General features: G+C 53.3%; 14 protein-coding genes across 15 annotated transcripts; 3 read left to right on the plus strand and 11 right to left on the minus strand.

Moving 5' to 3' along the window:
- Positions 1-1,664: 1,664 nt before the first annotated feature.
- Positions 1,665-11,681, minus strand: MYCBPAP (MYCBP associated protein). Its single transcript, XM_074160091.1, has 17 exons — positions 11,620-11,681; positions 11,416-11,519; positions 10,741-10,909; positions 10,350-10,465; positions 9,482-9,632; positions 9,101-9,216; positions 8,288-8,388; positions 7,537-7,645; positions 7,003-7,192; positions 6,284-6,471; positions 5,567-5,716; positions 5,158-5,403; positions 4,184-4,305; positions 3,323-3,441; positions 2,698-2,834; positions 2,321-2,500; positions 1,665-1,816 (listed from the first exon to the last, which is right to left on the minus strand). The coding sequence occupies exons 3-17, from the start codon at positions 10,775-10,777 to the stop codon at positions 1,712-1,714; spliced, it is 2,067 nt and encodes a 688-aa protein (XP_074016192.1). The 5' UTR covers positions 10,778-10,909; positions 11,416-11,519; positions 11,620-11,681; the 3' UTR covers positions 1,665-1,711.
- A 2,513-nt stretch (positions 11,682-14,194) lies between these two features.
- RSAD1 (radical S-adenosyl methionine domain containing 1) lies at positions 14,195-16,835 on the minus strand. The gene is made up of 9 exons (XM_074160305.1): positions 16,677-16,835; positions 15,966-16,099; positions 15,684-15,888; positions 15,236-15,601; positions 15,087-15,150; positions 14,858-15,005; positions 14,720-14,774; positions 14,500-14,603; positions 14,195-14,402 (listed from the first exon to the last, which is right to left on the minus strand). The coding sequence occupies exons 1-9, from the start codon at positions 16,833-16,835 to the stop codon at positions 14,195-14,197; spliced, it is 1,443 nt and encodes a 480-aa protein (XP_074016406.1).
- A 2,216-nt stretch (positions 16,836-19,051) lies between these two features.
- ACSF2 (acyl-CoA synthetase family member 2) lies at positions 19,052-56,627 on the minus strand. The gene is made up of 16 exons (XM_074159950.1): positions 56,457-56,627; positions 50,263-50,458; positions 48,532-48,660; positions 47,461-47,514; positions 44,344-44,462; positions 43,955-44,117; positions 43,464-43,559; positions 42,393-42,541; positions 41,686-41,777; positions 40,497-40,573; positions 21,899-22,006; positions 21,620-21,771; positions 21,013-21,154; positions 19,591-19,701; positions 19,348-19,416; positions 19,052-19,260 (listed from the first exon to the last, which is right to left on the minus strand). Exons 1-16 carry the CDS (start codon positions 56,543-56,545, stop codon positions 19,210-19,212), a joined length of 1,797 nt encoding a protein of 598 aa, XP_074016051.1. The 5' UTR covers positions 56,546-56,627; the 3' UTR covers positions 19,052-19,209.
- CHAD (chondroadherin) lies at positions 31,348-39,264 on the plus strand. Its single transcript, XM_074159951.1, has 4 exons — positions 31,348-32,127; positions 35,699-35,862; positions 36,085-36,230; positions 38,270-39,264. The coding sequence occupies exons 1-3, from the start codon at positions 31,348-31,350 to the stop codon at positions 36,224-36,226; spliced, it is 1,086 nt and encodes a 361-aa protein (XP_074016052.1). The 3' UTR covers positions 36,227-36,230; positions 38,270-39,264.
- Positions 56,628-59,638: 3,011 nt separating the features above from the next.
- LRRC59 (leucine rich repeat containing 59) lies at positions 59,639-64,084 on the plus strand. The gene is made up of 7 exons (XM_074160177.1): positions 59,639-59,853; positions 60,246-60,305; positions 60,830-60,988; positions 61,309-61,413; positions 62,010-62,082; positions 62,576-62,749; positions 63,292-64,084. Exons 1-7 carry the CDS (start codon positions 59,749-59,751, stop codon positions 63,534-63,536), a joined length of 921 nt encoding a protein of 306 aa, XP_074016278.1. The 5' UTR covers positions 59,639-59,748; the 3' UTR covers positions 63,537-64,084.
- Positions 64,085-66,461: 2,377 nt separating this feature from the next.
- EME1 (essential meiotic structure-specific endonuclease 1) lies at positions 66,462-70,634 on the minus strand. The gene is made up of 8 exons (XM_074160282.1): positions 69,938-70,634; positions 69,728-69,855; positions 69,454-69,546; positions 69,058-69,179; positions 68,693-68,828; positions 68,042-68,157; positions 67,002-67,191; positions 66,462-66,638 (listed from the first exon to the last, which is right to left on the minus strand). Exons 1-8 carry the CDS (start codon positions 70,632-70,634, stop codon positions 66,462-66,464), a joined length of 1,659 nt encoding a protein of 552 aa, XP_074016383.1.
- Positions 70,635-70,821: 187 nt separating this feature from the next.
- On the plus strand, positions 70,822-74,411 carry MRPL27 (mitochondrial ribosomal protein L27). 2 transcript variants are annotated; one of them, XM_074160291.1, is made up of 5 exons: positions 70,822-70,856; positions 71,790-71,902; positions 72,645-72,767; positions 73,518-73,585; positions 73,974-74,411. In XM_074160291.1, the coding sequence occupies exons 2-5, from the start codon at positions 71,893-71,895 to the stop codon at positions 74,178-74,180; spliced, it is 408 nt and encodes a 135-aa protein (XP_074016392.1). In that variant the 5' UTR covers positions 70,822-70,856; positions 71,790-71,892; the 3' UTR covers positions 74,181-74,411. The 2 variants fall into 2 exon arrangements, with proteins under 2 accessions (XP_074016392.1, XP_074016391.1); XM_074160290.1 differs by lacking the exon at positions 71,790-71,902 and having other exon boundaries at positions 70,828-70,856; positions 73,974-74,409.
- Positions 74,412-83,419: 9,008 nt separating this feature from the next.
- Positions 83,420-95,397, minus strand: XYLT2 (xylosyltransferase 2). Its single transcript, XM_074160201.1, has 12 exons — positions 95,263-95,397; positions 89,725-89,730; positions 88,930-89,398; positions 88,275-88,450; positions 87,770-87,972; positions 87,279-87,359; positions 86,902-87,118; positions 86,320-86,496; positions 85,143-85,405; positions 84,834-85,029; positions 84,064-84,397; positions 83,420-83,742 (listed from the first exon to the last, which is right to left on the minus strand). Exons 1-12 carry the CDS (start codon positions 95,395-95,397, stop codon positions 83,420-83,422), a joined length of 2,580 nt encoding a protein of 859 aa, XP_074016302.1.
- Positions 95,398-101,338: 5,941 nt separating this feature from the next.
- LOC141472930 (CMRF35-like molecule 9) lies at positions 101,339-105,402 on the minus strand. The gene is made up of 7 exons (XM_074160219.1): positions 105,351-105,402; positions 104,873-105,220; positions 103,940-104,093; positions 103,014-103,120; positions 102,479-102,531; positions 101,741-101,878; positions 101,339-101,473 (listed from the first exon to the last, which is right to left on the minus strand). Exons 1-7 carry the CDS (start codon positions 105,388-105,390, stop codon positions 101,339-101,341), a joined length of 975 nt encoding a protein of 324 aa, XP_074016320.1. The 5' UTR covers positions 105,391-105,402.
- Positions 105,403-105,706: 304 nt separating this feature from the next.
- LOC141472931 (CMRF-35-like molecule 4) lies at positions 105,707-107,247 on the minus strand. Its single transcript, XM_074160220.1, has 3 exons — positions 107,208-107,247; positions 106,726-107,065; positions 105,707-105,878 (listed from the first exon to the last, which is right to left on the minus strand). Exons 1-3 carry the CDS (start codon positions 107,245-107,247, stop codon positions 105,707-105,709), a joined length of 552 nt encoding a protein of 183 aa, XP_074016321.1.
- A 316-nt stretch (positions 107,248-107,563) lies between these two features.
- LOC141473025 (CMRF-35-like molecule 4) lies at positions 107,564-109,093 on the minus strand. The gene is made up of 3 exons (XM_074160334.1): positions 109,054-109,093; positions 108,572-108,923; positions 107,564-107,735 (listed from the first exon to the last, which is right to left on the minus strand). The coding sequence occupies exons 1-3, from the start codon at positions 109,091-109,093 to the stop codon at positions 107,564-107,566; spliced, it is 564 nt and encodes a 187-aa protein (XP_074016435.1).
- Positions 109,094-109,409: 316 nt separating this feature from the next.
- Positions 109,410-110,251, minus strand: LOC141473040 (protein CD300H-like). Its single transcript, XM_074160351.1, has 2 exons — positions 109,741-110,251; positions 109,410-109,570 (listed from the first exon to the last, which is right to left on the minus strand). Exons 1-2 carry the CDS (start codon positions 110,249-110,251, stop codon positions 109,410-109,412), a joined length of 672 nt encoding a protein of 223 aa, XP_074016452.1.
- Positions 110,252-113,231: 2,980 nt separating this feature from the next.
- On the minus strand, positions 113,232-115,647 carry LOC141473042 (CMRF35-like molecule 6). Its single transcript, XM_074160352.1, has 5 exons — positions 115,614-115,647; positions 114,745-115,188; positions 114,313-114,385; positions 113,894-114,085; positions 113,232-113,271 (listed from the first exon to the last, which is right to left on the minus strand). The coding sequence occupies exons 1-5, from the start codon at positions 115,645-115,647 to the stop codon at positions 113,232-113,234; spliced, it is 783 nt and encodes a 260-aa protein (XP_074016453.1).
- Positions 115,648-117,234: 1,587 nt separating this feature from the next.
- Positions 117,235-119,365, minus strand: LOC141473043 (CMRF35-like molecule 9). Its single transcript, XM_074160353.1, has 5 exons — positions 118,921-119,365; positions 118,146-118,245; positions 117,744-118,015; positions 117,508-117,563; positions 117,235-117,369 (listed from the first exon to the last, which is right to left on the minus strand). The coding sequence occupies exons 1-5, from the start codon at positions 119,363-119,365 to the stop codon at positions 117,235-117,237; spliced, it is 1,008 nt and encodes a 335-aa protein (XP_074016454.1).
- Positions 119,366-134,509: the final 15,144 nt, after the last annotated feature.

The raw sequence follows: 134,509 nt of genomic DNA on the forward strand, positions 1-134,509 counted from the left end.
TAGGGGTATACACGGAGCCTGGTTTCTACAGGCTGGACTGGAGGCACGGATCTTGTGAACAGGCTTTGCCATCTTTGAAGGTAAAGCTGTCAAATAAAAGCATTCTGGCCTTTGAGACAATCACGTTGCCTCTATAACGTGCAGACTCCCTCTTGTCGAGAAACAGATGGCTTGAGCTGTTTGAGTTGGGCAGATTCACAAGCTGATAATCATCTCCAGGGAGGCAGGAGCTATTGTCAGAGCCTGTGAGACACACCCCAACTTCAGGCCTTTTTCCTTCTAATTCTCAAAATGTTGCTGAAATTCTCACTACAGGAATGCTGAGCAGAGACATTCCCTCTGTAGGTTCATGCCCGCTACGCCAGAAGAGGCTCCTGGCTTCTTCCCTGCTAGGAGAAACCATCTCCAAACACGAGGGACCTCACCTGGCCAGCAAAAAAAACAAGCTGCGCTTTGCCGTGGTAGTGCCAGGAGCCATGGGGAAGAATATACCCTCTCCCCAGAGACAGCACGACTTCGAATGAGAAAGCAAAAGAAAACAGTTCTGCAGAAGGAACAGTTATTTACACTTCGTGCGGCTGCGAGACGCCTGTCAGTGTGGCTGCCAAAGGAAAGGAGCATGTGCCCGAGGCGCACACGCACAGCCATGTACAGAGTTTGTAATGCAATGCTCAGCGATCACGGGCATCTGCTGCCTAACGACCCCAAAGGTGTCATGAACCTCAACTAATAATCTACACTGATGTCATTTCTTGGGGAATGCCGTCCAGCCGCTTCAGCGGGAAGATGGCACTTTACTGAGATAGGCCAAGTCTCTCTTGATGCCAGGCCAAGAGAGACCCTGCACCCAACTCGCTCCGCCTGGGAAACCTGCTCCGACCCAAGCCCACTGCAGAGCGTGCGACATGCAGAGCTGGGATGTCTCCACAAAAAGCTCCATTCCAGCTGCGATGTGCAAGGAATCCCAGACAGAAAGCGGTGATATGCCCAGATACACACATGGGGTGACAGAGACAGGAGGGGTGACTAACACAAGGCCTTACCACGCTTGCAATATTTACGGCATGAATTTCACTCATTTTAATTCAAGAGGGATCGGTCTTGGAAGGAAGCAAGTAAAAGCTGGCTCCGAATGGGGCTTGGGTACCTTGAGCTGGATGGAAAGAGATGGCAAGATCCGCACAAGTAAACTCATGGGTGCAAAACCAGGCAGGGTGACAACACCCCTTGGGATAGTGCGTTCTCACTGGGATTGGGAATGCCTCCAAGAAGCCTTCTGTCAGCAAGTCCTGAGAGGAGACTGGACAAGCAGGCAAGAATATGATCAAAAACGGGATGGATTTTTCTAAGTTCCTGTCCTGGCAAGGGACACTCTCCGCTCGCTCACCTGCTAGCCAAGCAAGATCGAGAAACAAAGAATAAAGACATATCTCATGTTGACTGGCGCTTTTAAATTCTTCTTCCTTAGCAGAAATGCCAGTATTTTCTAGTCTTAACTGTTTCTGAGGCTGTGATATTTCTTGCCTTGCCTCTTCTTGGCAAGCGATCATCTGCAGAAGTAACAGATGATCTAGCAATAGTCTCACATCACAGCATGTCAGAAAGGAGGCAGCCCAGGATTTCTAATCACTGCATTGCTTCAGAAAGAAGAATCTCCACTTCATCTGTGTAAATATGGTTATTTATTTTTTTTATAAAAGTAAGTCTATTTCTAGTCACAAAGGGCTTTGCTCTCCCACTTTAGAGCATCTTCTCTCTCTAAGTCCTCGAACAAAGAAACCATTTTGCTCACCATTGAGTCCAGCAGCCCATAAACCTGCAGCAGAAATTAACAGAAGGTAGTTGCAGTGAAAACACAGGAAGAAATGCTGATGACAAGATCGACAAGCCAGAGAAATGGTTTCTCACGCAGGAGCGCGTTAATGTATGGGCAGGCACACAACCACATCAAAGTGGCTGCCTGCTAACAGAGCTTAGCTCCAGTAATAACTTTTCTGGCTACAAAGTGTGTTTAACATTATCTGAGATACAATTAATTCTGCTGATCCCTCAAGAGTCCACAAGCATGCTAAAAGACATCCCAGATAGAAATCCCGCATGTGGCTATGTGATGGCTGGATTTATGTTAACAGACTCCAGGCTGGAGTAAAGGACATCTTACCTTCCCTGTTTTTCCACACCTACCTTGCTACAGAACTATGGACACGATCGTCAGTTTTCTGAGTTTAACAAACTGCTGCTCTCTCCACCTAAGCTTCAACATAAGCTTACAAGAAGAATTAAACCAAGAAACAAAGACATAAGCTCGGGTCAGACTCACTTCAACATAAAGTTTTTCCTGGTATGTCCAAAACAGAACAGGGTCCACGTGCAGCTGAGGAGGTTCTATTTGGTCTGCAGTTAGAACTTCCAGGGGCTGTGCTCCCTCTTTCACTTCCAGCAGCGAAGTGGAAGATTTCGTCTTTGTCACATCTTTTAACTTTCTGCTGCTTGGTCGTTCCTACTCAGGGACAGAGAAAAAAGAAAAAAAAAAAGTGACCCAGGTGAGAACACCTTTCAGATTGCCACAAGATGCGCCTCCCAGAGGCAGCACCTCTTTCGCTGGGTTGGAAATCAGCACAAACTCGGGGTACACAACCTCAGAATGGATCACGCTGTCCCCAGCACCTAGTTTTCAACAGGCATCCTAACACATACCTCTTTCTCTTTCCCTGGTGTCTTTGGTGTTCTTTTTTTGCCTTCTTTATCCTTACCAACAGATAACTTCCTCTCTTCTTTCCTAATGGTTATTCTGTCTTCCTTTTTTCCTTTTACAGGTTGCTTTACTTCCACTACTAAAGAAAGAATTTCAATTACCCAAAAGCAACATTTTTGCATCCAGAAAGACAAGCTCGCTGCACTCATGCAGTGCAAGTATATTACTTTTGCAATGTATTTTCCTCTTTTTATTAATCTGAGCTGCACTGCACTGAAAAACACCACCTTGCAGAGTACTTTGTTTAAATAAGGAATGAACAGGTCTCAGGTGTGTATCAGAACAAGCCCTTAAGACGCTAGTGAGCGAGGGTTTTCTGGGTTAGTCTGTGTGAAAACCACGGCCACATCTAGCTCAATTAAAAGGCTTATTTGTGTGGTGTTTTTTTAACGACACCAAAACACAAATCCCAATTGATATCACACAACCTGCCATTTTTTCTGATGCGTTTTCTTATAAAAGCTTTGAGGGGCAACTGCTGAAATTGCCAATTCAGTTGAAATTCAGCACGTTTCCTGGATTTCCAAGTCGTCAGAAACCAGCTGCCATGCTAAAACTACCACTTACCTGTTTCCTCTGGAAGAACATCTACATAGATGGTTTTCTTCTCAGGCAAGCCAAGCAGGGATCTCAGCCTCATGGAGTGACTCACCAGACCATCAATTGTTTCACGCCACAGCTGGAGGCTGAGAAAAGTATCAGAATCAGAAGGGAGAGGGAACAGCAATTGCCATCTTGTTCTACCCTGTGCCCAGGAGTGAGCAGCTGAGGGCTGCTCCGTCCATCTGAACCAATAAAGTAGCCCCCACCATCGAAAAATCTGTGCAAAGAGAAGCCAAATTATTTTCCTCATGTTTGAACCCTCTGAAGTCTCAACGGTTTGCAAATCAATGAGCTCATACAGGCCCATAAATATTACAGCGAAACTAGATCTCCTGCTCTTCAACATGACACATGTTGGTAAATCAGCATCAACCTGCTCTCTGTGTTTACCGAGAGAAACCTGCTTCCTTGTAATTTAGAAGCAACTAGAAAGCTGTTGATATGTTTACAGTCTAAGAGCCTGAGCAAAGAACAGAGAAACTGTATGAGGGAGGATACGGTTATCTGAGTAAAAGGGTACACAAAATTACCCCAAGGTTTCATAAATATAGACTAGAATAATCTTGCCAGAAATCATTTTGTATACTCCCCAAAATTACATACATTTAATATTCTAAACTTATCCCCAGGAAAAAAAAAAAAGAAAAGGGCATTTGGGTCCTAGACAGCTGCTACAATTAAGCTATAAAAAAACCAGAGTGTAAAGACGACTTCTAGACCTCATATAATTATCTGCAGTCTGAATCACAACGCTTGCAACAGAGCTCGTTAAGGCTGTTGATCCCATGATGCATTTACAAGCTTTATCTTGCAAAAGTAACGCACCAGATTTGATACAAAAGGTCTGTCTGAGTTGGCCTCCGTTGCAGACGCAGCTCCAGTGCTGCCTTATTGAGCTGGGCCAGTGCTGCTTCTCGCTGCTCCTCCTCAGGGATGGACTTTATAGCCTGATGTGAGAGAAAACACAGAGTGCTGCTTCTCGGTTTTCATTTCCAGTCCGTGGACCCTGAGCTCAAGGGAGCACACTACGGCTCTCTACCTGGACACCAGTCTGAAACCAGGCTGCACTGGGTACTAACGCACCCAGATGTGGCCTCCTATATGGCTGGGATTTGACCAAGGTGTATACACGACCCAAGTTCTGGGGAGCAATCCCAGACCCCCCAGTTAAACTGACAGTAAACCCCTTTGCAACTTCCCAGGTGTGCTGGAGAACAGGGATTCTAACGAGCTAGAAGGCTCGCTAATCTTTACCAAAGTAAAGATTAGTTATAAAAGCAGAAGAGAGATTTCCAAGAGAGCACTACAGAAAAACTGTGCTGACAGAATCCAAACCACTCTTGCTTTAATCTAGGGAGGTCTGCACTTTATCCACAGCCTGTCATGAGTGCCCCCTTAGTGCTCTGATGAATAGGAAGGACTCTCCAAGGAGAGGAGCCCTTGGGGAAGCCACAGGAGGCTGTAGGATTCGCCTGCCCCCCCCCCGCATTCAGTCGTGGGATGACAGAAAGCTAACGGGAGAAGAGCTTAAAATATCTATTACATTGTGTGGTTCTCTTTTCTTCTTCACACAACAGCCCTCAAAGTCTCTCTTGGGAACCTCTTTACAAGAGCACTGAGGGTGTGGTCAGCAGAGCTGAAGTGCTTTTCTGTGACACACATTGTAAATCATCTCTAACTCACAGCACGTTGGAAGCAGACCTTTGGGGGGGCTCACACTGGGGTAGGGCAGGCTATTTGTAGGGAAAATAAAAACACCAACAGCTTGTCATAGCGCTAGAGGGAATAGGAGTGAACACCTGCTTAAAGTCATCCAGAGAGAGGTTCCATCCTGAGGATGCCTCCTCAAGGATGTTCTTCATGCCTGGGACCACTGTGGTGCTCCTCTGAGCCAGGAGAGCCTTCGAGGTCCTCTCCTGGAGCTGAGTGTCCTCTGCAGTGCTCTTCTGGTCTGAAGACACTTTATCCTCAGAGGCTGAAGGAACAGTTATGTACTGTCTCCATAGTTCATGCAGCTGCTTTACCACTTGATGCTGATAATGGAACTGTGATAATGGGGTAAAGGTAAATAGTGAAATGAGCTATGCCTTTCCTCTACAAACCTAATTGCTAAAGCCACCATGGCAGACCATGCCAGCCTCCAGAAACCCAGGGAAGCACCGGCCCCATGGGTCTTCCCTCCCTGCAATTTCAAATAGCAAACATCACCTCGGGATTCTTCCAGTGGAACAACTCCTCCTCTGTGACATCCACAGGAGATGGGGAACGCTCTGGGGTCCGAACACAGGGTTGTTTGACAAGATGTTTCTTCAGATACTCTTCTACTATAGCAACACCTTCTCGAGCAGCCAGGTCAGTCTGAGGCACCACAACAAGCACGCGTGTGAGTTCCCATTCCATATACAGACACACAAGCAAATTCACACCCACGCTAGTAACCACATGTATATGTTATACAGGGTTACAAGGACAAGAATAACTGCAAACCCCGCTAAGCAGAGCAATAATTACAACAGCTTTTCAAATAAACACTACAAATCCTCCTCTAAACTATACTTTTCAAAGCGTAGTGTCATTTTCAATTTATACCTTAACCGGTATCATAGTGTACGACACATAATCCTCTCCCCACTAAGTAATGAAATTCATTACCAACAGAAAATTCATTCTTTAAAGGACCAGTGTGAACAGTTTAGGAGACACAATTATGTCTTTATTAACAAAATTACAACAGACTGCAGAGTTCTTCCATTTTATTTAGCAAACCTGCTCAAGTACATCCAGATATTCTGTAAATAAATCACCATCTCACTCTCAGCCCTAATTGCACAGCAATAAAAATACCATGTCATCCCCTCCCATCCTTATCCTCTATTTGCATATTAAGTTCAAAGCTCACAGTTGCCCAGTTACACGCTTGGTTACCTCCAGTTTCTCTCTGAGGTCAGCAAATATATCCTCAGAGACAGCAATTCCCCAAAGGGTCACCTGCAGCAGAGCTCCTCCTAATAACAGGGGATGTGTCCTAAATTCCCAGGACTCGCTGAAAATGCCCGTGCTCTCCGACTTGAAAATAAAGGAAAACTTCCTAGTTTCCCCAGGCAACATTACACCTGAAACGAGAGAGAAAAATGCATCGGTCTGCAAGAAACCACCTGGTTAACTTGACCCTTTCTTTTCCAACTACACCCCGAGTGTCCTTATCTCTGCATGAAACTCTTTTCCCATAGCTTTGCTGGTTATGACACTTCATCCAGCTATTTTTCTCCTGCCGGATTTACTCCCAGCCACCGTGTTACTGAACTGGTGTTATTTCCACCACACGTTCCTTTGACAGCAAGCTCAGTACTCTCTCTGGCAGATTCTGGCCAGTTTGCCATCACAAAATGATTCACTTCTCAATATTCCACCCAGTTACATTCAGAATAGGAGCAACCTCCTCCTTTCCTTCAAGTCCCATGAAAGGGATCTGCCTCGCACACCTCTTTTGGTGTGAGTCAGCTCTAATGCCCCGGGTGGCTTCCTAAGGACAATCACCCAACAGGCTTGCTCTGCCATTAGTCAGACTCAGCATCTCAGAGAACACCTGAATACGTGCTCTCTGCTCTATGTACTGAAGTCTCAGACATCATCAGCTCTCACACCTGATCTGGTATCAAAGTAAAAATACGGCGTCCTTATCCTCTTAGTTTCTCTGGAGGGAATCTTCTGAGGAAGCCTCATCCAGTCATACCAGATGGCAGTTGTGCCATCATTGCTCACTGTCAGGGAGCTTTCAGCTTTCTCACCAACCAAAGTCTCAAAGGTGAGCCGGGCAGCAATGCCAACTTCATCCTGTAAGGAAAAAGACAAAGATAACAATTTCTACTCTATCTGGCGGGATTTATCTTGCCTGAAGGCATAGCACAAGTAAAAGGTTGAGCCTTGGTAGAAGAACTTGTAAGGCAGGTCCAATGAAGTGGCCATTATACAGAGAGAGCCTGGGAATCTGAGCTTCACGCCACAGACGGAGCAACCCCTTCTGTTTCTAGATCTCTCTGGAGCAAACGTAGGGATAATCCATTATGCTCAGAATAAATCCCCCATTCTCTGGCCTGGGAGTGACACTCATTGTACAGCTGTGACTCGGGAACTCGAGCAGGCTTAGCTTGACTAAACAATAAAAAGCGCACAATTACCCGGCGAGAAGTGGTGCCGTTAATCCAACGAGCAGGCTGGCCACAGAAATCTAAAGATGGACCCTCTACTCCTTCTGGAGCCACACTGGGGTAGTCGCTTAAGGAGTCACTGCCAAAGAAAACAAGAGCCAGCGTTTTCATGGAACAAAATTCACTTTCAGAGAGGGGAGAACCAGGGGTGATTTACAAGACCCTAGAAGAAATAATTCCAACTAATACTTTTCCAGATAGTCACCTCTTTGAGGAGAGAGCCCTGCAGATGAGGTAAACTCCAGCCGGCTACTTGTCACCATCAAGGAGGACAGGACAGCTAGGATATTGAAGGATGATACCTGCCTAAGGAAGGCTGAGGGTACATGACTGAATAAGAAGAGGCCCTCGGGTTGTGCCCATTACACATAGACAGGATGGGGGGAAAAAAGGCAAACTAGTGATGGAAGTGGAAGGCTGGAAAAAGACAACTAGATGGAAGTAATTTAGAGTAGAATCCCCACCCTGCCTAGTGTAAGCTCTGGAGCCACACAGGGGGAAGACTGGTGGAGGGGCCTCAAAAAACCTTTTCTCTGATTTTTGCTTGAAGCCCCAAGGCACAAGGGAATTGCTTGATTCCTAAATCTGGTGACTTTAATATTAGAGTATGCCTTTTATTGTGCCCTAGTGGAGACTCCTCTGTCTTCTGGCTAAGGATACCCTTACAGACTGATGGTACATACCCAAAAAACCTTTATTTCTGCTATAAAGTAAAACTTACAGGGTCTCAGACTTGTCAGAAGGGATGGAACATGCAAATGGCTCTGTTGAGACAGATGTAAAAGGCTGCCCTTTACCGATCACCTCCAGTCCATCCAGATCCTGGACATACAGAAAAAGGACCAACACACAATTCCTCTTTTTATATAGAAAGGAAGTTAAAATACCAGACAAATGTACCAACTGAGTCAAGCAAAGTGAAGTTGAGATATCTTGCTCATATGATGGTTTTTAGAGGTACCCAATGAATGTCAAGAGATACGGGAAGGAACCAATTCTGGGTCTCCCAAGAATCCTAGATGACTGTATCCCACACTACAAAGGGTGCATGGATGGGAAAAGGCTCCTTCACACACACATTTCTCATCCCCAGAGCCAGGTTTCAGAAAGAAAAAGGTGACTTTTGTTCAATTTTTAAGAGGAGGGGCTACCTGCCTTCAGGAGATTATTTCAGATATGTGTCTTCCACCTGGGTGACGGTGTCTTCCCTCTGCTCTGAGGCACTAAATCAAAGTTCTACGTCAGATTTTGGCAGGTCTTTTTATTGCCTAGGTCTCGGCAGCTGCATGTTCCTGGTTCAGGTTCCTATTCTGAGGCTCCCAGACTACTCCATGCAACACTCAGGGAGGCCAGAGAACTCTTTTATGGGTGTGGCCCTTTGGAAATGTGGGAACTTCCAAGACAAGCACCGTGGGGCTACGTTTTAGATTCCTAATGCTTTCTTCAGATCCAGTTCTTGGCAATTTTATGTTACTCTACAGCATCCGACAAGAGACAAGAGATGCAAAGAATGTCCTCACTCCTCTAGTCTTACCGGCTTATAAAAATCTAGCTCCTCTAGGATAGATTTTAGGTCCTGCTGTCGCTCTTTCAGGAAAAGACTCTTATGCCAGGTTAGATGGAAAGGGATCCTCTTTGGAGGCTTCAGACCTGTGGAAATACCCACACAAGAGCTCACTGTCTACATACCCACATGCCTATTAATTTCACTCTCTGCCAAACTTTGCTCTCATGGTGTTTTAAAAAGAAGGTCCCACAGGTGACTGGGAAGTAGCTTGTGCAGCAGCTGTCAGAAGGGACAGCTATAACATGAGCCTCCGTGCTCACAGGAGTCACTGTTTCTTTCTGCGGCTCCCTCCACACTCGTACCTCATTTGGGGGGATTTGGAATCACCTCTCTGTGACGTTCCCTCACCTGTTTCCATCTGGACACTGTGGGGTTTCCCCACATGAGTGACTGGCTCTGGGTAGCCACGTTCTCTCTGAGTCAGTGTCATCGTCACACCGGTGACTTCATCTCCAATACGTTCTGGCTGTCTCCAGAACTCGCTTCCTCTTCGGTAGCCCTAGGGTGGAAAACAAGGCTCCCACTGGGGTACGGTGTCCTGCTATTTTCACAGGGACTAGAAGCTGTAAAGAAGAGGGGGTCTAACTCTGCTTATACAGATACTTTAAAAGTCTATAAATTATCACTTTCTGCAGAGCAAGCCAAAATTTCTATCAGGCTGCTGTCAAAGACAAAAGAAGAACTTTCTTCTATCTAGTGCCACATGAAGGATGAGTGATATTAAAATAGTGCCTCACATAAATGCAAATTCCCTGATAGGGCTATAAATGTTAAAAAAAATAATTAATTTTAACATAGGATATTCCCATAATCCTCCTGACTTACCCATACCTCTTTCTCCATGGCAATCACTAATACTCAAGCCGGAAGCTATCAGATCTTTCTGTCCCTGGAATAGCAATTGCAGCACATCCCACTTTCTAGTACATGACAGTCTTGGGTGACAATCAAGAAGTGGCACTTGTCCACGTACAGCAGTTTGGTAGCAAGGAGCCAAAGCACACCACCACTTTCCTCTTACTAGTACAGACAGCACAGTTCATGTTTTTATTTTTAAAGTCACTGAAAGCTCTGCTTGCACAGTAGGCCAAAGGACTTAGAGTGGCTTTGATAGATATCTAATGACAGATCTTCAGAGATGATACTCATAACTCCAGTGTCTTAGCTCTTTCACAAGAAAGGAGCAATCAGGACACAGAGGAAGTAGGGCACTCACCTTTCCAGGAAGTAGGGCAGGGAGACACCGGTCAATGAGATCACGTTCTTCCTGGATTTGCCTGTAATACTCTGAGGTGTTCATCAGCAATTCATTCTCTGGCCTCTGAAGAATTTCTATAAGGAAGGAACATCAAATCATTGGTGCTGCACTTCTGGGCACACCCTTTACCTATTGTTCACGTGTAACCGCCTTACACTGTCCCCCACCAAATCCACTGTCCTTCCCCAGATCACCTCCACTGCAGCACTCACAGCCACCAGCACTAGCAGCGTGGGGTGCTTTGAGAACACGCCACAGCAACAGGATTAACCCTGGTCAGCTCTAACCATTACAGTTTGTTGTGGTGCCATCAAATTTCCCCACAGAACAAGGCCTCAGCTTTTCTCACCTCCTAGATATTTCTCCTGCTTTTTCCTGATTGTCATATGATGGTCCCAGTTCTGGAGAGCTTTGTGCTCTGCTGGTGGGGGCTGATGAACTTTCTTTTCTCCTCCGTGTTTCTCCTTTAAAGGTGCTGCAGTAACATCTTGACAAGAAACTTCAATAAGATCTGCTATCTGAAGAAAGAGGAAGCATTAAATTAACCTCTCTGTGCGCATGCTGCCACCACAACGAGAATGGGAGAGCAGAGGAGAAAAGAAATCTTCAGATTGACAATACTTTCACCTGATAACTCTGAGAGGAACAAAACCAGGGCACTAGAAACACACTCAGAAACAATGGAAGGAATTATCTGAGTAATTAGACTTGAGCAATGGCGCTGCTGCAACACCAGCTCTTCCTCTGCCAGCCTGACGCCATCAACAGAAGTGCGTATGGAAGAGGAAGTCTCTGTAATTCTTCCCTCCACGACCTCCTCCTGCACACAGGACTTCAAAACCTGCTGGTGCAGTTTCTCTGAAGGCAAACCCTCCCCATAGAGTGGGAGAGACTGGGAAAACCACACCTCAGGCCTGACCTGCTCCTGATAGGTGCTGAAAAGCATTGAAAGGTACTGCAGGCACTGCACTCCACCTCTAGAGAGGTGCCACACAGCAATGTTTCCGTAACTTTACACACCAACCTGAGTGTTTCCTCTGGCCAAGGCTTCCTCCTTGAATTCCTGGAGACTTCCCAAAATGTGATGGGGGAGAATCTTTTCACAGCCATCACCAAACAGTTCTGGTCCTACAACACACACAAAAAACACTCAACCCCAGAGCCAGGTGACTAAAGCTAGGCTGAGCAAAACCAAAATCCCAAGATAAGGTGTGAAGTTTAACCCTACCAGAAAAAGTCAGTGTTTCCCTGGGTGCCTTTGGGAAAGCAGGATATGCTACAAGGAGATCTGTTGCCTTCTTTGCCTCTTTGGGTCGATATTTTCGAACGAGATATTCCTTCCTAACTGGAGTTCTCCCAGCATCGTGGGGAGGGTGTGGAGCATGGAGCTGCAGAAAATAAACAGTCACAATGCAAGTAGGTACACACTGACTCACCTTCATTCCTTCCAAGCCTTCTAGGATAGGCAGAGAAGTCATATCAGTACAGGCTGTTCCTCCCCAAAGAGGCATGTCACACGGCTGCGGAGATACAAGCTTAGTTACTGTCTTACTCGTCTGGACTCTGCTTTACAACCAGGGCAGGGAAAGGAGAGTTTTAAATCACTTTCCCAAAAGCTGTCTGCTGTGTCACTTGGTGTCAAATGCTTCCACTCCCATAGTTTGACTCGAGTTTTAGAAGGGATGTCATGATAGTTACTAAACAACTTATAAGTTTTCTTAGACCAGAAAGCTGGAAACGTAATTTTGAAGAGGCAGATGACTTTGAGGTCATTGTCAAAAGACATTGAGGTGCTAGAGCGTGTCAAGAAAAGGGCAATGAAGCTGGTGAGGGCTCTGGAGAATAAGTCTTATGAGGAGAGGCTGAGGGAGCCAGAGATGTTCAGTCTGGAGAAAAGGATGCTGAGGGGAGACCTTATCACTCTCTACAACTCCCTCAAAGGAGGGTGTAGCCAGGGGGGGTCGGTCTCTTCTCCCACGTCACAGGCAATAGGACAAGAGGAAATGGCCTCAAATTGCACCAGGCGAGGTTCAGATTGGATATTAGGAAAAAATTTTACACGGAAAGGGTTATTAAGCCTTGGAACGGGCTGCCCAGGGAAGTGGTGGAGGCACCATCCCTGGAGGTATAAAAGACGGGTTGACATAGTGCTTAGAGACATGGTTTAGTGATGATTTTAGTGCTTAGAGACATGGTTTAGTGATGATTTTATCAGAGTTAGGTTGATGGTTGGACTAGATGATCTTAAAGGTCCCTTCCAACCCAGACAATTCTATGATTCTATGACTTATACTTCCATTTCTAAGATTGTGGAAGGATCCATAATCCTTTACTTCTAACAACTGACCTTGATGATCTGACAAATCATAAAAGGCAGGACAGACAAAATAGAATGAAAGCAGAACTCCAAGAGTGGGGTTTGCTTTAAGGAAATGGACAGCACTCTCTGCTAAACACACAAAGTAGAAGGAGAGCCTCAGTTAAGGCAGCTGTTTGTATCAGTAAAAATACATACTTTCTCGAGGTCCTCCACCTTAATTGCAAGCGCCTGGATGTCATCTCCTTGCAGAACACCTGATACGGGCATAGGCTCCTCTGCAATTGTTGAGGAGGACAGTTCAATTGTCTTTTCCTTCTGGCCTGAAAAGCAGATGAAGAGACCGCCTCTTCAGTCTCCCACAGAAACCTCATCTTCCTCTTTCAGCCTGGTCATTCATTTCCAGCTGAACTATGTTTTGCGTTGTGGTTTTTTTATTTTTTTAAGGTTGCACAAAACAATTAAATTCAGTACCTCTTAGAACTGGGAAAATCAAACTCTGAAAAGCTACAAAGACCAAAGTGGGTCACTAGGATTTAACTGTCTCACGCTTTGTTCTAGAGGAGACAAGGGATGAGATAAATACAGCCTGTGCTTTGTGCAGGGAGACGAACAAATTCCTGGGAAGTTTCCTGCTCCAGCTGCGAGCACAAGCACACAGCCCCTGCACAGCCACACTGCACTCACCCAGCACAGCGCAAAGACAGAGCGTAATTGGAGCTTCAGAGGCTCCTAAATAGTAAAAAAGCTCTTAAATAGCAAACCCCCCCCAGAGCCGGGCACAGGGCAGCGCTCCCCGACACAGGCCACCACTGGGCAGGGCAAGCAGAGGGAATCCCACCAGGGATTTGTTTCTCCCCACAGCCTTAACCTGCAAGTCCCCACAGCTGGGACTGGCTCCTCGGCACGCACACAGCCTTTCTAGGCAAAAAAAAATAAAATTATAGAATAATAATAAAAAAGGGGGGTAAGGGGTGTCACTGGGTGGGGAAGGGGCTGTTTACGGCGGCTTCACTGCAGGGCTCGGGGGCAAGGCCCCGGCCGCGCCGAGGGCACAAGCCAGGCCCAGGGCCCGGTCGCCAGTACCGGGGGGAGCCGCGCCAGGCATTGGGCCGCACCGCGTAGGGCCGTGCCGGGTCCCGCGTTGGGCCGTACCGGGGGGTTCTGTTCCGTGGCTCCAGCAGCTCCGGGCCGTGCCGGGCCTTCCCGAGCCCCGCCGGCCCGCTCCGCGCCCTGCCGCCATGGCAACGACGCCCAGGCACCACCGAGTAAAGCCTCCCGCGCCGCCTAGAGCGGCTCCCCGCCCGCCCCACTCTATGGTACCGCTTCCGGAGGGCGGGGCGGTGACGCCGGCTGCACGCACGCCCCGCGCATGCGCAGTGTGGCAGCGGCCTGGCCGGGCCTGCAGCACCGGCCCCGCCCCGCCCGCCGGCACCGGACACCCCCGCCCCGTCACCGCTCTCAGCCAGGGCACGGCTCTTGTCCTTTATTCTCCACTACCGCCGCTTACAGCCCCCGCGATCCCCGGTGCGGCTTCGCCACCGTCCCCCGTCGGGCTCCTCCCCGGTGTCCCGTCTCCCTGCCCGGGGTGCGCCGGGGCGGCCGCCCGGGCCCAGCCGCGCTGCAGCTGGCAGAGCAGGCCGGGCAGCAGAGAATCCAGCAGGGCCAGGCCCTCCCGCCGGCACCGCAGGCCGCTGGGGGAGAAGCAGTGGCTCAGCCCCAGCTCCACACGGGAGAACCACCCCCCCGCCTTGCCCCCGCCACCGACGCCACGGCACCCCCGGGGCTCACCCGCCATCCAGCACCAGCCAGCCCTGCTGTTGCAGCTCCGCCGCCTCCCCCGGCGCCCCGAACACGGCCTCCAGGCTGAGGTGGGGGGAGAAATGTCCCCAGCGCTGTGCGCCCAGGGTGGGTGCCGTCGTTACCGGTGGGGTCGTCGTTAACCGGCTGGTCGTTACCGGCCAGTCGTTAATGGCGGGGTGGGTGTCGATTCCCCCACGCTGCTCCTCACCTCGTGTGTAACACCCTCGTCCGTGCGCAGCCCCAGGGCCAGCACCTCCTCCAGCCTGCGGGCACGGGGAGAGCTGGGGGGCAGCCCGGCATGGGAGGGGGCACAGGGACACACACAGAGCCCCCCCCCCCCACTCACTGCTCCAGCAGGCTCAGCACCACCCGTCGCCTGGTGCCGTGGCCCCAGCTCTGCACCTCCCGCATCCAGGCGTCGGGCTCCAGCGTCTGGACACGGGCCTCCCGGTTGCAGCCGCCTTCCCCCCACGGCACGAACCGCCCGTGCGCCCCTACGATGGCAGAGGGGGACACAACAACGGGGTGCAGGGGGCACCCATGGCCACGCGCACACCCCTGTCACCTCGGCTTACCTGGTCCCACGCCGATGTATTGCTCAGCCCGCCAGTAGGAGAGGTTGTGGGTGCTGAGGGCGCCCTGGGGGAGAGCGGTGCACGGGGTGAGGAGGGGCTAAGCCCGCTGGAGGGGGTGGCATGGCATACCCAGGGGAACAACACCCCACCTTCCTTGCAAAATTGGAGACCTCGTAGTGTCGGAAGCCAGCAGACACCAGCATGGCGCAGGCGGTGTGGTACATGTCAGCCAAGAGGTCCTGGGGGGGCGTGGGCAGGTTCCCCCCCAAGACCTGCGCCGCCAGCGCCGTGCCCCGCTCCAGCGTCAGCTGGTACAGGGAGACGTGGTCGTCGCAGAGCCCCAGCGCCGCCTCCAGCCCCCGGGCCCAGGCGTCCTGGCTCTGTCCTGGCAGCCCGAAGATGAGGTCGATGGAGGTCCGGCCAGGGAAGAGCCCCCGCGCCACCTCCACGGCCCCCCGTGCCTCCGCCGCCGTGTGCTCCCGGCCCAGCAGCCGCAGCTCAGCATCATCCAGGGACTGCGGAGGGAGCACAGTGGCAGTGGCAGTGGGGGACACGGGGGGGGCTGCGGGGGACAGGATGAGACAGAGCCCCTCTCACCTGGACGCCGACGGAGAGGCGGTTGACGCCGGCCGCCCTGAAGCCGTCAAGGCGCTGGGGGCTGGCAGAGCTGGGGTTGGCCTCCAGCGTGACTTCGGCGCCGATGGGGAGGTGGGCAGCCCCCGCGATGGCCTCCAGCACCGCCGCGATGGTACCGGGGCTGGCCAGGCTGGGGGTGCCCCCGCCGAAGAAGACAGAGGTGACACTGTAGGGCGGATAGCGGGGAAGCTGCAGGTGGGCACCAAAGCCCCCCCCTCCCAAATCTCTCCCCCGAGCACCCACCTCTGCACCTGGCTGAGGCGGAGCAGGGTGCGAGCCTCCCGCACCAGGCAAGCGCCCACGGCTGCCTCGTCCACCCCTGGCACCACGTACTTGTTGAAGTTGCAGTAGGAGCAGCGCTTGCGGCAGTAGGGCCACTGTGGGCACGGGGCACCGTGGGGCATGGCCACATCCCCACCCCCCGGCACCCCGCTTTGGAGACGGGGGGGGGACAGCCCCAGCCCCATGCACAAGCCCCGGAGCTCCCTACCTGCCCCAGGGACACAAGGCATGCGCCCTGTGGGTGCCACCCTTGATGTGCACGGCTTGGGGACGCCCCCCAGCACCCCAACGTGTGCCTCATGGCTTCTGCTAGACCCCCTCACCCCCCCGAAGCATGCCAGCCCCAAGGTCCTCGCGCACCCACGTGTGTGCGAGCCCCAAGGTCCCCACATTCACACCGCAATGTGTGCAAGTCCCGGGATCCCATGTGTGCCCTCGCCATGTGCAAGGCCGGGCTCCCACCCTACGTGTGCAAGCCCGGGGTCACCGTGCACCCCCCGTGGGCAAGTCCCTGTGTCCCCGTGCACCCTCTACGTGTGCAAGTCCCGGGGTCCCATGTGTGCCCCCCAACGTGTGCAAGCCCCGGGGTTCCCATGCCCCCCCCCCCCCCTTGTGCAAGCCCGATGTCCCCGTGCTCCCCCCTCGTGCACAAGCCCGGTGTCCCCTGCTCACGTGCACGTAGACCGAGGCCGTGGCGGGGGCGGCCGGTGGCGGGACCGTTCCCGGGGCCGGTTCCGAGGCAGGAACCGGTCCCGCACCCCGTCCCGGGCCGCCCCCGCCGTGCCGCGCCGCCGCGACCGCCGCCGCCGGCCGCCACCCCCGCGCCGCCATCGGGCCCCGGCACCGCCCCGGGGCGGGCACCCAGCCCCGGCACCGCCGCCCTGCCGCCCCCCGTCGGTACGGCGGTGCCGGGGCGGCGGGGAGGGCGAGGCGGGGGCAGAGCCCTTTGCTCCCGGAGGGGTTGTGCGGGGGACGATGGCAGCTGGGGGTGGCGGGGCCGGTGTCCGCCTCCGGTGTGCCGTCCCGGGCACACGGTCCCGAGGAGGCTCGGGCACCCCCAGGAGCCGTCCCCGCTTCCCCCGCGGCTGGAGGAGGGTTTCCCCGTTCAGGGGGTTCTCGGCCTTTCTGCGGAGGAAGCCGTGGCCTCTCTCCACTCGGGGTTGTGCAAACCCAGCGCTGACGATCCCCGACATTGTTTTTCTTTCTTAATTTGCGCTATTAATAGCCAGGGAGAAGTGAGAAATGCCTGTGACAAAGGCTGCGGCCGCAGATTCCTGTTTCCAGACCAGGAGTGCGTAGTTCAGAGTCACCCATCCCTGACGTAACCCTCCTCCCTGGGAAGACCCTCCAGGTGCCGGGAGTTTCCGAGCTAGCGTCGAGGGCTATAAGAGTAGGACCCGTGGCCAGCGAAGGGCAGAAGCCCTGGAGCTCTGCCTGCAGCCCTGCACACACACCAAGGCCATGCTGCCACCCTTGAGGGTCATCCTTTCTTCTCCTGTGAGTATTTGCAGATGGGGCTGCGTCATCCCAGGGGGCTGGGATGCCCATGGGGACATCTATGATTCTATGATTTCAAGAGGTGGCCTGGATGCGCCCCAGGGAAGGGAATGGGAGGGAAAGCTTCCTGGGACACGAGCGGAGCTCTGCGGAGCAGGGATGGGGCGATGGTGGCCTGTATTTCTCAGCAGTGTGTCCACACACACAAGCCAGGGCTGACCCCACCTCCATTTCTTACCAGCAAACCCCCAACGATGGTGAGTACACGGGTCGCTCCTGGGTCTGTGCAGAGGGTGGAGGTATCAGAGGGGAACCAGAGGAGAAGCTCCTCTCACTGCGAGCCTGTCCCGCACATGGGTCAAGGCTGTGGGAAGCAAAGGAAGGTAAAAAGTCCTTCCCTAGACATCAGACCTAGAGGTGCACTGTGTCCCTGAGTCACTGTAATGGAACTAATGGTTCCTCCTCCAGGAAGGAAGGTTTACAGGCGTCCTAAAACCAGGGCAGGGAGGAGACCCGAGTGTCGCTTGGACACATCCCCCTTACCCCAGTGTGGGCAGAGGTGAAGCCGGTGAAACAGAGTGACACCAGCCCCAGGAGCAGTTTGGGAACGGTGGAGGAACTAGCTGCAGAGATACTGTAAAGAAAGGGTCTGACACGAACCATCCCATTTGATTCTCTTTCAGAGCGCAGACACGAATTGTGGGCTTGTCCACTCGGTCTGCTTCCATGGGTAGAGCCCACACTCCAGCTGGAAGATCCGGAATCGAGACCTCACTGATGCTTCATCTCTCTTCTGGTTACACCGTTTCCCCCCACCCGCCGGAGGAAGCCCCAGTGCGGAGGCGGTGGCCCAGCCGCTAGCCCTGCTCGGGAAGGAAGCAGGAGGGAGACAGGCAGGAGGTCAGCGAGGGTCAGCAGCAATGTTATCTGCTTCCCAGCTGGGGTGGGAGACTGCCGGGAAGGAAGGGGAGCTCTGCTCTTCCCCTTCTCGGCGTAGTATTTCATGGTTGGGAGGTACCAAATAACTCCCGTAAAACGCTGTCCTGGGTATGCTCTGCTTCACGCTGCCGCTGGGACAGGAACTTTGGTATTTCTGCTAAATCCTTACTGTCTGTCTTGTCCAAAACAATAAAATAAACAATGCCAAGTCTACGTTGGAGAAGTTTCTTTGGGGGCCAGAAGGCCCAGGGGAGGTGTGGGAACAGGGTGAGCTTTTCCATCCCTTCGCATGGAAAGTCTCACTTTCTAAAAGCCTCTGGCCCTCATTTCAAGTCCATCAGCTGGGTTATGTGACCTGGGAGTCTCAGCAACACCCAAGCAGAAGAGGCGTTCACCTACCTTGGGAAACCAGGCCAGGCTGTCAGGACTTAAAAATATCAGTAAAATATCTACCAGCATCTGTTCAACCCCGCAAAGTCCTCTGAAATGGCTGCAAAGATGCAAGATTTTAAAGCCTTCATAAGGTCTTTCAGTAACAGGAGAGAACTCCAGAAATAAGCATCCCTTCCTCACACCGCAGTATTTCTGTTGGCAAAGAAACAAACCCCACTGCGAAAAAAAGGAGCTCTGTTTTATTAACTAGAAGTGCCATCAGCCTGATGTCGGGAAGAGGTCTCCACAGCGTAGCCCAAGGCACAGGTGAAAAGCAGAGGCAAAGCTGGCTGAAGTGGGGCTGATTTATCCCATTTTTTGCTCTGCCTTCCCAAGCTCAGAGCTGAAGGTGTTTCTCCATCTGGTCCCTCAGCTTGTATTTCTGAATCTGGAATAAGGCACAGAGGGGAGGAGGAGGAGAGACTCAGACAGGAGACGGGACAGGAGGCTCTTGCCCTGCCCCAGCCCCTCTTACCTTGCCCGAGACAGTGAGCGGGTACTGACTCACAAACACAACGTAACGCGGGATCTTGAAATGGGAGATCTGGGAAGAGAAAACCAACCGCTACACAACCTGCCGGGATAGCGTAGCCCGCCCGGCTGGTACGACCCAAGCCAGGGCTGGATCCCCAGGTGCTCTAATCCCTGGGCTTTCATCTGCGAGCCCCGGGTCTGGCAGGGAACTGGTCTACTGGGCACAGCAGAGTGGGAGACCCACCTTCCCTTTGCAGAAAGCTTTAATCTCTTCCTTGGTGCAGTTCTGCCCAGCCCTCACTCGGATGCAGGCACAGATCTCTTCTCCCAGCCGCAAATCCTTCACACCAACCACCTGGTTGGGACAGACAGATGGTGTGACCCCTGGGGACATCTCTCTCCTCCCACAGGGTACATGTGCTGGCCCACGGCATGAGCCCTGACCCATGTCACGGGATGCTGGAGTCGTGGTGCAGGGCTGTGTAAAGGCAGCTTGAGCTGCCTGACCATCCCACCGGTGCTTTCTACACAACATCAAGCTCACCTGGAAGGACTTGCCCAGCAGAGGAAAGGTGGCAGAACAGGCTGGGTGCCCACACACCAGCACCTTTCTTTGGTTTTGCAAAGTCACTGGAGCGAGGGCTGAGGCAGACCAGCCGTGCGGCAGCTCATCATTGGTACAACGTGGACCCATCATCCCTCTCCGCACCTCTACTTCCCCCAAAAATGGGGCAACAGGTTTCAAGACCAACAGGGAGACTTGGGAGGCTGCTTCAAGTGCTTTGGGATCTCCCGATGAAACAGCAGGAGGGGGATGAAGTGGAATTAAAGGATTATTTTAAACCCTTATAATGGCAGATCTTAGTGATCCACTGCCCGTGACACCAGGAGATGGGCTTCCCAAGCCTGATCTCTCTCTGAAGTTTGCTCACGCTATTTCACAAGAGTCCTACTGTCGTTCCCCGCCTTGAACCAGTATCTCAAAATTCTAGAGACACGTCGATCCTTTTGAGTCCAGAGCAGTGACATAAAGCCCTAGAAACTACATAAACAGGGCTGGTTTGCAACCCATCTGCACTGGGGCTGTTCCAAGGAGAGACGCTAGCCTGGCACAGGCACAACACTGACTAAATAACTGGTTTATTTATGGGGAAACTTGTCTGGCACAAAACCTGGAGGAGAACAATCCCAGCAGATTGGGAGCAGCTGCTCAATGCTGCAAATCATTGCTGTCTTGCGAAGGGGTGAAACTAAGTCTCACTCCTCATCTCCAGGGACTCGTTGGAGGAGCCTTTTTGGATTTAGGAGTTTAGTAATTAATTAACAGTTAAAACTGTCCTTCCAGACTGCTTTCCAAGTAAGAATTTCACAAAAAGCTATGAAAGTGGACAGGCAGTTTAAAAACTGAAGAACCACAGTCACTACTTCGCAGACGTGGAGCTGGTGCATGAGGGGATTGCCTGAACCGACGTGCCCCATGCCAGGAGCTCTGCCTGCCCCTCCATGAGCCTTTCCCTCCCACTCACCAACCCGTATTACACAAAAGGAGATGCTGAAAACAGGGGAAGACAACCAGGTCCCAAGCAGCAGTCCCAGCAGCTTTATGTATAGGTTTCCCACCACAGGAACCATTGCTGCTCACCCATCTCACCTCCACCCCACTCACCTGGACCTCCTCAACCTTGGGATGGGTGTGGAGAAACTGCTCAAGTTCTGCTGGGTAGATGTTCTCTCCTCCCCGAATAATCATGTCCTTGCAACGGCCTATAATTTTGCAGTAGCCGTGTTCATCCAGGCTCGCAAGGTCCCTGCAACAACACCACACTCCCAGTCCTGTCCCAGCTGGGTGGAAGAATGGCTGATGCTCCCACCCAGCCTGATCTGGAGACCAGGTCAGGAGGATAACGGTTGAGATGCCACCTGAACACATGGCCGAGATCAGAGAGCTCCTGCTACAGCCAGACACTGCCATCAGCAGCATCCATGCAGACATCAGGGCTCAGGAGGAGGCGATTCCTGCTCCTGCTGTGTATCCCCACAGCCCCTCCATTGCCCCAGTAGCGAGGTGACCATCCCCATCTCCAGAGGCACCTGGCACCGAGGGCTCTGTGCTAAAAGCTGTTCTGAACTTTCACAGATGGATCAGAGGGCTAAATTGGGTCAGTTTTCCCTACTTTGGAACTCACAGCCAAGGCACTCCCGTACACACCCGCCCCCCTCCAGCATCACCCTGCAGGACAGACCAGGAGGAGCAGGGCTGTTTCCAGACTCACCCTGTCTTGTACCACTTCTCTGCAGTGACCACTTCACTCGTCTTGGCGGGGTCGCCCCAGTAGCCCAGCATGACACAGTAGCCACGGATCTGAAGCTCCCCAGGAGTGTTCAGAGGCACAGGCTGCCCTGTTTCTGGATCCTCAATCTTTGCCTGCAATTCAAGAGAAGAAGGGCGCAGGAGGGGATGTCTGAGACAAACGTGATGGCATGTCCCAAGTTCAGCACCAGACAGGGAGCACGGTCTGAGCTCTGCTGCAGGAGGGGAAGGTCAGGGTCACCTCTGTGTGGGGAAAGATGCATCCCACTGTTTCGGTTTTTCTGGTGAGGCTGTCATTGGGGAATCCCATGAAGGTGACAGGGCTGTTTTCTGTGGTCCCATAGGCAACCTGTAAACACAAGAGGAGATACATGCCTCGAGGGCAAAAAGGACCGCATGGCTCCAGGCATGGGAAAGATGAAGCTATTGATAAGCACAGGGGAGACTGGGGTGGGAAAAGGATGTTCTCACAAGTCACTCAGGTCACAAGCAAACACTCTGCTCTCCTGGCCTACAGAGGAGGCTCTCCAGACACTCCTGCCAGAGAGTCCTGGAGAGACAGGAGCTAAAGCAGCACTGCTCCTGCCTGCCATGGCCTTCCTCACCTCCACCACTGTGCTCCAGAGCCCCACCACTCATGACACTCTGGATGTCATGTACTTTTGACACCCCGACTGCTTGTCTTGGAGGACCTGGGGTTCACCCTCCTCTTTTTTAACCTATTTCTCTCCAAGCCCTGTCCTGTTGGCTCCCGACCATTTCTGCCAGACACTGATCTTGCCTTGGTACCCTTGCAGCCATCTACTCAAGGTGTTGAGTTCACCTTCTACAGCTCAGAGCACATCGGACATTGCTTGGGAAAAACCCTGGAGCCAGCAGTGGGCTCCTGTGGGAGACCACGTGTCCCGCAGCACGGCTGCTCGCTCCTGATCCTTTTGTGCAGACATCAGCTCCTGTAACCCTCGTAAAGGCATCACGAGGCTGCACAACGCTCGTCGCAGCTGCACTTACAGACCGAAAGCCCCACAGCAGGACAAAAGCTTCTCGCTGCTAAACCTCCCTCACCGCTAATCCCAACGGCAGGCTCTGAGTCACCTCAGCTGAAGGTCACTTCTCGGAGGAAAATTCCAGTCCTTTATGCCCAACGCAGTGGCCTGCCGAGACAGCAGGAGCTGGGCAGGAGCTGCTCTGGGCAGCTCTGAGCTGCACCAACAGCACCATTGCTGAAATTGCTGTTTCACCTCCAGATCTTGGGAGCTGCATTTCAGTGGTGGGACATGCCGAACCATGTTGTGTGTCATCAGGAAGGGCTTCTCTCCCACCCATTAGTGTCACTGATGGCTGCTTTGCTGGCAGAGCACAGCTGGGAAAGGGCTGATGCTGTTTGCTCCTTTCTCCTCTGCATTTTTAAGGTCCCTTCCAATTCTAACCATTCTATGATTCTATGATCTTCAGACTGACACATGAGCAGCTCTGACGCACCGAATCGCAACAGGGCCCGACCATCTTCCTACGACCTTGGCACCCAGACCTGGGTCGTGCCTTTAGAGAGCGGACTCCACCGCTGGCTGCACGGTCAGGGCCTCTGCACGGTGCTCAGCAAACTCCAAGCACTGCGCCCAAAATTAATGAGGGACGTTGCAAAGGACTCTGATGAGGCATCCTGAAAAAACGTGCACGTCTCCTGAATGAGCTATATGTAATACTGGCGGGAGCACTTGGCGCTTTCTGCTGCTCGGGGCTCCTGAAGGATCTCACATTGGGCACAGTCTGTCGTAACAGCTGATGCTCTTGTTTGACTGCACCGGGGTCAGCGTGAATCCAAGCTGGAGATTTGCAAGAGCCTCCTCTTAGCCAGGCATGTGGAGGAGATCGTCTCCAGGATGCTGCGGGGACCATCTGGTGCAAACTGCTCTGCTAGGAGCCTGGCATCCCACAGGGAGCGACTGTAAATAGGCTTCTCCTACCAGACGCAATGATAGCTTCCCAGCCGGGGTGGAAACCTACAGCATCTAATGCTCAGGCAGGATTTCTCTCCCACCCACTAATACGAGTCCTGTGGTTGGATCAAATGACTGACGAGACACAAATCCAAGATCTTAAACACTTATTAAAAGTCCCAGCGCCTTTGTTTTTTTGTTTTACTCTGCTGGATGAATTGCCATGTTGGTCCCAGGATCCCAGCCAAGCCCTGAGTCAACCCTTTCTGCCTCTCTGGGTCACTCCAGCAGTTTAATTGGACACAGCAGCAGGCAGCTCCCTGGCAGGACGATGCTGCGGGTGCCGCGGCTCACCAGGCTCCTCTAGATGCCTGGCAGCGTGCCGTGTACCCCAAGCACCGGCTGTCCGTGCCTTGGCCGGCGGCTTGTCCCCATAAACACCCTCACACCCTCAGTAACGGGCTTCCCGACTCGGCCCAGAAAGCAACGCGGGTCTGAGCCTCCAGCCTTCGGTCTGCTGTCTGATGGCTGCCTTCCCCTCCCAGCCTGCCCGTATCGCTCTCCGCAGCCAGACACCAGGGTGTTGCTCCCGACCTTTCCCAGGTAGTGTTTCTCTCCTGGGATAGTGTTTTCCGCACCTGCATGCCTGGGACTGAGGCAGTGGCCGGAGCGAGCCCTCGTGCCAGCGCTGCTGTCCTTTCCCGACCCTCCTCTGATCCATGGAGCATCCTTCAACAGCTCCATCGTCCCAGCCCCACTGCGGCTTGTGATGCACGAATCGACACTTGCACAAAACCCCATATACCAATTTAAGCTTGGAGATATCCACGAAGATTCATAGCTTTAAAAACCCAAAGGGACACTTAGCATCATCTAAGCCTTGTCATCTGGTACAATTCAGTCCAGAAAACCTCACCCAATAATTTCTGCATCAGGTCCATAATTTCCACTGGAGCTACATCTTGTGTCAAAGCAAAGCTTTTCAGAGGCAAGGAGTCCAGCTCGGACCCTTGGCTTTGAGAGGAGGTACAAGAGTACAGAATATAATTGACTGTAAAGCCTTTTTTTACTGCGAGGACCACAAGTGACCCCCCCAACACCCAGCAGTGACAAGGACAACTCCAAAACAAACTGCCGCCTAACTCACTCCTACCGACAAGAGATTCATTCTTTGTGAATCCTAAGCCTCTGTCTAAAATGGGAATAAAAAGAACATCTTAGCAGAACTGTGTTTTTTAAAGCGCAACTCAAAAACATTTCCTGCTAGCACTGTTTAAACACTGGCCACTGCGGAACAGGCAAAACAGCCTGAAGAAGGAAGCGTCTAAAAATTAAAAATAAAGTAAAAACAATCAGACTCCAGTGTCTTTAGTAAACATTGGGGAGTCAGACTGATCTGGTGGGGACAGTGGGGACTCTGAAGACCCTGGGTTTTTCCCAACCATGCCGCTTATTTACTGCGTAACTTGGAACGAGTCACATCAGCTCTCTGCTCCTCGGTTTTCCCCAGCATTCAACAGCAATAAAAACACCCACTTCCCTCCGTGTTCAGCTGCTGCTGAAAGGCTGCGATGAAAAGGCTGGCTTCAGGATCACCAGTACCCCAAGCAGGGTTACACTGGGTGAGACTGGAGCAGAAGGTCAGGGCTGCAGGAGGGCACGAGATTCTTGGAGAAAACCCCATCCTGGACCTGAACGATGCTCAGGGAGGTTCTTCACGTCCCTTGTCACCACCCTCTGGTTATGCCACGCTGGAGGATGATGGCAGGGCTTGAACCACCAAACTAAAACCTACAGAAATTGAGCTTCGCTGAAGACAATATTGGCCTCGGAAAAAAGCAGTAAATTGACCATGAAATAATAGGGATTTTCAGACTTCAAAGAGGGCGTAATGAACAACAGAAAGCAGACTGGCAACCCAAGAGATGTGCTAAGGGACCTCTAAGAGGCCCTTTGAACCCCTCTCAGTGTAACATGCCGGATGGATCTAATTATTCCTAAACTCACTGCTGAGTGTGTTGCCTGTGCCAGATATCTCCAAAGTCAACCCCAGCCCTTCCGTTCACAGCCAGCTCCAAATGGTTCTCAACTGAGCAATGAACCTCCCTCATTCAGCTGCTCTCTACCAACATCATCCTGAGTTTTGCTGTCCTCTGGGGACACGCGTCTCCTTGATTTGGAGCTGTCCTGCTATCCCAAATTGTATTGGAATATTCCTGAACCTTCAGGTCAACTTTGCTGCTGCAAAAAAACCAACTTCTGATCATGTCCAGCCTATGTCACACCGAGATTTAATTTCCTTCCCCAGCAACAGTACCATCTTTGTGTCAAAAACATCAGGACGCAAACAAGCAGGTCTTGTAGGACAAACCTCCAAGGGTGGCCACCCTGTTGGCATTTCTCCCCACCCGGAGAGCTGCCAGACAGTCCCAGTTTGGATGGGGCTTTAAAAAGTTCCCAAAAATATCAGGTGCCCAAAGCACCGTCTTTGTGTCGTAGCACGGGATGGCTTTGCCTCAGGAGGAGACCACTGCAAAAATGGCAACCCAGCTGGCCCGGGCCAGAAGGCTGCCGCTGAGAATTAACCTCCTGTTATTGTACAGTCAGGACAAGCTGCTCCTCACGGTCCGGAGTTAAAGCTGCCTCTCTTCTTTTCAGGCTGAGCAGAAGTCTTGAGGCTTGCAAGTATTTCTCCAGTCCTGCCAGCATGTCAGAAGCACTGCCCAGTGGCAACCAGCGAAGGCATGTGCAGTTACTTGCTGGTTTATCCGCAGCTTGATAAAAGGTCTTTGCTGTGTAATTAACTCCATCCTCCCTGGCACTGGGTCCCAACACATTTAGTAAAAGTGCAATTAAAAGGAAAAAGTGAGAGGAAATCTGCAGAGACAGTGTCTTGCAAAGGTAGAAAACCACTGGCTTGGGTGTATCTGAATGCTCAAAGCTGCTGAAGAAGGAAACTTGGCAAAAACCTATGGGCAAAGGTAACACCCCCATGGATTTGCAGAGCTCAGCTCCCACCGAAGACATGGTTGGAAGTCCAGGATCTTGTTGCTTCCATGCTGCATTTTAAATGTTCTCACCACACTTTCTCATAGCTTCTACAGCTACTGAAACCACCTACTCATCAGGTCCTCTCCAAAATGAGGTGAGATGGGATGGTGAGGTCTCATTTTGGCCAAGGACAAGCAGGGAAGTTGTCACCATGTGGAGCCAACTTTCTATTTTGAGAACAGGGGGGACTCCTGGCTGGGGAGCTATTTGGGAAAGTCAAAAGTCTTGCATGGGTCAGTTGTGTCCTGCAAGGGAAGAAAGCTCCATTCCTCTTCAGAGCCTGCAAGAGCTGCAGAGAGGACAGCAGCCCCAGGCAGAGCAGTGGGCTGCTGGGGGGTGCCCAGTGCCTTGCAGGGTGGACATGGCAGGGCTGGGGAGAGGCAGTAAGGGCTGGGTGAACTTCAGGGGAGAGGCCAAGAGCATCATTCAGCAGCTGCTGGGATCAGACAGAAGGCAAGGGTGTGTGGACACCAATGGGGAGCCAAACTGGAAACGTATCAACGGGTGGAGGCCATGCTACAGTGGAAGAAAACCATCAGAAGGAAGGAGGTGCACCCAACACCCACCTCCTCCAGCTAAACAAGCAGCCTGGGCCCTCACACAACAGCGAAGGGTACCCTTCAAGCACGTCAAATAGAAACGATAACTCGGGTCTGAACGCACAGCCCCAGAGGCCATTGTCATTTGATGGGATACTTCCACATCATCAAAAGCCAGTGATTTCTCAGGTACTGCCTGAAAGAGGGGGGACCCTGGAGACCTTCTGCAGCTCCCCATGCCTACTCACCAGGGCTCCTCAAACACTGCCTGGAGGGTGCTCCACACCTAGGACAACCTCCCTGGGACACTGCAGAGCTTGCACCTTCTCCTACCCTGCTCCCTGCCCAGCACCCAGTCCCAGGGACTCAGATCCGTGAGGGCTGGTGCTCTGTGGGCTGTGAATGGGGACAGACACACACCCTGGGGCACCCCCCAAGCTGCCCAAGCCCTCGCCTCCAGCTTGGACCTCAAGGCCAGTTACACTTGTGCCACTTCAAGAATGTGATTGCTATGTGCCCTGACATACAAAACCAGATCTGGAACCCCTTAAAAGCTACAGAATCAGGTTTAAGGGAGCAATGGAATATTTTAACGTGGAGTACTGCACGTGCAGCTGTCTTGATAGGCCAGAATTGTCAATACTAACAAAAATAAAGATTGGAGATGGTCTTTTCCATGTTTAATGTTGTATCAAAACAGCTCTGACCTGCAGCACCAAAGAAACACCCCAAATCTATATTTATACTGTTTCAAAAAACTGTATTTATTTGCTGAGCCCACAATGCCTCCAAGAAGGAGAGGAGGGGAGTCCAGCAGCTAAATTACCAGGCACAGGGAATGTTTGCAGAACTGTTAATCAATTAAGAAAGAGAGGATGGTAGGATAATCCTGCCTCTTCTGCGATGTCCTAGCAGCCCCAGTCCCAGGGGACCTGCGAGGCAGGGGGCTGGACAGGACCCAACTTACTGTGGTATCCCACCGTGGCAGAGGGAACACCGACACTGCTGCCATTGTCACCGCCAGACTGCGAGCCACCCACGAGCAGGACCCAGTCAAGCTTTTGAGGACTGCTGGCCAGTCGAGGTCTGCAAAACCCGGTGTAGGAAGAGCAGACCCCGCCAGCGAGCAGCTCAAAACACAAACAGCCGGGAGCCCAGGGGCGAGGTGCCAGCCATGGCAGATGCCAACCAGCTCCCGCCACAGGAATGTGCTCACCGAGGCACAGAAGTCAAAAAACATTAGGGGAAAGAACTTCCTTTTATTCAACATTTGTGCCTGGAGAAATGGAGCTGAGAAGCAGACACCTTTTCCCCAGTAGCACTGCCCTACTGCCACCCCACTGCGGGACCAAAAATAACCCGGCATCCCCCTAACCTCTGCTGCAGGCTCTGAGGTGGTGGGGAGCCCTCAGGGTAGGGACACCTTCCCACGTTGCACCAGCGCCGTGGCAGCTACATCACGGCATCTTCACGAGGAAGCTATGGGTCTTACTTGTGTCCACAGCCACAGTACACACATCCCTGCAAGGACAGAGTGTCCCCATCCCCAAAAATCTGCAGTCTCAGGCAGCAAAGAGATAAAGGGTAGAGGAAGGGGAAATTTATCCTCAGAGGAAGAAAGATGAGAAGATGGTTTGAGGTTTGGGCAGTTTAACCTCTGAAAAGGGTCTTGTTCCAGAAATACACATGGGTGGGATGTATTTATGGATGGAGTTTGTAAGGCCCTCACCAGCTTTTTTGCTCCAGTCTGACCCACACTGGCAGAAATCTCCGCAGAAGCGGTAAGCTGGTGTTTTTTGCAAGGGGATGGGAAAACCAAGTATCAGACATCAGCTGCATTCAGGGAGGGAGCACAGATAGCTGCCTAGCTTCAGTGTCCAGCAGAAACAGGCTGGATTCAAAATCTCACCCAGTATAACTGGTACGTTAACTGCAGGAATTGTTCATCAAATGACTACAAGTAAGACTAATGTGGTTGGAACCTGCTTAGAGGAAGAAAATCAACCAGTGGACAGAAGATGATGCTTTAGAGGTGAAGTTTTTTTCTTTTCCAATCATTCACCCAGCTCCCTGTCTGAGCTTTACAAGCAGCACACACATAAGGGGCACTCTCAGTCCTGATCAACCTGGAGAAGCAAATGGGGGAAAGCACAGAGAGTTCTTCTGTCCATCTCCTCTTCCACTATCTCAAAGGTCCTGACAAAGACACTCACAGAGCTTCTCCAGAGATCAAAGCATGTGCATGACCATTGCAGTGCCTACTGAATCGGGCAGAAGCAAAAATACCATTGTTTTGATCAGAGAGTTTTAAATCCTACAGTAACTACAGTAGAGAGTCCTGCAGGAGGTCCCTCCAGCCGGAGCCTGGAGCTCCTACGGTCCAAGCATCTCTGAGGAGAAGAGGCAGGAGAAGTACTTGGTACAGAGCCGAGTGGCGAGGTGTTGTACCTCGGGGCTGACAAACATCGGAAGCTTGACATGGCCCGGTTTGTACCAAGGTCCCACATTACATCATCATTTGGCCAACCCCATCTGCCCCACAGGCTCACCAGAACCCACATTCACACCCCAGAAACCCTTTTTCTCCCCTAAATTAGTCACGCAAATAGAAACACCATTGAGATTGACAGCTGCTGACCAGAGCGGGGGCTGCCAGGCGGTTTGCATAACACTGTCCGGAGCATGCTCGGCGATGCTGGCTCATTCCTCATCGCAACAATGGAAAAACCCAGAAATCTCGGTGAATAAGCCAGTCTGTGTCCTAAGTCAGCCCTTGGATTTCCTCCCTTTCTTGAGCCTGTCTCGCCTCTGCAAAAGCTCCGCTGGGGCTCTGCAGCCAGCCTCAAGAGCAGAAATCTCAACAAGCTCACAGTTATGTGCTCGGCTCTCAGCTGTTTGCTGCAGCCAGGAACTGGCTGGAAATCAGTTCAAAATGTTCCACTTCCAAACCCCACCCCACAACCCCTGGATCTCTCTCTTCACACTCACAGAAGCAGACGCTGGGGCTTTTAACTGCTTTGCCTTCTCTATTGGGAGAGCAAAGGACATCCCCTGTGGTGTTAACTCACCTCTGCCACTGCTACCCCAAGACAGGAGCCAAGGCAGACCCTAATCCCAGCTCTAGCAGTGATTTCCTTGCTCTGCTACCTCACCATCCCAGGCCTTTCCCTGTCCACAGCTTCATCTCAAGAGCTACAGGCGTTGCCATCCACCTCATCCGAGCTGGGCACGCAGCAGGGCACCACTCTCTGGCATTTCACACCCACCACCCATGCCCCACTGCTTCCCCACAGGCTCTGCCACTGCCCCATTCCTTGCTGGGAGGCAACAGCCATTGCTCCACAGTGCCTCGTGCTGAGAAAAACCCCTCACACAGGTCTCCTGACCGTGACCGGCTCTGGATGTATCAAGCTCCACTGCTCGTAGGAAAGACATGGCAGAAATTGAGATTGTCTTTGCTCTCCCTTTCTCGGCCAACCCCTAAGTGCAGTCTAGGTCTGGAAGTCTCCAAGCAAACTTTTTCATTGCAAGACCGACTACAGTGCTGCAGGCCATTGGCATGACTGTATCGCTCCCATCTTCTCCCATCCCTGCTCAGACAAACTTCTTTGAAATCAGCAAGACAAGACCCCCCAAAACTTTCCTCTGTGATAACAGGACAAGGTGCTTCTCCCCAAACCAGCTGAGGCCAAATACAGCCCAGGAGCCTGCTGAAAGCTTCAGCACGAGGTGGCTGTGGAGCACACCAGTTTGTTTTTCCCCCCAGTGATGAACCCGGGCCCCGCTCGGCTCAGCAGGGACCAGAGAGGTTCCCCACAGAGCAGGTTCTACGTTTGTTCTGCCTGACCATTTGCCTCCCTGTTGCAGAGAGGAAAACTACCTCTGCAGAGCCGCCTCGGCAGCGGGGCCAGGCAGGACCACGGACACTCCGCTGCCTGGTGCCAAGGGGTTAAGCTCACAGTAAGTTCCCAAAGCCAGTTGCTTCCAACTGGCTGCTGCCTGCGGTTTGTGGGAAGGGATTTTGCTTTTTAATAACATTATAAATAGGGCTGTGTTCAGCATGCTGCAAACCCAGTTACTCTCTCTCTCCCACCCATCTCCCTCCTCCTCCTCCTCCTCCTCCTGCTTCTCTTCCCACCACACTAATTCCAGATCTGACCATGAGTCGGTCAGGCTTCTTCCTCGGTGTCCTCAGCCTACTGGCATGTCTTGCCTCCATCGTGCAGGCATGTCCCCCGAGCTGCCACTGCCACGGTGGAGACCTGCAGCACGTCATCTGTGACAATGCAGGGTTGAAGAAGATCCCCAAGGTGCCTGAACAAACGCGGCTTCTCAACCTGCAGAAGAACAACTTCCCCGTCCTGCCGACCAACGGCTTCCGCGACTTGAAAAAGCTGGTGTCCCTGCACCTCCAGAGCTCACGGATCAAGGAGATCTCAACCGGAGCCTTCCGGGGGCTCAAGAGCCTGGTCTACCTCTACCTCACTGACAATCAGATCAGTGTCATAAAGCCAGGAGCCTTCGATGACCTGTCTGATCTCACCTACCTATACCTGGACAAGAACAAGATCCCAGACCTGCCCAAAGGTCTCCTCTCCCCTCTTGTCAACCTCTTCATCCTGCACTTAGGCAGCAATAAAATCCGGGAGCTGAAACCAGGCGTCTTCGATGGGGCTAAAGACCTGCGCTGGCTCTTCCTCTCTGACAACTCCCTCACCAACCTCCTGCCTGGGGCCCTGGAGGACGTAGAAAACCTTGCTGTCCTCCACCTGGACAAGAACCAGCTGAGCAGCTACCCCGTGAATGCAATGAGTAAGCTGAGAGTGCTGGAGGAACTGAAGCTTTCTCATAACCCAATCGAGGTCATCCCTGACAATGCCTTCCAGTCCTTCGGGCGATACCTGCAGACACTCCACCTGGACAACATGAAGCTGAAGAAGGTGAGTCCTTTTCCTTTCCATTTATTCCAGATAAGAAACACAGAGTTTGATTTTCTTTTCCTTTACAAAGCCCTTGGTTTGCTGTCCCTCCCTTGCAGAGGAGAGGGGAGATGTAGCTCTGCAGACAGCAAGACACTGACCAGCTGATAACAGCCCATGGCCCAAAAAAGGGATGAGAGAGAGCACTCCACCCTTCTGTTATTTAATGAAAACCTAAATTATCTGGAGCTGACCAAACTCCCTGGAAAGGCAGTGCATTACCCAACCCCCCTCCCCCGAAGCTGGAGGTGACACCAGTCATTGAGAAAGGCGTTTGGGGTGCTCCAGGACAATTTGCGACCTTCCATCATCCCAGACACAAGGTGTGGGATGAGAAGCCAGTGCCTGCCTCCCTCAAGGGACTGGAGGGCAGTGCCACCTTGCAAAGCTGAACTGCTCTGCCTCCTTCGTTCAGCCCAGGTACCTCTTGTAGGTTGGGAGGGGGAGACTCCTTGGGAGTGGCTATGAAGAGCAGCAATTTCTTACCCACGCCTTGGAGACAGGTAGGCATACGGACCTTCACCTCCCCCCACGCCTTCCAACTTTACACGTTATAAAGAAAGGTTTGTTTATTGATGTTCTCTCAAAAGGAACTCTCGCAGCATCTTACAAAGAGGCCCTGTTCCCACTGGAGAGGAGGAGGGACATTCAGGTATCCCGAGTGGCAAAACAAGCCCCTTCTTCTGCGAGAAAGCATGATGCACAGGCAGGAGCATCACCATCAGGGAATCACTTGCATTAGGACCTCTGCAATGCCAGGCAGTGCAAGAGCAGAAACAAGCAGCGGCATCCTGATGTCCTAGGTGCACCCCACGTGGCTGGAAAGGGAGGATGCTGCAGGTGGAGCAGAGTAGTTTTCCCCAGGATGATGCTTTACCAGGAAGCCCAAAGACAAAGGGCAGGCTTGGACCTTCATGGCAAAGCAACACCCACCACATGTGGGAAGACGCAATGAAAAAGAGAATTTCTTAGCAACAAAGAGCAAATCAGAGGGCTTCACAGGGAGGAGGAGCAGGTCACCTGAAAGCTGCCACGAATAGAGCACACCAGAGCTGTGAAGTTTTCATAGCATCCCAAAATGCTCAAAAACTGGAATTACAGCTTGCCCAGGTGGAGAACAACACTACCCAAAACATTTCAGTAGCACCCAGACAGTATTTGAGCCCTTGTTCTCTCTCAGCATGAACCTCTCCAGGATGGGAGAAAGCAAATTCAGCACTTGGAAACAATCTACTGACTCTAAGCAAGACCTTAGACATGCCGTCACGGCACTTTTGTAGACTCAGTTTCAAGTGCAAGTCAAAAATTACAGCTTAATATTGTACGAGCTGTAAAGACATTAGAGTCCCACATTATATGCTGAAGAAATTAGACTAACCCATGATGGCACTCCAAGGAATAAGTGTCCTTGGATTGGCCAAAAAGCAAAGGTTAACAATTCTAGCCAGCAACAAAGACTTTCTTCTTTTCAGTGATCACCTGTGGACAGGACTTTTAAAGGTTCTTCTGCAGCCAGATGCCTCCTTACCTCCCCAGCAGCCCAGTAAGACACCAGTTTACGGTATCAGCACTAACCGGGGTGGCTTCTGCAGCTTTAGGGCTTGCGTTCTTTTTCAGGAAAACAAAGCTCCCATCCCAGCTCAGAGGTTTCTCTTCAAATCCTCAAAGGCCTCCTATCCGAACAGCCCATACGTGAACTTTGCACTGCTAGGAGACATCTAATCACAGAGGCCTCATGACCTAGGAAATCACTACCAAATGTTTTAAATGTCGCTGGCATCTTGACTGCAGCTCATTCTCCTTCACAAAAACACTGTCCTTAGCTGTTCCCTGCACGGCTGCAAGATTTTAGAGCTGATCAAGCGCAAAAACCCTTCCACACGAAGCTCTCCCAGCCTGTACTGCACTTGAGCAGGAGGAGAGCCCTCGGGCTGCTCTGCATCTCCAGCTCAGAGCTCCCCTTTCCCCACCAGCATCACGGACCCCCACCAGTCACCCGCAGGGCTGTGTCACAGGAGCCAGGACCCACCACATACGTCAACAAGAAACCAGGCAACGCAGATCCTGGAAACTTTGCATACACCCCTATCTACATATTTATTGCAAAATAAATTACAGCAGCAATCCTCCATCTAAATAAGGGAGAAAACACCAATTTTCTTTACAAACGCATGCTCTGGCAGGCAGTGCAGCAGCTGCTACCAGCAGATGCAAACTCTTCTCGTGGGGCTGGGAGAGGAATGAGCAGCTGAGACAGAACACCACTGTCCAAACCAGAACGTGGCCAGGCTACCGCCCCGCTGCACAGCGTGCCAGCATCTCTCTGAGCAGCTCCACTATCAGCACAGTAAAACCTACCAAGGTCAGCTTGGTTTTGGACCACAGAGGCCAGCACCGCTGACTGTCCAACAGCTACAGTATGCTGGGAGTCTCCTAGCTAAGCTCTAATCCTATCCAACATTGCTTAATTTGGAAGATGACAAAAGTTCAGAGCTTAAAATAGCACATATCCTCTGTCACGCTTTTCAGATTAGAGAGCTTGAATACACACTGATGGTCCCGTCTGAAGTGCAAGCTTCTCCCATTCAAAAATGGGAGTACAGGTCCTTGAGTAGGGGGTTCTGGTAGACCTAGTAAGTCTCTTCTCCACCCTTTAAATAAAGCTTTCCCCTGCTTTGAGAAGGGGGAGAAACAGTTCTTCATAGTCAAGAGGAGCTTTCTGCTTTATCAGTGAACCCCTCTCCAATTCATCACCCCCAAGAAAGTCTGTGTTGAGGGGTTTGCTTTGAAGAAGAAACTTTCCAACCTGAGTAACTGTGGGCTGAGGAAACCCAGAGATGAGACCTCAGGGAAGAGAGGAGGGGGCTGCAGAGCTGGGTCTACAGCACCTCTCCTCTCTTTGGCAGCTTTTAAGGGAGGTCCTTCCTTAAAGCCTGCCTGTTAAGAGACAAATCGGGCAGCATCCCTTGCAAGCAACCCACTGGAAATGAGAAAAAAAACGGAGGAGTTTGAGGTACTGGAAACCTGCCTCTATTTCTATACTGCTCAGATGCCAAGTGTAACTTTCCACTCAGAGCCCCCGGGCACTGCCAAAGTCTACAGCCTCTTCAGACGCCACAAACACTCCCTCCTTCAGCCATTCCAGGACAGGCAAGGCAACAGGAGCTGGGAGGATTTCCAGCCTTGGAAAGGAATACACCCAGAAAATATCTTCATTTAGAATGGAGAAGTATGGCTCAAAAATAAAGGGGTCTGCCAGACTTGACTTTATTTAGGGATGTGGCTGCATAGACAATCCCACATGGATTTGGGACATAGCTCTCTTCAAGCAGGAAACACCATCACCCATGAGCCCACCATCCTGATACCTCTCTGAGGCATCCAGGGCTTCCACCAAGGCAGGACCCCCTGCCACCACTCCTTCTCTTGCTCCCTCCGTGCTTACACCACTTAAAGTCTCAAACAGAGGCACTCAGGTTTTGGACTCCCCTTCCCTAACTCAGTGTTCCTACCATAAACCTTTGTCCTTCAGTTTGCAGATAATGCATTTGCCAGCGTGACTGGGCTGAAGACCGCTCACCTGGAGAACAACCGGCTCACCCAGCTTCCCCGCAACTTCCCCTTCGACAAAATGGAGACTCTGACGCTCTCCCGAAACGCCTGGCACTGCAACTGCCAGCTAGCACATCTGCGCAAGTATGGCACCACGCACCCCTTCCCTCCCCGCGTTCCCTGGGGTCTCCTTGGGGGTCCCCTGAGGGAGGTGTCCCCCCCGCAAGCTGTGCCAGGCTGTTGAAGGCTGCACGGATGCTCAGCACCTCTCTCCTCAGCGTGCCCTCTCCCTTCACGGTATGAGTGCTGTCCACAATGGTTCATACCTCTTGTAAACTCTTCATCTTCCTTCTCCCCGTGCCCCAGGTGGCTGAAGGGCAATCGCACCCGTGCTGAGGAGACCTGCTCCACACCCATGCAGTACCGGGGACAGTCCATCAGAGACACCCCAGCGCTCCGCACCTGCAAGCTCCCCACCAAGAGGTCCAAGAAGGGAAGCCGCCATTAAACACGTAAGGTGGTTCACTTTTATTCAGACCTACAGCAAACCCTGATGCCACCAATGTTATGGGGACTTTATCTCTGACTTCAGTGACACTAGGGTTGGCTCAAAACAGCTCATCCATTCACCCACCAATGCCTCTGCTCAGAGCTGCTCCATCTTCTGACAGTACCGGGCTGTATGGTCTCCCAGAGCAGAGAATCTGCCTGGAGCAACAGGGATGGAGCCAACCCTGTAAAACAAAATTGGGGCTAAAGACAGGCCTGGGGCAGCAAGTAAGGGTAAAACATGTAATTAAGTGTCAAAACAAGGGTGGATTTAGCCCACTCTTACCCAGAGCTGGGATCACACACACTTCACTTTTCTAACCGATTGGAGATGCCTTTTGCCCTAGTAAAGGTCCCTCTGAGTCTGGTTTGAAATGCAGGGCAGGACATGGCTGGGAAATCTGGCCTCAGGCTGCCCAGCCCATATGAAAACAGGGGTGTTTCATAAGGAGCAGTTCTTGGTCCAGCACCTGCCTTTCAGCACTGCAATTCCCATCCAAGACACTCGGGTATTTAAAAACAAAGGCTGATGCCTTCAAATGAGTGTCCCAGAAGAGGAAGGTTCGAGACAGCAAATATTCTTTGAATAAAGCGTCCTGGGCCAGAAGGTGATTCAGAGACAGGGCTGACTTCCCCTTCAGCAATGAACTTGCTGACATCTACCAATCCAAACACCAACTGTGAAAACCTATCACACAAACACCTTCCACAACTGGAAACTACCAAGAGTATTAAGTTCAGCGCAGAGAGTAGCAAAAAAGCCACAACTGTCATCACTCCATCCCAAGAATTTTACTTTTCCCCATCCCAGAAATAGGTCTGGAGCTTGTATGGATTCCAAAGGACTTTGGATGAGCCTGCAAGTTTGTAAGCTCTTGGGAAAGGGATCTTTGCTTATTCGTTAAGTAAAGTGCAGTGACCCCTCACTGCACTGTATGAACAAGGGTTGTCACTGAGCCCTTTCATAACAGAAAGGACAAGGCATAGCCCAGCTATGGCCATTTGGTCACTAAGGATATGCATAACAGGATGGAGAAAGTAAATTTATGACCAAAACGTCAGGGATGATGCCAGCTGCTCTGCGCCTTCCTAAAGTGGTTATTTCTCCTGCAGTGCCAGAGGTTTTATGGATTAGAGATGGAAATACCAGTCGTTCCATATAGGGCGGGTAAAGTTCCACTCTAAGGACGGAAAAACTTCAGTTTTCTAAACCACAATACTTAAATGTACTTTATTTACAGGTCTGGCCCTTCTTAACCTTCTTCTCTCCCTGTCTGAACTCAATTCCAGTTCACTCCTGATGAGAGTAAGAAAACCACGACAATAATACCTGTTTTTTCTCTACCACCTTCCCTCCAGCTCTCAAACAGGTCTACAAGTGTTAATGAAATAGAAAACTACTTATTCCAGTCTTGCAGAAGACAAAGCTCGGTATCTTCAGGGGCTAGAGTCAAAATGCAGGCACACAAACCCACTCCAGTGTGGTCAACATGATTTTAAGGAATGGGAAGTACCTCTGACTTCATCGTGCACCTCTTGAGACTCAGGCAGCTCTCAGATGTCAGCTATTGCGGGGGGGGGTCTGTATTTCAGGGATGACCAGTGACTTGGGTCACTGACCACATTTCAGATGAAAAGCTGCTTGGCAGTTTCTAAAAATCTACCTGCCCTGGATTTCCAGAACGAGGGCACTAAAATAATTCACTGCTCTTGAAAATTTCACTCTTGAGTTTCTTCCCTTACGCTCACTGCCCAGAAGTGCTTTGGGTAAGACACTCGAAAGTCACATAGTGAGTTGGCCGAAGAGGTCAGAGACAGGACTAATCCATCTCCTCTGCTGTGGGAACTCATAACGGCTACTTAAGTCCTAACTCTTCACCTTCAAGCATGGGTTGCATTCACTCGTAAAAGTAAACAGAGAAATGCTGGAAGTTTACTGATCTGCTTGAAAAATCCCATTAAACACGTGGCCTTCTCTCTTTTTTTTTTTTTCCCCTAGCAGGCTCCAGTATGGCCTGTCCTGGTGACTGGTCACTTCAACCATCAGAAAACTACTGACTTCTGAGTCCTTCCTTAAGCTTCTCCTATCTGTCAGGAAACATTTCTGATATATCTGAACACCTACAGCCTCCTCCGAATCCCCGCTTCTCTGCTGATCGCAGGATGGAATCCACCTTTTCAATCTTTCCCGACATCTATATATTTTAAAAGAGGCATTTTTAAAAAATAAACTATGCATGACCATACTAAAACAAGCTAACCTAGATCCTGCCGGTAAAACACAGTCATCTTTCCTAGAGGCAACATAACCCCCGTCCCCGATCAACCAGTTGGTCACTGTCTCTTCCCTTCCAGTGGAGTGGAAACAAGCGGGAAGGTCGAAGCATCCCTCCCCCAACTGCTTGATCAGGAAAATTTGTCTCCACCCATGCAAAGAGACTCCTCTGCCTTCCCACGGAGGGGATCCCTGCAGGCCAGGGCTGAGGGGAATATAGGTGAAGCAATGACCAAGAACCAGTGGCCCCAAGACCGAGCTGCCCTTTCATGCCAAAAGGCAGCAATCTCTCTAGGCTGACCAGAAATCCTTGAAGGGAAGCAGTACTGGGAAACCCCAAAACTGGACCCATCTGAAGACTGGATTCCCTCCCACGCTGCTGGGTCTACCACGATGCATGTACGTTGGAGAGGAGAAGGTGTGCACCATGCAGCCTGGCATGGGCACCCCTCCTCTTCCCTCTGCCCGTACTCCAGAGGATCTAGCAGGACACCAGGATGACTGTGGTTTATTGTCACAGCTATTACAATACCACAGTTGCAACTTAACTGTGTTTTTTAATCCTAAAGAGTTATATAAATATATGTATATTTATTCCTCTGTAACTGAGTGTAAATGACCTTTAAGAGGATGAAAACTCCTCTGTCTCCTATATAGAAATCAAATTGTATATTTTCTTATGTACATCTTCTGTATAAAGCTCTTGCTGCAAAGATGAATTCAACAAGTCTCCCTGTGTCTGTCTGAGGGCTGGGGGATCAGGAGTAACATGAGATCGGTGGTACAAATATAGACTTAATCCTCTTTAACCTATGGGCAGAGCAACTGTTTGGGAGGGTTTTATTATTTCTCTCTCTACAAAGCAGGAACATGTGACACCTAATGCATCCTGGGCACTTGTAGTAATGTCTGAAAATATTTTGCAAGGCCAAATTCAAGTCTACTATAAAAATAGGTAGCTGTCACCTGACAGAGTCTGGGCAACGGCACCAGAGCTGTCCCTGCTGTTTTCAGCTCAGCATTAAGAGCATCACATCCAGGAAAAAACCCTGGCCGCCTCTGAGACGGCTCCAGGACAGACGCCCTGGACTCCCCTGGTCCACAGCAGAGCACATAGTCGTCCCCGTAAAACCCTGGTGGTGGTGCAGTCCGGGTCTGCCAACAATAACATGGCTAATCTGGCTCCCAGCCCCACGTGTTTATCCATCACAACGGTCTGCTTCCTCAGCATTTGCAAGCAGTGTGGCACCAAAGTTATTTCCTTTAAAGTAAAACAAAACTTGCTTACAAAACATGTCACCTGAAGTGCCACTGACCCCCCTCGCTGGTGGTCTGTCCCCCTCCACATGCAGGACATGCTGATGCTCTTGCACGGACCAAGGGTGCAGGGACATGCGATGGAGCAGCAGCACACGTGGTCCAACACGTGCTGCGCTTCTGGCAACACAATGCCTGGTGCTGCACGGGAGGATGGTGCTGTGCCCACCTTCAGACTCAAACACGTAGCATGCAACAAGGCTTTATATCCACATGCAGTCCAGGATGGTGAAAGAAACCCAACAGCTCCGCAGCAAGATGATCACGTGCATCCACCCACACTGATACAAACCAGCAACGCCTCTTCCATAATCATTCATCCTTGCAGCATGTACAACAGAAGGGTTTAGAAAAGCTTTGAAATGTGCCAGCAGAAATTCAGTTTATGACACCGAATGCAACACCTTCTCTTCTTACAAAGCTTCCTCCTCAGACACCCCACCAGCAACCAGGCAGAATCCCCCTTCTTCCTCCCAGCCCCTCTACACCTTCCCTCCTCAGCCTGGCCTCATACCCGTGGTCCCATCATACCTGATCCCAGCAGCTCCGGCACCGCTGCGGTGCAGAGATACCCAAACTCAGGAACTCACCACCACAAACACCGCTTGAAGCTCTAGTGACAGCAAACATGACTCACCACAATCTCCGGCATGTGCATCTTGGTCATAACTAACTTCATGATCTCAGGTGGAACAGGAGAACCTGCAATGACTCCTGGAAGAAAGAGAAAAAGATGACTGTCTTGGAAACCATTTATTTTTTCCCAGGAACAGTTCCTCAGAAGGTTCTGCACTCCCAGATTTAAACGCTGGCAAGACCTTTGGGATACACCGGTTCCTGTCAAAATACTTTCTATTTTTATGGATATAAGTCCTAGTTATTCTAGAAGCAAAGGCTGCAGTAAGGCCAGTTTGCCTGAATGAATTAAGGGTTGGCAGAGTTCACTCGTTAGGAAAATAAACTCTATAACAGAAATGCAGTCCAAGCTGCAGTTCCCCAAGAGGAAAGATTCAGAGCAGAAAGAGGCACAGATTTTTAGCAGGACAAACACTCCCATCGATCATCACCACCATAAAACCAAAAACCTTTCCTGCTGCCTTGCACAGATCACCCCTTTTGGGAGAGGACAGATCACATTTTCACCTGTCCCATCCTAGGATGACAGAGCAAAAAAGCAGGCTAATATATAGGCTTTGCTGGGGAACAAGATGGGACAGGATCATTTTTCACATAGCAGAGATGATTAGGTAATCTGCTTAAACGTTTCATTATGCTCCCGCACAGTCTGCTCTCTGTGCTGTTATTGCCTCAAAAGGGCTAGTGGTCTCCCCGTTTGGGCTCAGCTATTTCCGAGGCTGTCTGCAACAAGAGAGAAAGCTTCAGCACATGTTATCACACCCTCTCCAGTGTTTAGATGAATGACTTCAAAACCAGGCAGGAAACTTTAGGTCTGAGACATTGCAGCTCTGCTTTAGGGACTGCACCAGCCTAAACCACGCAAAGTATCTGCTGCCACACGGTGGTGGCTGGTGAGACCAGAGTCAAGCAAAACCAGGCTTCCAGGCTCCCCCGGCTAGCAGATAACAATGAAAGGTCCTTCCCCAATCTGCTTCGAGATGAAAGAAATTTTAAAAATGCGTAATTCTTGAAGGAAAGCCTGAGGAAAAGAAATTTAGCATCAAATTAACAGTGAAACACAAGGCTCGTACAACAAAACTCTTCCCTCCAGAAGAGCGATTTGCTTGCAAAGCTTAATACAGCCTCCCAGCAGGGAACCAGTAATATCCAGTTTCTCAGAATTTTTCTATTTGAGCTGTCAGACTTACCTCCTCGGAGGCTTGACAGGTCATAGGAGTCAAAGTCTGGCTGGGAGAGCATGTCTATAAACATGGTTGGCGTGCCGTGTAGAAAGGAACATCTTCAGGAAGGGGACAGAAAAGGAAAAGCTGCAGAGCTGGAGCCAGAGGCAGCCCCAGCTCAGCACCCCATCCTGTTCTCTCCTGTCCCGTCCTGTCCCATCCCATCCGATCGTGCCTGGGGCCATGGAGCAGCAGCACGTAGGCAGGTACAGCAAACGTGCTCTTCATCCATGCACATATACAAAATAAATATAAATATATATGTGTGTGTGTATTCTGTACACACAGTGATAGCTCTTTTGTTTTACAAGCTACACGTGAAGAACAAGCTGGAAATGCAACCTTGTCAGCTTTAAAGCTGGACTTGGAGAAGGAGGGCGGGTGGTTAAGTGTAAAAACACATAGCAAGCAAAGGCACCACCGCACTTTCCATCCAAAGCCCTACAGGGATCTGATCCCTTATTCTGGGGAGACCAAAGGGTGAAAAACTCCCAAGTGCAGTTGAAGAGGCAGTATTTAGGCTCCTGAAGTGCCTGGGCAAGTATGTGCACCAGCAAACCTGCCTCTCCCATCGGGGGAAGGAGGGCTTGGGCAATGGCCTGGCAGGCGAGATGAGGAAAGAAAGCATCTCCTGAAGGCAAAGAACTCCTCTACAGCAAGACACAAACACTCACTTCTCTTGAGACACTGCCTCCAGAGTGGCCTTCCCCTCAAAACTCGGCGATGAGAAGATGCAGGAGGACCCGTGCAGAGCCATCACCATGCAGCCTCCTACCGACGCCAGGCAATGATAGAGGGGTGCGGGGATGCCAAGGCGATAGTCCTGGGATCGAGCCAAAGACAACAGTGAGGAGAGCAGATCTTCCAGGCTGTGACTGTTGAAGAGCAAAGATCTGAACAGAGGAATTTTCCCTGAACCACTGAGAACTTGCTGGAAATCTGACGCTCATCTGTGTTCCCATGCAGTGGGAACACAATGTTGACACTTCCTGCCTTTAGTGAAAATCAATTTGGGAATTTTTTAGTGCCAAAATTTCATTCTGTAATTTTGCAGTGTCTTTTCTTTGCTGGATTTTTTGGTCCAGCATTGCTCACATGCTATTTTATGATATGCCAGAAGAGTGGTAGTGCTATGACAAGCATGAAATATGCAGGACTTAGCACATGCTATTAATTTCATTTTGTTTTTAAAAACACCAAAGGCTCTGAAGACTGATTTGAAACAACCCATCTTTTTTCTGGATCAAAGCTGTTGTATTAGAAATAACTACTTCAGAACTTCAAAAGAAAATATTTGCCTTTAACCATTTTTAAAAAAAACTACAAATAGAAAGGTCCCATCCTGATAAGAGTTATGAGACTGTATACATGACATAAAGTCATGTAAAACAAATTAAAATCTCATTCAACATAATTCAAAGCTAACATCCAGAGTCTTACGATTATTTGAAACGAGTATTCACCAAAATGAAAAGTGACTAATTTCACGGGTTTTCCCCTCACAGAAAGATATCTTCTCTTTTTTTTTTTTTTCCAAAAAAAACTTCACATGAAACTAAAATGAAACAGCAATGGAACTCCATGGAAATTAAAAAAGTTATGCGTGAGTATCCCTCAGTATCATTTGCGGGATATCAATATCAAACACCCTGCCCTTCTGCTGAGCAAGCACCAATGCTCTCCACAGCCGTGGTCTCTCTGTGGTAGTGGAGACCACCCTAAACTGTGTTCCCACCAAGACCCACCTGCTTGGTGATCCCCAGCCTCATACCAATCAGATTGGCATTATTCACAATGTTCCTGTGGGAGAGGGTGGCTCCTTTGGGGCTTCCCGTTGTCCCCTGAAAAAAACAGGGCATTATGCAATGATGCCACCTTTTCCGAGGATGAGCTACGTGTGCTCTCAGGGGTGATTTTGCACTTCCTTCTCCATTCAGACCTGTGAGACTTCATTTTCTTCTTTAACAGCATCTTAATCCTAAACCAACCAAAAAAAAAGGTCCAACTTCAGTTGGACACTTTCTCGTCTCCATCAGCCCTTGAGAAAGGGCTGAGCAGCAAGAATGGAAGCAGCAAGGGGAAATGCTAGAACATTTCCTCCATCCTACAGCAGAAGATGGAACCAGGGCTTGGTCTCAGAGGGCAGAAGGCAAAGGAAAGGGGATCACATAAATCTCTCCCTGTGTCCCCAGTGAGGAACCCAACCACGAGGTATGGAGCAAGCAGAAACACCTACTGAAGTGAACTGAATGTTGATGGGCTCATTGCAGGAGAGGGTCCGCTGCACATCTCTTAACTGCTTCATATGGCTGCTGTCCCCAGCCTGCATCACTTCATCCATGTGGAAGGTGCCAGGCAGCTTGGAGTCTACCGTGATGACAACAGATAAGTCAGGTAGCCTGGTGGAAAGAAAAATACCATCAGCAATAATGGAGCAAGGAGAAAACTGCCTGGACAGGCGTACACTGCTCAGGGCAAACCTCCAGGCCAGCCTAACCGGTTCTCTTCAGGTGAGACCCTGTGCAGGTCCTTCTTCTGCTGGAGCCTGCATTGTGCAGCTGAGAGGACACAAGGCAGGACACAGCTGTGAGGTCAGTGCAAAGGCACCAGATGTTCCTAACTCACCTTTTGCTCTTTATTCCCCCTGGACTGGACTTTTCTATCTCGGGACATGACTGCTTTAGAATATCATAGTATTTCTGGGTTTTAAATTGAGTGGGAAACACCAGTGCCTTACAGCCAACCTGCAAAGGGAGACAGAAACTCATGAGAAGTCACATTGGGTTGATGTTCAGGACATGATAAAGAGCAGTCCCCACTGACACAGGAATGTGCACAGCCCTGTGACCCCACACAGCGAGTGTTAGCCATTAACACCGCACTGGGATTTTCTCCATGGCTTGTTTCTGTAAGCACATGATACAATGAGCTCTCTCCAGACTAAACCTGGAGATTTTTAACTCTTCCTAGTAAGAGCCACAGTGTGCAGCAGTTTAAAGATTCACTGAAGAGCATGACATAGGTCTTTGCACAGAGAGGGTGCAGCAGCCACAGTCCTGGGGCTGGGGACATGCCTCCAGCAGGGAGATTCACCCAGGGCAAATGCAAACCGAGCCATTACAACTGCGCACTAATAAACCCCTGCCAGAGCAGGGCAGGATGCTGTTACTGCACACTCAGCACCTCCAGACCTGATCCAGGTGTGCAGACAGGGCTTCACTCCTCCCCAGTGTTCGGTTTGGGATGGGCTGGTTGGTTTTTGCTGGGCAAAAGAGCAGAGCTGCAGCCTGAGGCTCCCTCTCCTCCCAGGACCAACACTCCTCATTGTGAGCACAAGGCAAACGACTGATTCTTCCGATTAGGATTCACAATGCTCACAAAAAGCCCAGTCCCAAAATACGAAAAAAAATTAATTCATTTGAGTTGATCTGAAATGAGGATGTTTGAGGAACTCTGGAAAAACAAGAAAGCCTACAGACTGCTTCTCAGATCAAGCCAAGGTTTCGTTGTGGGATTTTTTTAAGGTGTGCCATTTCATAAGACTTTTCCACCCTCTTTTAAAGTGTTAGCTATTTTGAAAATTAAAACATTTTTCATTCAACCTTTACATAACCCTGAAACAAAGTTCTTTATTTACTCCAAGAATTTCTATTTCTTTTTCAGCCAAGGAGATTTGCTGAATTTGACCCAGATTTGCAAACTACTTTCATCTTCCAAAAAATGCATTCTTGTCAAATAAACTATTTACATAAATGATTTACTCGGCTGTTCTCATTATTTTCCCAAGGTCCATGAAATAAGGACACCAAGGCTATGCCAATAAATTATTTGTAAGGACCCCCTGGGGTTTGTCAGAAAGGAAGACAAACATTTGCTCTATTTTCTGGAACAGCCTGCCCAGAACCCAGGGGACTGAGTCAGTTCCGGGATGTTTTGGGTCTTTGTAACTTTTTACTATTCCTTAAAACTACTATCCCGGTTGAACTAGCTTTGCAAAACAGACACTAGGGGGATACTGGATGAGGTAAGAGTCTCTAGTTGGGCATCTCCCACTAGGTCTCAGCCTGAACGGCAGCAGACCCTTCTTCAGAGGGCCTGTCACGTAAGCGCTGACATCAGTTTGCTTTATTAAAGCCCTGGAAATACAGAAGGAATCAGAAGAATGGTTATTCAGAGTGTATTTCTGTATATACCAAAAGAAGGGAAAGAAGGGGACTGCACAGGCTGACAGGATCCAACAGACAAAGCCCTGAAGTTTTCAGGGGTTTTGTTGTGCAAATGAACAAACACAAACAAATAATTAGGGAGGTGAGGGACAGCAGAGATCCCAGTGCCAAAGGTACAGGGGAAAGCTGTGAACACTAGCACACCTGGGAGGGCAAGACAGGAGCAATCCCCAATGGAGCTGTTTTTACCCACATGACACTCCAGATTTATGCTGGAGGAGAAAAATCAGAGCAGAATCTGACACACAGAGATGGAAAGGAAAACAAAAGTCAGGTCTCACTGAGAAAAAGAGGAAAGTACTTCCATTTACATTTTCCCCTGGTGAGAGAAGCAGGAGGACATCCAGACTGGAAGAGACGAGCTTCATCACAAGCACTGTGTTCAACCCTAACGCATGAAAACAGGAGTGTCACCAGTGAGACCACCGTAAGAGGATTAAATGAAGGATGAAATGAAATAGGAACTCAGACTGCTACTGATGCAAGACAAAAGTCTCTGCTGCTAGAAATTATCCACTTCTTTCTAAGTAAAGCCAGAACTTGGATGGTGCAGGGAAGACCCAGACGTAGTTCCAGCTCTTCTAATATCAGGCTTTGATTTAAAGCTGAACACACCACAGATGAGCAAGTTAGCTGCTTCATCCTAGGATTAATTTCTAGTCATCAAATGTTTAGTGGCCTGGCTTCCTCATTACTGGAACTAAGGAGCCAGAACAGTTTAAACTCTGCAAAACTTTGCAAACTCAAACCCAGACAGGTATACGAAAGTAGCCAAGGCAGCCATAATCAGACAGAAGAAAGACATCAAGCATTGGCAATAGCTAGGACTTAAACTGGGTTAAACCCAAGGCCAGTAAGGTCTAGGACACAGGAGAAATCAAGCTACCAAGTAGGATGGTCCTTTCTGAGCCTTTCTACTTTCAAGCTTAAAATCCCAGATGGTGATTTCTGCCCCAAGTGGGAAGCAGGCAGGATGGCACCGAGTCAGGCAGGACAGCCGACAGCCTGGGCAGGCTGGAGTGTGGGAAAGTCAGAACTGATTTAAGACAGATGTTGCCTCTAGAGATCGCAGCCACACTCTGTTACGACAAAGTCTCTGCTGTCCTGGCTGACAGCTACTTGGGTAGAACAGTCCCTGGGTCATGTATTTAGTCTTGCCTTTTTTTTCCAATATGGTTGTTATTGGTGTCATATTGGCCGTACATGGTTGTTAGCAGAGAGGGAGAGGGATGAGAAGGATGCAGAAGTCTCCATCAAACAGACAGGGTGGCAGCCACAGGGAGCAGCCACAAAGGTGACCACTGAACTGCAATTCATCCCCTTGGTCACTGCGGGGTGGTGTTCCCTTTACACGGCCACCACCAGCCCTGCTCTCTGGCCAGCTCTCCCCAATAGGCCCAAGTGCTTAACCAGAAGCTCATCTGTACTATGTCCCCACTACCCCCTTTAACAGACGTCTGCTTGTAGGTGCTCTCATAACGAATCAATTAGCATTACCAGCAAGTGCCATACAAACCTTCCTGATGACAAACTCCAGCTCAAGGGCCTGGTAGGCTGGATTCACAGATACCTTAAGAGGGAGAAACAAGAAGGTTGATTAAAGTTACCTTTGCCTTAAAAATCCTCTCCCCTAACACATATTTCAACAGAAAAGTTCTCCCAGGGACAAGTCACACTCAAAGCCTCTCCTCCTCTCCAACATGCAGAACTAATAGTGCCCCACTACAGGGATTTCACATTCTCCACAAAAATTAGTGGAATCCTGCGTTTCCACAAAAGAAAACAATCATAAAAGAGATTTATGTGAGGTCAGATAGTCAAAACAGAGTTTCAGGAACCAAAACCAGACCTCCTGTCTCCCAGGCAGACATTCAATACACTGAAGACTCAAAACTCAAGAGCAAGTAGAGTTTCTTAACAGACAACCAGCTTTCTCCTGCCCAACTCTCCACAGAAGTATTGTCCACCAGAGCCGAGTTCACCATCAGGTTCACACCGAGCCATGCTCTCCCACCCTGTTACTGTGTCTTAGCAGACACCAGGATGAACCATGATGAAGAAAACAGACCAGAAGGTACAGCGCTGTCCTTACCACAGTGCACTGTCTAAATAAAACGTGTTTTTGTGAATGTGCCAGGTCATACTATAAAATGAACATTGACTTGGGGAGATATGCAACTTGGACTAGATTTTTAGGTGAAAATTTGCACCATGAAGAAATACAGGTCCTGTTTAGCAAGGCTGTAAATAACTGGTAACTTTAGGACAGCAGTATGTTACATAAGAATGGTCCTATAGGCAAAGGCATGTCTCCATCTATCATCGGCTGCTACAAGCTAGTTCACAGCAGTCCACCTCTTGCTGCTCCTTCCTCTGCAGTCTGCTTTCCTACATAGCAGAGGACAAAGACACAGAGGGCTGCACAGACCTTGTTTAAATACTGGATTCAGTTATAGCCAACATGCCAGGCAAGAGCATGGACAAAAGAGACAACAAACTTCACCCTCCAGTACTCTTCTATCACTTCTTTGTCTTAATTTCCTTTCCCAACAGACTGCTAAAAACCCAGGCACAGCAAACTCCTTACCAGGATGATTCCTGCCTGGGCAGTTGCAAACTGCATGAGAACCCACTCGTATTTATTGGGACCCCACATTCCCAGCCGGTCACCCTTCCTCAGGCCAAGAGCTAGAAGCCCAGCAGCTGCCCGGTCCACCTGTAAAATACCAGACAAAAGCCTGAGGATCACACACAGGATGCAGAGGGGGGATTATCTGTCTCCAGGTACTGCTTTCTTGGGGGAAAGCATCATCTTCGCAATTGAAATCGGACAGAAAGTACCTCTGCTGCAGTCAGCGGCATCTTCTGAGCCACAGAGCACAGACCAGTCCCTGCTTAGCAGGTTGACTGAAAGCAGAAAAATAACAAGCGTGGAACAATACAACAAAGCAGGAAGGAAACCAAAATAGGCAATGATGTAAAAATAGTTGTAAATTAATTCTTGCCCAAAGACTAAGCATCTAGCTCCTCATCAACTCAAGACTAAGCCTTACCCATATGCTGGGTCCTTCTACACCATTGGATCTGCCTCTGTTCTGGCATATAATTTACTTCGAGAAGGACTCGGATAAAGGAAACTGTATCAAGTGATTTTCAACCAGTCTGGGGTTCCTATCCTCATTAACTTGAATTCAGCCACTATATAGATTCATAGATTCATAGATTGGTCCAGGCCGGAAGGGACCTCCAAAGGTCATCTAGTCCGACCTTCCCGCAGTCAGCAGGGACACCCCCAACTAGACCAGGTTGCCCAGGGCCTCGTCGAGCTTCACCTTGAATATCTCAAGGGAAGGGGCCTCAACCACCTCCCTGGGCAACCTGTTCCAGTGTTCCACCATATCAACAAGACCACTTTATTTTGCAAGATGGTAAGCACGTTTCAGGTGTGAAGATGTATGTAAAAATATTCTGAGGTATTCAGAAAAGTTTGTAGAGCTTTGTTATGTTCTCAAATGAACTTATGAAATCTACCTTGTAGGAGATATGAGTTTGAGGAATAGCTATTCTCTGTCTTAGTTCTGAATAACAGCCTACTTTTTAAAATTAGGGTAAATACAGCTAATCTTATTTCGATGTACCAAAACACTGTTAAATCTTAAAAAAAAAAAATAAACCAAACCAAAACCCCAAATAAACCAGTTCTTCCTATCCAAGATCATATCATATATTTAATAGAAACTTTCCAGGTACTTAGCCTTGTAATACTGCCCCTCCATTCAGAATACATATGAACATCTATTTGTATGCAATATGCATGCATACGTACACGTGCATAGATACACCCACACCTGTTTTCGCATGTGATACTGAGACCAAGCCCTTGACTTTGCTCAGGTGCCTTTGTGCTAGGACTAGAAACCTCCATGGTCTCAGGACCTCTGACACTCAGAGCAGAGTGACAAATATAGGAGCTGGAAACTGCTCCCATGGAGAAAAAACACCATGACTCGGCCCATAACACATCAGATAGGGGTGATAATTTTTTCAGCATGAAAGTTCATTCTGGGATATTCAGCAAGCATTTTACACATACATTGCTTTCTCCCTTTGATCTCGAGACTCTAAGGAGGACAGAGTCAGCACACACCCATTGGTGGTGCTGGGGCGGTGCTGTTACCCTCTGCTCAGGGCCAGGGTGAAGATCTGCATAGGACACTCCTCACTCCTGAGCTGAGTGATGAAACCATTTCCATTTCCCCGTCAGGTTTGCTGCTGTCGCTATCCACCCGCTATTCCAAGGGGCGATCCAGGCACTCACCTCCTCTTTGAACTGAGCAAACGTCTTCCGAACCCCATCTCGGCAGAAGACCACGGCGTCGCGGTCAGGAAAACGCTCCACGGTCTCATCCAGGCACTGGCCCATGGTTTTGGCAAGAAGAGGAATGTCTGAGGTGCCCTGGATGTAGCTGTTGGTCACCCTTTGGGAGGCAGAGGGCATCCCTGTATGCAGGGCACTGCAAATGAAAAGGAGAAGAGTCTGTCTTTTAACATAACCCATCAACACAATTCTTCCCACCCGGAAGGATTATCAACCTGCTGACAGTACGAGGACTACCCGATGCACATCCCTGCTCAAGTGGGAACCACAGGCAGCCGCTTCAGTGGGTCAAGATGAGGAAGACCTCCAAAAGCATTCGCAGCAGCCGGGGGGCACTGGGCAGAAAGACAGCCTCAGTAACCCCACTGCACCCACCTGGACCTGCCTGTACCCACAGGAAGAACAGGCAGAGTCTTCCATCCCTCTGCTGGAAACCTGGGCCCTCCACACAAAGGAAGGAGCCTGCAGCAGCCCTGCAGCCCGGGCACAGCCGCATCCTACAGTCATTCACCTGGGGTGAAAGCTACCTTGGACATTTTGGGATATCTGGACAGATGATGGACTTTGCTGAGAGATGGCAACTGGGTTTGGTCTTCCTGCAGCATTAAAAAGTGCAAATAACTTGGAAGGAACACAATAAATATGGTTTTTAGGGAAATTTCCCCAACTGGCTTCTCTCTGCCAGAAAGAGCAGATGACCCAGAAAGAGGAAGTTAAAATTAAAGTCAGAGATCTGTCACTTTATCAGTCTCCAAAAAGGTCTGCAGAGGAAAGTGTAACCCTGCAGAACAAAAACTGTTTAGAAGAGTTCAAAGAAGTTGACCTGTAACCGAGAGGCATTTGCAAAGTAATGCTCTGTGTATACAACAGCAAGCAGGCTGTACATCCTTCACTGTCTCTGCCAGCTGGACCGCAAAGAGTTTATGGTACTGAGAACAGCATCAATAAACCGAGGAGCAGCCAGTGAGATGAGGGGAGAAGTGCAGGGGGAATAATACAGCATGGTCACGGGTGTAGGAGCCTACACTCACTGCAAACACGGGACAGGAGGGGAGGAGGAGAACAGGGAGGTGTTTCAGCAGAGCAGCACCTGGGCAGGAATGGCACGGCAAGGTCCTTGAGAGGAGCACAGAGATATTGTGTTGGAGGCCAAGCTGGAGAGGGAACATAGTTAGGAGAGGCAGCAATGAGAAGATGCGGGTAGGGCGGTAGGGAAAAGTATTTTAAAATCATTAAAGCTTTTGCTGAGGTCTGATCATCAGTGGAAAAGCAGTGACCTCCCCTCAAACCACAGCTCCTGATCACCTGAGCACTGCAATTCTTGCCCCAGTTTCTCTCTCAACTTCCTCCTGCTTCAAGCCCTCCCCGCCACACTGCCCTCCTCCCCGGGCAGCCCCCCGGTTTCTCTGTCCCTCCTCACTTCTTCCCTGCCTCCCTCAATGCTCCCAGCTCCACCATTCCCACCTGAGGAGATGACCTGGAAGGACAGGGTGAAGCGACACTTGTGGGTTGCACAGCTCAGAGGCAATGCCCTGTGTTTACAGGTTCAGTGTGTAATGGGGGGGATCCCTGCCTCAAAAAGGAAAAACAGATATGCCCAAGCTCAATTTTTCCCCATTTAGGGATCAATATTCTGCAAAGACTCGATGTTATTTACCACAAAAGATTTGTTTTCCTGCCCACGAGAAGCAAAACTGAGCATGAAGTTACTTGCTCTACAGGGTGGAGTTCAGTCTCAAGAGAAGCACAAAACAGGATTTTACCTTCTGGGGGAAGTTTTGCTCTGACAGCTGAGCAAATGGCCTGACCCTCTTCCCCCACTGCTTTTTTTCAGCAGTTGGAGGGTTGTGCAACTCCCACTGGCTCAGATGGGACGTCCCTCCTAGCTCTGCTCTTAGGCAACTCACATGAAGGCTGCCCAAGGAAGAGGAGGGAGGACAAGTGCTAAACTGAATTATCTTATTGTTTGAAAGCTCCTGGGCAAGGCACGCAGATAAACTAGGAGATGAAAGCAAGCTCTGCAGAAGAAAAACCTTTATAAATATGGGTTATATAAAATAAAGGTTGAAAAAGCTCTCCTTAACCTAAGGGAAGGATGAATGCTCCTTGGAAAGCAGTAAAAGCCACTGCAGCCACTGCCGTGGCCACTCACTGTTTGAAACTGTGGCCAGAGAAGCCACTGTCCCGTTGCCCTAGGGTAGCCTCAGACAAGCAACTCCAGCCGCTCGCATAGGCAAACAAGGAAACTGCAGACTGTTTGCAAAAACGTTTAATGGAGGCAACCACACTCACATCTCTCTAAAGCAGTCATCTCCAGTTTCAGCAGAGCCTGTCCCTAAAGACCCCACGTTTCTCTGCCAGTTGAGGCACAGAGGAGTCCCTGCTGCTCCAGCAGCCTTGGAAGGGCTGGAGCGGCCAGAAAGCAGCCGCTGACCTGGTTGCACAAGAGCAAACCAGGACAGGGCACTTTCCCTGAGCACTCTCTCAGGGGTCACTGGGAGCCAGGCAGGCTCAGCTGTGGGCTGGAGCAGGAGCGAGTAAACAGAAGCATTTCATGGACTGCACGGTTCATCTGGGAATACCACCTGAGGAACTAATCGGTAAAAAAATCTGATCCAACATATTCCTCCATCACAGGATTGAAAAACAAAAACCCCGCCACAAAAGGAGACCGGAGAGAGGAGGAAAAATTATTAGAAAATTCAATCAAAATCCAGAACGTCCAGCTGAAGCAGTCTCCTGCTCTCTGCAATCAATCTTCAAGAGGTACTTGCACAACCCTCTACCGTTGCCAATTAAAAGGGTGGTATTTTACACTGTCGTGTCTTGGCAAAGCACTAGGCAGACCAGGCTTTCTGATCTTATTCTCTTGCTTTTTTTTCCAGGCCTGAAGAGCCGAAAGGTTTCACTGACCTCGCAGGAGCCAGACGTTCACACTAAACACAAGACATTGCAAAGCCAGAGCCAAATGACAGTTCCATCTCCAGTATTCACACCTATGGCTCCCTTCATGCCCCCAAATGTGGGGATAAAAGAGCATCAAAGACCAGTAAAAAAATTCTTTATAAAGCCCTGTACTCCAAAATACTGCTGGTTCCCCTCACGGAGTGAAAACACGCACAGCTTGCCCTCAAAGGTGCCAAGTATTCACATCTTCAAATGAAAGTATCAGCAGCTTTGAAATTAGGGCCTAAGACATCTCATGCTCATAACCCAGAGTCACTAACTCCTCTCAAAGTGCTTGCTCACATTGTTTCTTCAAATACATTCAGGAAATTCACAGCTGTCACCTAGTTTAAGCTCCCTAAATTCTGGTCTGACGTTTGCATGTGCTTCAGCATTTTTGTATCGCTTATCTCCTGACCGTGGCAGAAGTGAAAGGTGTGGGATAAAACACAGCAGGCTGTTGGAAGCACTGGGGATCAGGAATGGAAAGAACAAGGTGGATAGAAGATCCAATGGTTATCAGTAACATCATGCTAGAAATAAAGTAGGGTTGGCCTCCCTTCTGCCTGTAGCCAAGAGCAAGTGTGTGTATCTGATCTGAAAGAATTTATCAAGAGACTTCTACAAAGAAAGGGTTCAAAGGATTTAGAAATAATATTATTTTTTTTTTTTTTCATCTTGGCTACAGAAAACAAGTAATTCACCCTTCACCTCTTCCTATGAAGCACCTGGTACTGCTGGAGATAAAACAGGACCTATGGTCTGATTGTCTGATCTTACTGCAGCTCTCATTTCCCTGCCTCAGCTGAAGGAGAGGAAATAAAGCTCCACTTACTCTTGGGTATCAGCATAAGCTGTTAAACACTACTCTCAGAGAGCTCATACCTTCTGTTAGCAACACATTCCAACAGCAAGACAGCCTGCGGCGCCTCCAAACAAGCCAGCCCCATCAGCAGGCTGCTCTTGCAAAACTCCGTAACCCTGGAGTTCAGCAGCACAACTGAACAGAGAAACATCAGAGACCCGGGGAAAATGCATCTCCCTCCCCACTTCTGTGCGAAATGCAGGCAAGCAGCCCAGTCCTGGCAGCCCCAGAGAGCACTCCTGCCTGATGGCAGCGAGCAGAAATTATCAGACTAAAGCAAGAACTCTCTCAGCTAATCTTAGGAGCTCTGCATATTTATCTCTGAATAGCCCCAACTAACATTTTATAGTTGTTGATCTAAGATAACTGGCTTAATTTTTCACCTTTAATTCTTCACCAGTCCCTATAGAAATTATCAGAAAGGATGAGAGACGAACACAAGGCAGAGGCATCAGCGTAACCTCCTGTCCCCTATGACGAGCCCACAAGCAAGCTCTGGTTTTGCAGCGCTGAAGGACATCGACCAGACCTGTGGTGCCATCACCTCCACACGTGGATGAACAGCCCTGCTCTCCCAGGGCCTGGGAACCATCCTGACCACAGAGTTTGTACTCGCAGAGGTTCACGGACTCCCAAGCCAGGTCCTTTGCTCATGGACATCTACCAGGAATTTCTCCACCTAAACCAAGAGCTTTTGGGTCCTTTACATAACACAACGGCAGTAAACGGGTGATGGAAGTTAGCCCTGCTCTGCTCTATCCTTACCTCTTCTTTACTCTTTAAAACAACCCTATTGGCTAAAGAGTTAACCAGGTTCTTATTACTTTTTGTTTGTTTTGATTTGACGGAACAAGTCCCCAGAGCTTTCAGACTCCTACTACAGCTGGCTTTCTGGTTTCATTTTCAACTGTGTGCCTTGCCCCTCTGCACTCTTCCTGCCCAAAGGACAAATGCTGCCTAACACTAGGAGCAGAATTTAATAATTTTTTTATAATGTTACTAGAAAGAGTTTACTCTTTTTGATACACTGTGTTTTCCTAAAAGCACTTTGTGTTCCTGCCCCTCAGTTTGACTTCCGGGCTGGAATCCAAACTGCAGAGAACTCTCTGTCATGCTTCTCTTTTGATCCCGTTTCTTCAGAAGGGAATCTGAGATGGGAATCTCAGCCCCAGCCACACGTGTGGGCTTCAGCCACCTCACTCCTCATCTCAGCCCGGCTGAAACAAAACACCCAGACCCTGTGTGTGGAAAAACAAGAGCTGCTCTTGCCCATGGCTCTCGGGGAGTTGCTCCCTGGAAGTCACACCTCCCAGTGAGCCTTAGGCTCTGAATATCAGCTAATGCTTCAAAGCCTTTCTCAAAGCCAGTTGTTTTCCCATTGCTGATCTTTCCCAAGAACTTGCACCCCGGACCCGCTGGCACCCCAGTGCCCCCCGCCACCCTGCTGCACCACAGGAGACGGGGACAGTGCCCAGGAAAGCCCAGAGATCAGAGCACTGGGGGAGGACGGAGAAGTGGTGTGATGCATTTCACATTACTACAATCAGGATAGAGCTGCTACACAGAGACAGTTCAGCCCTGGGCACAGGTTCACATCCCTCCACACACCGCACGGGGCTCGTCCCTACCCTTGGTCCCCTGCGATGCTGGGGAGGGGGCAGACCCTGGGGATGCAGCCTGTCTTGTGGCACTTTGGAGGGATTTTAGGGGAAGCAACGGACAGCAACACACACTGAAAGTGAAACCTCCAGCTGAACCTGCCTTCCCTGCAAGCAGCCACTCACTTGGCTGGACAAACATGGCTCTCCAGCTGCCCTATAGCCCCTGTCATCTGTCACACATATCCTCTGTCCCCTAGAGCCCCCATCCCTGTCCCTACAGCCCCCTCATCCTCTGCCCCCACAGCCCACCATCTCCTCTCAGCCATGGTGCCCAGTCCCCTGTAGCCCCCCCATCCCTTCTCCCCACAGCCTTCCAGCTCCTGTAGTCCCCCACCCCCTCTCACCCATGGCCCCCTGTCCACTATAGCTCCCCATCCCTTCTCCCCACACCCCTCCCTCTGTCCCCTGTAGCTCCCCATCCCTTCTCCCCACACCCCTCTGTCCCCTGTAGCTCCCCATCCCTTCTCCCCACACCCCCCCCGTCCCCGGTAGCTCCCCATCCCTTCTCTCCATGGTCCCCTGTCCGCTACAGACCCCCATCCCCTATAGAGGCATGGCCCCCTGTCCCTTATATCCCGCCATCCCCTATAGCCCACACCCCTCGTCCCCACACTCTCCCTCCCCTACAGGCCCCAGCCCCTGTCCCCGCACCCCGTCCCTACCTGCCCGGGGGGGCTCCCCGCCGCCCTCCCGACCGGCGCAGGAGGGGCAGCCCGCGGCGAGCCAGCTCTGTTAGCCGCGCCGTGGCCATCCCTGCGGCGGCGGCAGGAACCGGGAGCCCGGCCCGGCGCTCGATAGGCAGGGGCGGTGCGCTCCGCGGCCCGGCCCGCCCCGGCCCCGCTCCCGCCCCGCCTCGGGGGGCTGTGGCTCCCCGCCGCCCCGGGGCTCCGTCGGCCGGGGGGAAGAAGGTGGGAAGGGGAGCGGAAAAAGCGCCCGCCCTGCCCGGACCGCGGGAATGGGATGGGGGTCAGGCCAGGCAGGACGGGGAACCCCACAACGGCACACGGCTGGTGTCACAGAGCCCCCCCGGGAACCTGCCCCATCCTCCGCCAGCCTCCAAACCCCCACGCTGCGCCTCCGTCCCCGAATCTCCTCCCTCCATCCCGTATCTCCCCCCCCCCCCCCCCCATGATCTCTTTTTTTCCCACGCTGCCCCGTCAGCCTTTTTCTGCCCCAGCCCTGGCCCTTCCACGCACCCCAAGTGAGTCCCACACCCCAGCTGAGATGGACTTCGGTGTGTGACAACCAACATCACTTGCCTCCACTTTTCTACATCTGTGTTGCTTGGTGCCTGAGCCCTATGAGTCACTAATTGGTTTCCAGCCTTCGCCACTTAATAAGTTATCACAGTTACTACCTCACTAATAGTTTTAGGCACCCTCTGGCTGCCCCGTACCCTGCTAGGGGAGACCAGTGAGGAACCGCAGGGCTTCTCCAGAGCTGGGTGGGCTGAGACACCCCTCACCGAAGGGCAGAGGCATGGGCAGGCACCAGGCGAGGAGCCCTGGGGTGCCGAGCTCTGCTGAGCACCCAGTCACAGCAGCAGCGCTGGTCCGCTACAGAGAAGAGGTGACACCTGCATCCTTCCCCACTTAAAACGACCGACAGCCTTCCTGGGCATCACCCGCACAAATGGCCAAAAGCAAATTAATCCTCGTGAAAGGACTGGGGTGTAAATTTGAGCCCAGAAAATGGTCTTTGTCTTTCAAATACCATACGGGCGCTAACCAAACAGCGCTGTCGGTGGGACACAGGCTGTCTCTGGCTCAGCCACTGAGCTGCTGGGTGATCACCCCTTTGCAGCTCTGCCTGGGTGGAAGCTGGAGTTCAGGGTGTCTGGGCATGCTGTGTCTGTGCCACACCGAGCACAACGGCGCTGAGGAACAAGTGCATGGATACCGACCTCGGAATGGTGAATCTCAGACGCTAGAGCTGTAACTGTGCTCGTAACACAGCACGTAGGGAAATACTGACTGCAGCCAGCCCTCCCGTGTTAGACAGCTGGTTTTAGAAGCAGGATTTTCCCCAGCATGCATCTTGTGCACAAGAAGTTTGTTTGGTGGCAGCGGTGACAATGTTTTCTTTGGTAGGAGAAAGGAGATTTTTGTCTTTGAAATGTGAATTGGCCGTGGCTGCAGAGGGGACACTGGGTGAGGCAGGGATCTGCTGAGGGTCTGGGAACAGTCTCCAGCCCCCGGCTGGCATGGCCCCCAGGGCCACAGTGAGGATCCTTGGATCAGGATTAGGTTGACAGTGTTCATCACGCTTTCCTTAGCAGCTCCTGTTCTCTCCTCCTCACTGAGGTTCTGGCAGAGTGTGCAGATGTGTCTGTGCTCTGCCTGTCTATGGAGGTTTGAAAAGTCTTTTTTGGATCTTCACGGGAGCTTTGTTTACATGTCAGTCCCACTAAAATCAGTAGCTAGGTGAGTTTATGCATTTCCGCAGACGATGTAAGGCTGTGTGACATTCATGGCCAAAAGTTATCCTTTCACCATCTCAGCACAGAGCAATTACCAGTACAGCAATTATCTGCACTTCAGGAGTATCAAAGTGTGCTCAGTGTTGTATAACCCCAGAGCAAAAAAACCCCAACATCTGGGATTCAAAACCCCCTCACATTTAATAAACAAAAATAAAGTTGACTTTCAGTTTGATCTCCCCACATTCCGACCAGTTGCCTACAGGGCAAATCCCAGTTAGGTATTAAACCCAGAATCATGCAGAAGTCATTGTGAGCTTGACATTTGGGTACATTTTCTCAAGATTGTCAAAGCAAAGGCAGGCTGAACCAGTGACACTGACTCTTCATTTCTCTAATGAGTTAAAAATCTGCCTCCAAATTAATCCTAAGTAAGCAGGTAGGTTTTGTAACTGACCTACACCCTTGTTTGCTTCCACTAAGAGCTAAAGGCTCTTGGACTCCTGTAAACCCGGAGCTCAGGAGCGCAGATTTCGGTCTCTGCAGCACTGCACGGACCAAGGCCTTTTCCAGCCATGCAGAGGGTCTTGCCCAGGTGTCCCCCAAAGCCCCCCTGGGAGCAGGCCTGTGCCTGGTGCCTCCCATGGGGAAGACTCTGTGGTCTCAGTTACCTCTGTGCCGAGCCAACGCAGATCTCTCAGTGTTGGAAGAGACTGACTGGCAACTTCAAATCTAACCAAAGCACCCACGGGGTAGACGTGCTGGAGTAGTTAAAACACCTTTGCAAGGTCCTGGACATCACGACTGGAATGGGGGCCAGGAAAGTCAAGGTTAGTCCTCACTGTAATCCCATTACCAGGTAGTACTAATTTGGCTCTGCCCCAGGCTCCTTTTCTCTTGCACTGACTTTCTCCACAGCGGGTCAGCCAAGACAAGAGAGCGCTCTGCTCCTGCAGCACCAGAGCCTTTGGAACAAAGTGAGAACATTAATTGCACGTTTTCCCCTATGAAGAGAGACCTCTTGGTGTGACAGCCCAGCAAAAAGGGAACTCATCACTCTGATCACGGAGCCTACAAAGAGACTGAAGCTGCAGTAGCTGCCCTTGTAAAATGAGGTACAGATTACCCGGGTTCTGTGTCCTTTTGGGGATTATCAGTCATTAAATGCCTGGTTTTTCGTGGGGCAGCGTGTGACCGGTGAAACAGTGTGAATCCCACCCGCCCGTGGCACCGGGTTGAGAGACCCACATCCCTCCGGTGGGAGGGTTTCACGCAGCCACTGATCAGACCCCGAACCGGGCTGGCGAGCGGCCGCGGCGGCGTGACGAGTACCTGCGGCTCCAGGCGCTGCCGGTGCCGGTGTCCCGGGCGCGGCGGGCGGTGCTGTGCTCCGGTCCGGCAGGGGGCGCCCTCGGCCCCGGCGCGGACGTGGACGCGGAAGCGAGTGGCGGGGCCGAGCCGAGTCGCCCCCGCGCCGACCCCGCAGCGCATCTTCCCCCCTCCTCGTTCGCGGCTCTCCGAGGACCCCGGCGGTCATGTCGCGGGGCGGCGGGAAGGGACCGAGCCTCAAGGACAAGCTGGACGGCAACGAGCTGGATCTGAGTCTCTGCGACCTGAACGAGGTGCCGGTGCGGGAACTGGTGAGTGATCGGGCCGCCCGGCGGGGACGGGGCCGCAGCCCCGGGGACCGGCGCTGGCAGCCCTGTCCCTGGGAAGGGGCAGCCAGATGTGTGCCGGGGAGCCAGATGTGCTGGAGGTGTTTGTGAGCCGGCCCGCGGGTATTTAGAAGAGCGGAGAAGAGGGTTCGGTGCCTTGTTGGCCCAGCAGCTGCCGCTGTTCCCATCTATTTCAGGAAAAGTGCTGCCTTTAGACCCAGAAATCAGTGGAGATATGACGTGGCCTCCGAGGCAGCCGCGGGGGGATGGACAGACGGACGCGGGAGGAACCGCAGAGGCCGAAGCAGAACTATCAGGTGGCAGAAGGATAGGGGTGTACACCTCGATGGTGATTTAGTGCTTTGTTTCTCTTTCAGGCCGCTCTTCCAAAAGCTACGATACTGGATTTGTCCTGTAACAACCTCATTTCCTTGCCGGTAAGGTGCTAGAGAGCCTTTGCGGGGATGAGACTGGGGGGAAATATTTAGGAAAGGTAACTGGTGCTTCAGCCGAGGTTCGGAAGGAGGTTTGGAACTCGCCCTGTCCTCGTCCTGGGGTGGCTGGAGGACTCTGCCATCAGGGCCAGGTCAGCGCTGGGGGGGGGGTTTGGCCGAGGCGGGAGGGAGAGGAGGTTTGCACTGCGTGAAGATTACAGCATCTTCCTGCCAGAGGATCCCCCCGTGAATACAGACCAATTTCATCAGCAGCGGAGACGCGGGTTTGTTTCAGTTGTACTGCCACGCATCGCCTTGTCTGTCTGTCTGTCTTATCCACCCCACTGTTTGCTACCTCTCTTTTCCGAGGCAAAGGAGGACAGTGATTTTTCTCCATGAGAGTTCTGTAGTAAGTTAAAGATTCGTGGCTTATGTAAGGTGCAGGCGATCTCCATGTACTCCCTACTGAGGTTCATTCATAAAAGGTGCTGACAAGCTTTTCCTGGGTGTTTGTGTTTGGGTTTTAGTCAGACTTCTGCAGTTTGATGCATCTGGTGAAACTGGACTTGAGTAAAAATCGGCTTCAACAGCTGCCCTTGGACTTTGGCCGCCTGGTCAATCTGCAGCACCTGGATCTTCTGAACAACCGTTTAGTCACCCTGCCAGTCAGCTTCGCACAGCTCAAGGTAAAACTGTGTGCTGGGCAGTTACGTAAAGCTTTGGGATGCAGCCCAGGGTCTTGTGATCCTTCTCAAGTTGATTTTTCTGGTGAAGCATTCATCCTGCTGACTTACCCATTCCAAAATTCATCTGGCTCTGCACCACAGCTCAGTGGAAATTCTCTCACATCTACTGAAAACGTCTCTGCCCAAGCTCTCTGCTCCTTTTCTGTACCCATTTCATTCATGTGAAAATTAAGTAATTCTTTGTCTCTGCTTTCGATCTCTTAAATAATCACAAGACTGCTGGGCTCTTACAGCCTGCCCTTTATTGTTCCTTTCTGTAGAACCTGAAGTGGCTGGATTTGAAGGACAATCCCCTAGATCCTGTTCTAGCTAAAGTAGCAGGAGACTGTCTGGATGAGAAGCAGTGTAAACAGGCGGCTGTCAAGGTAAGGAATCTGCTTTTATTCTTTTTTTTTTTTTTCCTTACTTTGCTTCCGTGGTGGTGGAAGGTTCCTCTTTTGGCTGAGCGAGCTGGGCAGCTGCTGCAGCAGTTTGAAGTTTCTCCAGCCAGCGAGGCGCAGGTTCACTGCCCTGACTTTACCGCTGCTGTGCCTATAGAGAGCAAACACTGGGCTGAGAAGGATTCTCTTCCATTAGTGAAGAGAGGGCTAAATGCTGGTTGCCAAGAAAGCGGAGGCATAATCAGACAAAATAATCCATGTCTACGCTTATGGTCCAGAGTACAAAAATCTCAGGAGAAGTTCTGGCAATAGAATAAACTTTCACAGAAGTGTTCTGTGATCCTCTGTATCGGTGAGCACACCCTTCAGCAGGTTTGGTTTTTAACGGAAAGATCTGTTTCTTAACTGCAAAGATTGACGTGGGGAGGTGCGAGCTCTCTTCAGAGCTGTACCTGTAGGTGTAAGGGAGGGTTGGTGTCAGCCCCAGCCTGTCCCCAGCCGTGCTCCAGCTGTTCTGTTTTGAACTGACTGTGCAGCCAGCCTTCTGCAGAGACCTCAGGTTGTTTTCTTGGCCCTTGAAGGTACTGCAGCACATGAGAGCCATCCAGTCCGAGCAGGATCGACAGCGGCAACGGAAGCTCCAAGCAGAACGGGGTAAGCACAAAGAGCCTTCACAGCCTCTCTACTGAGGACTGTTCTTGATGTCTCTTACACCATCAAACATACTGGTCGACATCTAACTCATACCTGTAACTATCAAAATGCTGAGGACTCGGGGAGTAGTAGGGTAGAAGGGCTGGAGGGAGAAGGACAGCCAGGGATAACCATGTGATGACTTGCCTGAATAATAGTTAGATCTCTAGATGGAATGTGCTGTAGGTTGCCTATAAAAAATACAAAAGAAGAGCACAGGATTTATTTTGAGGGAAGCCTAATTCTGAGGAAGCAAAATGCAAGTTATATGATCATATTAAAAAAACACAAAACCGAACAACAAACCAAAAAGGAAACCCAAAACCAGAAAAGGAGGATAGTTATTTGATTTGTTTCCTCATTCCAACTGGGAATACATAGATAGCAGGTAATAAGGAAGAAGGCAATTACAACCCTTTACATAAAGCGAAAAAACCTTCCTGTTAATCCCCAGAAATGGAGAAGAAGCGTGAAGCAGAACAGCGAGCAAAGGAGGCTCAAGAGAGGGAAGTGAGGAAGCGAGAGAAGGCAGAAGAAAAGGAGCGCAGAAGACGGGAGTATGATGCTCAGAAAGCTGCAAAACAGGAGATGGAAAAGAAAACTAAAAAAGAAACCATGCAGACCCGAAGTAAGTAGTGCGTATTTTGGGTGGGATTGCATCAGATTTCATCTTCATCACATTTCGATGCTGCCAGATTTGCTTTCATGCAGCCCAGGTACTGGGAGATGGTGGGAGTCAGGGGGAAACCTGTAGGACTTCTAGTAAGCTCAGCTGCTGTGCCCTTTTCTCCCTTCATCTGTGTTCCCGACGAACTGCTGAGCTGTAAGATCCAGAAAGTTCTCCAGCTGTTCCTAAGGAGAACTTCCCTCCACTCATTTCTTTTTAAATGTCCTGAACTACTTGTGCAAAATAGACCTTGTGCAAGACAGAGGTGCTTTACACCCTGTTCACTGCCACCCGTGAAACTAAATAAGAAACTTTTCATCCCAAACGGGTAGATCCTGCGCATCTATTGATTCACCAGAATTAAGTGATGAAAAATCATGACAAAAGACAACTGCAGCACAGGCTAAAGTATCTTACCTGAGCAGCTTGTTTCTGAATATAGACTGTTAAAGATACTTGATTAATTCCTCACGTTCTCCGTCTTGTAAATGTTCTCATTACAGAGCCCGCCTCCGGTTCTCGTCCCGCTCAGCCGCCCCGGCACAAGCAGTCCTGGTCACGGTCAGTGCTGCGGGTCCTGCTCTTTGTGCTCTTCTGCGTCCTCTGTACTTTGGCCGCCTGCAAGCTGACAGAGCTGCAGCATCAACCTCTCTGCGTCAGCGTGAACACTCTCTACGAGGACGTGTTAGCCGCTCTGCAAAACCACAAAACCCTGCAAAATATGCTACAACAGAACTCGCAGCAGTGATTGTCCTGGACGGGCACTTGCTTCGTCAGCATCTCCCTCCACCATCTACGCAGCCAGAATTCCTATGGAATTGTGTTCTGATGAAACTGCTTTTACTCAGTCAGCATCGGTTTGCTGGTCCACTCCACACAGAGTTATTGCTCAGATCATCTTTGCTGTGCATGTTTCGCAGTTGGCCTGTAACTCCCATTATTTGCCCATGTTAACCTAAACTTGTTAACACTTCTTAACCTCCAAGGGATTTTTACCTAGAGTGTGAGATACGGAAAGCTGCCAATCTATAGGAGTGGAAAAAAACCGCCCAGCGTTATCTAGGTAGCTGCAGCTCTGTCCTGGAGGTAGAAGGTTTTTAATACATATCCATTCCTTGCTCTCATTTCTATTCGTGCTAAAATTGGTGATATGGCTGTATGGGAATAATATATTAAGGCCTACTCCAGGACCAATTACAAGTTGTGTAGGATGGCTGTGCACCCGTATGTTGGAGCGAAGAAGCTGATGTACTATTGAAAGGAGCTGAAAATTTTCAATACAACAGTTTTCGCAGCAATTTGTCTGAACTGGATGTTTATGTTGCTAATGCCATTTTAATTTTAAATTAGGTCTTTTAGAAACAGCCAGAAATTATTCCTGAGTATATACAGCGATGATTTCTGACTACATTAATTTTAATCAGCTGTGCCAACAAAGCGTCTGCCACTTAGGAAGGGCTTCTGGCCCGTCTGCAGGCTGGTTTTGTGCCTGCGACGAGAGGGGGGTGTCTGAGGCCCACGGAGAGACAGTGGGCGAGTTGACAGTGACAGCGGGCGAGCTGACTGCTTGTTGCCAGCTGCTGGCTGCAGCGGTGGCAGGCAGCGCTGGGTGGCACTGTGGCAGCATCAGGCAGAGAAGGGCTTTGCCTTGGGGCTGTTGGGAAAGCTGGGAGGTTGGGCGGTTTGCACCTAGAGAAGAAAAGTTGCCTGTGCAAAGGCCTATGAACGACTTATAATTTCCTTAAAGAGAAAACCAAACAGATGTTTGTCATATCCTTAAGGGCTTTGTGAGTACTAAAATGAATCGTACACATATTGTTAAGTGCAGGTTTCAGAGAACAGCCATGCTACAGATTCCACTGAGACATCCCACATCAGTCACTAGAATCATAGAACCATAGAATGGTTTGGGTTGGAAGAGACCTTAAAGATCATCCAGTTCCAACCCCCAAGCCCTTGGCAGGAACACCTCCCACTAGACCAGGTTGCTCAAAGCCCCATCCAGCCTGGTCTTGAACACTTCCAGGGATGGGGTATCCACAGCTTCTCTGGGCAACCTGTTCCAGTGTCTCACCATCCTCACAGTAAAGAATTTCTTTCTAGTATCTAATCTAAATCTCCCCTCTTTCAATTTAAAACCATTACCCCTCATCCTATCACTACACTCCCTGACAATGAGTCCCTCTCCAGCTCTCCTGTAGGATCCCCTCCAGATACTGGAAGGCTGCTATAAGGTCTCCCTGGAGCCTTCTCTTCTGCAGGCTGAACAACCCCAGCTCTCTCAGCCTGTCTTCATAGGAGAGGTGCTCCAGCCCTCTCTATCACTCCGTCTCGTCTAGTACCTGGGATTGTTGCTGATAAGAGCCATGCCATGAAGAAATAATCTATAGCATTTCATACCAAGGTCATCATCAACGCAGTAAGCCTTCACCTTTTTGTAACCTAATGATAAGACTCTGGTTCCCTGAGCACCACACAGAAAAAGGCGACAGCGTGAGTATCAGATAAAAGGAAGGAAAGGCTGCCTGTTTCTCACTTAGCAGTATATATGTTTTCTAAGCTTCCCTGAAACAGCTTTAGACTTTCGGTATCTAACTCATCACATTCTTTAAAAGGTCCTTGCTTACTATCCAGAAACATTCAGAAATGCGGCAAACAACATCCTCTCTGCAGATGCTCCTTCCAGCGTCTGGCAGGACTCTGCTGCTTTGCCATCTAGGAGAGTGCTGCTTAAGTTTGCAAATGCCGGGCTAATAAGATTTATCAGTTCAGGTCAGAAGCACACCACCGGCCCAGCAAGGGCTCCTTATGAACGCCTGAAACCAGCATAGAGGGTGGGTGTTTTCCTTCCAGGCAGGACGGTCCCAAAGGGTAACGTCCACACGCTGGATGCAGTTTAATTCACTCTCAGCACTCATCTCACTAAGTGCTGCTGTCACGAAAGACCTCGACTGTCCTTGTGTGCACACAAGTGCTAATGGCTTCGTGGACAGGCGAGCATGTTCCTCAATCTAATTAAAAGAAAGCTTTTTCTGCCAACTGTTTAGACCTCATAATTCCAACATATATAATCAGATTTCAAGATCTTCTATAGATTAAGCCATCTGGAGACTGAATCAGGACAGTCTAAATTTGTATCTGAAAATTAGTCTTACTCATTCCCATCTGCCACAGCGGAAAACCAAGAGTCTATTCTGTGAGGTAAAGTTCCTCCACCTCACTAGAGCAGGTGCTGGGGGGGCAGCACCACATCACTTTAGCATTAGGATTTTTCATGCTGGAGAGAGACGATAACTACTTGCAGTTTAGCATAGCAGTACAAAGTATTCCTTTCAACAGATAACATACCTGTCTACATTCAAGATGGCACGTTAAGAAGCCAAGATCATTATTATTATTATTCAAAATTATTTATTTTCTAGGAAGACAAGTAAAAAGAACTCTCAGTACTATAAGCTGTGCCCAACTCATGCTCTTAGGAAGTATTTTCACCATCTTTCTTGTGTAAAGTCCAGACAAACAGCAATTTTATCCAACCTTCTTCTGCTTCAATAAAGTCTAGGTATGTTTTAAGTCTTTAAACTAGAATCAACAACTGTTGTCCAAGCGCTTTTTCCCAGAAGGAAGCTGGATACTTAAACCAAGCACACAGTAAAATCCTCATCCCCTGGGGCTACCCAGCAAAATCCAAATAGAGATCAGGATCATGGGAAGTCATCTGCAGATAGATTCGTCGGGACAGTTCTGGTCCAATCCGCCGGGAGGTGGCTGTCACACCATCACCGCGGTGCACAGGGATATCAGCCAGCAAGTTTTCCCGCTCCTGCTCCGAGGAGCATTTGCTATAGGCCTAAAAGCAACACAAAGGAACAACGATATCATCTATTTGCATCCATTGCTCAAAAAAAATAATCAAAGCTAGGGACCTGTCACTGCTCCACCCTTCCACAATGTATGCTCATTTTTCACCTGGTTTGTCCCCAGATGTTGTTTGTGAGCTTAGAGGCTGATGCACAACCAGTACTGAACCCTCAGTGGCCTGCTCTGTAAAGCCAAAGCACCGGGTGCCAAGGAATCGGTTCCTTCACTACCTTACTAAACAGCTCATACAGAATCATTGTGTCAAATTTAATACCAATTAAATTATTTTCTCTGCTCCTTACATTAGCTGGCTGTCTGCACACAGTACTCGGTATTCCCAAAGCACCCTTACCTGGTTCAGAAGCTGAGGAGAAGAGTAGGCAGACACAATAGCCTCAGCCATCTCGCGGCTGACCCGGTTAAATTGTTGTATCTGCCTCTTCCAAACTTCCAAGAGACCCTTTCCAGAACGATCCACCCTCACCCCTCTGCACCACTTCTTCTCTAAGTAGAAAGAGAACCCCATGTTCTCTCGCTCTCGCCTAGGGAGAACAAAGGATGGGAAAACAAAATGAGACATTGAGGCTATGAAGAAAATCCTATTCCTGCATCTGTTACCACATGGCCAGAGAGCCATTTCTCACTCCATGTTGTTATAGACACCATTGGCATCAAAGTAAATGCTAAAGAAAATAGGGTCAATTTTTTATGTGCATTAGCAATTACCTTTTTTAAGGAAATTTCCTACTGAAAAAGGAAAAGAAACAATCCTGTACTTGAGAGCAATCCTGACACCAGCCAACACGCATACAAAGCGGTAAACAAGAACTCACTTTCTGACTGTCAACCATAATAAAACACTTTAACAAGTCATTCTTAACGACACCTCATCTCTTATCATGGCTGAGATGTAAAATACAGCAGCTGCTGTGACAGGAATGCTAGGATTGTGTGAGACTGCACAAGATGGCTTTCTGAGCTATCGCTGTGCAACATGCTGCTGTCCTTCCTTATCAATGGAAGCAGCTAAATTATCGGTAACGTCTCTCTTAGTTACATACTGAAAAAGAAAAGCTGGTGCTGTCAGAGCCCAACCCTACTAGCATTCCCTTCCCATGCCTAAAATCAGACTGAGAAGACCTTTATTTGATGTCAAGACTCCAACGTGAAACCAAGGCCTGTGCTCACCCCTCCCCAGGCAGGGCATCAGTTTCCAAAAAGTAACCCTGTGCTGAAGGAGTTGGATTAACAGCTGCTCTGTGTCATCTGCTCCTTCAAAAAACATTATACTGTGTTGTACGGAAGTACAGCCGTGTACCTGCTGTTCCCTCCCGGTAACTGTGAAAGTGCAGCCCCTCCAAAGGTATGACCAAATCTCATCTGCTTACTCACTTGAACGGCGCTTCAGCTACAGCTTTTGTGAACATAGTGGCAAACTCTCCGAGCTCCTCCGAGCTCTCAAAAAAGGTGACTTGAACTTGTTTGCAGATCTGCAGATCCACCAAAGCCTGTAAACATCATTGGAAACCACAGATGTAACAATTAATCTTCTCACGTCAAACCCTACTCTTGCCTGAACCAAAAAAAGGTCACAATCTCACTATAGGACCAGAACATCCACTCTCTCCCCATTTTGGGAACAGTTCATTTAAGGCACTGAAGTATTTAGGGGCAGCTTGTCTCCCACTGGTTAATATCAGTTTAGCACCATTTCAGCTGCGGCAGTAGCAGGCCCTCGTTATGCACTGGCCACCCAGCCCAGAGCAGCACTGATGTGCTTTGCCAGCAGGCCACGAAGGGCGAGAGATGCTGGGACTGACATTTCACTGCCTGGGATCAAGATGAACGAGACACGTCAGTCCCTGGGAGAGCAGGTACATACCCGAGCAGTGGGGAACTGAACCCAAAGAGCTCGGTCCACAGACAGATGGACTAACGAAGGCCGAATCTCCCCGTCCAAGAAAGTGCGTGATCGGGTCAATTGTTCAAACAACAGCAGACAAGAAGAGATGATGGCTGCATGCATGTTTTAAAGGCACTCACTTCTTCCACGTCCATTCTGGTTATCTCCAGGTCAGAATCTTTAACTTTCTTTTTCCTACACTTTCCCTGTTCCTCTTCTTGGTTTCCACTCGCTGCTGCCTGTTGTGGTCTCTTTTTTGACTGAACCGTGAGAGACCTAAGAAGAGTAAAGTGAGACCGGGAGTTCATGCTTGTCCCCAGGTATTTGCCACTGGTCAGTATGGGGACAGGCTGGATGGAATTTTGCTTCTGTTTCTGTATTACAAATAGCGGAGTAGTTCTGGGTAGGAATACCTCATGCTCCAGTCTTTGCTAGAAGGAATTAATGTAAACACATACAGCATTTTTCAAGGCCAGAGACAACATAGAAATGAAAAAAGTTTAACCTGAAATAACTTTCTACTTGAACTACTGTCAATGCCAGAATTTTCCCAGGCATTTTCTCCATCACATGATCTACATAGCTCTGCAGGGTCTCCTTCTGTCCTGCTGTACAGCCCTTGGCCTCCTGCAAAGATCAACGGAAAAAAGGAGTTAAACCATTCTGAGTTACACATGCAAGCGCAGCAATCTATGGCAACTCAGAAAGCAAGCTTGTCAGAACTTCACATTATACAACCCTAGTGTTTTTGATCCATTAATGGCTTCTAAAACCAGATTTCTGGTTTACTGAAACCATGGCTCCATCCCACATCAAAATCTTCCTGCCATGAAAAGGAACAACAACCACCACCCTTACAGCAAGGCACATTCAAGAGCACAAAAGTCATAAGCACTCTCACTTGTTTGTAGTTGCGAACCATGGACAAAAACTCCTCCAAGCAAAGCAGAACCAGGACATTTGGTTCTTCTGTCCATTCATCTCCGTCTTCCACCTGTCCAGAAAACAAACAGCCAGACCAACAGTCTGTTTATAGTTCAAAGTGGTGCTCCCACTCAGACCTCTGAAGCAGGGAGAAGATCAGAGGGTGTTCACATGTGTCACTAAATACAATTATTAACGAGTGCAAAGAACGGGAAGAAAAGGCCAAGAACATTGAGATTTTGCTTGCACACCTGAGTTGACACAGTCTTTCGCCTCCAGGTGATGCTGCAGGGAACAGCCTGACTCTCAACCACACAGGAATAATTTGCAGCCTGCAAAGCATTAAGGATTTGTCCACCACCTTCTACCTGTAAGAGAACTGAAATCGACGCATGGGTCAGGCCTCCATAGCAAGAACTTACAGCCAATATAAGGCAGACACAGGCCATGAGGACAAGTACCTGGATCTAGCACCACTGTTATGTATTTCTGGCACTCTCCTGGTCGCTGAGCTTTCAGCATCTTGGCAAGGGCCCTCTTTCTCTCTTTTTCCTGCTCCTGCTGCTTCCTCCGTGCTTCTCGCTCCTTCCTCCTCTGCCACGCAGCCTGGCAGATTGCCTCCTTTTCCTTCTGACTATATTTTGACTTCTTGGGAGCAGGGGATGTTTCTGGGCTCACTCTGCTTGCCAGGGGCATACTAAGCTGGTCTGAGAAGTCAGGCTGAGAGGCCAGCAGTGGGCACAAGGAGGGCTTCTCAGCAGCACAAGTGCCTTTTTGGCTGCCACAAGATGTACCTCCAGACGACACCAAAGCTCCTGGCAGCCCTCCGCTGCCAGGTGCCAACAGGTCACCGCTTGTGTAAAAGCCAGCTCCCCCCGCTGCATCCCCACTACCCGGGTGGGAGGACTCAAAAGCCCTCCTCTTGATCCTCTCGGGCAGAGGAGCGACCTCTACCACCTCCTCCTCCTCCTCCTCATCATCATCATCATCCTCACTGCTCACCACCACAACCATCTCCGTCGCCCTCCGGCGCCTGGGAGGGGGAGACGGGGACCGCCGCTGGCCCAACCCGCCGGGGGGTAGCGAGGGCCGCAGCAGGGAGGCTAAGGTCGGCAGCTCCTCATCGCTCCCCTCAGAACTCGGTCCGTTCTCTGCCATCCCGCTTGCCCCTGAGGTAACGCCCGAGCTAAAGGGAAGGAACCGGCGGCCTGCTGAGGGAAAGCTCGCGCGGGCGGCGATTGGTCGGAGGGGGCGGGCGGCGGTTGGCCCGAACGCGCGCGCGCGCGCACGTTCGGGCCAACCGCCGCCCGCCGCGCCCCTTACACCCCGCCCTCCCACCGGAAGAGGCGTTAGGGAAAATGGCGGCGCTGCGGCAGCTGTGTGAGTGAGGGGGTTACCATGGCCTCCGGCTTCACTCCTCCGCGGGGTGGGGAGGGAGTCCGGCCGTGAATAGAGGGGTGTCCTGGGGGAGATCGCTGCCGGTATCTCGGTGGTCGAGGCCTTCGCCTTTATCTCAGGCAGTGCTGTGTGAATTGGGAGGGTTTCAGGCCCTGGCCCTACCGTATCGTGAGGGGGTAGGGGCCTCAGGCGGCTTATAATTCAACCTGCTTCGAGCAGGGTCAGCTCTGAGGTAAGGGCCGAGGCGCTGAGGGCTTTGTCCTTCCTAGACTCGAAAACCTTCAGGGATGGGGAGTGCACAACCTCTCTGTGCTGCTGCTTGACTGCCCTCAAGGTGAAAAAATCATCTGTGGAAAAAACAGTATGTGAGCTAGGTAGAGACCAAACAGCAAGGGGTACTGCTCTGTGCGCGATGCAATAGTCAGGAGGCTTTAAAAATGCCTTTTTTTAAATCTAGAAGCGTTACAGACAGAAGTATCCTCATGGCTTCTTTGGTGGGACATCAGAATTATGAAGTTTTTCCACTGATTCCAAATGTGACTTCAACCAAATTACAAACTCTCTGAGTCTTCTCTGGATAAACACTTCTCCCTGCATGTCTGATGCTTTAATTTTTTTGTTAGCAGGCTTCTTTCATGCAACACTATGGAATCAACCCGTTGGAGTTTTTTTGATAAAAATTAATTGGACTATAACTTCGTAGAATTGGTGTATATGAAACTGTAACTCTCATTCATCTTTGCCTGCTTCCCTGTAGTTTGTCAAGTCTCAGAGCCTTTGTTTTACTTAGTGAGTAAGCTCCTGAAATTAATGGTTCTTTGTAATTTCCCTTTCCTCAACAATATTTATAGCTCACTGAGTATCTATGAGAATTTAATTTAATTAAGATTAAATTAATCCAGTGGTTTTACTCAGGATAAGAAAAGAAGAATGTTATGATAACCACTTTTCCGTACTAACCTGCTGCTGAAAAGGTTGAATAGAGGGATTCAGAAAAATTGGATTTGCCTCTGACTGCATGAAAGGAGGTACTGAACAGATTTTTCGAAAGAACTAATTATATCTCAGTCATTTTTTTACAGAGAGAAGTTCACTAGAGGGTCAGATTTCTTGATAAGAAAACCAGTGTGTTTTCAGTCAGTGTCTTGTTTGTTTAAGGAAGAAGTTTGTGGTGTGAATAATATTTTGTGTTCCAGAGAGGTGATTATTTTTTTTCCCTTCACTTGACCTGATTGTAAGTCAAAGATTTGCACAATATGCTTCAATTAGTATGTTCAGGATAGCAATTCTATATATGCTTGTATACTGTCCTGAACTGGAGTCTTGTTTGTAAGATTTCAAAATATTACTGTGTAAGTAAATGCTATTCGATCGAAGGGGAAAGTGAAACAGAGATTACAGCTTGTCTTTTCTCAAAGCAATGCAAGGCCAATCCACAGCAACCAGTAACGTCTGTACCTCATTTCACAAGACCTTGCTGAAACAGGAATTTGGGCACATCCTTTGACACTGTTGCTGGGAGTTTTATTCTTCCCTGGGCAGCAGCAGCAGCAGCAGCACTTGAGATGTGGCCTCTTTGCAGGGGACTTAGGCCATGGTAGTCTAATTATGATTTATCTTGGAAGTAATGTTTTTTTTTTTCCTCAGGGCTTTCTTTTGCCTTTAGTTTTAAAGCCTGTCTTAACTGACAACCTTTAAATCTGAAAAAAGAAAGTGTGTGTAATAGTTTTTTTTTTTCAACTGAGGTTGTTGTTCTTGCTCCCAACCTAGTTCTAACTGCTCCCCAAACAAGCCTGGTTGCCGTCAGATGTGCTTCTAAGAAAACTGGGGGCAGCTCAAAAAATTTAGGTGGCCGCAGCCCTGGGAAGCGTTATGGATTCAAAAAAGTAGAAGGTAGGCCTGAGTATCTGCTGGATCTTAATTTGCGTTCCATTGGGGTCCTCACAGCTTCTCCCCTGGTACGGGTGTTAGTTATTGAGCATTTCAGTAGGAGGTGGCCAGGGCGCTCCTCCAAGAGAAAGGGAAGGGGAGGTTCAGTGAAGCCTTGTGATCAGGAGTAGCTGGTGGGAGGGCAGGGTGAGTCAGCCTCCCTCCCAGATGGGCCCGCGAGTGGCCAGCTGAAATTGCCTACAGAAAATGTACTTTGATTCTAACTTTGCCTCTCTGGAGTGCCTGGGAGGAGGGTACGCTGTGGGACACCTAATAATGTAAGTGCACTTTCCCCCCACGCTGTGTTGAAAAGCTGGGCATTTTGGATGTTTACAAAGGGGAGAATTATGAGGCTTAGCAGATGCCAAAGTACAGATTCTTGCAGCTGAGTGCTTAATAATTATTAGCTTTGCTCATGAAAACATATCAATGTAAAAGGCAATAAAACAAATTCCTTCAGCAACCAGAAAATGCCTTGTACCCTAGAAGTAATCTTTTCAAAGACTAGAATTGCTTTTTGTCATTGTGTATCAACTGCCCTTTATTTCCTGTTAACAGCATTTTTGTTCAGATGCTTTTAGCATTTGAAGTAATTTTCCATTCAAAAATTCCCACAGAAATCTGGGTTTTTTTAAGTCCTGGAACCATTTGTGTTCTGCCAGGGCTTCGAGGAGCTCCGTTTCTCTGCAGTCTGACTCTGTCCCTCTGTTGCAGGTGCATTCGTGCATGCAGGCAACATTTTGGCTACACAGCGGTTGATCCGCTGGCATCCAGGGGCTCACGTAAGTTGCTTTTCCATCTCTTCCTTAGTTCTCAGAGAACACAGCCTGCAACGGAGTCCTGGACTCAGTGCCTCCTCTCTTTCAAGCTCATTTTTAATGCTTTTCCCTATATTCTAGATAATCCTGAAAGTTATGGATATCCCCAAACACTTCCATAACCTAACTGGGTGCTTTTGCTTCAGGTGGGAATCGGTATCTCCTCCCTTGGAATGAGCACCATTGCACACTGATTGCTGGAAGCAAATAGTGTGGTTTTCTTTTATTTTAAAATACAAAGCAACAGATGCTGTTGAAGCCAGGATATCAAACGAGGCAGACCAATGCTCAGATCTGCTTTAGTGGTGGACCTCCAGCCTTTCCTTTTCTAACGCTTCTCATCCTCTTCCAGGTGGGGATGGGCCGTAACAAGACGCTCTATGCCTTGGAGGATGGGATCGTGAGATACACCAAAGAGGTCTACGTACCTCCACCCCGAAGCAGCGAGAGCAGGGAAGTGATCTGTCGTCTGCCCAAAGGAGCAATTCTTTATAAAACCTTTATCAATATTGTCCCTACCACAGAAGTAGGAAGCTTTAAACTGGTCACCATGCTCTGAGACTCCAGCGTCACGAAGGGACAGATGGGAAGGAGCAGCTGGGACAGACCACTCCAGCTGGACTGGCATCCGAGGACAGGAATGTTCTAGCTCTGAAGATACCAGTTTAGGACTTTGTTTTCTTGCTCCTAAAGCAGACATGGTCAGTGTTCAGGCACTGGCATCACCTGCTGGAATTTGTAAGAGTGTTTAATAAATGCTGTGGGGCTGCTGAAGGTCTTGACTGTTCATAGAACATGTTACTTAACGTTCATTTAGTATCGAGCTGCCTTCCTCTGGAGAACCTGTTCTGCTGTGCCACTGGATGGGTTCTCTGTAATCACTCTTATGTCACTGCTTGTCCCACTAATAATTCCCTCTTGCTATTTTTACTTCTTTTTAGACATTACTGTTACATTTGTATCTTAATTCAAAATGCTGCAGAAGAGGACAGATCCTTTTCCACTAGCACCTAGCTCTGCATCTCAGGAAGCTAGATTTTTTGTTCTAACTCACCTCCATGATTAACTCAAATATCCAAAATATCTGAAAGTGTTCCATTTACTAGCCACGTGAGGCAAGTTCACGCTCATAAAGAAAACTCATGACTAATTTTACAGTGCCTGGCAAGATGCACAAGTCTGAAGTGGCATTTGGAGCTCAGCAGCTGGAGGTGTATCATAAAGCTATAATCCAGAAGAATTAGCCTTTGGTCTTCCCAAAGTCATTCCATGACATTTTCAAGCTTATGTTTCTCAAAAGAAAGGAGCCCAAATGCCCTATGGCCAAACTGATCTCATTTTATCTACAGGCTTGTAAACAATTTGAAACATTGGCTCTGAAGTAGAAAACACGTTACCAAAATTGGTGCTGTAAGGACACCAGTGTTGACGTTATTAGATTGCTCTGCAGAAGATGACTAGGTAAATGGGGTCAGCTACGTGCGTCCACCTTTGCTTTACGTTCTTCATGGAGACCACCAGCTGTTTTGTCCACTTCTGTCCTTTCCCAGCTTGTGTATCCAGTCACAGGGTTCATCTCGGTGGCTGGTATTTGCATACAGCAGGTGACACAACCCCTAGACCCTCTCCCAGTCATCTGAAGTCCACCCAAAATTGCTCTTGGTCACAGAGGACCGTTGCTGTGAGAGCACAGAGCGATGCTCCGATGCAGATTCATTCTGCTCCTCACAGGTGAGGTTCCGCCCCTAGGATCTGATACAGCGATAAAGTAAAATGTTTTATAACTTAAGAAATAAGTGCAGTAGCACAAGACGACCACTGTCTGAGGTCTGATCCTTGGCATGCCGGGCAGCGCTTGCCTTGGAGGTATGACATGCCAGCTGCCTGGAGGAGCTCTGAGCAGACCTTCACCTTGGTCAGCAGCTGGTCCGTCACCTTTGGTACCAGCACGTTTGCCAGAGAAGAGGCAGCACATCCCTGGTTGCTCGGCTCGGAGCGTGATACCTGGTCGTGGCTCCGTGGTCGTCCTGGTGCCTCAGGGACGTCCCCACTGGTGGGGTGTGACGTGCCCGTGTCTCAACTGGTGGCGAGTCTGGGTGAAGGTCTGAGGTTCGGCCGCTCCCTGCGGACGAGAACGATGTCACAGGCACTTCTGTCGCTGACACCACGGGAAGAAGCAGCACGCAGGGACTGAGGCCTCTACACGTCTGTGTTTCGCTGAGTTTGGTAGCCAAGAGGGGCCTGGAAAGGGTCCGGCACGCCACGTCTGTCCAAGGTCTCCGAGCTTATTAGTGTTCCTGAGAAAGCTGGAGGATGCCTCAGAGCGTGCTCGTAGGGAGGCGGCATCTATTGAAGAGAGAGGAAGAGCATTACAGCTGATCAGAAATAACCGGGAGATTATCCCACCACTTCTTACGGAGCGAATGACAAGGCTCACAACCGTCACCAGCCTGAAACTGAACTCCTGCAGGCCTCAGCACAGCCAGCTGCCGGGTACATGAACACCTGGAAAATGAGTGCTGAGCGCTGGTTTGCAACACGACGGGGCAGAAATCCAGAGAGGTACATCCCTCCCCCGTTCCCCCCCTTACACTTTGTGCCAGGCTCCTGCTCTTCCCTGTCCCCCTTCAAGGACTTGTCACGAGGCCAGAAAAAGACTTGACTTTTGTTAAAACAGGACTATTGCTCGTTTTCCTTTGACCGAAGATCGTTTACTGGGATTTATACAAGCACCTTCAAACCAGGTAGTCACCCAGGTTTCGTTAGCAAGCACAGCAGCAGAGAGGAACCCCTGGGCTGTCGTTACGTTTATTTTGGCAGAGCTTTGTCCCCATAATGAGTGCCAGGAGTGGCACAGGGATGTTGTGGAAGAGCTCCCATTGCAGTTCCTTCTTGCTATTCGTCCTTGGGGCCTTACTCTGCTGTGCCCTCGGTGCTCTGGTTTCCGGGCAGGTATCACTAGTTACAGCTCCAAACACCGAGCGGCAAGTGCTGACGCTGCCAAATTTTATGGTGCAGCTTTAAGAGCCCAAAATCCAGGTAAATTGGCAAACCTTTAGTGCTCTACTCAGGGTTTCAAATGTTTCTGTTCTGCTTTAGTCAATGAAGTCTCTGTTCAGCAGGAGTCTCTTGGGCCGCTGCCGCAGAACCTACTTGGCAGATGCACTCGCTTTTCTCTATTCTATTGCAGGAGCGCAAGTCTTAAATGTTGTAATAGGCAAAGCCTTCTGCTCGTAAACAAGCCATAAACACTTCAAGGTAATAATAGCGAGGGACCTCCCAGGGGTCTCCTGCAGGGAGAAGGGAGCAAGAAACCGTGGAAGCCTTACAGATCTAAAAATAACATTCCCAGCCTGGGTTTTGTACCAAGGCGATGATCTGAAGGGCCTCCTGCCCTTTCATCAGCAGCTCTACCCTGCCTCCTGGCACAGGCATTTCTGCAAACGCGCCCCCCCCCCACCCCGCCCCAGGGTGAGATCGATCATTAACCAGCACAGATGTACACCAAAGGAGCCTCCTGGAACACTCTGTGCCCTTCCCAGAGATAAAGGCTATCAGAGAAAGGCAATCGCAGAGAACAGAGTCCTTAGCTACCGCAAATTGCCGAAGCAAGACCCAGATACAGAGTGGAGAGGGAACTGTCCCCACGCCTCTGCCAGCACCCTCTCACCTCCTGGGAAGGCTCTGCCCACAGCCCAAACCTCTCAGCGATCATCTGATGGATTTCCCGCTGGCGATCTTTCTTCCTCACGCTCTCGTAGCTCGGCAGGCGGGGCTGCTCCCAGGAGGAGGGGAGGTGGTAGCTGCTGGGGGATCCGACGCAGAACAGCTCGTCTCCCTAGAAATGCCCGGGGCCCAGAAGAGAAAGGTCAGGGTGGCGGTGGCTCTCTTTGCTGGAAGTTCATGGCCTGGTGCCCCTCAAGTTACTTCAAGATTCAAAGTTGTGAGTGCCCTTGCTTGAACCTCAAGAGGGGAAATCCTCTTTCCCAAGAGGTAATTACACCGTGACCTGCTTTGCAAGATCCCAGGTCCTGAGGGATCTGCCTGACACTTCATTCCCACACACCTTGGGACACCACGGTCCTCTGCAGCATCCCTTGCCCTCCCCTGCAGGTTTTTACATTCAAGCAGCACTTCCCAAAGTTCCTCCTGATGTCCAGCACCTTCTCCCTCTGCCCCAGGAGCTCCTCAGATCCCCATAACCACAGTCTCTTCCCAAAAATCATCAGGATCTTTGCTACTGTTTCTCCCCACCAGCTCCCACCAGGGACCCAGCCATCACCTGCACTCCGGGGTTCTCAGCAGCACTCTCCATCCGGGATGCTCCACTTTGGGGACCCACAAGCCGCTGGCTGCTGCTGAAGTAGGGCGGGGGACAGTCCTGTAACGAGGGGTCAGGGAGGAGGAGGATGTGAGCAAAGCCAAAATCCCTCATATCAAAGCCAAAATCCCTCACATCCCGCCCAGCAGCAAGCAGGGGACACTCTGGGCAGGGGGAATGCTGCTACCTCTGCCCATTTGGCTCCCGCGACTCTCGCCGCTGGTGGCCAACTTCTGCCTGCCCATTTACCGACACCGACAGCTCAGACACATCCTCACTGGGCAGCACAGGGCCCGCTGGAAGAGCCCGAGTCAGCTGGCACCGCAGCGCAGCTGGAGGGAGAGCAGCCCGGCCCCTGGCTTCATTCAGATTCAGCAAAACCACCTCTCTTCGGGGGACAACAGAAAAACAACCCAACTATTCCACCAGCGTAGATAAGAGCTCCGTCACACGCTCGGGGTTGCAGAATTTGTAAAAGCTTAACTACCCAGGTACTCATTTCAGGATAAGGTAGCAAGCAAATCTGCAGAGCAGTAGCTGTTCTGCTCCCGAGCAGTCTTGCTCCAGTTCAACTCGATTCTCCAACAAAGTGTTGAGCAACAGCAGAGATCCCTCTCGGGCTGCTCTGCCCCCCAGGACTTGAGCCGTGGGCTGTTCCTTGCTCTCAGAAAAGCCCCATCTCTGCCAGCAGAAAACAGACCAGAGATTCCCAGAGCAACCAGGGATTCGCAGGGGGAACTACAAGTGACAGATTTACTTTTGCTCTTAACAACCGAGGAACCGTTTGTCCCGGCCCTGCGGCGTAATTACAGAAGCTGCAGGGAACTAGGCTGGCTGGGGGTGCAACTATTTGTTTTAATAACTGATTAGCAAAACCAGCACAACCAGCAAAACTACACCTGCTTGAAAGCTGCCTCACACCACTACAACCGCTTCACTGATGGAAATACATCCTATAGATGCTCCCTTTCCATATATAGTTCTTCGCATCCACATCCATCTGTCCACACAGCCCTTCGCTAAAGGCAAGATGCCTTCTCCTGGAACCACCCACCCGAGAGACAGACCCAGGCACAGCAAAGGTTCTGCAGATCACGGCGCATCCCGCACAGCCTCAGGGAGCAGCCCTGCAGGGCGAGGAGCACGTCTGAGCATCCCAGCCCTCTCCCCAATGCAGCCACGGATAGGGAATGGGGAGGATGATGGGGAAAGGAGCGGATGCAGCCAAGCAAGCAGAGGACACCAGCAGCGCAGCCCATTCCCACTGTGATTTCTGCTGGGGACTTCCCAGCCTGTGCTGGACTATTATGTTTGCCTTTCATGGCAACAGTTTCTCCGTCCCCTGCTAGCCAAGGTTAGGGGTCCCCTCTTCTCCCAGGGACTCACAGCCCACACACAGCCCTCCCCGCGGCCTTTGGAAGCCGAGCTTTCCCCATGCAGCCACCACCACAAAGGCAGCGCTGGCTGAACACGCTGCTCTTTTTCCATCACCAGCTTCCCCCCTTAAAAGCCAGCCCCAGGAAATTACAGCTGCAAGCAAAAGGGCTTTGTGTCTCGCTGCTCCGCGCTCAGGAGCTGTGCACAAGAGAGCCAGTTGCCGGGGCTGCAAGCGGTGGCGAGTGGCATTGTCTGCCTTTGCCCTGAGCTTCCAGCCCCCTTCCCTGCTGGGCCTCTTCCCTGTAAAACAGAGCCTGACCCCACACATGGCTGTGCTGGGGGAGGTGGACACCCCTCCCGAGCTGTGTGGGAGCTGGGGAACCTGCTCATGCTGGGCTTTACAGGTATTACCCCCAACAGCACGGCCAGGCAGGGCTGGGTGGATGTGGGAATAAGGAGGAGGCAGAGTCCGGCTCTGCTCGGGGGGTCCCATGTCCACCAGAAAGCCTGGACAGGCTGCAGGAGGAGAACCCGGCAACACAGCCCTGCAGACCCCAGAACAAGGGAACAGGGGCTCAGGAGGTGGTGGGGGACTCGAAGGCAGGAGGAGAAGGAGAGGGAGGACACTCACATACTGGCTGGGGGTCTGGAAGAAGCGGCAGGAGCAGAGGAACTGGCAGCACATAGGGTCCCGGTGGTACAGGAGCAGCAGCAGGATGAGGATCGCCACAATGAAGACGGAGGTGGACACCGCTGCCAGGGGAAGAGAGGAGAGGAGAATGAGCCGGTGGCCCGCGGACCTCCCTGTCGCACCCCCCCACTTCACCCTCCGGTGTCTCGGTAAAGAGCAGCTTGGAAAAGCCCCAGAGCAGCCGGTTTCACCTGCTGCCCATCCCGGGGACGCCAAAAGCCTCGTTGTGCCCCACATCTCTTTCTCCCCACGAGCCCGGGGATAAGCCGGAGGGGCTCAGCCCCGTCCCGGACCGCTGCAGCGGGGACCGGCCCCCGCGGAGACCGGACCCACGGTACCCCAATGCCCTCCCCACCGGGGGCTCTCCGTTCCGGCAACCCGCGGCTCACACCCGGCCCACGCTCGTCTCCCTGGAGCCCACCCGGCACAGCCAACCCTCCCGCCGAGGACCCGGAGAAGCACAGGGGGGGCCGCAGCGACCGCTCTCCCGGGCCACCCCCGAGGTGTGCGGGGCGATTGTCTCTCCGGCGCAGCCCGGGAGGGAACGGGGGAGGCTGATCCCGCCCGCCGGCCGCCCCCGCCCGCCACTCACTCGCCGAGATGACGATGGCCAGGACGTTGCTGTCCATGGCCGCGCCGGTGGCCGCCGTGTCGGCCGAGGCCTCGCTGGGCTGCGCCATTGCCGCCACCGGCAGCCCCGGCCCCGCCGCCCACCGCCCGGGGGCGGGGCCCGGAGGGGCGGGGCCAGACGCACGGTACCGCCCCTCCCGGCGTGGCCCCGCCCCTCCCGGTATGGCCCTACCCCTCCCGGCAGTCGCCGTGGCGACGCGGCGGGACCCGGGATGGGCGGCCCCGATCCGGGCCGGCGTTCCCCCGGGCCAACCGGCAGGATTGCCCCCCTCTCCCCTCCGGATACAAACGGCCACCGGCCCCGGTTAGCCCGGGGGCAGCCCAGCTCGCCCCACGCGTCCCCGTGCCGGGGTTACCGGAGCCACCGCCGTCCTGGGCGAGCAGGCTCCGGTGGGCGGGCAGGGAAGGGCCCCGGCGCCGCCCCGCTCCCGGGAAGGGAAAGCTGGGCTGGGCTGCGGGAGGCTGCCAGCCCCCGCCCTCTGCTCCAGGCCTGCAGGCACCGGGAGGTGCCCATTCATTAGCTGATTAACATTAGTAATTAGTAATCCGATCGGGCAGTACCTACAGGGCACCTGCTGCCAGGGAGGGAGAACCAGCGGGCCGGTCCTGCTGCTTGGCGGGTGGAAACGTGGGTGGCAACCGGGCTCTGGGCTCGCACCCTCCGGCCCCGGGCAAGCCCAACAGCCCAGGCTGCAGTCGCCCATCACCCAAATGAGTGAGGCCCCCCCCCCCCCCCCCTTCCCCAGCACCCCTAAAGCTGCCTGCCCTGGTGCCCAGGACAGATTTACACCCTCCCCAGGGTGGCAGGCAGGGGGCAAAGACACACACACCCCCCCCCCCCCCCAAAGACTATTAGAAACCCAGCAGCTCCCCCCCCCAACACCCCTCACCCCTTCCAGCACATGCTGCACGAACCCAACACACGGCACGGTAGAGATATAGATATATTTGTAGTGACGTTGCATATTTAAGACAACTTTACATAATGCTTCCGACAGAGTTTGGGCGCAGGGGGCCAGCAGGTATCTGCCCTCACGCACCAAGGTCTCCATCTCCCTCCGGCGCGAGGAGGAACCTCTTACAGCACCAGCATCCTGAAACCACGGAGACTGGGAGCGTGAGCCCCGCCAGGCGGGGAAGCCCTGGGCTTTGGAGGAAGGTGAAGGATGGCACAGATCTTTGGAGATAGCAAAACCCGACTGGTCAAGCCACCGGCTCCTGCTGACCATGCCCTGAGCAGAGGGGTGGGCCCACATGGTCTCCAGCTTCTCTCCAGCTCGTTCCCAGCAGCTCCCCTTCCCCAGCCCTGGGCAGGAGCAATACCTCTTCCCAGGCTGTGTGTGAATTCCCGCTGCAGTCCCACACGGCACAACTGAAGCATCTTCCCAGGGTGAAAACCCAACCCAGACTTCTCCACGCAGTGCTGGTCTTCAAGAAAGGAACGTCAGGCAGTGCCCAGCCCTGGGAGGACCGTGGGGAAGGGGATGCTCTGCTGCATCCCTCCACCGGGGGGGAAGTAGAAACAGCGGAGAACGGATGGAGCCAGCCGGACGTCATCTCCCCTCTTTGCTTTTTGGCCAGGGAAGCACAGCAGATCCGGAGAACTTCTGCCGACCGGGGAAGAAAAGAAAAGGCTGGGCCCAGGGGCCGTGGCACAGGGCAGCCGACCAGGCATGGCGAGCTTCCGTCCCTTCTGCACCAGGACACATTTTTGGCAAGGGACTGGGGCGTCCCGGTGCCCAGCCCCAGGGCGTTTGCTGAAGCGCAGAGAGAGGCGGCAGAGTGGCTTGTTGGACTTGAACTGAGCGCTCCCCGGCTCCTGGAGCCGTGGCACAACACGCACTGGCAGCTCCGGATGTTTGGCACAGTCGGGCAGCCGCCTCGGAGGGCAGCGGCACCCCAAAACCCTGGGGCAACCGAGGGGTTTCAGGGTGCGGCTCCCCAGCAGGAAATGGGGAAACAGCAAAACAATAATAATAACAATACTAATAATAAAAAAAAAATATGTAAACGACCCAGCACCCTGTCCTGTATCACCAGGACACCCAAAAGAACAAGATATGTTACAGTCTGAGGGGAGATGGAGACACAAGGACTTCCCGGCCAACGCGGGGTCTTGTCTCTATTGCACTTTGCATCATATATAATTCTATATATATATATTTATAAAAATACAAACTAAAGGGCTGGGGTGAAGGGGATGAGATGCAAGCCCTGGGCCAGCAGCAGCTCCGTGCAAACGGCAGGCCTCGACCCATTCTGCTTCTGCCTGTCCCCAGAGCCCCTTGCCAGCCCTCCCGAGGAGGGGGCAGCCAGCAGCACAGGGCCTGATCCTGCAGAGATCCAGCCCGGGGCTGGGCAGGGAGGGCAGGGTGTTGAGTTGGTCCAGAGCCTGCCCATCCACCGGCCTTCCCTGCCTCCCCCACCATCACCCCTTCCCGAGGCTCTGAGGCCTGCAGTAACAAACACTCTTCCCAACAAAAAGCTCTTCCCGGCTGCCAGTGCCATCCATGCCCCCGTGGTGACAGGCACCTGGCACGCTTTCCCTGGCCAGCAAGTACCCCTTCCTGGGGGAGGTGGGCAAGATCAACCTCACACCTCCCCTTCCACCTAAAATACCCCACCAGAGAAGGTTTTTCCTGGCCGGGAGGTTCCCATTCTCTTTTTCCTCGAGTGACTACGGTGCAAACCGCACAGGGTAATGTAGTCCGGACACCCCCCCCACGCCAGTGATGGAGGATGCTCCTTGCTCCCATGGCCGCCCCCCCGGCTGCTCCTGCTACCTCAGCCGCCCGTCAGGTTTGACGGGCCCCAGTTCTGATTTGGGGTCCGGGGAAAGGGAGCTCCAGGAGGTTTTGCTGCAGGTCTCCAGGGAGCCGCAGGTGGAGGGGCTGACAATGCAGACGTCCGCCACGGACCAGAAGGCGCCGATGGCACCATCCGCCCAGTCCTCCAGCGCTTTGCCCGTCAGCTGCGCCTTCCGCACCGCGTCCTCCTCCGCCTCCTCGGAGCGTGGCAGGTTGAGGATCCCCCCCAGGCCCTGGAAGCTCTGTTCCATATACTCGTTGCGGGGGGGCCCACCGTGCAGCCAGTTGCTGTCATCTGGGCAGGACAAGGATTGAAGAGGGAAGGGATGAGCAGCGCAGCAACATTCCGGCACCCTACCCTTCCTACTGCCAGCCCCCTGGCAGGGCTCAGCCCCCCATCCCCTTTGGAACCCCAGCTCTCCTCCAGCCCGAGGGTGCTGCTGTGGGATGGATCGAACTGACCCACAAATGGGCTTATGCAGCTGCCCAGGGGCCTGGTTTAAGGACTCACATGGGCAAGGGGACACCAGTAAGGATGGCTCCTGCCTTGTCATCAGCTGCAGCCCAGAGGCCAGCAGCCCCCCACCTCCAGCCCCGACCTCCAGAACATCCTCACCTTTCCTGAGAGGCTGCTTGCGGTTGAAAGTCTGGGGCACCACCAGGAACTGGTTCTCCCCCAGGGGCTCCCAGAACTGGAGGAGGCGTATGGTCCAGACACCAGGGCGCAGGGGCCGGTTGAGGGGGGGTTTGTACTGGGTGAACTCTGCCTCGGCATCCACCGTGATGTCGTAGGAAGCAGCGATGACATAGGTTGGGTCGATCCACACCACCGTGGCCGTCAGGTTGGGGCCCCGCGACCACTTCTGCATGGCCACCGGCTCGTCAAAAGGCCCCATCAAACCTCCAAAATTGCGGAAGAGCCTTTCCTTGGGGTCCCACTCCGTGCCCACCTGGAGGGAAAAGAGGCATGAGCAATGGGGCGCTGGGCAGGGAGATGCTATCAGCTCAGGTTTTGCATTTCACCTCCTTGAACCAGGGAAGGCACAAGCTTTGAAGCCCACAGCAATGCACACCCCACCCTCCACTGCTCCCCTGCCTGCCTGCACCTTGCTGGTGCCAATCCAGCTGTGCGTGATGCCTCCTGCAGCTGCAGGCAGAGGGCACCAGTCTCAGCTCCCCCTGAAAGATCCCCTTCAAGCCTCTTCCCCACCGATCAGCTCCACAGCCCACACAGAAGCCACACTCCCTGGACAAAGGTTTGTTCTCAGACATGACAGTGGCACTGTGTCCCTCTGTCCCCACAGCATGCCAGTGGGGGAAGAGCAGCATGGCATAGGAAAGCCAGGGAGGAAAGTGGGCATTGTGGGGGAACCTTTCCCCATTTACCTCAAGGTTCTGTAAGCGGTTTGCCTGCCCTCCATGACCTGCCAGCTTCAGAGCTCCTTGGGGCATCATCCACACCTCCAGGGACTCTGCCTGCCCAGTTGCTGAATTCTGCACTTCCTGCATCACCAGGTAACCCTGGAAACGGTCGTCATAGAAATATAAGTGCACGCTGGATGGGAAGCCCCGGGGTTCAAATCTGGAGAGAGACAGACAGACGGAGAGGTTGCACATCTGAGTATCAGCATCCTCCCAGCACGAGATGCAGGGCACCACTCAGAGCCCGGCTCAAGCTTGCAGCAAATACCCCACCTGCAGAGTTTGTCGGCCTTCGCTGCCGGCACGGACGCGGCTTTGCGGAGCCCCAGCCTGGAGAAGGACGTGTAGAAGGTCAGGGTGACATCGCTGAGGCCGCTAAGCCCATCGACGCGGTCGTAGACGTTCTCCCAGTACGCCTTCAGGGCCGGCGTGTTGGGCGGGTAGCTGCCGTAGAGGTGCGTGTCCAGGATCTCCAGCACCTCCTGATTCACCGTTGACTCAAACTTGCGTGCGAAGAAGGTGGGTCTGGAGAGTTGCTGGAAGAGCACAGGCATTTCTAGCAGTGTTGGCTACAGCCCCTCTGCCCTCCCACCCGAGCCGAGCAGCTGGGAGGGAGAGACACCGGGAAGAAACGTGCTGGGACCCATCCTGCCCTCTTTGGTGGCACAGGCTAAGGAGCAGCAAAGCACAGCCAGCCTCCACGTGGGATCTTCTATGGCAGCAGGATCAGTGGGAGCACACAGTACACTTACTGGTAATGCAGATCAGTTCCCAGCTCTCCCACTCTCTCCCCCCTTTCTGTGCTCAGAAGCAGCCATGTGTCATCTAGCTCCTTAGCTGCAAACTCTATTCAGATGGGCCCCCACCCTGCAGAGCCACTGCAGAGCCCTGCACACAGCCTGCCCATGTGGAACAGCTTGCAGGATCAGGGCCCTGCACTATACAAGCCCAGGACTGCTCAAAAATCCTGCTAAATACTCTTTTCAGGGCTGGGTGTATCTCCCCAAAACCTCCCCTGTTCAGTCTATGTCCCTACACACTGAGAGCACGGGAGATGGTTTGTCACAAGGCGTTTTGTCCTGCCAAAGAGAACAGCACTCTGAAGTGTTTTTACCAGAAACGTGTTTGCCCCATGATAAGTCTGCAGGGAAAGAGCAGGAAAATGGGAAAGCCTGGGAGGAGGAGCAGCATTGCAAGCAAAAGCCTGGCTGCTGGGCAGGACAGTCAGGGTAATCCTGCTGCCTGAGCATTTATGGACATGTCTATGCCAAGCCCCACAGCAACTGGGGAGCCAATCCTGCCCCTGTCCCTTGTGGGGCTGGGGTGACACTCATGGGGGCATGCACAGCAGCTGGCACGGCATCCAGGGATGTCCCTGTCGGGGAGCTCAGAGGGGAGAGAGACAGGGAGGAAGGGAGGGAGCGGGAGGAGAAAGGAGGATCTTTTTCACCTGTAGCCGGAGGAAGTCCTGGGGTTTGAAGTCATTTGGGGAGCACCCGCACCAGTCGACTATGTGTTTATATTGGCACTTACAGCCCAGCTTCCGGTTCCAGTTGGTCACTCGGAGGTTGTTATCGACCAGCGTCTCGCAGGCGTGACTGTTCTCCAGGACCGTGTGGAAGAAGGACTGTGCAGGGCAGAGAAGGGACAGGAGACCCAGTGGGGATGGACGATGAACATTTAAAGGAGACACCCCACCCCTCACTCGCAGGACAGGCCTCGACAGCTCCTGAACAGAAACCTATCCCTGTTCTCAGCACAGGGCAATGCGTAAGAGACCCCCCATGACGTTCTTGTCCAGCCCAGAGGGGAATCTGGACCTAAAGCAGGGTTGGATATAAACATGACCCTTGTCCTATCTGCTCCTCTCTTCCCTCTTTCACACCTGGGTCTGGATAAAGGGGAGGCACAAAGACGTCTGAGCAGAGCCATCAGTGCCCTTCACAGCTACCCAGGGTGGGGATGAAGTGGGACAGTGATGTTAAGTACAGTGGGAAGAAAATCTGACCCATGCCCTGCAGCCAGCACCCACCTCGGCTGGCAGGAGCGTGTAGGTGTAGAACTGGCGCAGCTGGGACACCAGCTGGTCCTCAGCGTAGACCACGTACTCCACGAAGCTGCGTGTCAGCGAGAACCAGTCGGAGCCCCCGTCCACCACAATTCCCTCAGGGATGTGGCGCTCGCCCAGCCGCCACATGTGGGAGTCACACTCATGAAACAGGCGGTCCAGGCCCTGCTTCTTGATAAACCTGGGCATGGGGACAAGCATGAAGGGTTAGGGACGTCATACACTTTGCTGGGTGCAGATGCGGCCAGAACTTCCCCCCCTGCCCCAACTGTTTCAGTTCTCTTCTGAAATTCCTCCTTTTTCTGTTTCTCCAGTTCAGCTCTGCCCCTAGCTGGGATTACCTGGCATTGTCTCTGCCATGAGACTTGAGGAAGTTCTTATCTCGGTATTTGGACAGGAACATCACCAGCTCCTCATTGGTCCTGTGGTGAAAATTAGAAAGCATTAACAGCCCCTAAGGTAAAAGCAGCCCAGTAAACATTCATGCTGCAAGAGCCATCAGACACATGGAGCCTAAAGCTGCTTGGTGGGTGCTGACTCAAACCCTGGTCCCATCACTGGGGAGACACAGACGCAGCCTCTCTGCTGTCTGGCGCCTCACATGCGTGTTCGCCTGCAACACCTAGGCCACAGGAAAAACAGCCTCCAAGGTACTGGCTGGTCTCCTCTGCAGAGATGGGACCAGCCTGGCCCTGGAGCATCATCATCACCAGCACGTGGGTGCAATCTCCAACTCCATCTTCCCTCAGCTCCCTGCCCCTCCCAAGGCTGCTGCAGCATCATGCAGCCCAAACACCTCCATCATCCTCCTCTGCGCCAGCAGAGTCCTCACCTTGTGGGGTAGTCAGTGGCACTCAGGTTGATGAAGAAGTCCCAGGGCCACTCGGCCAGTTCCAGCAGGTCCTTCATGCTACGCAGGTACATCTTCAGCAGGCTGGCACCTCCCCAGATGGTCACCATGCGCCAGGGCGTCACACGGATGTTGGGGTAGTGCCGGGCCAGCTCCACGGCCTCATGATGGAGGTAGTTGGAGCGCTGCCAGGGAACACGGCTCACGGTCAGTGGGGAGGCTTGTCTTCCTGGGACCTCCTCGCCACCAGCCCAGGGTCAGCCCTTATGCCAGCCTCCACAGGGAGGAGAGTCAAGACTGCTCTGGGCAGGAGGGATAGATCCTGTTTCCTTGGGGTTGCAGAAACAGGGGTGGGAGGGTCATAGCTCCACCAGCAGCAAGGACAAATGCTACGCAGCCACTTTTCCACTCACCGCCCACCCATGACCCAGCTCTGTCCCAGCGACTGTTCTGGGCACTGTTAGCACCCCTCGCCCCTGCCTCATACCTTGTCAACGTGGATGTAGAAGAAGTGCTGCTGGTGGTACACGGCCTTGATGAGCCGCTTCAGCTGGCGAATGGCCCTGCCATGCACAACCAGCATGTAGGCAATGCGCACGGGCTTGCTGGGGGGTGCCTGCTGCAGCCGGCTCTCGTCCCATTGGATGACAGGGCTGACTTTGCCTGCGTGGGGAGGGAGAGGGCTGTCAGACACCCCTGGCCTTGGCACCCACCACTCGGAGCTCCTGATAAACCAGGGAGACCTGAGCAAGGCAGGGGACAGCAGGGAAGAGCTCAGGATCAGGCAAACTGCATCACGCCGCAGTGCCAGGGTATGGTGGCACATGCAGCCCCTTGGCATTAAATTGACAGGGACGCCTTGGGAAAGAGGGGTGTCCTCTGTCCCCTCAAAGCAGAAGATGCAGCTGCGCCTGGCTCTGACCTGTGCAGGCACCGCAGGCTGGGTTGAACAGCCCAGTTTAAGGAGGCTAGCACAGCTTTGATTGGATTACAGAGACAGCGGTAATCCGGGAATCAGTGACAGATTGAGGCCGCTTTGTGCCAGGTGGGACAGTTTGGTGACATAAGGAAGGTGGCCCACGTGCCTGGCTAGGAGATTCCCAGTGCCCAGGGGTGACTGGGAACACCCCAGCAGGACTCACCCGAGAGCTGGCAGTGGCGAGGCACAGACTGGGGCATGAGGCTGCCGGCCCGGTGCAGACACACCACGTTGGCGATCTCCTGTTGGCACTGCTTGCTGCTGGCCCGGGCCAGCGCCGAGAGGGCATCTTTGCCCGTGATTTCGCACTTGGGGGTGAAGCTGTTCTCGGTGGGCTGGGGAGCCCCCTCCACGCTGCCCGTGTCACCCTGCTGGAAGATGGCCAGCTGGGCCTCCCCGCGTGGCTCCGTCAGGTTCCTCCGGCTGGAGGAGTCCGGCGCGGCTGGCAGCCTCCGTCCCGGTTTGTGTCTCACTGTAACGGCTCTCACCACCTTGGACACCAGCGCCCCGGGGCTGTCCGGCCGTCCCCGCCATCGCCCATGCTTCCGGCTGGCACTGCCCCGGCGCCCGGCAGAGCTGTCCGAGTCCTTGGAGCCGTCGCTGCTCTCGGGCAATCTGGCTTTTTTCTGCCGCTCCTGTACCGATTCCAGGTGGAGGCAGAAGAGAGGACAGCATTAACTTGGGCCTGCCGACATGGTCCCCAGAGCATCCTTGTTCCCAGAGCTCGATACCCCCTGTCCCCATGTTGCTCAGTGCTACAAAACAGCAGGCGCTCCAGGAGCAGCCACTGTACAGCAAAGGACATTACACCACCCCCCTGCCACTTAAGACCCCTCCGCACCTCCCTGCATGGTCCTATGCCCCCCTCATGGGGACAGCTGCCTGTATGCCAGCAAGGGAAACCCCAATTTGCAGACCTCATCATCACAGCACCCCAGACACACAAAGAGGGTCTCACTCCCTGCTGCCAGGCCCACCGCAAGACTAATTAGCCAAGGTTGGTTGTGTCTGCATCAGCCACCAGCCACCCTCTGGGGTCCTGCATGGGTAGGGGCACCCCCAGACGGTGGGGACAACCACAGGGCTGCTCTGGCTGGCAGTGGTTATTTTACTAGGAGGCAAATGGACCAGCTCCTCCCTGCCATGATCACGCTGTGAGCCCAAGCCTAGCACACCCGTCTGGGAGCTGGGGTCCCAGGCGGCCTCAGCTGCACTCTCTGGGACTAAAAGCACCGGAGAGGCATTGAATGAGGTCCTGCCTGCACTCCATTCCCTGGGCCTCGGCTCCCTGTGCTGGGCTGGAGCAGTTGCTGTGATCGCTAGCTTCTCTAGAAATCCCTTTAACAAACCCTCCTGCCGAGCCAAGCGGATGTGTAAAGGGAGCAGTTAATTATGCTTCGTTACCTCTGCCAGGCTGGCTGATGAGCAGAAACGAGTCAGACTTGGGGAGAGCGGAGAGTTGGAAAGTTTGGATGCCTGTGAGAGCCACGCTCGTGGGAAAGCACTTTCCCAGCAAGTGCGGCTCCAGCCCCGCCAGCACAATGCCCCCAGCCCACTGCAGGCGCTCCCACCAGGCCTGCCAGGGATATCACACAACACCCTCAAAACCCTGCCTGCCCAGCACTGCGCCGGGCACTGCAGGAGGCAGCGAGTGCAAATGGGGCTATTCCTGGGCAGCAGCATCTTCTGAGAATGGGCAGATGCCTCACAAGGACAGCAGGACTGAATTAACCCCTGGCACAAGACACCCTGTAGGTATAGCTGCTGGGAAGGTCACAGTCAGAAGAAATCATGCCCTTCAAAGGCTGGAAAGCATCCAGCAAGATCTGCCTGCTCCAGTGTCCCTGAACTACCCATGTTGTGGTGGCACAGCCTGCAAACCATGGCCACCCAGGAAGGGGCCAAGCCGCTGCTTAACTTCCGAGGGGCTGGCGTCAGCGAGGACCAGCCGAGCCGAGCCCCCTTCTGCCCAGACAGGCGTCACAGGCAGCCCGAGACAGGCGGTGAACTGTTCATTAGTCACCATGCAGGACCATCTGTTTGAGAGTAATAAACCTGTTTTCTCCACTGAGCGTCACAGGAATCGGGAGGCAACAAGCAAGGAGCAAATCTCTTCCTGGAGGGATGGGGCTGAGCCTGCAGAAGGGACTCGTCGGCCCCACTCGCACCCTCCACTCTCCAACAGGCCTGGCCCTGGGGACAGCCCCCTGCATGATTCTCACCCTTGGTTACAGTCCTGCTCGTCCCCCTGGAAGAAGCCCTGTTCCCAGCTCATGAGCACACCCGGCTGCCTTCCCCAGCAGGGAAGTCATTAGAAGCATCGCCAGCCTTTCCAGAGCTGCCAGTTAACAAACTCAATGGCTTCTAATTACTGCACCACAGCAGAGCGATCCCTCCACCCCAGCCTGGCAGGGAACAACACTGGCCACGTTGCTCTGCTGTATTTAAGACTTGTGTGCAGGAATTCTGGCAGGGTGCCCCATCCCCCTCCTCCCAACATATAGATGACTCCAGACACCAGCCAGAGGTCATTTCTCTTGTCCTGGGTCCCCTGATGTGACACCACCACCCCCACAGTACCACAGAGCTGTGGGGCACCCCATCCCCAGCACAGGTCTGGCTGCGCCGATGTCTCCAAGCTGCTTGTCATGGCGAGGAGCAGAGCTAACAGCATCTGGTGTCCTGCAGGATTCCCCCTCTGGTCAACTGACTCTGGCGTCTGCCACATACGAGCGCTTATCAGGCAAAACCAGTGCCAAAATGTTCCAAAGTCAGAGGAATCCAGATGCTTGATTGCTAACTGCAGCAGCAGATCCTTAAACCTCACAATTAAAATGGCTGGAGACAGCCCCCTAAAACAAGCTGTCAGGGTGGTGGGAATAAAAATCAAGGAATCTTAGCAAGGCTAGAAGAAAAGATGTTTTGTGGGAAGCTTCTCTAATGGCTGCAGCACATGGAGGGGACCAACACACAGACCCCAGAGAGGTGCTGCCTCCTGCCTGGAAGGAGAAAGACGAGAGACAAAGTGGGAGGAGAGACGTGACTGGGCTAAAACACTTTTCCAACTGACAGATCCTCTTTTTCACCCACGAGGACACTTTGTGGTTTGCATTTTCCCGGTGCCAGCTCCACTGAGGACCAAGCACTCCTGGATGCTCATACACTCACTCAAGAGATGTTGGTGTCACCACGATGGAGACAGGATCACTTCAGTCCCCCCATCTCCCACCTTTGTGTGCAGAGGGGTCGTGCTGTCTGCAGCGAGGATGCTGTCAGCAAAGGGCTAGGTATCAATGGGAATTTCCTCTCCCATCTGTCAGTCTGGACAGGGATTGTGGTGTTTGATCCCGCTGGAACAAGATATTTTGGCTTCCTGGAGGCAGGAAACTCAGGGTTGACCTGGGTGGATGGAGACTGATCAAACCTCTGCTGGTCTGCATGCCACAAAGCATCTGTTTGGTGAATAGAGAGAGCCTGTAGGACCCCAACATCGGGCTCGCAAAGAGAAGTGACATGATCAGAGTGATGTGGCCTTCTCAAGGAGGGTTGGGCTGGTGGCTCTGATGTGGCTGAAGCCCGTTACAGGGCAGCGAGCAATCGGTGCTGCTGGTGCAAGATGGGTTTACAAACTGCTCCAGTGAAGAGCAAAGGTCCTCCCTCAGCCTCTGCTCAGCTCATATCAGGGAACCACTGGGGATGGAGCAGGGGAAGCTCTTCCCTCCCCTATGAAGGGAAGGAAAAGAAAACCAGCAGGCTTTGAAGGATCGAGCAGGACAGAGAAAGAGGCTGCCACCAGCAGAGATCAGAGCAGCCCTTTTGGGAACACATAGGCAGCACAGGCAGCTGCCAGCCTGGGGCACGTGGCTGCAGCGCAGCCTCTGAGCTCTGCAGGTGCCCCAGCTGAAGGCACTGGTCTGGAAGGGAAGGTGAGCTCGCCCAACTCCAGACACTCCACGGCACTTACAGGACTCGAGTCTCATTTTTGCTCTATACAGCCAGTCACAGCCCATTTGTGGTAGGGACAAGCCAGGTTAGAGCTGTGTCCATTGGTGGGAAGGAGCCATTTACTCTGGCAATTAAGAGATCTCAAGGTTCCCCAAATCATTCCGCGCCTGCAAGGTCACGTTCTCCTGGCAGGATTCCTCCAGCTTTACCAGAAATGCCCCTGGGGAACGGTGGCCCCTCCAGGTCTGTTCAAAATAGGAAGCTGCAGGAGGGCACAGAAACCAAGAGTTTTGCTGTTTTATAAGAACTCAAGGTTAATTGGACTTTTCCCAGCTTGCTAATGGGTTTGGGCTGTCTGTAAAGTTCAGGATGGTTCTTGCCTTCTCCAAAGAGGTTTGTCTGTTCCCAAGCCCTGCAGTCAGGGCTGACAGGTTTGGCAAATGGGACTCATGGCCAAACCTGTCAGCTGTCCAGCTCAGTTTTGGGAAGAGACCTGAGGAAACCAGCTGAGGACTGAGGCTGCGCAGGGCAAGAGAAGAAAAAAGCAGACAAGCAGTGCGAGATGGTGCAGAGAGGGAAGGAGAAGCTGGGACAGGTGAAGTGATTTGATCAAGGTCATGGAAAAGGGGAAGGGGCAGTTGGGTACTCCTAGCTGCCAGATCGGTCTGCTTTCATGCTCTCATTGCCTCCAGATCAAAGGCAACCCCATGTCCGCTCTCTCCTTGCCACATTTATTCCCTGGTTCTGTTTTGGTGGTGGGCATACAGCAGCACACGAGGGTGGTCATGGCCGTTCATGGTCTCCCAAGATGAGGCATGAGGTTGGGAATTAATCTGCTCAGTAAAGACATCTTAAATCTGCCTTAGAGACCTTCCCCCCTGCAAGCAGCTGCCCAGTTCCCCTTCTGACCTCTTTTCTCCCAGAGAAAACTTTTTAGTCCCGTGATAAGACCTGCTGACCACGGGGTCACCCTCCACACCAGAAGGCGCCCCACAATGGGGAGGGGAAGCTCTCGCCCCTCCAGAGATCCCCACCTCTCACCTCACGGCCACTGGCTGTGCTCTGCCACAGCTATCGCACTCACCCCATGCCTGCCCTTGCACAGCTCCAAGCTCTCACTGCATGCTGTCCCCCCTCCTGCCAAACCTGGCTTCACCCTGGGGCTTGTCAGCAGCCCACAGAGTCTTTACAGCCCCTGGAGCACAAGAGTCCCACCCAAGATGAGGGGCTGAGGTCCCACACAGACATTCGCCAAGGAATCCCACACAGGGACTCCCAGCCCTTCCCCAATGCTCTTGGAGAAACCAGCTTCAGCCACTGATGCAGCAGGCCTGGACATGGCAGCTCACAACAAACACATTCAAATAAGCAACCCAGAGGCCAAGAGCTTTGTTTGACGGTGGCAGCAGCGTTCTCCAGAGGCCTGGGTCCTCCTCGACACCTGCTCCCTCTCTGACCTTGGCCAAACATCTTTGCCAGCCCGTGCCTCAGTTTCCCCACACATAAAAAAAAGAGGTGATGCTTTTTTGCCTTAGCAGACTGTTCTTCTATAAAGACTACAGACGACTGCAAAGGGTCCTTGTACCCTCGCACTTCACAGGGACATCCCTGACCAGACCAGCCAAACAGAAGCTGCCACAGACTTGCTGAGCTGCTGTGCGTGCTCTCCCCAGCTCTCTGAATTACCATGTGTTTTCGTATTCCTCTGCCTCAGGTCCCACCAGCCCCAGCTTCCCACAATGTCTCCCAAAACACAGAGAAGCGTGAAACCCCCAGCGAGCTTCCCATGCCACGCCGAACCCCCTCAGACACCCCCTGGGCCACAACGTTCCTTTCTCAAGTGCCACAACCCCACACCGCTGCAGCCGGGGCCCCTCCCAGGCCACAGCCCACGGCCTGCCCCACAGCCACTGCCTTCCATCAGCCTGCGGCCTGTGGGACCCCCACCCACCCCAGGGACCCCATCCTGGGATGGGGCCTCGTCAGCCCCATAGAAACACCCCGGATGGGGGGGCATCCCCTTCAGGTCCCCTCCCAGCTCCAGAGCAAGGGGACACACCAGCCCTTGGGGCATTGCCCCCCCAAGGACCCCCATCCCATGAGTCTCTCCCCCCCACAAGAGCCCCCTCCTGGCACACACCGCCCTCCTATGACCCCCCCAGGCCTCCCACCTACCTCAAGCCCCTCACCACCTCTTCTGTGCCCCCTGTCTCCCTCAGCCCTCTTATCGTCCCCCCAGTACACTCATGGCCCCCCTACCTCCCTCAGCCCCCCCAGTACACCCCTAGCTCCCTTTGTCGCCCCCCTCATCGCCCCCTCAGCCCCTTTATCCCCCCCCAACCCCCTCAGCATCCCCTCAGCCCCTTTATTGCCCTCCTACCCCCCTCAGCCCCCTCGCCCCCCTCATCACCCCTCAACCCCCCAGCTCCTTTACTGCCCCTCTCACCGCCCCCCCCCCTCAGCAGCCCCCCTCAGCCCCCCGTCCCCTCACCGCCCCCTCGGCCCCCGCCGCCAGGCCCCGGTGCGCCGGTCCGGCCTCCCCGCGGCTCACCTCGGCCGGTCCCTCCTCGTCGAGGCCGGCGGAGGTCCAGAGGACGAGCCCCTGCAGCAGGAGGATGGCGAGGGCCGTGGCCACCGCCAGCCGGTAACGCCGGGCCAGCTTCCGCGCCCGCCCGCTGGCCACCATCGTCACGGCGGCTCCGCCGCGGCAGGGCGGGCTGCGCCGGCGCGCGCCTCCCCCGCGCACGCGCCGGGCGGGGCCGGGGGGGCGGGGCCAGGGCCGAGGAGGGCGCGGCGGGGCGGGGGGGGGGGCGGAGGAGGGAGGGGTCGGGGGTGTGTGTGTGTAACTGTGTGTGTAACTATGTGTGTACCTGTATCTGTGTGTAACTGTGGGTGTAACTGTGTGTGACTGTGTGTGTAACTGTGTGGGTGTAACTGGGTGTAACTGTGGGTGTAGCTGTATGTATGTGTGTAACTGTGTGTGTAACTGTGTGGGTGTAACTGGGTGTAACTGTGGGCGTAGCTGTATGTATGTGTGTAACTGTGTGTGTGTAACTGTGTGTAACTGTGTGTGTAACTGTGTGGGTGTAACTGGGTGTAACTGTGGGTGTAGCTGTATGTATGTGTGTAACTGTGTGTGTGTAACTGTGTGTAACTGTGGGTGTAACTGTGTGGGTGTAACTGGGTGTAACTGTGGGTGTAGCTGTATGTATGTGTGTAACTGTGTGCGTGTAACTATGTGTAACTGTGTGTGTAACTGTGTGTGTATCTGTGCATAACTGTATCTGTGTGTAACTGTGTGGGTGTAACTGTGGGTGTAGCTGTATGTATGTGTGTAACTGTGTGTGTGTAACTGTGTGTAACTGTGTGTGTAACTGTGTGGGTGTAACTGGGTGTAACTGTGGGTGTAATTGTGTGTGTGTATCTGTGCGTAACTGTATCTGTGTGTAACTGTGTGTGTAACTGTGTGGGTGTAACTGGGTGTAACTGTGGGTGTAGCTGTATGTATGTGTGTAACTGTGTGGGTGTAACTGTGTGTAACTGTGTGTGTAACTGTGTGGGTGTAACTGGGTGTAACTGTGGGTGTAGCTGTATGTATGTGTGTAACTGTGTGTAACTGGGTGTAACTGTGTGGGTGTAACTGTGTGTAACTGTGGGTGTAACTGTGTGTGTGTATCTGTGCGTAACTGTATCTGTGTGTAACTGTGTAACTGTGTGTGTAACTGTGAGTGTAATTGTGTGTGTACCTGTATCTGTGTGTAACTGTGTGTGTGTAACTGTGTAACAGTGTGTGTAACTGTGTGTAACTGTATGTGTAATTGGGTGTGCATAACTGTGTAACTGTATCTGTGCATAACTGTGTGTAACTGTGTGTGTGTAATTGTGTGTGTGTGTAACTGTGTGTAACTGTATCTGTGTGTAACTGTGTAACTGTATCTGTGCATAACTGTGTGTGTAACTATAACTGTGTGTAACTGTGTAACTGTGTGGTTGTAACTGTGGGTGTAGCTGTATGTATGTGTGTAACTGCGTGTAACTGTGTGTAACTGTATAACTGTGTGTGTAACTATGTGTAACTGTGGGTGCGTAACTGGGTGTAACTGTATGTATGTGTGTAATTGTGTGTATAACTGTGTGTGTGTAACTGTGTGTGTAACTGTGTAAGTTACTGTGTGTAACTGTATGTGTGTAACTGCATGTGCGTGCCTGTGTGCGTACGTTTAACTGTGTGTATTTGTGTAACTGTGTGAATGTGTGTGTGTGTAACTGTGTGTGTATGTGTGTAACTGTGTGTGTATGTGTGCATGCATATGAGTGTGTGCATGTAACCGTGTGTGCAACTGTGTAACTGTGTAATTGTGTGTAGCTGTGCATGTGTGTAACTGCATATGTGTGTGTGCGTGTAACTATGCATGTGTGTGCACACATGTGTGCATGCGTGTGTGTGTGTGTATACACACATGTGCGCGTGCATATGAGCGTTTGTTGCACTGGGGTGTGTGCGTTTGTGTGCGCATGTGTGTGCCTGTACATGTGAACCGGGGTGTGGGTGTGTGTGCACACGCATGTTTGCACCAAGATGTGCGTGTGTGTATGCACGGGCACATCCACACGTAGCGGGGTGTGCAGGATGTGTGTGCGCGCCTGCAGGGTGTGTGTTGGGGGCGCTTACGTACACGCATGTGTGTGCACGGGGCGTATATATGAGCACGTTCATGGGTGTGCATGTGATGTATGTGGGTGCTTACATACATGTATGTGTGTGCACAGGACATACGTATGAGCATGTTCATGGCCGAGACCCTGAAACGCGCCCCCCAGAGCTGGCTGTAGAGTAGATATTTTTCACCGATTCAGCCATTAGGGTCTAAAAATGCAGTTTTTCCCGAGCGTCAGACGAGACCTCACTGAAAAGCAAAAATCACCTGAAAGAGAAACGAATCCTGTGTCACTCAGACCAGGACACCCGGAGAGGTTGGAGGTGCCCCATCCCTGGAAACATCCCAGGCCGGGTTGGACGGGGCTCTGAGCCACTCGGTCTAGTGGAAGATGTCCCTGCCCGTGGCGGGGGGTTGGACTAGGTGGCCTTGAAAGGTCCCTTCCCACCCAGATGGTTCTGTGATTCTACCAGTCCCGAGGGCAGGAAACACCTGGGTGATGGAGTGGGCATGGTGGGGGCCGCACCACCCCGTCCTGTCCCGCTGCCGAGCTTGATTGAAGAAAAAAAAAACCACCCCGTTCCTCTTTCTGCTGCGATAAAACCCAGAAAGGTTCAAAACCTCCCTCGGGACACCCACGCAACGAGAAGAGCTCCGGGCGAGCTCCAGGGGTGGCTGCAAGCAGCAGGAGCACCCCGGGATGGGAGCCTGGAGCTGTGCCGGTGGCAGACCCTGGCCACAGGAGCCACAGCTTCACCAGCAGATCCCTACCTTACCCTCTGGAAAAGCTGCTGGGGATGGGGGGAAATATTTCAGCCGGGGAAATCGGAAGCAGTGTCTGGGTGGCGATAGCAGCTCCGGGAGCTCCACAACTTCCTGAGAGCTTCCTGGGCAGATTCTGCAGATAGAGCGGAGGGAACGCTGCAGCCTCAACTGCCCGGGGGGGGGGAGGTTTAAGGGGAAGAGGTTGAGATAAGAGGAGTTCCCCGGGCTGCAGGAAGGCTCTACAGCTTGTCAGAGCTCCAGGGGGACTTGCCCTGGGGCCCCATCGCTGGAGGTGTTCAAGGCCAGGTTGGATGGGGCTTTGAGCAACCTGTTCTGGTGGGAGGTGTCCCTGCCCAGGGCAGGGGGTTGGAATGAGATGATCTTTAAGGTCCCTTCCAACCCAAACCATTCTATGCTTTTGATTCCCCTTGTACAGGAGCAATTAGGTCCATGCTCGTAAAGGCCGAGAGCTGCAGGACTGCCTCAGCATCTCCACAGTGGCAGGAAAAGGCTCACCACGTGCAAGGGTGAGACCTCCCAGTGCTGCACCCTCAGGGGGGCTTTGGGCCAACACGTAAGTGGGGCTCAAGCTGGAAAACGCATGGCTTGTCAGTAAAAAGGGCAAAAATACCACATTGTGCCTTCTCCCCAGGAAAAGTCTTGTTCTTCCCTGTGTTACTCCCCTGTTCCAGCTTTTCACCTTGCAATGCACAAGAGACAAGTCATGGTTTAACGGTGTTTGGAGGCTGTTTATCAAAAAAAAAAAAAAAGACTGAGATGCTCCCACAGCCCGTCACTGTGCAGTTTCCTGGGTAGCAACAACAGTTTGGGAAGCCGTTGCTCAGCCCTGGGGGTGCAAGAGCCAAGCTCCCCCAAGCCAGCTGCTTCCTGAGGGTACCTGCCCCAGCACACGTCCCTGGGGAAGGGACAACAGGGAGCCTTGAGCCTTCTGACGGAGAGGAGCGAAATGCTCCAAGGAAAGATGCAGGTGCTCCCCAAATCCTGCCCTCCTTCCCGGAAAAGCAAGAGCAGAAAGCTGGGTGCACCCCTAGTTCATGGTGGAGGGGGGTACAGTGCGTGACTTCACCCAGCAACCCCCCCAGATGATCCCCCCTGCCCTGCCTTATACCTGCCCCTCACGAAACACTCAAGTTCCTACCGGATCGTGACCAAAACCACTTGCATGGAACCGTGTGCAGGGAAGAGCTCAGGTTTTCTGCTCCCAGTTTTGTTTCCATCGGGAGTCAGCCCTTCCAACACCAAAAGCGCAGGGGTTTCACCTGCCAGGCTTTACTTCTGTCGTCCAAGCAGCTGCCCTGAGATGCCACTAATGCTGGAGAAAAGGCAAATTTCTTACTCTCTCTTAAAATTACCCGAGAAAGCTTGAAAATCTTCAGGTATTAAAACTTTGGTGCTTGAAATGCACTTGCGGGAGGTGCTGCTGAACACCTCACCTTTGCACACCCTGAGAATCCCACACCCTCAGCCCCCCCACGCTTCCTCATCATGCAGCCGGCAGCTATTTCTGCCTTAGTGCTGCAGTGAGGGCTTTAATTTAAGAAAGCCATTTAGTTCTTTTTTTTTTTTTTTTTTTTTTTTTTTTTTAAAGCATGAAAACTACCTCCAGATATGGCATAATGGGACCTGGTTACCTTAAAATAGCCAACTGATTCCTCCTCCCGACTCCTTCAGAGAAGGGGTGTTATTATCTCCAGTAATACATGGAGGGGCAGGAGGAGCAGTATGTGATTTTCTTTTCTTTCCACCAGTTCCACATGAAATTTGTGGCAGAAGAAGTTTGTCCGCGTGGGTGCGGAGGGGTTTGCTTTCCCTTTTTTTCCCCAGCAACGGCTGGAATCTGGCTGGATGCTCGTTTTCATTACAAATTGCAACGATGCTTGTCTGTGCCACCGCTGTTTGCTCCCTGTGTGCGTTCAGCTCCTGATTGAACACAGGAGGAATTTTGCTTGTATAGAAATACAACCTTATAAAGGAATAACCTATAGGAATAGCCACAACTTGTACCAAGGACGTTTACTTCCAGCTGCCTTTGGTTTTGACAGAGCAGGGATGCTCCACGTGGCTTCTTGAATAAAATAATTACAAAAATACAGAAATGAAACTTTGCAGTCGTTAACCAAGTTAACGAATTGTCTCCAAATGAAGCCTTGAAAAACACTCGGGCGGTGGGGCTGGGAAAGAGGAAGGATGAACTGGTCCATGCTGGAGCAGCAGTGTCCTTCCCCTTAAAGATCTGGGTTCCCACGCTGCTGGAGTCCGCCTGGCCAGACCTGCTTTTGGGGTGACACTCTGCAAAAACCCCTGTAGTGAGGTGAAAAAATGCTGTACAAATACAGCCAAATACGGCGCTAGATCCTATCAGATTCTCAGCTGCTGTCACTGATAAAGGAGCGATACTTTACACAGAACATATTTAGTGGCTGCCAGGAAATAAACTATCAGCAAAGCAGAGAAGAGCAGGGTCACGGTTACAGCCCATCCCTGTGCTCCCAGACGGGGGCTCCTTGGGGGTGGTGGAGGGGAGAGAGAGCAGGATCAAACCTGCCTGGGGGCTGTGGGACCAGAGGGTTTGGGGGAGCCACTTCCCAGCAGCCGCGCAGGAGGGACGGGAGCACCTCTGCCATCGCGTTTGCACTGAGACCCTATTTGCACGGGGGGACAGTATTTGGATACAACAAATGCATTTGGATATAACATTTCTCGCTGTTCTGCTTCCCAGGAGCTGCCAGCTCTGCCTGGTATCGGCATGAAAAAAGTCAGTCTGAGAAGACCAGCAGTTTTGGGAGCTCAGGCCTGCCAGAATAACCCAGTCAAAAGGGCCAAGTGGAGTGGGCACTGGGTGCATGGATCCAGGCAGCCCACCCACTGCCGGGCTCTTCCACACCCTGCCTGGCTGGTCTCTGGCCTGGGCTACCCCATCGCAAGGGGGCATTTTTTTATTCCCAGCACCATTTCTGTATGGGAGAAGTCTCCAAATGAAGGGGGATGATTTCATCCTCATCTCGCTCCCTGCCTTCTGCTCAACCTCATGTTCTTCAAGGTTGCTCCAAGGAAAAAGCCTACGAGAGCAGCAGCTCCACTGTCCAACCAGCTCCTACCCAAGCGGGAAGCCAGCCTGACCCTCCAAGCATGTCCCACTGGCACTGGTGGCCACAGGAACAGCCCATGGGGCAAGCTGCCGGCTCACACTTTCTTCACTGTGCTGTAGAGCTCTTCTCTGGGCAGTGGGGCTGATGACATGTTGACGTAGATGTCCTGCTCCTCCAGCTGGGATTTCTGCACTCTGGCGTATATACCTTCCTTTTCCTCTTCCAAATGCTGGGAAAGGAGGGGGATGAACAAAAAACATCCTTTGCAGGTTTTCTCCAGGGCAAGACCATCTGCTGGAATCTCTCAGCTGCTTTAAGCACCCAGGAGCAACCATGGGGACCGGAGAGGGCACCCATGTTATCCAGGGTCATTTGCACCCCAGCGTGGCATGTCCCTCTGTACCCACCCAACCCATCCTGCCACCCACGCCGTTGCCCACCCACCCCAGCCTTCCACCCTCCACCTTGAGCTCGGTGCTGCTTTGTGTTCTCCTACCTTATTGCTCTGCTTGACCTCCATGTATTCGGTCACAGTGTTTGCCGAGCAGCGGAGCGCCTCGGCATTGCTGTACAACTGGCTCTCGGCTGTGCCCGCCCGGTGGTTAATGTCCGCGTAGTTCAAGGTATCCGCTCCCTGACAGGCGAAGGAGAGGGATGAGCTCTTGACCTACCCCTGCTCCCCTGCCTGCAGCCCGCCAGGGACGGGGACATCTCCTGTCCCACTGGCTTTCCTGATGAGAACCGAGACGGCTGCAGGAGCACTGAGGGAAAATTTAACTCGCAGTAAGGGCTAGCTCAACATTTCCCAGGGGAAGTCTGGTTAGTGACACTGGCCCCTGCTTGAAAGCTGGCAGAAAACGTTAGAAAATAACTCCCAAGCAGTGACCGAAGATCAGCTGCCCTGTGGCCTTCTCAGGTGTGCTTTGCTTCGGGTTGCCAAGGCTGTTTGACCCAGAGAAGCAGCTCCCCTGCTTGGAGGGGCTTGGGGAGGAACTCCTCGGCTCAATCCTAAATTCCCTTCCCAGGAATTCTCTGTGTAGTCACACAAAATCCCTGGTCGGGTCTTTCTGTTGGCAAATGGAGCCCAAAATATCCCACCCAGCCTAAAGAGCCATCAACCTCGCTGAAAGCAATCAGATCAGGCAGCTTGTTTGCTCAGCTCAGGGTGCAACGTTTCCCCTCCCCAGGCAAGCTCAGACCACACCATTCCAAGACCTCGTGCGCCTTTCCTTACTGTATGTGATGTGTTGCGTATCCCCTCCATCTCTACAGCTGCTCTGGAGAAGGCTGGATGAAACAGACAAGATCAGACACGAGTGAAACCAGAAGAAATGTATTACAAAACCATGCTGCTGCTGCCAATCTTGCTGTAAAGCAAGAAGGGAACCTGATGCAACCATCTAAAGTGGAGCAGTTCTTCAAATAAAACCAGATCCCACCTGCCAGCTGGTGGCGTCCCCTCCCATCCCTCCCTGTCCTTCACACTGGCCTCAAACTTTGCATCAAGCCTAACGCAACTGAGCGCCTCTGGAGAAGCCAGCGTTGCCCAGAAAAACTTAAGTGAGAGGCGATGAGACCCATGGGACAGTCCCACTGCTCCCTTGGGGGAAGGAGACCTCCTCGGTGGAGGTCTCAGTGACGGACCTTGGGATTGGATGGATCAGGGAGGGAATGGGGGAGAAAAAAGAAATATAGAGAAAAAAACAGCTATAGCAGAAGACAGGCTGGTACAGAAACAGGGTGTCTGTGGCAGTGGCAGCTTTTCTTACCCTTTTTCCTCTTCCTGGACAGTATCACCAAAACCCCAGCAGCCATTGCAAGCAAAAGAAGAACCACTGCGATGGCTGGAGCGAGGATGTGCTCAACCACATTGAAGCTGCAAGAAAAAAAAACGTTTCTGTTCTCACGCTTCTCGGTAGCGGACTCGGGAGGAACCGGCATGGAGCGGCTGTGGGTGACGGGGATTTCCCCGGGAGGAAGGGAAGCAGGCGGAAGGTGGCCAGGCTGCAAGCTGGGAACGGAGCAAAGTAAAGTGAAAGCTGTAGAAGCAAATGGACACTCGGGTCTGAGAGCTGCTGCATCTTCACTCTTTTAAGGATCATTTCCTGCAGCTAATTTTTGCTCTGGTTTAGCTCTACTATTTCTTGGCCTTGTTGTTATGGGCAATCAGAGAAGGTTGATGTGTCACCTACCCCTTGAGCGTGCTGACGGGAAGCTTCAGCTTTGCCCACTTCCTGCATCACCTCCAAGAGGCAGCAGAGGAGGCAGCTCTGCCACTCGGGTCTCATGGTTTGCCAACTATTTCTGCTGGGTTGCATATGACTACAAAGCAGAACAGGACCCAGCACAGCACTTGGTTTCCCACAAGCAAGCGGTCCCTCTGAGTTTTGGGGAAGGAAACGGGGTCAGCACAGCAGCCAGAAATCACTTCCCGCATGGTGATAACCTATGCCTTGCTTATGCTGCAAGATGGAGAGGGGACAAACAGGGCTTTGCCAGGACCAAGCGGCCAGGAGTGCTGGTATTATTATCCATGTGGAGTGGCTGTCTGAGAGGATGAAATATTGGTCTCTAAAGGCAAAAGCAGGAGGTCTGAATTCTTAAGAAGTGAAGAGCCCAGAGGGCTGCAGGGCTCCAGCTGCAACTGAGACGCCATGGAGAGAGGTGGCTGCTGTGGGCAGGAGCTGGTACTCACTGTGGATCACTGGAACCATTAGGGAGGGAGGAACTTGATACTGGTTGAAGAGTTTTATCCCAGGGAGTTGACTGTGTGGGGACTGTTACAGAGCTAGTGAGATCGGGGTGCCTGGTGGTCGGGGAATAGGGCGATGCTGTGAAGGAAGAAGGGGCTGTAAGAAAAAGAGGAGAGGTCAGTCGGTCTCCCTGCCTCCACGGGGGAAGAGGCTGTAAGTTTTGCCGTGACTCAAGTGACCCCAATTACCGTCACACCAGGAGATGCTGGGTCCCCTCTGCCACATCCAGAGCATGCTCCCCGAGGCGGGAGGGCTCTAATCCCCCACCCGGGAGGCTTTTTGTGGTCCCAGTCTCCCCCCAAAATGCGCACACCCATGCATGCATTCAGCAGAATTCACTCGGGGCAGGAAGGGGACCTGGCACCCTGTGCCCAGCCCGGTACTAACTCAACAGCCCCAAAAAAGTGTCCCCATCCAGGGGCTGGTCCCTGGCGAGGGGAAGGAGAGGGACATTCCCTAAGCCCAGGGCCTGGTGACCACAGGCAGTGGCTGCCCACAGCAGTAAATGGGGTGGCACGAGGGGGTAAGGAACCACTGGTGTTATAAAAAAAAGGCAGGGAGAGCAGAGACAGGGCCAGCAGGATCCAGTAAGAGGGGAAAATGTAGCACAGAGAGCAGGGTGCTGCACACCAGCGATGGGGGTGTCTCAGCCTGGGACGCCGAGGGGGGGTTGTGGTGAGATCAGGGCATGAGGAATGGGTGAAGGTGGCTCCTGCTGTGGCGTCTGCCGGCCGAGCCCCGATGACACACCCCGGGGCTGCCCCATGGGGCCTGGGCACCCACCTCCTCCGGGCTGCCCCTCACTGCAGCCCCTGCTCCCAGCACTTGGTGCGGGAGACACCAGTGCTGGACCTGGGGGACCCACAAGTACTGACCTGGGGACACAATCACCTCCACACTGTGACTCTTATCAGACTGGATTCTGCCTGTTCGCACCCCGCAGAGGTAGGTGCCCGCATCCTCCTCGGCCAGGTTCTCCATGGTCACCGTGAACACCCGCTGTGCACGATGGTCCCAGATGGAGAATCGGTCCTGCCGCACCATGGGCTTGTCCTTCGAGGTGATGATGATGTCATCACCATCACAAGTGAAAAAAGCTATTGCCGGATAGCACCAGAATTTGGGCTTCATCACATCGCTGGGCTGGTACGTGCAGTTCACTGAGAGGGACCCCCCCAGGAATCCCAGCACGGTGTTGGGACCCCTCACCCACGACCGGCAGCCTGCGGAGACACATGGAGACGCCGGAGTGCTGCCGCTGCCGCCGTCGCCGTCACCGCGGAGCCTTCCCCGCCCCCCAAGGCCGCCCCCCGGGGCCGCTCGGCAGCTGAGGGGGCTGCGGCCCGGCCTTACCTGGCAGCAACGCCCAGGCGAGCAGCGGCAGGAGCTGCATGGCCGTTGCGGGACGGCGGGTCTCAGCGTTCTGCCGAGCCCGGTTCCTCTCCGCGGGGACCGGACCGCCCCCGCGGCACCGCCCGCCCCGTCGGGGCGGAGCGCCGCGACCCCCGGGGCTGCCTGACCACGGGGGGCCGCTCGAGAGAAGAGACAGAGGCGCGGAGCGGTGGCGGAGAAGCTTTATTGCAGCCGCCGGCGGCGGCGGGGTGGGCCCGGCGGGGCCCCGGTGCTGCACCCGCTGCCCGCGCCGTCGGGGCCGGGGCGTCCCGGGACGGAGCGGCTCCGTCTGCGGCCGGGGTGTCCCCGCCGGGGGCTCAGCCGCCCCGCAGGCTGACCCAGAGCACGGCTCCACTCATGGCCAGCAGGGCCAGCACCTGCAGCCCGGCCAGCACCGGGAAGTAGCGGAAGGGGTCGGGGGTCCCCGGCGGAGCGGCCGTGGTCGGAGGGATGGAGGGGCCCGGGCTGAGCATCGGGGCCGGTACAGAGCTAGTGAGATCGGGGTTCCTGGCGGTCGGGGAATAGGGCGATGCTGTGAAGGAAGAAGGGGCTGTAAGAAAAAGAGGAGAGGTCAGTCGGTCTCCCTGCCTCCACGGGGGAAGAGGCTGTAAGTTTTGCCGTGACTCAAGTGACCCCAATTACCGTCACACCAGGAGATGCTGGGTCCCCTCTGCCACATCCAGAGCATGCTCCCCGAGGCAGGAGGGCTCTAATCCCCCACCCGGGAGGCTTTTTGTGGTCCCAGTCTCCCCCCAAAATGCGCACACCCATGCATGCATTCAGCAGAATTCACTCGGGGCAGGAAGGGGGCCTGGCACCCTGTGCCCAGCCCGGTACTAACTCAACAGCCCCAAAAAAGTGTCCCCATCCAGGGGCTGGTCCCTGGCGAGGGGAAGGAGAGGGACATTCCCAAACCCAGGGCCTGGCGACCACAGGCAGTGGCTGCCCACAGCAGTAAATGGGGTGGCACGAGGGGGTAAGGAACCACTGGTGTTATAAAAAAAAGGCAGGGAGAGCAGAGACAGGGCCAGCAGGATCCAGTAAGAGGGGAAAATGTAGCACAGAGAGCAGGGTGCTGCACACCAGCGATGGGGGTGTCTCAGCCTGGGACGCCGAGGGGGGGTTGTGGTGAGATCAGGGCATGAGGAATGGGTGAAGGTGGCTCCTGCTGTGGCATCTGCCGGCCGAGCCCCGATGACACACCCCGGGGCTGCCCCATGGGGCCTGGGCACCCACCTCCTCCGGGCTGCCCCTCACTGCAGCCCCTGCTCCCAGCACTTGGTGCGGGAGACACCAGTGCTGGACCTCGGGGACCCACAAGTACTGACCTGGGGACACAATCACCTCCACACTGTGACTCTTATCAGACTGGATTCTGCCTGATCGCACCCCGCAGAGGTAGGTGCCCGCATCCTCCTCGGTCAGGTCCTCCACGGTCACCGTGAACACCCGCTGTGCACGATGGTCCCAGATGGAGAATCGGTCCTGCCACACCATGGGCTTGTCCTTCGAGGTGATGATGATGTCATCACCATCACAAGTGAAAAAAGCTATTGCCGGATAGCACCAGAATTTGGGCTTCATCACATCGCTGGGCTGGTACGTGCAGTTCACCGACAGGGACCCCCCCAGGAATCCCTGCACGGTGTCGGGACCCCTCACCCACGCCCGGCAGCCTGCGGAGACACATGGAGACGCCGGAGTGCTGCCGCTGCCGCTGCCGCCGTCGCCGTCGCCGTCACCGCGGAGCCTTCCCCGCCCCCCAAGGCCGCCCCCCGGGGCCGCTCGGCAGCTGAGGGGGCTGCGGCCCGGCCTTACCTGGCAGCAACGCCCAGGCGAGCAGCGGCAGGAGCTGCATGGCCGCTGCGGGACGGCGGGTCTCAGCGTCCTGCCGAGCCCGGTTCCTCTCCGCGGGGACCGGACCGCCCCCGCGGCACCGCCCGCCCCGTCGGGGCGGAGCGCCGCGACCCCCGGGGCTGCCTGACCACGGGGGGCCGCTCGAGAGAAGAGACAGAGGCGCGGAGCGGTGGCGGAGAAGCTTTATTGCAGCTGCCGGCGGCGGCGGGGTGGGCCCGGCGGGGCCCCGGTGCTGCACCCGCTGCCCGCGCCGTCGGGGCCGGGGCGTCCCGGGACGGAGCGGCTCCGTCTGCGGCCGGGGTGTCCCCGCCGGGGGCTCAGCCGCCCCGCAGGCTGACCCAGAGCACGGCTCCACTCATGGCCAGCAGGGCCAGCACCTGCAGCCCGGCCAGCACCGGGAAGTAGCGGAAGGGGTCGGGGGTCCCCGGCGGAGCGGCCGTGGTCGGAGGGATGGCGGGGCCCGGGCTGAGCGTCGGGGCCGGTACAGAGCTAGTGAGATCGGGGTGCCTGGTGGTCGGGGAATAGGGCGATGCTGTGAAGGAAGAAGGGGCTGTAAGAAAAAGAGGAGAGGTCAGTCGGTCTCCCTGCCTCCACGGGGGAAGAGGCTGTAAGTTTTGCAGTGACTCAAGTGACCCCAATTACCGTCACACCAGGAGATGCTGGGTCCCCTCTGCCACATCCAGAGCATGCTCCCCGAGGCGGGAGGGCTCTAATCCCCCACCCGGGAGGCTTTTTGTGGTCCCAGTCTCCCCCCAAAATGCGCACACCCATGCATGCATTCAGCAGAATTCACTCGGGGCAGGAAGGGGACCTGGCACCCTGTGCCCAGCCCGTTATTAACTCAACAGCCCCAAAAAAGTGTCCCCATCCAGGGGCTGGTCCCTGGCGAAGGGAAGGAGAGGGACATTCCCTAAGCCCAGGGCCTGGCGACCACAGGCAGTGGCTGCCCACAGCAGTAAATGGGGTGGCACGAGGGGGTAAGGAACCACTGGTGTTATAAAAAAAAGGCAGGGAGAGCAGAGACAGGGCCAGCAGGATCCAGTAAGAGGGGAAAATGTAGCACAGAGAGCAGGGTGCTGCACACCAGCGATGGGGGTGTCTCAGCCTGGGGCGCCGAGGGGGGGTTGTGGTGAGATCAGGGCATGAGGAATGGGTGAAGGTGGCTCCTGCTGTGGCGTCTGCTGGCCGAGCCCCGATGACACACCCCGGGGCTGCCCCATGGGGCCTGGGCACCCACCTCCTCCGGGCTGCCCCTCACTGCAGCCCCTGCTCCCAGCACTTGGTGCGGGAGACACCAGTGCTGGACCTGGGGGACCCACAAGTACTGACCTGGGGACACAATCACCTCCACACTGTGACTCCTATCAAACTGGGTTCTGCCTGTTCGCACCCCGCAGAGGTAGGTGCCCGCATCCTCCTCGGCCAGGTTCTCCACGGTCACCGTGAACACCCGCTGTGCACGATGGTCCCAGATGGAGAATCGGTCCTGCCGCACCATGGGCTTGTCCTTCGAGGTGATGATGATGTCATCACCATCACAAGTGAAAAAAGCTTTTGCCGGATAGCACCAGAATTTGGGCTTCATCACATCGCTGGGCTGGTACGTGCAGTTCACCGAGAGGGACCCCCCCAGGAATCCCCGCACGGTGTTGGGACCCCTCACCCACGCCCGGCAGCCTGCGGAGACACATGGAGACGCCGGAGTGCTGCCGCTGCCGCCGTCGCCGTCACCGCGGAGCCTTCCCCACCCGCCGGGGACGCCCCCCGGGGCCGCTCGGCAGCTGAGGGGGCTGCGGCCCGGCCTTACCTGGCAGCAACGCCCAGGCGAGCAGCGGCAGGAGCTGCATGGCCGTTGCGGGACGGCGGGTCTCAGCGTCCTGCCGAGCCCGGTTCCTCTCCGCGGGGACCGGACCGCACCCGCGGCACCGCCCGCCCCGTCGGGGCGGAGCGCCGCGACCCCCGGGGCTGCCTGACCACGGGGGGCCGCTCGAGAGAAGAGTCAGAGGCGCGGAGCGGTGGCGGAGAAGCTTTATTGCAGCCGCCGGCGGCGGCGGGGTGGGCCCGGCGGGGCCCCGGTGCTGCACCCGCTGCCCGCGCCGTCGGGGCCGGGGCGTCCCGGGACGGAGCGGCTCCGTCTGCGGCCGGGGTGTCCCCGCCGGGGGCTCAGCCGCCCCGCAGGCTGACCCAGAGCACGGCTCCACTCATGGCCAGCAGGGCCAGCACCTGCAGCCCGGCCAGCACCGGGAAGTAGCGGAAGGGGTCGGGGGTCCCCGGCGGAGCGGCCGTGGTCGGAGGGATGGCGGGGCCCGGTCTGAGCGTCGGGGCTGCAAAAGTGAGGAGGGGCCCGATGCAGCGGGTGCATCCAGGCACTGACCTGCCCTTTTCCCCCTCCTCCCCACCCCGGGTACCATCTCCCCCCACAGCCTGGCCCTGGCCCCCTGACATGGCAGTTACTTCTGCTTTGCGGGGCAGATGGGGACTTGCAGGGACTGACCTGGGGACACGATCACCTTCACATTGACAGACTCGTTACTCTGGGTTTTGCCCGTTCGCACTCCACAGAGGTAGTTGCCCGCATCCCCCTCAGTCAGGGCCTCCATGGTCACTGTGAACTTCCGCTGTGCGCGATTATCCTGAATGGAGAGTCGGTCCTGCAGCACCACAGGATGATTCTTTGAGGTGATGATGATGTCAGCAGCACAGTGAGAACCTGTTCCTTTTTTGCACCAGAATTTTGGCTTCCTCTCATAGCGCTGCTTGTATTTGCACTTCACGGAGAGGGCACCCCCCAGGAATCCCTGCACGGTGCAGGGACCACTCACCACCGCACAGCAACAGTGGAGACAGACAGAGCCATGGGAGTGCTGTCGCTGCACCAACACCTCCTGCCCCATAGCACCAGTCCAGTGTGGGGCTTGAGCCCCGGGGGTCCCCGCAGCCCTACCTGCCAGCAGCATCCAGGTGAGCAGCAGCAGGAGCCGTGTTACCAGGATGGCCTGGGCCATACCCGTCACGTTCTTTCTTCATTATGTCTCTGGGACTTCGCTTCCTCTTCTGCCTGTGGTACCAACTCCTGTGCTCCTGGAGGTTTAGCAAGAGTGTGGGGTTTTTTTTTTTTGTTTCCTCTGGCCTCAGCTGACTTCCTGCCACCCCTGTGACTGAGAGCACTGACATGTAGTGTCCCCTGAGCCCTGCTGCCCTGTTCTTGCCTCCTTCTCCTTCCCCTGCCTCACGGGCTCCCCTTTCTGCCCCTGGCACAGCTCCCACAGTGGGGTGCAGTTCTCCCGCTCTCAGCCTTGCTGCCACACTGCCCAGCTCCTCTCCAGCTCCTACGGAGGACCTGATTCTCGAGGGGTGGCTCAGCCCTGCACAGAGACCCCCTGCACCATCATGTCCCACCAGACTGTCCCCAGCACAGCCCTTCTGCTGTGGGTCGGTAGCCTGTGATGGTGTGCTCCCCCTCGCCCCCAACCTGACCTTCATCTCCAATAACCCTGCCCAAGCAATAACCACCCATGGTGGTCATAAGAGGTGCATCTAGTCATGATGGCTGCATCCGGCTAAGCGTGGTTCCAGGGAGACAGATAAGAATACGATAGCCAAGGGCTAGCTTGAGAAAAGCACACCCCTCACCACAGCACTGGTCCTGTGGTCGATATGCAAATAAGCCAAATCATCTTACCCCCATAAGTAGTCAACAGCCCGAGAGTGCTTTGAGCTCTCCTGCACGGCAGCAGGCTGCACGCCAGGCTCTCCCCTTGGGCAGGGACACCTCTCCAGGTTAATTCCCGAGACTGAGAGATTCCTTGTGACCAATAGCATGCTAAACGTTGAAGCTTCACTAGGATTATATCTTGAAGTGATTGTGTGCATATAATCTATTAGACAAAACCGTTGACCAGGTCTGGGACTAGGACTGGATCCAGCTGCTCCTAGACTCCTCTCTGAGAAGGAGTTTAGAAAGCCAGGGGGGTCCTCCCTGAACCGCAACCCAACTGGAGGGTCTCTCTGACAGTTTTGCCTGCCCCTGTCCTCTGTGCAGTAAATAACCAAGTGTACCTTGCCATCGAATCTTGTTAAACCACTGTCGCTTTTACTATCAAACTTTGTTAAATCATTGTTTTATATCAATAAACATATTGCTGTTTCTGCCTTAGGAGTGAAGTGCATCGCTCCGTCTGTGACATAGCCCGATGCCCCAGTCAGGTCTCTCCAGGCTTCTTCCTCATCCCCATCCCTTGTCCTCTGGAATTACCAGTGCCCCCCAGCGTCCTCCCTCCCACCCATCAGCGACTTGCTGAGCCTGCGCTGGGTTGGACAAGCCCTACGGAAGAAGCTGCCAGGGATGAGGGTGGGGACAGGCAGGACAAATGCAACCCATGCGCAGGGACCATGTTGGGTGTCACAGGGTCTTTCTCCTACAGCCACCAGCTCATCCTGGCTTAGACCAAAGCCGGGTATATGCGGACCTGCTGCTGGTACCATTGCAGCCTCTGGCCTTGGCGGAGGCAAGCAGACAGCGTTATTGTCAACAATTTGGTCATAGTTTAGCGGTGCTGAGGGTGTTCCTCAGTGGAGACACAACTGAGCTGTCCCTGTCCCTGACTTATGTTTTGCCCTGAACCCTGGCCCCCGAGAGCAGCTCTCCAGGCATGAGGGGTCCCTGCCCTGAGCATCACCTGGGCTGGGTCCTGGGCTGCTGGGCATCCCTGTGCCATTGCTCTTGGGTCCCTTCTCCTGCAGGGAACAACCTGGGAGCTCTGCATTTCCCTGTGGCTCTGCCTCAGAGCTGCCACGTCCATCCTCTCTGCACATGGTATTTCTGGGGCAGGACTGTCACCACTTGACAGTGCCAGGGACTGCCCCTGGATGGGGCACTCTGGGGACATGGGATGTCTCATCTGCTCCCCCAGTGTCCCCTTCCTGGAGCTCCCTAATCCCACCTGTTCACCCAGGAGGTGGCACTGGCCAGGCCCAGGAAGACGAGACCCTTCAAATTCACCAGACCATAAACGAAGAGCTGGGACCCCTGTGGCTGGAAGCACAGACCTGGCCCCTGTGCTCCCGGTGGGCTCCCAGCACCTGCCCGGCAGGAGCAGGCAATGGAGCAGCAGAGAGAGCGAGGTCTGGGACTCACGGCCAGGCTCACAGCTCACTCCCTCCCAGGCAGCCAAACTGCTGCGTCTGCAGCGGAGGTTTTGCCACTTGTGGCTGCATCGGGCTGCGAGTTCCTGGTTCATGCCTGCTCCTGGCACCCCCGGCATTTCAGTTCCTTAAACAAAGCTGAGGAGAAACAACTCTTCTGCAAAGCTCTCTGGGGACACGCTGGTGAAGCTGGTTGTGCCATGAAACGTGGGACTTGGTGTAGCCCGGGGAGGGATGGAGGCAGCCACACCGCTCTCTGTGGCATGGCTGCTGGTGCCAGCCACTCACAGAATCACAGAATCACAGAATATTTTTAGTTGGATGGGACCTTTGAGATCATGGAGTCCAACCAACAAAAAAAACCAAAACAAACAAAAAAAAAAAACCACACCCAAAAAATCCCAGAATACCAACACCAAAACCAAACCAAACGCCCACACCCACACCCCACCCACAAACAGACACAAACCAACAATCTCAGGCACTAGAACATGCCCTGAAGTGCCATGTCTACACGTTTCTTAAATACCTCCAGGGATGGCGACTCCACCACCTCCCTGGGCAGGCTGTTCCAGTGCCTGACCACCCTCTCAGTAAAGTAATTCTTTCTAATACCTAATTTAAACCTCCCCTGCCCCAACTTCAGGTCATTTCCTCTGGTCCTGCCATTATTCACTTGGGAGAAGAGGCCAACACCCACCTCTCTACAACCCCCTTTCAGGTAGTTGTAGAGGGCAATGAGGTCCCCCCTCAGCCTCCTCTTCTCCAAACTAAACATGCCCAGGGGCATGTACCCCATGGGGGACAAGCACAGGTAAAGAGCGGGGTTTTGGCAGGACTTCAGCAGTGTACAGGTGCCTGCTTTTTGGACATGCAGAACCTGGAAAATAACAGGAGCAATGAGAAAAGGAGCCCATGGTGCAGCTGGGCATGATGTGAGCTTTGCTCTTGGTCTGAGGGTGGAAAATTGCTGTAGTGGAGGAGGCACTTGTGGAAGGACACTGATCCCTGGCTCTCGCTCAGCTGGAGACGGGCATTTGGTTGCACGGGCAGGGCTGGAAGGGCTGAGGGTTTCTCTCCCCATGCCAGGGCTCAGCTGGGCCAGGGTGGAGGAGATGCCTGTGTGGCCCCCTCTGAGCCCATGTGCCTCCCAGCCACACCAGAGCCCCACACAACCCCACACATCAGTATCAGCAGCCACCAGCGCCCCAGGCAGTGCCAGCAGCCAAAGGAGGCAGCAGGCAGACAGACAGACAGACAGATACCTGCAGGGTACCTAGGCTTTATTGCAAAATTGTCTTCAGTTGGCAGCTCCAGCTCAGCGGACACAGGTTCTCTGTGCCCCAGACCCTCCCCTCTCCAGCGCAGAGGCTGCCAGGAGGGGCTGAGGCCTCAGGGAGGGAGAAGCACCCGGTTCACAGCAATTCCTGGCACGGGGCGGCCGTGATGGATGGCACAGCCCTGGCAGGATGGGGGGCAAGGGGACAGGAGAGTGTCCCTGCGGCTCCGGGTTGGTCAGGGTGGGTGGGCAGCCCAGTGCCTCGGGGCTGCCGGTAACCTCGAAGAGCTGTAGGTTTTCCTTGTTGCGGCTCCTGTGCCGGCTTCTCACCCACACAACCCTACATGCCAGGGCCAGCGCCACGAGCACCTTCACGCTGAGGAAGAGCAGCAGGTGGATGATACTAAGCTGGGACCTGGGTAGGAGAAAAGAGATGATGCTAGAGCTTGAGCAGGGTCGGGGCACTGAGGGTGGGGACTGGGGCACTTGCACATCTGCCAGCTACCCTACTTGTCCCTGGGATGCTCTTTGGGACTCTAGCAACTGGGGGGACCCAGGGCTAGGGGATGCATTCAGGGGAAAAGTTGTCTTAGGCTGGGGGATGTGGCTGGGGGCTTGCCTAGAGCCTGAGCCCTGACTCACAGCTTCTCACAGCCCATGGAATCCAGCGGCTTGGTGGCCAACATGTCACTGGCCTTGGTCGTGGTTGGAACAGCTGTGAAGAAAACACAGAGAGTCAGAGGAAAGTGGAGACACCCCCACTCTCCATCATACCCTCAGTGCAGGGAGTCTCTGCCCCTAGACTTTGGCCACGGAGGTGCAGGAGGTAGAGACGGGGATCTGCAGGCAATGCACTGGGCCCTGGGGAGGAGGAGGAGGAAGAAAAAGAAGGTTTTTACTGCGAGGGACACGGAACCCCAAAGGACAGGTTTGTGGAAGCAGAGATGATGAACAGGAGCAAGGGAGAGGCTTGGCTCTGTGTGAAGCTCTGTATAGCCTCCTCTGTCCCTCGTCCAAATTTGCACTGGGGCAGCCTCCAGCAGGTCTCAGTGCCTGCAAGGAGCTTGTTCCCACTTCGACAACCCCTATGTTCCCCTGGCTGGGAAGGCCCTGTCCCCAGCTCTGTGACCCAAGCGATGGGCTTGATCGCATGCCCCTGCTTTGCTCCTGGCCCAGCTTTACCTGGAGAGACCATCACCTCCATGCTGTGCCACAGGTTGAACCACAGTCTTCTCTTCACCCCGCAAGAGTACCAGTCGGCGTCCTCCGTCGTGACACCACTCAACGTCACCGTGAATGAGCGTGACACATGGTTGTCCCTGATGGACACCCTGCCCTGTGTCACAGTCACCTCTGAGCCGTTGGTTTGGGCGATGTAGGTGAAACAAAACTGGAGAAAGCCTGGGCGGCACCAGTACTTGGGGTAGAGCTCGTAGCCTGGCCTGTAGCTGCAGGACACTGCCAGTGAGCTGCCCTGCTTGGCTGTCACTTCTGTGGGGCCTGTCACTGCCCAGCCACCTGTGGGGGACAGGGAGAGGTGCTGCAAGCGCATACTGGCATCGCCTTGGGGAACTGGGAGGGATCTGAGCCCCGGATGCTCGGGGGCACCCTGTCCCGGGCGAGGCTGTGTCCGTGCACCCGCTGTGCTGGGGAGCGGTGTTGAGATGAGGTGTGCCCAGTCATTAAAAAAAGAGCCCCCGTCAAGTGTGCGGGTAATTAAACGAGCAAAAAGCCTTATTACCAGGGTTCATATAACAGCAATACAAGCACATCTCAGAGATCACCCCCTGTAGCCGTCCACTGGCCACAGGAAAAGGACAGCATCAGCTGGGCTCTTGCTGTGACCATAGTGAGCTTCCTGGGCTGGCTCGGTCCCAGCCTCTCTGCAGCTCTGCCAGAGCCCATGTGGTGGGAACCACCTGACCTGTGCTCTTGGGTCTCACCTGGGAAAAGGGTCCAAACTAGGAAAATCCTCATTTTCCAGCTTCTTGCTCCTGATGCAGACTTTTCTCCGTGGTCATTCACAAAGTACCCTGTGGATGGAGCCAGGTTCATACGCACCTGGGCCTCCCAGGAGTTTCCCAAGCCTCTTTCACCCTCTGCTTCCTTGGGCAGTGTTCACCCACAGACCCCGGACGTCTTTTTTAAAGGCGGTTGCTTCCTCCCACTTGCGCAGGGACCATGACTCACCCTGGGGGTGTCTCATGAGAGGTTTTGTTCTGAAACAGACACTGGCTCCCAGCGAAATGCCAAAATGCAGTGGGTTCCTCCCCCGCAATGCCTGTGCCAGCAGGGAATGCAGCCCCTTCCCTCACATAGAGCCCAAAGGGCTTTGGGGGGGCTTTGCAGAGGGGACTGGGCCAGAGCGGGGGGCTGGGGACCAGGGTAGAGTGAATGTAGGTCAGCCCCTGCGGATGGACTGGTTGGGACCACCAGGATGCTCTCCCAGTGGTGATGGACTGGAGTGATGGACAGCCATCCCTGCTGCACCACTGCTCCCTGGCTCCCAAGCCGACTGCCAGTGTGAGTTGGGCTGCTTTTGTTTGTTTACTCAAGCAGAAGTGTCTCATTTCCCCCCCAAAACCGCCTTTTTTGGCACAGCTATGGATTTTGAGTGATAACACTGTTTTTCTCCCAAAATGAAATGTTTCTGATGAAAGTTGTAGAAATCCAAACAGTAAAGCAGCTTCCCTGGCATCTGCCTTGCTGACGGCTTCCTTCCTTGACACCCCTTGAAAAGAGCAGAAAGCACAAACCCCTGGCCCTGCCAGAGGCTGAGGCTGCTCCTTTCCCCAATCCCATCCCCTCCCTATCCCCCATGTCCCCCCACCATGGCAAGAGGAAGCTCTGGGTTTTACCTTCTAACAAATAACCCATCCCTTCCCAGCGAACCGGCTAACCGGCTGTGGGCTGAGCCACCGCAAATGGCAGTAAGATCTAAATTCAAGAAGTAACAGGAGATTGCAAACCTGCTTTCTGCTGATAAGCATTCTTGGGAAGGCTGAGCATTCAGGGCTCCAGCCACCATCCCAGCCACTCTCGTCTTCGTTGCTTTGAGTGTCGGTTCCCATTGCCCCCTCCTAACGCAGCCCCAGCAGTACCGAGGCGCCCTGGGGACTCCCAAAGGGGACAGCAGCAGCAGAGTGGCTCTGTGGGCACACTAGATTGTCCCCTTTCCCCTCCAGACTGAGCCCCTGCAGAGGAATTTCTTTATTGGATTTATCTGAACCCGAAACAATCTGTTTGCTGCCGAGCCAGCAAAACATCCTGCTCCTCAGCCTGTGCAGCAACCAGGGATGTGGTTTCTTGCCAGCCAAGAGGCACGGGTCAATCTGCCAAAGCAACGCGGGGGCAGGGGTGTCTTGGGGTCCTGCAGGCCAGGAGATGGTGTCAGCATGGCCTTGGGCTCTAGCATCATGCGCAGAGGTTGTCACACCGCCGAGACGCTGCGGTGACGGGACAGCAGCAGCAGCCTCCTGCAGCGCTCCTTCACCTCCTCTGCTGCAGCAAGGACATCCTCAGGGGTGGCCCCGCAGGGACCCTCTGTCCATGAGGGGTGCTCTGCTAGGACATGTAGGAAACCTCTTCTCCTGGGAAATGTCTGCCAGGCATCCCTATCACCTCCTCCAGACACAGGGTGTTTGCGTAGGTGCCAGGGTCCTCCAGCTCGGGGTCCTGCTCCATGTCACTGCAGCCACCCTGGCAAGGGGACAGTGTGTCCCCACAGCCCTGGACACAGCTGGGCAGTGTTGGGGCTGCCCAGGGTGAGCAGCCGCATTGCATGGCCCCTGCCCACGCTGCCTGCACTGCCCACGCTGCCTGCACCAGGGCCCTTACCTCTGCCAGGTGAAGCATGTTGTCATAGATGGGGCCATGGTCCGGCTTGCGGGGTGCTATGGGGGCATTGGTGCCAGGGGCCACCATGCCAGAAGGAAGAGACATGGGGGAAGGGTTTTTGCGTTGCTGGGAGGGGAAAGTTCCCTGCAGTCCTGTGCCCATGGTGGGTTTGTCCCCCAGGTCCTGGGACAGGCACAGGGGTGTGCATGGGACGGGGCACGCATGGGTACTGTTACCTTCCCTCCTCCTGTGCAGGGTGTAGAGGAGCCCGACAGAGCCGGCAACAGCCAGGAGGGAGAGCAGGACCACGACGGGCACCAGGATGCTCAGATCTGGTCCCCTGGGGCTGGGGCTGAGGGGAGAGGAGTGGCGCTGGTTCTCTCCCTCCCAAGGCTGGGGCTTTGCAATGCCCTGCCTGCTAGTGCCCTCCTGCAGCCCCTTCGCAGCCAGCCATGGGGTGGGAGGTAAAGCAGGACAACAGTCTGGGACCCCACCTAGGCCTTTGCCACTGCATCAGCCCCAAATGCCCAGGCTGAAGAATGAAGACCCTGCATGTCCCCATGTAAGGAGCACCCACTGCTGCCTGTGGTGGGTGAGAGCCCACTGCCCTTCCCCGTGCCCCGGAGCCCCAGACTCACCCCGTGGTGGTGGCGTTGCGGGGGGGGGGATGCTCCATCACAGTGGTGGAGATCCAAGGGGTGGTGGCGGTCTGGGGAGCTGCTGGGGTAGTCAGCACAGCTGCATAAAAGAAGGTCCTGGTAGAAACTGGGGCTGGAAGTGACCGTGGGTCCCCCACGGCAAAATACTTGCTTGTGTCCCCTCCAGCCTCTGCCCTGCCAGCATCCTTGTGGGACTCACCCTGCCTGCGCCTGCCTGACCGCTTGCCTGCCCTTCGCCTCTCTGGGCTGTCTCTCCATGGCGAGACACCTCGCCACCCGCAGTGAACCAGAGGTTTCCTCAAGGCCAGTGGGGTTGGATCTACCCCTTTTCCTGGTCTAGAAACTCAAACATTCTATCATTTCGCCGTCAGGGGCTGGGTTTGGCAGGCGCTCCCTGGCCTCAGAGCTGTGGCTCAGCATTAGTGCTCGCTGTTGTTTGTAGCCAGTGGCTCCACCGTCCTGCCTGCGCGGTGATGGGTTCCATGAGCTCCAAAACCAGCCTGGGGCTGGACCCTGCATTGAGCTCTAGCACACTCTGCCTGCATCTGCGATTGTGCCCTGAAGAAAGCAGCCCGACACCCCTCCCATCCTCTGCCACTGGATTGTATTGAGTGGTATAACTGCTTCAGAGCCCAGGGACTCTGTCCTGCATTGCTGCTTCCTCCTGGGTCACTGCTGGTCCATGAGCCAATAGCCTCTCCAAAAAAGGGTGCTGGCCAGCAAAACCTACAGCCAGCCAGACACCAGGGCTTACCTGGGACCACCTTCACTGTCACCAGCTCCATCAGGTCCCTGCCTGTCCTCTCAATCCCGCACCAGTAGCTCCCAGCATCCACCTCGAAGATATTTTTCACGGTGAGCAGGACCACGCAGAAGACACGGTTGTCCTTGATGGAGAACCGCCCATGCTGCCAGGGCACTTCCCTGCCCTCTGTCTCCACCACCTTGCGGCAGGAGTCCCGGCTGGCACCCCGGCACCAGTACTTGTTGTAGCCCTCGTAGCCCCGGGGGTACCAGCAGCGGATGGAGAGCGTCTCCCCCACCCGACCGCTGACCTCCGTGGGGACAACCAGAGCCCGGCAAACTGCAAAGAAACCCACAGTGACACCAGGAGAGAAACAGAGCTGCAAAGTCAGCCTTCCTTCGAGCCCCTCCTTCTTGGCTCCCTTTGGAAAGATGCACTTTGGGGGACACTCCATCTGCCAGCTTTTAGCCCCAGACAAGAGGCTGCAGTGATGGGAGGCTTCAGCTCCATCAGTGCCCAATGTGGAGCCCGTGCCACTGGGGGGGCTCAGCAGCCCCAGCCCCTTGGTGCCAGCAGGAGCCAGAGCATCGCTGGCATGGTCAGAACCTGTCCTCACCTGGGAGAAAGAGCCAGACCCAGCCTGGTGATATCCCCATCGTCCCGCTTTGGTCTGGAGATCCACGAGCATCAGCCTCCCATGCAAGCTGGGGGATGCTGAGCTGATGTGCACTTTTGGCTTCTTTCGTTGCTTTTTTGTTCCCGCAAGAGGCGGCGGCAAAGCGCATTGCTCTGCTGTTGGGTTATTTTTATCTGACTGGGCTTCACTTCAGGGCTGGGGGTTTTCTGCTGCTGGCGACAAGCTGCTGAGACACTTTTTGCAAACTGGCATGACCGAAGCATACTGGGGAGGGTGGGCAGCTGCAGAAATGGGACATGGGACCCCGTACACCCCGCTTGGCAGGAGGGTTTAGGAGGGGAGGGGTCTTCACCGCAAATAGCTGCTGCAGAGAGGTGCTGGAGCACACAAGCTGAGCAGAGCTTCCAACATCAAAACAGGGCAAAACCAACATGGGACCTTTGGTCTTTGCAGAGCCCACTTCATGTTTCTGGGGGTGCTGGAGGCTGCATGTCCTGCTGTTGCCCCTCGGCCAGGCTAAGGAGGGATGCTGGATGGCTGCAGCCTCCTGCATGCTCAGAGGGTGTCAGCTCACACAGCCCTGGGCTGTGTTTGGCTGAGAGCGACATGCCAGGGCCCTGACAGCTCTTAGGGGTGCGGGTGCCTGGCCCCAGCCCTGGGCTCTGCTGGGGTCTACAGCACCAAGCTGGTTTGGGGGAAAGAGGGGGATGTGAGACATACAGAGAGGTGGGAGCAGGGGTGATCCAGACATCGTCTGGAGCTGCCATACAACATCAAGGGCTGCAGCTGGGTGGATGAGCGTCAGCTCTGTGATGGTGGTCGCTGGGACAGTGTGGTTGGGATGATGTAGGGCTTCCTCCTCCATCTCCTCCTCCTCTGGCTTTTTTATCCCAGGTATGATCAAGGTGGGGTTCAGTGGAAAACTGGGAGCGTAGCTGCATCACTGGAGCTGGTCCAGGCAGCAGCTCCCCCCATGCTCCTGCTCCCCATTCAGTACCAGACCTTCTTGCAGACGATGAGGCTTGGGTTGTGCAAGTGGCACCCAGAGGAGTTCCTCTGGCCTGTGGTGGGGCAGGGATGGAGCCGAGCTTCCCCCCAGCTCGAGCTCCAGCTTGGCCACCCCACTGCCCAGGCTGTTGCCGCAGGACTCTCCGCAGGCCCTTCGTGCAGCATCTCTCCACTTCCTTTTCTTTCCGTCCTTGTGGTTTTTCTTCCTCTTTCTAAAACTGATACGTACGTTTCCATTTCGCAGCAGGGTGATTCTATTTGAGTAGATGACGAATTCTACCCAAACAGGGGCATTTCCTTCCGTAGCTGCCCCGCCTGGGATATGCAGCTGAAATCCTGATGTCTGCATGGGAGGCTGGGCTGGGGGGACCAGGATGGGACAACCCTGCAGCCAGGTTCCCCCCGGATCCTTCATCCACCCCCCTCTGCCCTTCAGCCCCTTCACTCTGTGCAAAGACCTGGAGGGAAGGGAACGAGCTGCCAAGGAGGTAAAAATAAAGAAGCACAAGTCTGAGGACTGTAGGAACATGGGTGACCTCACTGGCTGTAGCACCGCCTCCTTCCTGGGGCACCTCGGAGTCATCAGGGCCAGAAAGGGGATGGAGGTCACATCTCTGACCAAATGTTGACCTCCCCTTCCTCCTTCTTGCTGAGCACTAGAACCAAGGAGGAAGAGAAGGGGCTGCCAGGGTGCGGCATCATCTTGTCCCCCACAGCCTGGACCAGGAATGATGGGTTTTTAACCCCTGATTGGGGGATATTTTAAACACATCCAAAATCATCTGATCTCATCCTATTTAATAATCTCATGGCAGGGTGGGGACAAACAGCACTGCTGGCCTGGTGGCGTGCCCGTCATGCTGTGAGACCCCGTGGGACACTGGGGTCCCCTATGTCATGTGGAACGGAGTGGAGTGGTGTTGCTTCTGCAGGATACAGGGAATCTGCACAGGAGAGGCAGAGAGAGCTCGGGCTGCAGTGGGGAAACACGTCCTGGATGTTGGAAGAGCTGCAGGGGATGACCGTTCCTGGACACAGAACTTTCTGGCAGCGATGGGCCAAGTGTGGAGACGCTCAGCGCATGTTCATGTAGATCAGCTGCAGTTTTGGAGCTCTGGAAACCGAAACTTTGTCTCCCTTTTCAAAGTCCTGAAGTGGGGGAGAAAAATGAAGATTTGGGGCACTTTGCAAAGGTCTGTCTTAGCTAGAGCCCTAAAAGTTCATGTCTACATAATGCCTGTTCCTATGGGGTTTGATATTTGCTGCCTGGGACAGGCTGCTAAAGGTAAGGGAAAGGCTGGTGTGGGGGAAGGAGTGTGACCCCGGAGCCAGGCAGCTCCTCCTCACTGAAGGGCTGGGAGCAAGGACCACCCGTGGGGTAGCTTTGTGCATGCTGGGGAGCTGCCCCAGCCCCCTTTACCTGCCAGGCTTGGAGGAGGGAGGGCACAGGGGGAACCGCTCGGACTCTTCCTCTCTGTGAAACCCCAGTGCCTGGAAACCCCCTTCTGCTTCTGCCAGCAGGCTCTTCCGAGAGGAGCTGCCCCTCCAGAGCTGGGCAGGGCAGTGCCCCCCGAGGCTTTCCTGGGGTCAGGTTTAAAAAAAAACAGAAGAAATGCTAAAAATCCACCCTGCTTTGTAGCCCCTTGGGGAGCTTTGCTCCCCGCAGCCTCCAGCAGGGGGTTTTTAGGAGTCTGTGGGTTGGAAAAGGTTGCCAGCCTCTACGAGGGATTGAAATAATTAATCAGCTCTTGGCAGAAGGGTAAGTAGGGAAGAAATATATCTGTGAGGGTTTTCTATCAATGCTGGATGAGGGTGTGGAGTTTGGAAGGTTGGCACAGCCCTGGTGAGCCCTTAATCTCTCCCATCAATACGAGAAGATCCTGCTCTCACCTGGGAGGAGAATCCAGGTCCAGACCAGGAGCCTTTCCCCCATTCCACTTGCTGGGCATCTGCAGGCTCAGTCCTCGCTCCCTGGAGCTACATGTCCCCAGCAGTGGCCGTGCTGGATACCAGATGCCCTTGAAGGAGCCCTTCACCGCTGTACTGCCGCTCCATGGCTTCCTGCCCTGGTTCCACTTACCCCGGGGCATGGGTGCTGTCTCGCTTCTCTAGCTTGGGGAAACACATACGGCTGCTGCTCTGGGCCAGGGAGACCCACACCAACCACTTCTTTCCAAAATTGCTCAGCCTGAGTCATAACCTCACCCTTGCCAGCACCTCCGGCAGCCGGGGAGCCGAGAAGGGGGTCAGAAGCAGGGGGATGGCTTAGGCAAAGACTTCGAGAAGCTAAACTCAGCCTTCACTTTTTGTTTGAGAGCTTCAGGGCTGATGAAAAACTAAGTTCAGGTTTTCAAATGGGAAAATCTGTTGCTGAAGAGGAGAAATATGCTGAGGATGGCCAAACCATTATGGGCCAGTGGCCTGTGCTCGGCTCCTGTGGGTACCCATGTGCTGGGCTGTCCTGGGCTCTATGCATGAGGAGCAGCAGCTGGAGGAGCTGGGGTTTCCATTTGCCCCGGGGTCTGTGCTGCCCAAAGCCAGCCCTGGTGTGACCAGGAGTGCAGACACCAGGTTCAGAGAGCTGCTTCTCAGCAAGGTGTCACACACCAGCTCTCCCAGTGATGCTGGTGGTACATGAGAGCCACTAACATACAGCAGTGCTGAGCTGAGGGATGCAGCAGAGGACTGAGCTCTTCAAAACACAAACAAGAAGGTATCAACCCACCTGGGAGCCCATTAGGCAGGAGAGGCAGACACCAAGTCACCCTGCAAGGGTTTTTACATGTGCACCGGGGAGATGCAACCATACCACTGCCTAGCAAAGCACACTGAGCCCTTCCCACCATTCCCTCAGGGTGGGAAGAGGACTGGGAGAAGTGTCTCAGAGGTGGAGGCTCCAGCTGGAATGTGTGCAGGAAAGGCACCTACAAAGGTATTGCTGGCTGGAGATTTCGAGGGCAGTGCGGTTACCCAAAAGCAGCCAGAAGTACTTCTTTAAAGAGCCACTTTGACAGACGTGCTGGGGTCATTTTCTAAGCTACTTCCATGGTGTCACCATCAGATGAGAGATATCATTTCCCCTTCCCTTTCTTTGTTTCAGGTTTGGTTTCTGGGATGAGCAGCTGCCTGGCCCAGCGCAGGGGCTGGGACCCCTGGCACTGACCGGTGCCTTTTCCTCCCCACCACAGCAGTACGCCAGGACCATGTTACTTTCCAGAGAGTTCCTGGCTCTGTTGTAGTGGCTGAAGACAGATCTCTTTCCTGCCCCTCAGAACACAGAATCACAGAATCTTCTAGGTTGGAAGGGACCTTCAAGATCATCTTGTCCAACCATCAACCTAACTGACAAAAATAAACTCACAAAACAACAAAATGCAACACCATCACTAAACTATGTCTCCCAGCACCACGTCAACCTGTCTTTTGAACACTTCCAGGGATGGTGCCTCAACCACCTCCCTGGGCAGCCCATTCCAATGTCTGATAACCCTTTCAGTGAAAAAATTTTCCCTAATATCCAGCCTGAACCTCCCCTGGCGTAACTTGAGGCTGTTTCCTCTAGTCCTGTCGCCCGTGACTTGGGAGAAGAGACTGACCCCCGCCTCTCTACACCCTCCTTTCAGGGAGTTGTAGAGAGCATTAAGGTCTCCCCTCAGCCTCCTTTTCTCCAGGCTGAATAACCCTAGTTCCCTCAGCCTCTTCTCATAAGACTTGTGCTCCAGACCCCTCACCAGCCTTGTTGCTCTTCTCTGGACACAGAGAAGCGATTTACAGAAGCGAACACAGAAGTGATTTACAGAAGCGAACACAGAAGCGATTTACAGCTGCCCGGCACCAAAGCTGCAACTTCCACATGAGGTTTTACTCTGATATTTCTCCTTGAGCAAAGGGGCCCTGGCTGCAGCAGGTGGGGAGTGTTGCTAAGGGTTTTGCAAAGGGGATGGCTCCAGCTCAGTGCCTTGGCCCCAAACTGCCTCAGTAGCCTGTGAACATGCTTCTGGAGAGGAAGAGCAAGATGGGAGCGGGCAGGAGCGAGGGGCCCTGGAGCACTGACATGAGAGGCTCTGTCACACAAGGGGCTGCGATATTTATCTCGATTAAAGCAAGTGTCAGGTTGAAAATGATGAAACCAGAAAGGGAGTGGAGCAATTCAGACAGAAACCAATGCAGCAGAGCACGGTATGGAGCTGCGCTGCCTTGTCCCCTGTAAAGACAGAGGCATCCCCACACAGAGCCCCCCCCAACACCCTCCAGACAGGGCACAGGCACTGGGGTGCTCCAGACACCCCGGGAGGGGAGGAATAAATGCAGCCACCTGTGGAGAAGGCTGCAGTGAAGGGCAGCAGAAGGTACCAGGCTCTGCACCAGCGTCTCTGCGGGGCGGCTGTGGCTGGGAAGACGCTGCCCTCCCTGCCACAGACTGGGCAAAGGGGACCTGATGGGGAAAGCCAGGTCCTGCCTGGCCAGGGATGGGTCCTGTCCCACTCTTGAGCAGAGACCCTCCCTCTTTCGGCAGCAAGTGGGTCGGGAAACAGAAGGCAAGGCTATTCTGTAAGAGAATAGAATTCTGTAAGAGAATAGAATGTTTCATTGCTGAAACACTTCTCAGGAATCCCAGTGATGCATCCTGACAGGAGCAAATCAGTTCATCTTTTCATCTCAGCCGCACTTGGGGCTGGAGCCAGCGCTCGCGTGCGGCTCAGTAGCCATGTCAATGAGCAAAGCAGCCCCAGCAGCGGCAGAGCAATCACTGGCAATGAGAACACGGCAGCAGGAGATGAGCTGACACCTGCGCTCCTGCTGCCCCTGCCCGGTGCCTGCCTGCGGGCAGCCGTTCCCAGCCCCTCCCCAACAGGGAGCAAAATGATCAGACACTGCTTTTGCCTCATCTCTGGTGAGATTCTGGGTCAAGCTTTTGTCTCTGGTGGTGGCCTTAACAGAAAAGCTCAAAGCCCTCCTGGGGCAGGCAGTAATTGGATCAAGCAGAGTGTGGAGAGCCCTCTCGGTGCATGACTCTGTGCCAACAGATCTTCCTCAGCTCCCATCCCACCTTACTGCCTACCACCACATCTGAGCCTTTCCAGAGTCCTCCTCTGCTCTAGCTTCAATGACATTTCCAACCACTGATTCTGTTATTTAATCTAGGACCTTTGAAAAATAATCTGTCTGTTTCGGACTGTGCTTTCATGGGCAGATTTAGCATCTTTGGTGAAATCATCCTTAGGAGATAAGGCTGAATATAAAAATTGTTAATGCAGCTCCTTTAGTGCTGGTTGCTTGAGCATGCACTGTCTGATCTCTCCCTTCCATTGCCATCTCAGATAACCAAGATAAACCCAGATAATTCCCAGATCTCCTGATTTAGAAAAGCTAGTAAAAGAGAGAAATCCTTGCAGACTTTGTGGTAGCAGAGGGTTTACTCTGGGCTGTGACTTTGGCTGGACTACTCAGTCAGAAAGAGCTAAGGCAGGGGTTAGTTATTACAGTGAAATTAAGAAAGCAGAATTTAACAGAGGATGAAATCCAGGCTTCTCCCTAGTTTACAGGGTAGGGATGAGTTTGGCAGAGCTCAGATCTTCCCCAAAAAGTGTTGTAATGGCAGATCAGGAAGATACTGCAGCAGGTCAGGGGGGCTGGGCTGAGAACAAGCAGGACTGGGCAAGGGGTACAATGAAATAGAAACTCCTGAGGTGGCTGTAAATCTTCCACTATTATAGCTGTACTTCCCAAGGCAAACAGACAAGTAATTAAGCTATCAGAGATACAGTCTAGCAGACCAAACAATGGGGCTAAATTGCAGGTTTGTTTGAAATCAGTGCTGCCATTTGCAAGTCATTTCCTCTGATTTCATTGCTCTGCACTGATTTCAGCTGGTCAGCGCTTGCTCAGGGCTATAAGCTCCTTGCTGGTTCCCAGGAACATCTGCAGGGGTTGGGGGGAGGCCGGGAGAGCAAGTGGTTTTCTTTGGATGGTGGGGAAAAGCATTAGTTGGTGTCTGAGGGGAGGAGGGTGATGCAGGTGTCCGGCTGTTGGGCTCTGATAAAGCTGCTGATACCACTTATCTGCAATGGGTCAGGTCCCCCAGAGCCACAAAGCAGTATAAAGCCCTTGGAGCGGTGCCAAGCTGTGCTGGTGCCTGTCTTTTGCCAGCAATCTGTGTTGTCTCATTAGGCTGCATTACGCTTAGCGATATCATGATAGATAGGAAAACTAACTTCCTCCTGAGCACTGTTAAGCCTGCAGGGCCAAATGTGTGTCTGGTGTAACGCGAGTGTCTGCAGTAGGAAAGGAGAACTTGGCTTTATGAGATTCTCCTCACTCAGCAGGAGCTCCTTGCTGCTCTCCCTCAAGACTCAGAAAAGGGAGACAAATGTTGCTTGAGCTGAAATGGGTCAGAGGATGCCCTCAGAGCTTCTCCTGCAGCAGGGGTGTGCCAGGAATCCCCCTCCAGAGGTAAGCAGGCCTGGAGCCTCAGACCTAGTGGTGCACTGGGGGCTTCCTTTCCTCTTCACTGGGGGTTAAGTTCATCCCATTCCTGGGAGAGGTTTGTCTGAGCACCAGCACAGCTTGGGTGCCCAGGTCAGAGCCACATAGTGCCTGCAGCAGTTCTGGGTCTCTGGGATCTGTGTGACCCAGCAGGCAGCTCATGTTGGGGTAGTAACTGCACCCTGTGTGGTCACTGGGGCAGGAGAAGGCTGAGCATGCGTTTGAAGTGTGTTAGCATGATGTCTGCACCATCAGGGGGCTATTACAGCACTGGGGCACACATGGAAAGGATTGTGCTGCCATTCATGGGTTTTTGACAAGTTCTTGGTGTATTTAAGAGGAGAGAGAGTTGCCCTGGCTTTGTTGAAGTCCCCCTGAGGTTTGCTGCTCTCGTCTTCCTGGCCCTACCTGGTGTGAAGTGTGTGCTCTGTGTTGAACCATGATGCTGGCCTTGCCTCTTGTAAACTATCTGATCCGGACACTGTGGCTCATGATATCACTTATTTTTGTGCTGTTGATCAGCTTCCAGTGCTTGAGATCAATGGGTGGTCTGGCTGCAGGATGATCTGTGTCAGGCCTGCGTTCAGCTTCTTGGCCTCAGGCAGCCCTGAAAACCACCTGCCCCTCTGGGTTACTTTTTGTCTTTTCTGGCTGTTAAGACTGACCATCTGACCCAGCAGAACCATCTCTGCTGTCAGAGGAAATAGAAGGGAGATAAAATTAGCAAAGTCAGGCCCAAGCAGTCAAATAGCAATCGGACGGGTGCAGATGGCTCTTAGAAACATGGTCTGTTCCTCTGGCTTGGGGCCGTCTGCTGATCTGGAAGGAGGGAACTGGAAATCGAATTCAGTCTCTTAAATAAACTTCAGTAAAGATTAATTTATTTCCAGTCTAATCGGTAACACCAGATTGCTCTAAAGGGGGTTGTAAATAAAAGGATGTAAATGAGATATTGACTGGCACCCTCCAGGTTTAGGCACAGATTTGTCCTGTTTCTAAGTACAATTTGTTTTTCACTTCAAGCAGGCTCCTAACCGGCCTTCTGTAAATGCAGAAGGTTTCCAAAGGGGAGCTGCTGGGGTAGCCAGGCTCAGGTTAGTACCAGGTTCACAAAGCTGAAATGGCCTGGCTAGCAAAAGCTGCGTCCCCTCCCTAGGGTAACACATTGCTACCCCTGCTGAGCACCCGGGTCTGCACTTTGTCACTGCTCATGGACACCCAATGGCTGTATAGGCTGATGGCTGGAGGGGTGTAAGCCGAAGAAGCCCCGATGCACACTTGGGGGTCCCTAACGTGAATGCCAACGAGCTGGGTGTGAAGCATGTCTTGAGCAGTGCAGCAGACGTGGCTTTGTGCTCTTGACTCAGCAACTGATCAGAGCTGGCAGCAGGAAACCCCTCTGCCCAGGGCTGCCTTCCAGCCCCGCCTGACTGTACCCCGTGGACACCTCCCGCAAGGAAGGGCTGTGTTTCCCGGTAGCGAGGGCAGGGAGCCCCAGGCTCTTTGCAGAGCCGCGGGGAGACCTCTATCACGGCAGACGGAGTTGGGGCGGGGGGAAGCTGGAGGAGGACCAGTGGTTGTGTGGAAACCGCCACAGGCCCTGCCTGCTTGGAGAGGAGCTCCCACGGCCTCCCCGCCCCCGGGTGGGACCGGCCTTCGCCTCCCTCCTCCCCCCTTCCTCCTCCCGGGAGCGGGGCGGGCACGGCGGTGGCGAGGAGCCGGGCACCGCTCCGGTGACCTGCGGGGGATCGGGATTGCACCGAACCGGGCCGCGCTGAACAGAACCCAACTGGACCAAACCCAGCTGTGCCGTGCTGAACCGAGACTAACGGGGCCGGACCGGGACTAACGGCGCCGGGCGGAGCGGGAGCGGGGCCGGGCGCTGTCCGCGGTGTTAAAGGCGGAGCCGAGCGCTGTCCGCGGTGCTGCAGGAGCGGAGCGGCACGGCCCGGTTCCCCCGGCGGCGGGAGCCGGCCCATGCACCCCGACCATGGAGGCCCGCGCCGCCGGCTGGGGGGAGGCTGGCTACAACGAGTCCCTGCTGCACAAGGTAGGGCTGGGGCAACGGCAGTGCTCGGAGAGAGGGGGGGAACTGGGGAGGGGGCTGTAAAGTTCACGGGGGGGGGTTGCCGGGGCCGTGCGCCCGCTTGAACTTCTCCAGCGAACTCTGTCTCTCTCCCCTCCTCGTTCCTCTTCCCCCGGTGGGGTCCATCAGCCATCCCCCATCCTGGGGTGGGAGGGTAAGGCTGCAGCTCTTCCCCCGCTTCGTCCCACGGGGACGGGGACTGGGACTGGGGCTGGACAACCCTCGGACTCGGTCCCGGTCCCCATCACCTCCTGGGTCACCGCGGGGCGGGGGGTGGGAGGGGAAGTGGCAGGATCGGGCGTGTTTGCAAAGCAAAGTGGGCAGGAGAGCTGGAAAGGGGCCAGCCCCGCGGCACAGCCCGCAGCCGGAGTCCAGCCGCTCCTGCTGCCCTGTGCATGTGAAGCATGCACGGAGGGGTCAGAGGGAGCTGCAGCCCGGGGATCTGTTTGCCAGACCCAGCTTAAGGAGCTGGGACTTCCCTGCCATGAAACAGCAGTGTCCCAAGAGACATCCATCGCTGTTCTCCTTGCTTTAAAGTTTTTCTCTTCTGTGGGGTCCCTGAGACGGTGTTCTGTAACTCCGCATTGTATGGAGGGTGGCCGGGGCCACTGCTGTTCCTGCAAGACCTGGGTGGCTCAGGCTCTGCTGGAGCAGGGCTTTTGCTCCCTGCAGTCAGACGCTGCCCTGCAACTCCAGGAGATATGTAGGAGATGCTGATCTCTGCCAGATCCACCCGTCACTCCTTCTTGCTGTCCTCACTATGCTTTGCTGCAGTCCCCAGTGACTGTGCAAGGACCAACACCCCTGGGGAGCTGTGGCAAAGCAGGGGTAGAGCAGAGCAGGGCAAGGAAAAGGGCTGGGGCTGTGTGGATGCCTCTTCACAAGTCCCAGTCTATTTTACATCCTGCTCTACTCAGGGCAACGTGCCCAGCCGTTGATTAGCAGGAAAATACCAATTACTACCAACTCTCATTTCTGTTGTACACTGAGTACATAGGACATGCCTCTAGGGATGACTCAAGAAACTTTGATTCTTTGCAAAGCCTTAACTCTCTCTTCTCCAGCAATGAGCTGCTGCAGTAAAGGAAAGATATTGGTGGAAAAAAGTCTCTGAGCAGAAGAGCTGCCCGGGCAAATAACCATCTCAGTCCCGTGTTCTCTGCCATTTCCCTTGGTATTTTGCTGCCACTTCTGGCTGGGTTGCTGGTCTTGCAGAAACAAGCCTGCTCCCACTCCAAGGACATGAGGCAGCAAATACCTTGCTATATCTTGTTTCTGAGCAAGGAATCACATTTCAGATGTGCTGAGAAACCCCAAGAGAGGTTTACACTCTGGAGGCAAAGATTAAGTGATTTCTGGTTGGTGCCTAAACTCAGGTCTGGGGAGGAAACGGGCTAGGAGTAAACCAAAGTGGGAACAGCATTCTGGGCTGTTCCAGAGAAGTTTCACTTGGCACAAAATGATGGATTCTGTTTTCGGGTGATTTAACCCATTGCCAGACCATTCTTTCTCCCATTGTATGCTTGGATCCATTTAACTGGAACAAGCCCCACTGGGAGAGGGATGTCCCCCCCTGGGCTGTAGTTGATCCAAAGTGTTAGGAGGGGATTTGTCAACAGGGATCCCCTGTGTGATCTGAGCCAGCTTTTATTTGATGTGCAGCCCTAGAGCTCATGTTGACAGGGCTGAGACAGCCTCTGCCAGGGCAACGGCCCAGCAGGGCTGGCAGAGGGCCCTGAGCTCTGGCCTAAGACAGCGTAAGGAACTTGACCATGGTAAAACAGTACCTGGGCAGGGTGGGGACAGCCCTGAAGTGTCCCTGTGGCACAGGACAGCTTGAGGCAGCATCCAGCAGCCTCCAAGTTGCCCTAGAGCACTGCCTGGAGCACGGGAGAGGCAGCGCAATTTTGTATATAGAGCAGGTAAAAATAAGACTGTGTAACGTATCCCTGAGAGACTGTGAGAGCGGGGTGACGAGGGGCCGAAAGCAGCCACGGCTTCGCTCTCAGCCCCCTCCCAATGCTGCGTCCTGGCTGAGCTCTGCAGGCAACTGTGCTGGGGTGCACGTACGCAATTGCCACAATTTGTTGTGACAAATCCTGCTGACCTGGGAGCAAATCTTTGGGTTTGGGGCTTCAGCAACTCTCTGAGAGCAGCTGTAGAGTCCATGCAGGGCACCTCTTTCCTCCCCGTGCTCCCCGAGGACTGGAGCTTTACCCTGTCAGGCTCCTACTATCTATGTTTAGCTCAGGTCCAGCTACCACATCCTAAAGCTCAAAAATGAGTGAGGAAGATAACCTCAACCCACATATACTATCCCAGATCTCCTTCTGCTTGTGTGGCACTGGAAATGCAGCAATCACCTCCCTACGCTGCCTTGACAGCTGTGCAAAACTTCTCTTCCCTAGGCATGTTAAACCAAAATATCTCCTTTGCTCGCTGGCTGCCAGCACAGGTAGGGGAAATCTGAGTGGGTTTGCCTTCGTTGCCCCATTGCTCTGCCTTGTCTCTGCAACCTACACTGAGCCAGTAGCGATTTTGAAGGGAGGTGATTCGTCTAGGTCTGAATTAGTCTAAAGCCCCAAATTTGAGGTGTGGGGAGGGATATTTGCCCTTTTCCTAAGGGAGCTGGCAGACAGGTCTGCTCAGGGCTGTGTTACAAGCTGTGCCCACTTTTCTGCTGGGGTTGTGGAGCAGGCAAGCTGTGGGGTGGTGGAGAAGTGAGGTTGCCTCTACCCACCCAGTGGAAATAATTTCCTTTAGCTGGAAACAAGAATTGCTTTCATAGTGCTGGGGCTCAGGAGTGGTGCTTTGGGACTGTCACCAAACGGATCTCCTGCTCTTGGTTAGGTTTCTCTCTGTGCCTTGGCCAACCCATCTGTGCATGCACCCCGGCAAAGCACGGCTCCATCCCCACGCCACTGTGCAGAGAGGAACTGCAGCACCAAAAGGAACCTCTGAACCTTTTTGCCAAAATTTTCCAAGCAGAGGAACACCCCTTGGAAAACCCAGGGTGCTGAGGAGGCTGGGCTATGGCCAAGGGTGCTGGCAAGAGGCAGGGCAGGTACGGAGCTTCACCACTGTCAGGCTTCATGCTGTCATGACTCAGGCATGTCCAACCTGAGGTTTCAACAGCTGGCTAGCCACATCCATTCCACAGTGGGGTTTTTATTCTTCTTTTATGTTTATTTCATAGCCATGGTGGTTTCCACTGTGTTGTATCTCCACAGAGCCAATAAGCTTTTCCTAAAGTCATTAGGAAAGTCTCTTGGCTGATTCGGGACAGCTTTTACTATTATTATTATTAAGTCATGAAGCAATTCATGAGTTGTCTCTATTATAAATCCCCATTAAATTATTGATAGGGGAGTCTGCCTTTTATACATGTTCTCGGTAAATCCTGGGCTCTGGAGGCTTTCTGGTGCTCATTCCAGCCAGCTCTCCTGCCTCCATAATTAATGCTGTTCTCTACATTAACTGCTTCCCAAAGAGAGCGCTGCAGGGTGGAATTTTTGCGGGGTGGAATTTTTACCTGGAATTAGTGTGTAGCACCAAGAAATGCAATGCTGGTGTGCAGGAGCCCCACAGTAATGAACTCTTGGGGTGTTTTCCCATGTGGCTGCTTGGGGGCAGATCCTGCTCTCTGCATGGGGAACGTGCCTGGGCCCCAGGGCAAAGCCAAGGGGAGCTTAGCCAGAGAAATTCTCCCCAGGAAAGGGGTGACCCAGCTGTTCTAACCCATGTGCAAGGGTTTCGCCCAGAGATTTCTGCCTCCAAACATCTCCCCAGCTCCCGTACAGGCTCCCAGCCCATGAGGCTGCTCTGAATGTACAAGTGACCTGCAAAGAGCCTGATGTCTAGTTAGGGAGAAGGAAGAAATCTCTGGCTGTGGATCTGGCCACAGGTTGCTGCCTCTCAGCCCTGAAAAGGTGCAGGACTCCCTCCTGCAAAGAGCTCTGCTCAGCAGGTCAGGCTTTTCTCAGGAGACATTTGGGGTTTGGGATGTTTTTTTCCGAGAGAAAAATGCTGATTCACCGAAGCGAGCGTTTCACTGAAGCGTATCGGCATTAACAGGCTCCAGACAGGTTGTGGTGGGGTGATTTATGCAAGGCAGGATGCTGGTCTCCCGCCAGTCCATGTTCCTGCCTTGTTTGCAGTCCTCAAGCTCCTTGGCTTTTGTTTTCAGCCCACTCCTTTGGGGTCTGTGGGGTGGCAGGAACCACGGTGCCGGACGCTGTGGCATGTGCCTGGTGGCTGGTTTCCCCATGGCCTCTCAGGACACACAATCAGGTCTTGACCTGCCAGGGCTCTTTGGGCACTTGACTAAACCTGTTTCTCCATGCTCACCTGCCCTGCACTTCTCCAAGGGGTATGTGCAGTGCCTGAAGTGGTATCAGGTTGGGTTTCATCCCAAGGCCCCTTGGTGCTGAGTAGGTGATGGAGAGATGGGACCAGCCATGTGCTGAGGCTTTCCTGGCCATCAGGTAGGTGCCAAAGCAACAGCTCCTGCTCGGCAGGTGAAGAGTGACCTTCGTGATGCCATCCGTGGGAACGAAGGGCTGAGGTGCCCTGGGACAGAGCAGGACTGCCAGAGCTGCATTGCTCTAAACACAAATAAAGGGGGAAAAAATAATGCAGCAAAGTGCAGCACAGGTGGAGGCAGAGAGTGAGGAGGTTCAGTCCCAGCACCTCACTGGCGGCAGGGGGACCCATGACAGGAGGGACGCTGCTCTGGGCCAGTTCAGGGCTCACCAGGGATGCAGCTACAGGAACGCCCATGTCCTGAAAGCCAGAGCCAAAACCACTTCTGAGCAAGAAGCCAGTTAGCAGAGTGTTTATTTTAACTTGTGTTCCTGCAAAAAGCCTGAAAGTGCCTTGGTTTCCTGGAAGGATGGGAATGTTTGTGTCGGCGGCTCTGCCAACAAACCCCAGATACCGGCAGAGAAGGGAGGGAGGGATTTGCATGTGCACTGTTGGTCTCCCATAGGCTGGGGATTTGGAGGAACGCAGGCAGGAACAGAGGGGAGGATGGGGTCCCCAGGGCTGCAGTGTGGGTACAAGGGCCATGGGCCCGGCAGCTTGGGAGCTGCTCGGGATGACAATGCCTCAGGTCCAACACCTCGTCTCTTCTGCTGCGGGACAAGCAAGCTCTGCTCCCTCTGGGAGAGCCCTGGGGCTTCCCACAAAGAGCTGGAGAGGCAGAGGGGCTCTGTGACTTCAAACCCAGTGCCCTGCCAGGCGGGAGCACTGTGGGTTCATGGCATTAATGCAGTTTGAAGACAGCCCCGGAGAGGCTGCATGGTTCTGGCAGTGGCTGTGTGCAGCAGCTGTGGGAGACAGTGTCTTTATTAAACGGTTTTGGACCTAATCCAGCACTGCCA

The sequence above is a fragment of the Numenius arquata genome, chromosome 17 (genome assembly GCF_964106895.1).
Source record: "Numenius arquata chromosome 17, bNumArq3.hap1.1, whole genome shotgun sequence".
Taxonomy (NCBI): domain Eukaryota; kingdom Metazoa; phylum Chordata; class Aves; order Charadriiformes; family Scolopacidae; genus Numenius; species Numenius arquata.

Bases quoted from the DNA above. Each gene is read 5' to 3' on its own strand.
- MYCBPAP (XM_074160091.1), bottom strand. From the start codon at position 10,777: ATGACAATCAGGAAAAAGCAGGAGAAATATCTAGGAG. The intron at 9,217-9,481 runs GTGAGGGAACGT...GTATTTCCACAG, and splicing joins CAGTGTCCAGATGGAAACAG to GTCTGAAGCCTCCAAAGAGG. The intron at 5,404-5,566 runs GTGATGTTTGCT...CCATTATCACAG, and splicing joins TCCACTGGAAGAATCCCGAG to TTCCATTATCAGCATCAAGT.
- RSAD1 (XM_074160305.1), bottom strand. From the start codon at position 16,835: ATGGCGGCGCGGGGGTGGCGGCCGGCGGCGGCGGTCGCGGCGGCGCGG. The intron at 16,100-16,676 runs GTGAGCAGGGGA...CCGTGCCCACAG, and splicing joins CGGCCTCGGTCTACGTGCAC to TGGCCCTACTGCCGCAAGCG. The intron at 15,151-15,235 runs GTGGGGTGTTGT...GCTCTCCCCCAG, and splicing joins TCTCCAATTTTGCAAGGAAG to GGCGCCCTCAGCACCCACAA.
- CHAD (XM_074159951.1), top strand. From the start codon at position 31,348: ATGAGTCGGTCAGGCTTCTTCCTCGGTGTCCTCAGCCTACTGGCATGT. The intron at 32,128-35,698 runs GTGAGTCCTTTT...TTTGTCCTTCAG, and splicing joins ACAACATGAAGCTGAAGAAG to TTTGCAGATAATGCATTTGC. The intron at 35,863-36,084 runs GTATGGCACCAC...CCCGTGCCCCAG, and splicing joins CAGCTAGCACATCTGCGCAA to GTGGCTGAAGGGCAATCGCA.
- ACSF2 (XM_074159950.1), bottom strand. From the start codon at position 56,545: ATGGCCACGGCGCGGCTAACAGAGCTGGCTCGCCGCGGGCTGCCCCTC. The intron at 22,007-40,496 runs GTGAGTCATGTT...TTGTGTTTACAG, and splicing joins TGCACATGCCGGAGATTGTG to GTTGCCTATGGGACCACAGA. The intron at 19,702-21,012 runs GTGAGTGGGGTG...TGTCCCAACCAG, and splicing joins CCAAGGTTGAGGAGGTCCAG to GTGGTTGGTGTGAAGGATTT.
- LRRC59 (XM_074160177.1), top strand. From the start codon at position 59,749: ATGTCGCGGGGCGGCGGGAAGGGACCGAGCCTCAAGGACAAGCTGGAC. The intron at 59,854-60,245 runs GTGAGTGATCGG...TTTCTCTTTCAG, and splicing joins AGGTGCCGGTGCGGGAACTG to GCCGCTCTTCCAAAAGCTAC. The intron at 62,083-62,575 runs GTAAGCACAAAG...GTTAATCCCCAG, and splicing joins GAAGCTCCAAGCAGAACGGG to AAATGGAGAAGAAGCGTGAA.
- EME1 (XM_074160282.1), bottom strand. From the start codon at position 70,634: ATGGCAGAGAACGGACCGAGTTCTGAGGGGAGCGATGAGGAGCTGCCG. The intron at 68,158-68,692 runs GTGAGTGCCTTT...TGATGTTTACAG, and splicing joins CCAGAATGGACGTGGAAGAA to GCTTTGGTGGATCTGCAGAT. The intron at 66,639-67,001 runs GTAAGGGTGCTT...TGTTGCTTTTAG, and splicing joins CTCCTCAGCTTCTGAACCAG to GCCTATAGCAAATGCTCCTC.
- MRPL27 (XM_074160290.1), top strand. From the start codon at position 70,835: ATGGCGGCGCTGCGGCAGCTGT. The intron at 72,768-73,517 runs GTAGGCCTGAGT...CCTCTGTTGCAG, and splicing joins TGGATTCAAAAAAGTAGAAG to GTGCATTCGTGCATGCAGGC. The intron at 73,586-73,973 runs GTAAGTTGCTTT...ATCCTCTTCCAG, and splicing joins GCTGGCATCCAGGGGCTCAC to GTGGGGATGGGCCGTAACAA.
- XYLT2 (XM_074160201.1), bottom strand. From the start codon at position 95,397: ATGGTGGCCAGCGGGCGGGCGCGGAAGCTGGCCCGGCGTTACCGGCTG. The intron at 87,360-87,769 runs GTGAGGACTCTG...TTTTCACCACAG, and splicing joins GCCACTGACTACCCCACAAG to GACCAATGAGGAGCTGGTGA. The intron at 86,497-86,901 runs GTGGGTGCTGGC...TGCCCTGCACAG, and splicing joins ACACGCTCCTGCCAGCCGAG to TCCTTCTTCCACACGGTCCT.
- LOC141472930 (XM_074160219.1), bottom strand. From the start codon at position 105,390: ATGCAGCTCCTGCCGCTGCTCGCCTGGGCGTTGCTGCCAG. The intron at 105,221-105,350 runs GTAAGGCCGGGC...GTGTCTCCGCAG, and splicing joins CGCCTGGGCGTTGCTGCCAG to GCTGCCGGTCGTGGGTGAGG. The intron at 104,094-104,872 runs GTCAGTACTTGT...TTTTTCTTACAG, and splicing joins GGAGGTGATTGTGTCCCCAG to CCCCTTCTTCCTTCACAGCA.
- LOC141472931 (XM_074160220.1), bottom strand. From the start codon at position 107,247: ATGCAGCTCCTGCCGCTGCTCGCCTGGGCGTTGCTGCCAG. The intron at 107,066-107,207 runs GTAAGGCCGGGC...GTGTCTCCGCAG, and splicing joins CGCCTGGGCGTTGCTGCCAG to GCTGCCGGGCGTGGGTGAGG. The intron at 105,879-106,725 runs GTCCCCAGGTCA...CGATCTCACTAG, and splicing joins CACAGTGTGGAGGTGATTGT to CTCTGTACCGGCCCCGATGC.
- LOC141473025 (XM_074160334.1), bottom strand. From the start codon at position 109,093: ATGCAGCTCCTGCCGCTGCTCGCCTGGGCGTTGCTGCCAG. The intron at 108,924-109,053 runs GTAAGGCCGGGC...GTGTCTCCGCAG, and splicing joins CGCCTGGGCGTTGCTGCCAG to GCTGCCGGGCGTGGGTGAGG. The intron at 107,736-108,571 runs GTACTTGTGGGT...CGATCTCACTAG, and splicing joins GTGATTGTGTCCCCAGGTCA to CTCTGTACCGGCCCCGACGC.
- LOC141473040 (XM_074160351.1), bottom strand. From the start codon at position 110,251: ATGGCCCAGGCCATCCTGGTAACACGGCTCCTGCTGCTGCTCACCTGG. The intron at 109,571-109,740 runs GTCAGTCCCTGC...TCACTTTTGCAG, and splicing joins GAAGGTGATCGTGTCCCCAG to CCCCGACGCTCAGACCGGGC.
- LOC141473042 (XM_074160352.1), bottom strand. From the start codon at position 115,647: ATGAGGATTTTCCTAGTTTGGACCCTTTTCCCAG. The intron at 114,386-114,744 runs GTGGGAACAAGC...TTTTCTTCACAG, and splicing joins GGAACATAGGGGTTGTCGAA to CTGTTCCAACCACGACCAAG. The intron at 113,272-113,893 runs GCAGGGACACTC...GTTATTTTCCAG, and splicing joins ACCCTGACCAACCCGGAGCC to GTTCTGCATGTCCAAAAAGC.
- LOC141473043 (XM_074160353.1), bottom strand. From the start codon at position 119,365: ATGGAGTGTCCCCCAAAGTGCATCTTTCCAAAGGGAGCCAAGAAGGAG. The intron at 118,246-118,920 runs GTAAGCCCTGGT...TCTTTTATGCAG, and splicing joins GACAGTGAAGGTGGTCCCAG to CTGTGCTGACTACCCCAGCA. The intron at 118,016-118,145 runs GTGAGTCTGGGG...GGGCTGATGCAG, and splicing joins CGCAACGCCACCACCACGGG to TGGCAAAGGCCTAGGTGGGG.